This window comes from Phaseolus vulgaris, chromosome 1 (genome assembly GCF_051622355.1).
Source record: "Phaseolus vulgaris cultivar YP4 chromosome 1, ASM5162235v1, whole genome shotgun sequence".
NCBI lineage: Eukaryota > Viridiplantae > Streptophyta > Magnoliopsida > Fabales > Fabaceae > Phaseolus > Phaseolus vulgaris.
The window spans coordinates 3,715,063-3,857,948 of record NC_143498.1 but is presented as its reverse complement, the minus strand read 5'-3'; the positions used below and the strand labels follow the sequence as shown (position 1 = coordinate 3,857,948).

General features: G+C 31.5%; 16 protein-coding genes, 2 long non-coding RNA genes, 2 other non-coding genes and 1 pseudogene across 31 annotated transcripts; 10 read left to right on the top strand and 11 right to left on the bottom strand.

Moving 5' to 3' along the window:
* Positions 1 to 1,157: 1,157 nt before the first annotated feature.
* On the bottom strand, positions 1,158 to 4,201 carry LOC137816566 (protein SOB FIVE-LIKE 5). 2 transcript variants are annotated; one of them, XM_090298240.1, is made up of 5 exons: positions 4,126 to 4,201; positions 2,011 to 2,568; positions 1,832 to 1,915; positions 1,633 to 1,708; positions 1,158 to 1,536 (listed from the first exon to the last, which is right to left on the bottom strand). In XM_090298240.1, the coding sequence occupies exons 2-5, from the start codon at positions 2,377 to 2,379 to the stop codon at positions 1,511 to 1,513; spliced, it is 555 nt and encodes a 184-aa protein (XP_090154366.1). In that variant the 5' UTR covers positions 2,380 to 2,568; positions 4,126 to 4,201; the 3' UTR covers positions 1,158 to 1,510. The 2 variants fall into 2 exon arrangements, with proteins under 2 accessions (XP_090154366.1, XP_068475860.1); XM_068619759.2 differs by lacking the exon at positions 4,126 to 4,201 and having other exon boundaries at positions 2,011 to 2,850.
* An 11,632-nt stretch (positions 4,202 to 15,833) lies between these two features.
* Positions 15,834 to 24,619, bottom strand: LOC137816564 (Xanthine/uracil permease family protein). 3 transcript variants are annotated; one of them, XR_016518425.1, is made up of 15 exons: positions 24,445 to 24,619; positions 20,035 to 20,327; positions 19,750 to 19,847; positions 19,490 to 19,666; positions 19,302 to 19,402; positions 19,115 to 19,190; positions 18,954 to 19,013; positions 18,082 to 18,269; positions 17,490 to 17,586; positions 17,282 to 17,368; positions 17,131 to 17,207; positions 16,959 to 17,050; positions 16,529 to 16,606; positions 16,296 to 16,447; positions 15,834 to 16,196 (listed from the first exon to the last, which is right to left on the bottom strand). XR_016518425.1 is itself a non-coding variant. In XM_068619756.2 (15 exons), exons 2-15 carry the CDS (start codon positions 20,264 to 20,266, stop codon positions 15,978 to 15,980), a joined length of 1,716 nt encoding a protein of 571 aa, XP_068475857.1. In that variant the 5' UTR covers positions 20,267 to 20,327; positions 24,445 to 24,619; the 3' UTR covers positions 15,834 to 15,977. The 3 variants fall into 3 exon arrangements, 2 of the variants coding, with proteins under 2 accessions (XP_068475857.1, XP_090154351.1); XM_068619756.2 differs by having other exon boundaries at positions 17,131 to 17,189; XM_090298225.1 differs by lacking the exon at positions 20,035 to 20,327 and having other exon boundaries at positions 17,131 to 17,189; positions 24,445 to 24,617.
* Positions 24,620 to 24,649: 30 nt separating this feature from the next.
* LOC150029461 (uncharacterized) lies at positions 24,650 to 25,464 on the bottom strand. Its single transcript, XM_090298228.1, has one exon. It carries the CDS (start codon positions 25,462 to 25,464, stop codon positions 24,772 to 24,774), a length of 693 nt encoding a protein of 230 aa, XP_090154354.1. The 3' UTR covers positions 24,650 to 24,771.
* Positions 25,465 to 31,330: 5,866 nt separating this feature from the next.
* Positions 31,331 to 32,801, top strand: LOC137816563 (uncharacterized). The gene has a single exon (XM_068619755.2). It carries the CDS (start codon positions 31,477 to 31,479, stop codon positions 32,569 to 32,571), a length of 1,095 nt encoding a protein of 364 aa, XP_068475856.1. The 5' UTR covers positions 31,331 to 31,476; the 3' UTR covers positions 32,572 to 32,801.
* A 3,670-nt stretch (positions 32,802 to 36,471) lies between these two features.
* On the bottom strand, positions 36,472 to 36,544 carry TRNAK-UUU (transfer RNA lysine (anticodon UUU)). Its single transcript has one exon. It is a non-coding gene; the product is annotated as a tRNA-Lys (tRNA).
* Positions 36,545 to 39,287: 2,743 nt separating this feature from the next.
* Positions 39,288 to 41,927, top strand: LOC137815405 (exocyst complex component EXO70I). Its single transcript, XM_068618546.2, has 2 exons — positions 39,288 to 40,052; positions 40,363 to 41,927. Exons 1-2 carry the CDS (start codon positions 39,288 to 39,290, stop codon positions 41,665 to 41,667), a joined length of 2,070 nt encoding a protein of 689 aa, XP_068474647.1. The 3' UTR covers positions 41,668 to 41,927.
* A 1,145-nt stretch (positions 41,928 to 43,072) lies between these two features.
* Positions 43,073 to 45,390, top strand: LOC137816560 (F-box family protein). Of its 2 annotated transcripts, none has more exons than XM_068619749.2 (2): positions 43,073 to 44,123; positions 44,762 to 45,390. In XM_068619749.2, the coding sequence occupies exons 1-2, from the start codon at positions 43,317 to 43,319 to the stop codon at positions 45,251 to 45,253; spliced, it is 1,299 nt and encodes a 432-aa protein (XP_068475850.1). In that variant the 5' UTR covers positions 43,073 to 43,316; the 3' UTR covers positions 45,254 to 45,390. The 2 variants fall into 2 exon arrangements, with proteins under 2 accessions (XP_068475850.1, XP_090154334.1); XM_090298208.1 differs by having other exon boundaries at positions 43,102 to 44,123; positions 44,720 to 45,385.
* An 852-nt stretch (positions 45,391 to 46,242) lies between these two features.
* Positions 46,243 to 48,286, bottom strand: LOC137816562 (LIM domain-containing protein WLIM1). Its single transcript, XM_090298204.1, has 5 exons — positions 47,765 to 48,286; positions 47,236 to 47,332; positions 47,107 to 47,147; positions 46,929 to 47,018; positions 46,243 to 46,762 (listed from the first exon to the last, which is right to left on the bottom strand). The coding sequence occupies exons 1-5, from the start codon at positions 47,897 to 47,899 to the stop codon at positions 46,535 to 46,537; spliced, it is 591 nt and encodes a 196-aa protein (XP_090154330.1). The 5' UTR covers positions 47,900 to 48,286; the 3' UTR covers positions 46,243 to 46,534.
* A 1,059-nt stretch (positions 48,287 to 49,345) lies between these two features.
* TRNAP-UGG (transfer RNA proline (anticodon UGG)) lies at positions 49,346 to 49,417 on the top strand. The gene has a single exon. It is a non-coding gene; the product is annotated as a tRNA-Pro (tRNA).
* Positions 49,418 to 55,358: 5,941 nt separating this feature from the next.
* LOC150029460 (uncharacterized) lies at positions 55,359 to 56,575 on the top strand. The gene has a single exon (XM_090298202.1). It carries the CDS (start codon positions 55,543 to 55,545, stop codon positions 56,320 to 56,322), a length of 780 nt encoding a protein of 259 aa, XP_090154328.1. The 5' UTR covers positions 55,359 to 55,542; the 3' UTR covers positions 56,323 to 56,575.
* A 4,412-nt stretch (positions 56,576 to 60,987) lies between these two features.
* On the bottom strand, positions 60,988 to 68,463 carry ZCW7. The gene is made up of 4 exons (XM_068619748.2): positions 67,787 to 68,463; positions 62,055 to 62,214; positions 61,531 to 61,710; positions 60,988 to 61,396 (listed from the first exon to the last, which is right to left on the bottom strand). Exons 1-4 carry the CDS (start codon positions 68,383 to 68,385, stop codon positions 61,391 to 61,393), a joined length of 945 nt encoding a protein of 314 aa, XP_068475849.1. The 5' UTR covers positions 68,386 to 68,463; the 3' UTR covers positions 60,988 to 61,390.
* LOC150029459 (uncharacterized) lies at positions 63,140 to 67,412 on the top strand. Its single transcript, XM_090298198.1, has one exon. It carries the CDS (start codon positions 63,688 to 63,690, stop codon positions 64,666 to 64,668), a length of 981 nt encoding a protein of 326 aa, XP_090154324.1. The 5' UTR covers positions 63,140 to 63,687; the 3' UTR covers positions 64,669 to 67,412.
* Positions 68,464 to 71,546: 3,083 nt separating the features above from the next.
* Positions 71,547 to 73,866, top strand: LOC150029458 (uncharacterized). Its single transcript, XR_016518411.1, has 4 exons — positions 71,547 to 71,768; positions 71,840 to 72,024; positions 72,801 to 72,906; positions 73,545 to 73,866. It is a non-coding gene; the product is annotated as an uncharacterized LOC150029458 (long non-coding RNA).
* A 1,088-nt stretch (positions 73,867 to 74,954) lies between these two features.
* Positions 74,955 to 77,494, top strand: LOC137816558 (uncharacterized). 2 transcript variants are annotated; one of them, XM_068619747.2, is made up of 4 exons: positions 74,955 to 75,154; positions 76,126 to 76,231; positions 76,499 to 76,553; positions 77,070 to 77,494. In XM_068619747.2, exons 1-3 carry the CDS (start codon positions 75,039 to 75,041, stop codon positions 76,511 to 76,513), a joined length of 237 nt encoding a protein of 78 aa, XP_068475848.1. In that variant the 5' UTR covers positions 74,955 to 75,038; the 3' UTR covers positions 76,514 to 76,553; positions 77,070 to 77,494. The 2 variants fall into 2 exon arrangements, with proteins under 2 accessions (XP_068475848.1, XP_090154317.1); XM_090298191.1 differs by lacking the exon at positions 77,070 to 77,494 and having other exon boundaries at positions 76,499 to 76,684.
* A 462-nt stretch (positions 77,495 to 77,956) lies between these two features.
* Positions 77,957 to 82,500, bottom strand: LOC137816557 (protein NPGR1). 6 transcript variants are annotated; one of them, XM_068619740.1, is made up of 6 exons: positions 81,921 to 82,500; positions 81,200 to 81,468; positions 80,816 to 81,074; positions 79,357 to 80,579; positions 78,857 to 79,004; positions 77,957 to 78,736 (listed from the first exon to the last, which is right to left on the bottom strand). In XM_068619740.1, exons 2-6 carry the CDS (start codon positions 81,389 to 81,391, stop codon positions 78,426 to 78,428), a joined length of 2,133 nt encoding a protein of 710 aa, XP_068475841.1. In that variant the 5' UTR covers positions 81,392 to 81,468; positions 81,921 to 82,500; the 3' UTR covers positions 77,957 to 78,425. The 6 variants fall into 6 exon arrangements, with proteins under 6 accessions (XP_068475841.1, XP_068475845.1, XP_068475842.1 ...); XM_068619744.1 differs by having other exon boundaries at positions 80,816 to 81,070; positions 81,921 to 82,418; XM_068619741.1 differs by having other exon boundaries at positions 81,200 to 81,485; positions 81,921 to 82,303.
* A 2,957-nt stretch (positions 82,501 to 85,457) lies between these two features.
* LOC137816556 (uncharacterized) lies at positions 85,458 to 91,752 on the bottom strand. Its single transcript, XM_068619739.2, has 13 exons — positions 91,340 to 91,752; positions 90,957 to 91,128; positions 90,654 to 90,734; positions 89,437 to 89,531; positions 89,235 to 89,353; positions 88,728 to 88,835; positions 88,464 to 88,573; positions 86,694 to 87,003; positions 86,459 to 86,536; positions 86,325 to 86,375; positions 86,130 to 86,219; positions 85,902 to 85,979; positions 85,458 to 85,698 (listed from the first exon to the last, which is right to left on the bottom strand). The coding sequence occupies exons 1-13, from the start codon at positions 91,347 to 91,349 to the stop codon at positions 85,645 to 85,647; spliced, it is 1,356 nt and encodes a 451-aa protein (XP_068475840.1). The 5' UTR covers positions 91,350 to 91,752; the 3' UTR covers positions 85,458 to 85,644.
* Positions 91,753 to 94,184: 2,432 nt separating this feature from the next.
* On the top strand, positions 94,185 to 96,509 carry LOC137816555 (uncharacterized; annotated as a pseudogene). The gene is made up of 5 exons (XR_016520990.1): positions 94,185 to 94,305; positions 94,410 to 95,020; positions 95,070 to 95,464; positions 95,548 to 95,941; positions 96,013 to 96,509. The product of XR_016520990.1 is annotated as an uncharacterized LOC137816555 (transcript).
* A 13,827-nt stretch (positions 96,510 to 110,336) lies between these two features.
* Positions 110,337 to 112,475, top strand: LOC137816552 (alpha/beta-Hydrolases superfamily protein). Its single transcript, XM_068619738.1, has 2 exons — positions 110,337 to 110,978; positions 111,503 to 112,475. The coding sequence occupies exons 1-2, from the start codon at positions 110,608 to 110,610 to the stop codon at positions 111,930 to 111,932; spliced, it is 801 nt and encodes a 266-aa protein (XP_068475839.1). The 5' UTR covers positions 110,337 to 110,607; the 3' UTR covers positions 111,933 to 112,475.
* LOC137816553 (uncharacterized) lies at positions 110,376 to 111,619 on the bottom strand. Its single transcript, XR_011081822.2, has 2 exons — positions 111,483 to 111,619; positions 110,376 to 111,365 (listed from the first exon to the last, which is right to left on the bottom strand). It is a non-coding gene; the product is annotated as an uncharacterized LOC137816553 (long non-coding RNA).
* An 8,314-nt stretch (positions 112,476 to 120,789) lies between the features above and the next one.
* On the bottom strand, positions 120,790 to 122,880 carry LOC137815342 (uncharacterized). Its single transcript, XM_068618487.2, has one exon. It carries the CDS (start codon positions 122,878 to 122,880, stop codon positions 120,790 to 120,792), a length of 2,091 nt encoding a protein of 696 aa, XP_068474588.2.
* A 12,188-nt stretch (positions 122,881 to 135,068) lies between these two features.
* Positions 135,069 to 137,286, bottom strand: LOC137816551 (ARM repeat superfamily protein). Its single transcript, XM_068619737.1, has 2 exons — positions 135,954 to 137,286; positions 135,069 to 135,502 (listed from the first exon to the last, which is right to left on the bottom strand). The coding sequence occupies exons 1-2, from the start codon at positions 136,929 to 136,931 to the stop codon at positions 135,425 to 135,427; spliced, it is 1,056 nt and encodes a 351-aa protein (XP_068475838.1). The 5' UTR covers positions 136,932 to 137,286; the 3' UTR covers positions 135,069 to 135,424.
* Positions 137,287 to 142,886: the final 5,600 nt, after the last annotated feature.

Here is a 142,886-nt window from a genome sequence, read left to right as displayed (position 1 = left end):
TAATTAAAATTTTATATAAACAGTTTGCTGTATAAACAAGGGCATCATTATGCAGTAGTAATAGCTATTGTTTGGTCCAAATATGATATAATATCATAACAAGCTTTTTGCGTTTTACTTGAACTTATTTCCTTTTAATTTGACAGTTCTTATTCTTCTTTTTCTCTGAAGTATTTTAAAAATTGGAAAAATATTATATTACAAATGCCTAGTATATTGACCGGATCGAGTAAATTAATACATGGTAAAATGAAACTTTCTGTAAACTGAAGATGAGGCGTTGATTGGAAGGGGAGAGCTCGTATCTAAGCACAGCTTTCACAGGAATAGTTGCAGCAACCGCGCATTATGATTTATTTCACTCGTATTTCACATCTAATAACGATACATGTAAATAAAATTAGAAGAATATCATTAAGGCTTTTAAAGTTTTTCTCGTCATTAAGAAACTTGTGTAAGAATTGTGTTTGGAAGAATCTGGAACAAACTTAAATTTTTATATTTAGTGTTTTCTAATTCTGTCTACAACTTGGAAAGCTACTTGAGTCTTCCATGGTAGGCACTGAAGGAGTTCTAACTCTGTAATTTCCAATTACAAACATGAATTGAATAGTACACAATAAAGTAAGAATGACAGGTGAAATAATGTGTTTGTCCGTTTCCAAATATCCGAGTTATTTCGTAATAGATCCATGCAGTTGGTTGGAGTCTGAGGATATAAAAACTACGAATAAAAGATTTTGTTGGATATCCTACCAAAACAAATGTTCAATAATTGTACCGAGTGTTATGAATGGATGAGATTTGAAGTGGGATAGTTTTCACAAGGTGGTGGGGCTGCTCCGAAAATGAAGCTTGGCTTTTGGTTTCATTTGGATACATTGTCCATTTTGGGTGTGAAGCTAAGTTACCTTGCCACATTTACCCACCCAAAGTGGTTGTGAGCTAGGCTGGCAGTGGCTGAACTTAATAAAGTGGGTCACTACTCATTACTAGGCCTTTGGATTTGATATATGCTTCATGGTGCTGAGGTGAGTGGTGAAGTGACTTTTCCTTTTTCTCTGCCCTCTCTCGCTAGCTGTGTTGAGTGGTGAATTAGTTAATTCAGTTTTGTGTTTATTATTACTGGAGAAAAAGGAAGAATAGTGAATACCATATGAGGAAGAGTTTGTGAATAGTATCAAAAGAAGACGACCTGGGAGGTCCCAGAGATGCCTGCCACTAATGACAACAAAAGAAAATGGAGGACAGAAACCTTATTCAGTTTCCTATATTCTCTTAGGTTGCTCCCAATAGCATAGGCAGTAGCATACGAGCAGATTAAAAAAAAAGGTAAAATTACAACATAAGAGCTTTTCTTTTTCAATATTTTCGAGGAAAAAAAAAAAGAAGAAAAACGAGTTCCTTTTGCTAGACATTCAGTAGCTTCTCTCCTTTGACATCCATTCTTCTGGTCTCTCTTTCCACAGCAATGCAGCAACAACAGTGACATGGGCTACAGCAAACCAACTCATTTCCCTTCTTCATCAAAACTACCTGATCACAAGATTTAACAAAACGCTTCTTAGCATATTTTCCTACCAGTCTTTTCTCAGTAACAAAACAAAGTGTTCAGGGCAAATGGATCTTCACCTTGTTCCTCTGAGGCAAGTTTTCCAGCTAGAGACCTCTCCAAGAAACTAAAGTGCTTCTGGAATTTTGTCTTTTTCTGCATAGATCAACAAATTTAGCTCAACGCAGTGAAAACTGTGCATGCAAAGGGCTAATAGTTTTACTTATAACATAATGAAAAAATTTGATAAAACAATTAGCACTAGAACTTGAGCTGTACCTTTATTCTTGTTGCAGATACACATTGAGAAAAATCCAATGCACTCTCCTCCACTGCTCCATTCCCCGGGAAACTTTCTTGCTTCTGCTCAACAACAAAAGAACCAACCCATTAGCAATTTTTTTTGGCTGCTAAGGAGAAACTATAGGCGCATACATATTTTTGTGAGTGAAATTAACCTTGTGACTCTCCACGGGACAGTTGAAGAAAGGAGAGCTGGCAGTGTCATCGAGAGGTGAAGACTGGTGACTTCTGCCATATTCTTTTACCTTCTTCTTTTGGTATTCTTTGGGTGTAGAAGAAAGGCAAGGATACCAATTCTGACAATAGTATTCATTATCATAATGTGGAGGTCCAGAAGAAGCATCAGAGACCATGGATAAATCTTCCTCAGACTCCTCCATTCTTGCCTCCTTTCCTTCATACTCCACCACCCCACCTCTCCTATGGAAGTAATTTTCAGAAAGAGAGGATTGGTCCAAATAATGGGTCCAACCGGATTCACTACCACTACTGTACTGTGAAGCAGAAGAAATATGATAATCCATTCAACCCTTCTTTCTTCTAGTATAACTAGGCACCAAGGTTGGTGTTGTTTTTATAGATGTTCAATATGTCTGATATGAAATATGATCAAGTGAAAGACCAAAGATCATATAGTGGTAGAGGACCTAGAGGTAGCTACTTTGCTCTATTTCCTTGTGTCTCTTACCCCTTGTGCTTCTTATGTAGTTCTTCTTCTCAGCATGAGTAAAAAAAGGAGTAAAAGGAGAATTGATAAAAAAAAAAATCATTAAACTAAGAGGGAGAAAGAGAGAGGAATTGCACAAGAATTCTAAACTGGTTCTGTCCTTTTGCACAATCCTTTCGCCTTCTTATTTTATCTTTATGCGAATGAATCAATATTGCCAGTTGGCCTTGTGAACGTGTGTGTACGAGAGTGTCTGCTAGTGAAAGAGTGAGAGAATGTGATAAGGCGAGAGATTATGATTTATGGCACCATTGCTTTGCATTACCATGCTCCCATCAAAACATAGTGCTGTCCTTTCAGGACAAAGTTAATCTTAATTTGGCCAAGTCACAACTAATGATGCTTTAATGATTAGATTTTTGTTTCTATTAATGGTCACTAGCCTTGCAATTTGACTCCACAATAAATGCACTCTGCTCCCTCTCCTAAGGCTTTTCTTATCTTCTTCCACACCCTCAAATATTGTGTGTGCTTTGCAACAACCAACAAACTATGGTTTCTCACTTCATTTATTTTTCATTTTTTTCCACATTTTGCTCATTCTATATGCCACGAATCAATATTTAACTCTCAAGTGAAGTTCCCCAGTTTTGAATTGTCATGTGAGGGAGGGTTGCTTTGGTTTCTTTCCCCTTTTTCCAGCTGAAACTGGGATGCTCAGAAAGTACCTAGAACATGACATGCCTTACTAAAAAGTTTGAGGGTTTACAACTTCACTAGTTTTTTATGTGTATGATTGACATAGTGGAACTATCTCAAGTGATTGTTTAGTTTAGTTTGGTTATTCATTTTGACATAAATTACTATCTTGAGTAGTTGCTTCTTCTCTCGTACTACAAGTTCTATAAATGTAAGTCTCCTCATAGAGCTAGACAGACCCACGTTTCATTGAAAGAAACCACTAATGAGCACCTGATTTGAATGTGTCACTAATGACAACCCTCTGTGCTTACAATAAAATATGGCAGGTTACTTGAATTCTGTGTTCTCTTAATGCTTATTTTCTCTCTTTAGTCACAAGACCTTTTACCTTCCCATGTCTTCTAGGACTACTTCTATTCTACCTTCTCACAACTCCACTCACTTTTGACCCCAGAACATTTTAGTCACATTCTGATATTTAAATCCACATTCATGAAACAGATGAAACTTTGTTCCACATGATTCATCATTTGTGTAATGAAACATGTAGTTCAGTCAGGGAGACACCTTCAATTACTAGCTAAATGTTGAGTTGTTATGTAAACACACCCTTAATCTAAACACACCCTTAATTAATCTAAACATACCCTTAATCTAAACATACATTGAGTTGTTATGATTTGAACTGGAAAATGTTACCCATGTGGTATCACATAGTTTCCCCAATAAAGATAATTGAAAGTTACGTAAGAGTGAAATTTAATGCAGAAAGTGAACCACTCAAGGCTTGAGAGGACAGTGTACAAAAGATAACCATGAGGGTGCAAGGGAGTTGAGAGAGTACAATTCAGATTCAGAAATGGCACGCAGGTACAATTTGCTCCTAGTGACAAAAACTCACCTCGTCCAAATGGTAGAAAATCCATCTAGTACTTAGGACAAGCCTATGCCCCACAGAGTGGAGAAAATATTGTCACATTTGGGTAACATTAGCCTTGAAATCTGATATGTATGTAGCTCATTGCATGTACTATGCAAGGGTTGAAACCATTCAAACCATTCAACAGTAAAAAAACAAAGAAACAAACAATTGTTTAGAATCAATCAATCAATAAATAAACCTTGCTTTTCCTAGATTGGTTTCATGCCCATTTACTATATAGAATTAATGAATTAAAGAAAATTAGTGAGTGACCCTACCACATTTCAATAAGCCATTGAACCTCTCTGTATCTTTTTATTTTTTGTTGTGTGGATTGACAATGAAATGTGACTTTATGTAAATATCATAGGGCCACTACATGATTCTGGTCTGACTCCAATTGGTCCCTCCCTTTTAATACAATGTGTCCCTTTGCAGGTTTCTAATGCATTCTTCTCTGTTAAGCACTGGGCTTATTCATCTCAATCTCAATCTCAATCTCAATCATGTGTCTTCCTCTACAACCTTCCTCTCTAACCCATCTTAAATAAACAAACAAAAACACTGTTATTATGTGAATGCAATCATCATGGAATTTAGGACTCAGGACCCCAATGTTCATGTAATCACAACCAACCACAACATCATCATCATGCTCTTCTCCTTCCCATCTTTTCTGCCTTTTTATAATGGAATTTCTTGCAGTAAACATCTTTTCTCCTTTCATTCTCACCAATCACAAATATACACTCATACCATTCAACTCAAATCCAACTCTTCTTTTTCAATCTTTGTTAGTATTATAATCCTGTACCACTGATGTAAGCATGATTTTAAGCAAGAACTAAAAGTACTGTGTTTTTTTGGTTACAATCAAAGTACTTCTTTTGGAAAAGTCTCATTTTCCATCTGAAAATCAAGTCACAATATGGCAAGGTTTATTTAGTCTTTCTGTATTTGATTTCTCTTTTTTAAAAAACATTTCTTTATTAAATAGTTATTCTGTATAGTTTTCATTTTTTTTCTTCACTCAGTGCCTTTACATACTATACATACCCTTTTAATCTCTATGTATTGTGAGAATTTTATTAAGTTCTTCTAAATATAACTAGTTTCCATTAGTCCTCCTCCTAAAGGGGTGTGCACATAAACACCAAAAATATGTTTTAACCAAGTTTGTTCAAAGCAAAAAAAAATTATAGATAAAAACAACTATAATGGTTACATCTGAAAGAACTTATTTAAGAAAAGTCTCATGTCCAATATTAAAATAGTGGATAGTTAAGGTTAATCAAGTGTTTATCTATATGTTTTTTATTAGCAACTTCTAAATGTCATGAGTTTTTCATCCCATCTTCTTAAGTATTACCACTTTCTTATGTAGCCTCTAAAAAAAGAATACTAAAAATAGAAAGAAATCTTTAATAATGAGAATGGTTTTGATAGAGATATAATTAAAAATAAAAAAAATGAAAACATCAATTTTTTTATAAAAAATAAACATGGCAATAAAGGGTGGCCAATCAAATATTGTCCACGTACATAGGAACAGTTCAAATCATGATGTATGACTCATACGTTATTTATACTGTTATAGTGATGCACTATCAACCAAAAGAAAGAGAAATTGAAAAGATAGAAAAAGACACTAAAATAATACTCATGACATGTCTGCAAAATTCGATTTAAGTTGATAGGGAACATAATCACATTTTACAATATGAATAATTTGAAAACTAATTTAGAACTTAGTCTCTAGTTTCTTTGTTTTTCTTTAGCTCCTCAACTTCTCGTTTTTGTAAATTCTAAGATCGGATTCTAAGTTCGGATGGATGACACTTGAAAAAAACACTTCCACATTCTAGTGAAATTGATTATAACGTATATTATTTTCAAAATTTGTGTTTACTTATATGATTATCATGAACCGTTTGTTATTGAACCGAATCAAAACTTAGAATCATGACTAAGAGTGTATTACCTAATATTTGATTACTTATTAGTCTTGTTAATCCTCTGTTTAGACATAATGAATTTGGTTGTATCGGTTGATACTCACCGAGTGCTTTCCAAGTATCGATTCTCCTAAATTTCTGCTAAATTGATTATGCTAAATTTTTGGAGTCATCTTTAAGAAAAAAAATGAAAATAATAGCCATGACAGTGATGAGGAAAGGTACATGATACCTTTTCATTTTGATTTGCTAATGCAAGTAGCAGAGAGTAATATACATGACAGTGTATGAGCATGGGTTTTTTTCCAGCAGCACAAAGTTTTGCTAGTTTGGTCCCCTTTCATATGGCAAAGTCAAAGATTGGTTATTGCAACAGTGTCTAACCACACACTACAAATTCAAAGTCTTGCTCCCTTTTTCCCACTATCAACCTTTCTTTCCCTTTCACACCCCATCAATAGTACAAATCACAAACCATCAAAGTCAAATATTAAGCTTCAATTTCTACCAATCTAGGCAAAAGGGTCATTAGGTGGTGTTGGATGGTTGTGAATTCTACCATCTGTGCATGCTCCAAAAGGGACAATTAACAAGTCCACCACATGTTCATAATCATCTGATCAATTAGTAATAATTGCAAGTGTTTGATGATTAAGAACTCCTCAATCTATGCATTAAGTCTGCAATTATTAGTTATTTAGTGGAATAATGGATGATGGAAATGGTGGTTGTGATGAATGAATGAGTTGTTGTTGTTGTTCTTGGTCCTTCTCACAAAAAGTTGAGTCAATCTGAACTCTGAAGCTTTGACAGTGGTGATAGTAAAATGGCAACCAACCCTGAAGGGGTAAACTCCCACACGTACTTGTGTCAGCTATCTAAGGACCACAACCACTCATCTCAATCATTTTCTTTTTTTCCTCTTTCCATTGCTGTAAAACATTTAAACCTATACTATGTAAATTTAATACCATCTTTTATTATTCTATGTTTTAATTGCTCCAACATATCTTTTCTTTTAACATGTTTTTCTTATAGATATTTCAAAATTTAATAATATTACAACATATTTTTATATTATAATTTTAAGGGATATAAAAATTTCATACCGCACAAACATTAAACGTAAGTACACAAAGAGCTGTTAATATTTAGGTTTCATATAAATGGATGAAAAATTCATTTTATAAGGTTGAGTTAAATTTAAAATCTACTTTTTAATATGGTATCAGAGTCATTTTGTAATGTTCGTTTGTTGAACTTATCAAATTACCCGCTATCTAATCGTTATTGGACCATAATTCCACACACGAGTTATTAGCCTTGACGTGAGAGAAGTGTGTTGGAGAGCTCACATCGACTAGAGATTAAAATATTTCATAGTATATAAGTATATATATATCTCACCTTATAAGTCAGTTTTATAAAGTTGAGTTAGACTTAAAGTACACTTCTTAATAAAAATCACTTTAGATACTAATAATTTTTATATCTAAATTTAGTTATTATTTAATGATTATCTTCTAATCTTTAGCCGACTTTATTAAAATATTTATTAATATTATATTAAATTATGAATTTTAAGTTTAATTTAATCTTATAAAACTAATTTATAAAAAAAATTTGTTTGCCTTACTTTTATTTATATTTATAGTAATATAAGATATTCTAGACTACCTAATACAAAAGTATACATTTTTTAACCATTACATAATTCATCAAATTTTATCTATCATATGTTTAATAGTGTTTACATATTAATATATTAATTTACCCTTATGCATTTAACCGTACAATGTATGAAAATCAAAGAAAAAATATAAAACATGAAAAAACATTGAATGATAAAATTATGCAAGGATAATTAGATGATAAAATATATAATTAAATTTAAATGTAAGATGTGACATTTTTATTTTATCGTTTTCAAAAATAAAAAAGTTAAAACTCTAATATATAGAACATATCAATTTGGAATTAATTATAATTAGTTAATTTGTGTGGGAGTTTCATTATCCTACATCACATTTAAGACTTTTTCTGCAATTTTTAATATAAGGCAAGAGTCTTATAAGATTAACACTTTTTTATTAATATTTTATTTGGTTGTGAGAGAAATATATATTTTCAAGAAAAAAAAATTATTCTTACAACCTATTGTATGATCTCTACAATGAAAATGCTTTTACCTCAATATCTTTTAATTTCCTATATTTAAGTACCTTATATATTTTTATTTTTTTCTTGCTTAATTTTATTATTTTCATATACATTTATGTAAAAAAAGGAAGAAAATGAAAGAAGCAAGAATTTTGTCCTCTTGTAAAAATGATGGTAAAGATTCATTATTCTAGACAAATACAATAAGTTATACAATAAATGTTATGCAATGAAAGGAACAAAAAATAAAAAAAGTGATGAAATTGATTTTTCAACATCATCATGGTACTTTCTTTCCGTCTAATTTTAACTTTTGGAAACAGCTTTTGAATTTTGTTTGTCTTTTGTGAAGGACTTAACCTAATTCTACTTTCACTCTTATTTTGCTATTGCTGTAATTTCACAACATTCAATAACTACTTTCTCTCCTATTTTTTATGTAATCTTTTTAACCATTATAATCACCTTTGCCAAAATTAATTATTAACACTATTTCCATTACAAATTAAATAAAAATTAATTTACAAATTAAAAAAATTATTTGTATTTAAAGTAATTTATGTTATTAATAAAAAATTAAATTAATTTTTAATTGGTATCTAATTTGTTATCCAAGTTTTACTACCCATAGTTTAGATTCTAAAATTGGTAGCTAAAACCTTAATAGTTAATTAGATACAAACTATTTATTAATAATAAAAACTAATTTAAATACCAATAATTTTTTTAATTTTAAAATAATATATAGCTTAATTAATATAGTAACTAACTGTTTTTTTCCGTAAAATTGATTTTTATTTAATGGTTTTTTTTTCATATCTTAAATTATTGTAATTAAATTTTTGTTTTTATGTAATTTTAAAACTAAATCCAATTAATTTGAAATAAATATGCGATGATAAATAAATTAAATTATTCTAGTTTTCCTTATATTTTATATTTACTAAACAAATAATTTGACACTATCACGTATATCCTAATTCACGTTTCATAAACATGCTACACTAAATAATATACTACAAGAAAATCATCTAATAGTAACTAAATTTAGAAAAAATAAATAATTAGTGACTATATACAAATTAAATTATATACTAATTTAAAAATTAAAATGTTATTTATATCTAATGTGGTTTCTATTATTAATAAAATATTATAAAATAATTTTTAAAATAATATCTAAATTAGTTAACAAAGTTTTAACTATTAATATTTTAGATTTTAAATTAGTCTCTAAAAGATTGATAGAGACTAATTTAGAACATAAATAGTTAATAATCAAAACATTGGTAGCTAATATTTAGATACCAATTTAAAAAATATTTTATAAATTTTATTAATAATAGAAATTATTTAAAATACCTTATAAAATGATTTCTAATATAGTCAATAGTCAATATAGTAATTAATTAGTTTCTATTTAATTTGTTTTTTTAGTCGCATTTTTATTTTTATATAAAGTTAACTTTATTATTATAGATTTCTTATAATTGGACAAATCCTTTGTATGTTTTAAACATTACTCGGATTTTTTTCTTTTTTATTAATGGAAAAGATATAAACATTACACGATATACTGTGTTTTAATATTTTTTTAAGAAACTAAAATTAATAATAGTAGTTACATAAAAGTATTGGATGGTCTGTGATATATTATATTGTTGAAAAATATTTAATGAATTGTAGTATGTTATGTTAAAATATATGTTCACTTATTTTTAGCACTTGAATAATTTATTTTAAAATATAATTAAAGGTAAAATAGAAACATGAAATATGTCTAACAAAAAGAAGAGAATTTTTCTATGTATATTATTATAGATAAATATAGTATAATTAATTAATTGTTCTTCTTGAATATTTTCCCTTTGTTTGAAATTTTACTAGAAAACAAAGGTTTGGGGGTGTAATTGTATCATATTTATAAAATACTTAAGTTTCTGAGATTTTATACATAGAATAAGTGTTGTATACCTAAAAGTTAAAAATGTCTTCGAAATTTCACTCCAAATAAGTGTATCATATGAGACTATATTAGCCTTTTCCACCAATAATTTTAGATGATATTACTTACATTATTTTAAATTTTTTTAAATGTTAATTTGTGAAAAAAATAACACATTTTATGGTGTTATTTAACTATAAAACTGCATCACCTTATATAAACAAATGCTTAAATTCGATTAATTTCAAGCTTTAAAATTTTATCGAGAAAATTACAACTTTTAAATTTTAACTTATATAAAGGATATCTTAAATTCTATTAATTTTAAGTGTATATTTTATGCAAACATTCCTTTTATAGTATTTTTGTTTAACATTCATTGTCTCTCATCATTGCATCATTTAAAGAAATATGTACACTTTTGATGAGTCAATGTTTAAATTATATAAATTTACAATATATTAAAAATTTAAATTTTGTTTTTTTTTTCAAATAATCACTATTATTCTTAAGAAAGTTGAATAACGCTTGTGATAAACAATCTTAAAAATCCCTGTTATGAATGAGTATTATTGTTAAGAATGAATGTTATGAGTATTAACTTTTCTAATGAATATGTGTGAAGTTTATTATGATTATTTATGAACTACAATTTTTTTATAAATCAAGTAGAACAAAAAAAGTTACAAAATTGTGAATAAATATTACATATAATACTATAATACCTCTTTGAAAAGAGTTACAGAGTGAATGTTAAAATAGCAAGGATTTAGATTATTCATAATTCAGTTTTTGGGTTTGTGTAATTGTTACCTTTATGAATTTCTCACCTCCTAGTTAATTAATCAGAATATATAACTTTTTTTTATGTTTATTTATTTTTATATTGGTCTTTGATAACATTGAATTTATACCTATTATTCATCTATTAGTATGGTGTCGGTGTGCTGCAACATATGGTCCTGTCATCATCGAAGGGTCCATATTAGAAAAAATAACTAACTAGTTATATAATATAAAACTATACTATATAATATAAGTTAACGTCATTATCAATGCTAACAAAATAAAATAAATTGAGTTGCATTAACAGATAATATACTAAATTGGCTTAAATTTATGAAGAAAGGATATATATATAATATCTTTGGTTAAGTCATACACTCTATATAGAATAATCTTTATATAAAAATATAATAAAAACTAATGGTTTTCTAATTGTGTAGAATAGAAAATCAAAACACCATCTTAAAAATAAGTAATTCTTTTATATATATATATATATATAAATAAATAAAAGGGAGAACATGTGTACCTTTCTCTATATGATATGAATGATTATGATTTTTTTTTTCTTGTGATGATTTTTTTTTTCTTGTGAGAAATGTTTTTTTAGTGAGAAATGTTTTTTTAGTGTTATGGAGATCTAAATTCAATGTATGTTTCACTCCCTTTGACTCTCTATTTTATGATTTGTTTATTTTTTTATGGATGTAGATAGAAAAATCGTACGTACTTGTGAGAGAGAGAATCTTGTATATGTATTAATGGTTTGTATAAATATAAATTTTATTATTTTGCTATACCCATCAAATAACAATCATTATTCGGAAACCACTTCTTAGGAGCTCAATCATTGTTTTATCTTTCATTATTAATTTTTTTAATTACTTTCTTTAATTAACAAGTCATACGTCTTTCACATGAGACAAAACCTTACATTATCTCTCTTGACTTATGTGACGTTGTATACACTTATGAATAAAAAAACAAATAGACTAAACAAAAATAAAATGTGCATTAAGAGATGAAAATATTCTTTTTATTGGGCACATCATAATTTCATAAACAAGAATAAGAACTAATTCGAGTTATCATAGTTGTACGTCACTCAATTGACATATTCTTTTCCATGTACCACAAACTAGATTTCTTCCTAATGTGAACATAATGAGGAACTCCTAATTGGTTCAACATAATGTCTTTATTCTAGACAATACATGTTTACATTATTCAAATATAATTATGCATGCAATCATATAGAATAGATAATCAGAAATATATTATAATTGATCTCAAAATGTCAATCGTCTATCATAAAAGAAACATAATACTCAACATTCATTCTTAATAATAATACTCATTCATAACACATTCTACGAATATTTTGGACGATCATCTTTTATGATAAAGTATTTCAACTCTTTATAGTTAACACTTTTAGAGTACTTGTCGTTCTTAGAGAAATATACTACTTTGGAGTTATCATAATACATTTGGTCTAACAATACGGTTGACAATTCCAAATCCTATAATAAATTTTCCCGACCAATTATTTTGAATTGTAACCTCAAAACATGTTACAAATTCAACTTTCATGATGAATGCAGTTACAACAAACTGCTTTACATTTTTCCATGATAATTCTCTTCCGGTTAAAAGAACTACATAACCAAAAGCAGATTTATTATATATCCACACATTTAACAAGTTTGGCCTTATAACTTTCAAGTTTGCCATGAGAGTCACTTTAGTCTTAAAAACTCACTTACGACCACTTCTCTTACAAATTTCTTACGATTTTACAAGGTTTCAAAACATCATGATGTTTCATGAACCAACTATTTTTTCATGACATTTAACCATTTATCTAAATTATCATAATTTACGACTTATAAAACAATTTCATCATTATCATTAATATTTTTAGTCACTTTTTGACTCGTATAAGTCATATGAAATAGTTGATATATTTCTCTTTTAAGACCTCCTTAATCTTATTTCTTAATCTTATTTCTTGTAGTTGTTCTACAATAGACTTACCATTTTGAATCATGACATTGTATTGTGTTGCTCTTTCTTTTTCATTGTCATTTGTCACAATAATTAAAATTAAAGTTACACTCACTTCATTGCTATAGTCACAAATCAAAGGAAAATGTATTCTAACTTATTTAATTTTCACTTTTGGAATGGAACTTGCACTGATTTTATAAGAACTCTACATTTCAAGTTTCAAATTGTATACTATGAATTTAGATAACAAAAAACATACACCCTTTGATTTTTATATACTCAAAATAAATAAATAGAAAACACAAAATTAGATCTAATATCACATATTATAAGTCGATTAAACATATATATGATATTAGAATAATATCACAATGTTTCTATTCACATCAATTTTGCCTCAGACATTGTTTTTGCTACATAAAATAGGTTTTCATACTAATATATGTCCTACGATCCTATCCATAAACTTTGTAGTTTGCTTTAATATTTATTTAATTTTAAAAAAAAATTCTACCATAACATTTAATTATTGTAGGTGTTGAAAATGGTCAAAGACCAATAATATACAAAATCCTAAATGAAGACTTCTGAACTTTGGATTAGGCACCCCTAAAATATAAGTCCATTTCAAAGGATAAAGTACATACATTTGAAGTTTTAATTATATTAAAAAAACAGCAAATTTGTTGTTGTGAAAACATCACAATCAGAAACAACAAAAGAAATTCCAAATTGATGTGTCACAGTGGTGATGGCTGAATGCATAAAAGGAAAATTGACACTGCTGCTCAACAGAATGGGGAATTAGACGCTTCACTCAGGTGCCAACCAATGAGGATTTACACAACAAAATATCATAAAATGTGAATATTTCCATAAAGTAATGCTACATTATCATACAAATAATTGTCAACATTAATGATAATAATAATTTATGATGAGATGCCAGTATTTAAAGTGTAAGTGCATTGTGTATATACTTTCTAATATATTTAAATTGAATTAATGTATATAAAAAGAAACAAAAATGACAGTCAGAAAAAAAGTAAAAACCAGTGTGGTGCAAAAGGTTAGTATGGCCAGTTGTAGTACGAAAAGGGGTTTGAAATTATGATTTATATGAGTAATAGGAAAATAAAGTCCCATTCTAGATATGGTTGGTTTTGAATGTCGATGTTTTGTCACGATTTTATTTAGAAAAAATGTCTCGGTGAGTTGAGGAAGGAGGGAGTATATAAACTGACATTGACCTCGACTCCTGAACTGAGACTATATTGGCATAAGAGAAAAAAAATTGTTTAATTTTAAGAAAAAAATTGTTTAATTATAATATAGTGCTTAGTGTTTTACAATTTTATTAATGTAATTTTAAAATTATTCTATTTTAATAAAAAAAAAAATTCTTCGAGTTATAATATAATGTAAGTCAGTATTTTATAATTAATATGGCTAATGTAACTTTAAAATTATTCCATTTCAATCAAAAATTATTTTTCTTTCTAGATATAATATGGCGTATGATTGTAAATTATGAGATATTTTTCTTTCTAGTTATGACATGGTGTATGATTGTAAATTATGAGGTTCGGACACGTCTTTTAAATGGCGTATCCATGTCGGACATACGTAGCGGACATCGACATTCGTAAGATACATATATGTGAAGTGTCAAATTAAAAAAATATTTGTAAGATTTTTGAAAAATCTATAGCACAATGTCTATGTCGTATCATGTCCGTGTCTATGTCGTATGAATGTCTGTGCTGTGCTGCATAGATTATTAATAGCTGTCTCGAAAAAAAAAGCTAAATTATTTTGAAAATGAAAGAAGAAGTAAGAGAGATTTTAATAAGGAGGAATGGATGAGAGTTAGAGAAAAATGGTGTGAATAATGATGGAAAAGTGCAATAAGAATAAGAATAGTAATAGCAACATATCAGCTGCCTCCACTGCATCTCACTCTCAAACGAAGATCCAGTTTCCACTGCCCATGTTTTCCGGCTCATAATATATTTATAATAATAATAATTACATTTATAAAATAATAATATTAAAGATAATTTACTCAAAATAATTATTCTTTATAAATTTTAATTTTTCTTAATTTAATTTAATGAAAATATTTTTTCTTACACTTTTACATACATAAATAATGTCAAATAATTCATATTTCTCTTTTAGTTGAATTTTTTATCATAATACTTTGTGATAAATAAAATACTTTATCATTATTTATTCTAAACTCATTTTAAATCTAAAGATAATATAATAATCTTATAAATATGAATTCTTGAGTGAAATATTTTGCAACTTAAAAATATTATAAAAATCTCTTGGAAAGAAAAGATTGAACATGGATTTTGTTTCTTTAAACAGTTAGAATAAGTTTTGATTTTGGTATCAAATTTATTTATGGAATAAAATTAAAGGCAAGTACATAATATAAGTTTCCTTACCTTAAAAATAGACCACACTTGATTTAATTTGATCTTAAATTTTTTTTTTTATCAAATGATAACTCAACCTCATAAAATCAGTTTATAAAGAAAGATTTGCACTTATTATAAAAAATTACAGTATCTTAATCTCTAGTCGATGTAAAATTTTTAGTCATTTCAGATGAACTTTTTAAAAAATATATATTTTTAATAAAGAAATCTATTTCAAAATAATTATAATGTAATTAAAAATTATGAAATACAGAAAAAAAATACCTTTACGAAATTAATTTTGGTTAATAATATGAGAGCATTTCCAAAACACTGTTTCTGAAACAGAAAAGGGAAGCATTGGAAGATGAAGTAAATGATGAGAAATGAGATGAACAAGAATTGAAGCTTGGAACATTTTTCACTTCATTAGCTCCAAACATATGAGAGTGAAACCAAACAAAGTTTTGACAAGGAAATTGAAAGAAAAAAGTGAGGAACCAGATCTGCATTAATCACGGAAATAAAGTGGTGGTGGTGGTGGTACTAAGATGGTGGAAAAAGCTTATCAAGTCTGCATGGTAAAGAGTAGAACTCATCATTCTTAACATCTGCGCTGTACAAGCTGAACCTCTCCCACCACTGCAAACCAATGTCTTTACGTGCAGCATCATCCTCACGAGACAATGTGACATCCAAAACGAAAGCAACCAAGGCTGCAACTGTTGTGTGGGACATGAACATCACAGTCATACCATCATTCAACTGCACCACATTCATTCAAATCAAATCAATGAAAAAAAGCACACACCACATGACATGAATGAAATTTCAATGATGGGGTTTTGGTTAAAGAGTTTTCACCCATATGGGAATTCCATGATGCTGCTTCACGTGATAGTATTCTGTGAAATATTGTGGTATGGAGAGGCCTAGGAAGAATGACAACCCCAGCACAAATTTCGTTCTGAAATTGTTCAGGTTGCAGAATTGGAGAAAACCAAGTCCCCCTGAAGCTGCATAATGTTCCAAAAAAATGCTCTTTTAAGTTCTTTTTGCAAACCAACCACAAAGAATACTAATTAGAGAGAACTTACACACGTAGCCGAATAACACACAGTATAATGCTGCTATAATTGGCATGGGTACTGAAGCAAAAAATGCTCCCAATTTCCCTGGTTTAAGAGAAAATAGCAAGAGTTATCACACTTTCATGAAGAAAATCATTGGTTCATCAACAATAGCATCAAATCCTATCATATAAACTATTTTTTACCGTATCAGTACAAAGACTCTGAAATAATGAATACTCTATCATTCGTTCATGAACATTAGTTTCTAATCCAATCATATATACGAACTAACTCATCATAATTAAGCTAGTTAACAAGGTGAGAGTTGCATATACTGATATAAATTGTTTTTGGCAATGTTGGTATTCAATTTTGGATATCAAATTCCAGTGTGCCATAATATTCTCCAAGACTCTGACATTATGATTGGTATACATTGATTTGGTTAGCATACCGAATATAGAGAAGAAAATCATAAAACCAGATGATATTTGGACCACTCTTCGGCTTCCTGCTTTTGTCAATGCTAACAAACCAGCATTTTCTCTGAAATAGAATCAAAGCATATATGAAAAATACAGGGGAAAAAGGGGCCCCAGGTAAGATAACAAGTTTATAACCCTTACACTGATGCCGTACACCCTGTTATAGAACCAAACACGCCACTGAGCAAAGCACTTACTCCCTGAAATCACAAAAACAACTAAAATGGGGTCACATCACAAGTTTTATGTGCTAGAGTCAAGGGACAAAATCGCAAAATTTAGTGAATCCTACCACCCAACCAGCTCCACGGCCGATAACAGATGGTGGCACTGGTGTGGCACTTCCATATCTTGCTGCAGCATAACATGTACCAGTATACTGCATACAAGTGGTGTATACACCAAAAAAATTAATGTTTCAAGGCAAACAAAATGGTTAGAACAAGATGAACATTAAATGATTTTTTAGTTTTAGATGAGTTAAGGTGTAAAGTGACTACCTCAAAAAACGAAACTAAGGAAGCAGCGATCATAGCTAAAGCCTCCCCAGCATGGAAAGTAGGAGCCCCCCATTGGAAGAAACCAGGAAAAAACACCCTGTGTATACATGCTAACTGTTAGGACATTTCATATTTCATAGTGTATACTGTTAAGTGGTGCATAATCCAATTACTTCCCCGGACAAAAAAACATTAGACATTCGTTTTATAAGGTTATATTAGATTTAAAGTCACTTCATAATGCTAACCTTTTAGTTCATCTGCTTAAACCCCTAAGGGTCTACATACATGTAAAAGTAGAACTAACAAAAAAGCCTAAAACTGGTATGACTCATAAGGGTGTTATATAAACATTTCTTATATTCAAAAGCATTTTCGTAAAACTAAATTTTCATACATACAACACGTGTGTTTCCTATCTCATAAATCGCTGTTCATGTAGTACTATCTTCTCATTTTCAATCTCATCATTTCTACAATTTTCTTTCCAAAGACAAGCATGCTCAACTTCAAATAATTAAGCTCAGTATTTCTTAAAAGCGTTTAGATAACTGATCATTGATTGAGAAAACCAGTCTGCATTCAATCTTACCATGGAGCGGCAGTGATAAGTCCAGCACGATCAGTGCGGCAATTATTCTGTGTACTTTCTGACTTGTGGTTATACACAGTGCATGAAGTTAGAAACAGTGCAAATAGCCATGCAATTGTAACAGTGAAGAGCAATGAATATCGCTCAAATATAGACTTCTTCTTGATTCCAATATAACGATTAAGATACTGCATAAGCATAGAACACAAACACTTTGATAAAAAAGTTAAAGAATAAATACTAAATGGCTTTGAATTTCTTAGGAATTGTCTGTTTACTGTTTTCATCCTGAAATCCTTATTAGAAAGTGTTTGTCCTCTAGCACTTCCACAACACTTAGAAAAGGAAAACAGAAGATGAGAAAGCATCTAGCTATTTCTGCTTTTTGATTTATAAAACACTGTTGGAAACTAGTTTTTTCAAAAACACAAAAATTATTGTTTTTAGTGCCAATTATTTTAGAACACAATTTCTTTAGAGAAAATTTAGGAATCCAACATTCTGTGTGTCCTATAATACATTTTCTAACTTATTTTCATACATCTGTTACATCATTACACTAACAATTCTGGTTTACTTTAGTTCAGTACCATCAATCATATCACCAGGTAAGGTTTAAAACTGCAACAGTATCCATAGTTTGAAACCTTGCCACTAAGTAATAAGTTTGTTCATTTTTCATCCATTGACTTTAATTTAACACCTAGCCACCAAGTGATAAGTTTGTTGACTTTTCATCCCTTGATTTTAAAGGATGTATACATTTTAAAATCCTATTTCTATTGTTAAATTTGTCTACAAATCTTTGGTTGGTCCACCAAGATCAAGTAGGACAAAGTAAACAGGTAAAAAACAATGCAAGACCAACTTGCCTGCGATATGAAAACAAATATAACTAATGTAGGAAGCCCAATTTCAACACATGTTGTCACCTGCAACATTGATTGGAAAAGAAATACAAAATTTCTGTTATATGGAACATGAAATACAAACCTAGTTGAATGGAACATGAAAATCAAGATATCACAAATACCATTGGGAAACCAAAACGATAGAGACTGAGTCCAGTGAAAGTTATATAAGGGACTACACTGAGTGGACTAAGGAACCTGAGATGATTGAAGTGGTTAACAACATTAAAAATGTTGATAAAAATTGAGATATAATAGTTATTAAAAGAAGATGATCAGATGATGAAACCAGCCAAGAAAACCACACACCTAACAGCATTCCTCCAAAAGCCAAAAAATCCAACAGCCATTTGGAAACAAGCTGTTATGATCAAGGCACCTTGAATGGCTCTCATTGTCTGAACAAACCTCTAGAAAAATCAAGCATAGGCTAAGTCAGAATCACTAACAGAAAATGTAATACTGTCCAACATATAAGAAAAAATAGTGTCACTGACCTCATAAGAATCTGTTTCTGAACTGTATCTTCTGGCTTGGATTATAGAAGTTATAGGTATTATGTAAGTGTGTGAACCAACAAGTACAATTGGAAGTCGAGTTCCAAACAAAGATTGAAGTAATGTACTTATTCCAGAAACAAACAAAAGCGTCTGAAACACCCGTGCCTTCTCAGCCTACATTCATCAAACATTTAAGTCTCATTTCTAAAATTTAAAAGCTCAAAAGCAAACAAAAAAAAGAAGAAAAAAGTGCTTACAAATCCTCCACCCATTTGAGGAACAAGTATAGTTGGAATCAGAACGGTAACCCCAAGACTCAGAAGGTAATGCTGAAACCCCAATAGTACTGCTTCACCTGCATCATGAAGCAACATTCAATTAATCATACATTCTCTTTCACAAATATTTTAATAAAAAGTTTGCTACTCTCTATTTTTTGCATTGATATGTAAGCTTTTGTGTCCTAAATTCCAACAAAATTAAAATTCTTTGTAGTAGTTCTTGTTATCATTATTATTGTAAGTACATAACAGTGTACTAACGCCATGGAGGAGGACTCCTGATGCAGTATTGAACTCCAGGCAATTGCTCTTGCACAGCATGTGGCTTCACCTCCTCCACTGTCTTTGCAGCTGCATTTTTGTTAGTATCAACCCCTCCTCCACCTCCACCTCCACCACCACCACCACCACCACCACCTCCACCACCTCCACCTCCACCTTTGTTGTTAGTGACACCACTTGCATGGTTGCATGCAGCATTATCTTGAGCCATCTTTTAGCAGTATCAGATGAAAGAACTTTTTCATCTTCTGAAATGATTGATCATCATTTTTCTAATATAAAGAGAATTGTAAGAATTCCATTAAATTCAATTCAGTAACCAAATAATTTAAGATTAATTTGGTTTAATCAGTTACAAGAATTGGAATTATGCACCATTATTTTTGTTAATGGTATAAAACGGTCTAGAACTTAAAAGTAATTATCACTTTCAATATTTTTAAATTTTGAAATCATACTTGGTTGGATATCTTCTTTTTGGAAAATCTCATTATACTAAATCAATATTTTTGCTTTTAGTTTAAAATTGATTATATTTAGATTGATGGTAGATAATGAAACCAAATAGATTAAAGCATAATAAAACAAAATTTACACATTTGCTGTTTCCTCCCAAAAGTTCATTCATGGGGCTTGCAGACAAAAGCCCAAAGGGTCCAAAGTTTTCCTATAACTTAATCATTGGGCTTCTTCTTCCTTCACCCCATGATTTATTCCTACATCTTTGCAAGGGTGAGAGAAAAGTCTAAATTATCTATCTAAATTGTTATATTTTTGGATTTTTAAAATTTGAATTACATCTTCACACATTGAAATGCATTTGGATTACACCGTGAATATATTCTAAATTGTACCATTTAAAATTTATGATCACATTTTTAGACTTTTAAATTGAAAATATATTTTTAGATTATATAATTTAAAATACATTTCTTAATTGTAGCATTTGTGAATTATACACTATGAAAATGAAACAAAGATTAGCTGAAAATGTATTCTAAATTAAATAATCCAAAATTTATTATTATATTTTCAGATTGATTGTTCTGGAGACAACTTACAGATTCCACCATTGAGAAGTTAAATTTTCAATTTTTCTGGATCACAGATTCTTTTAATATGAGTTCCTTTTAAATGGTGCAATTTTGAAGCTAATTCATTATTACTGTTACAAGAAAATTATTAAATAATTAAATAAAAATTAATTTTATAAATAAAAAATAATTAGTTGTTATATTAACTAAATTAGAGATTATTTTAGAAATTAAAAAAAATAATTTCTAAATTAGTTTCTATTATTGTTAAATATTTTCTAAATTAGTATCTAATTAAATATCAAAATTTTAAAGATATTATGAATATATAAATTATATTTGAAGTATATAGGATAAAGTAATTTAGCATGTAAGTTGACAAGACTTCACCTTGTACCAATTGGGCTGTGCATTCTGCAACCCCATCAATTTAGACTGCACCCCCATAGTATATGTGAAAAGAATAAATTATATTTTTCTTTATATTTATATTTAAGCTTACTTTTTCTTCTTCCTGTATTTTCTTCTTTCATTTTTGCTGCACCGCTTCATTGTTCTTCTTTTGTTTTTTAGTGCGAGAACCCTTTCAAAAGTGCATTGGCCATTGTTGTTGATATCTATGTTTCATAGTCCCCTTCATTAAGGAGTAAGTGTTTATTTAGCTTTTTTTTTATTGTTAGTTTTATTCTTCATATCCAAAAATACATTTTAGAATGCATATTTTGGAATGTATTTATTATTTAAAAAATAGTAGTTATTGTATCATTTGTTATTATGGCTGTCAAATATACTAGTAGTGGATCATTATTGCAAGCAGAACCTAAACAAAGATCGACGATATCGATTCATAGAAGGGACAAAGAACAAGTTGTTGTGTCATTGATGTAGATGTATTCTCATAAGTTGCTACAACACGGTGAATAAGTGAGATGTGTTGGGGACCTGCTGATATGTCATTACTACTGAGTTACACTAACCACATGACTTGTAAACTGTGGGAGGGTGATGATTAAAAGGAATTGAAGTTGGTTTGCCACAAACGGAAGTTATGTAAGTTTGGGATTCCTTATCCCCAACTTGGATCGTGGTGCTTAACATTAGCTTGTTGTCACTATGAAACATTAATTATAAGATCATTAATAAAAGACTCATCAATCTTTATTGAGAGGTGACATCGCGACACCAACAATTTTCACCTTTTTGTTGGTGAGATGATTATTATTTTGGATGACATGTCTATATTGGTGCATCTCCCCATTGTGGAACAATTTTGTTCGTTGTAAAGTTGAATTTCACATCCATCAACATTGTTGGTTGAGCTGCTTGGGGTGGAGTTCGGTGATGCTCACATTAAACTGAGTTGGTTGTATGAATAATATTGAGTTCATGATGGATCAAGCATGGATATATGAACATTTATCATGAGCTCATTTCTCAAACATCACATTATGTCACCAGACACCATATGTGTACAGTTGCCGTTGTGCAGGTGAAGATCGATGATCTTACCGATGTTGGGGGTGCTCTAGAGTCCTTGTGATGACCATCATCCTAGTTGGGTGTTTGAGACGATATCCATGTTCTTGGAATATATCCGAACTGGGATGTGCTCACGAGCAAATGATTCCTTGATCTCACTCACCATTTGAAGGAGGTGTAGTTGTTGTTATCGATGATCGATGGTTGCACTTTATTGACCATCTATTTACCAGTGTGACACTAACTTCACATCCCTCAACATGTGCAGGCAGATACATGCACTAATTCATATTAGTATCACACCCCTACATATTTCCTTAGGTGGACAAAGATTGACCATATGTATTGTTGCATTTTCGTCCAGATAGTCCACATGATGGTTATACACGATTGTAGTTACAACAAAAACATACTTGTTTGACAAGTTGTTTATTGTTCAAAATCTAATGTCATTTTACCATGATTTTTATTTTAATATTTTAAGTGTGTAATGTAATTTCAATAAATGTAATGTGGGATAAAATTCGAAGTGCATTACAATTACCAAAGGAGACATGTAACAGGAAAATAGTTCTAGTTTTCCAATGTACCTATGTTTTGTATCTTAAATTTAGCAATTATATTGTACAAAATTTTTGATAATTAATATATCAAATCTTGTCATGATTTATTGTATTTACTTTACGTGAATACTATTCCTATTAAAAAAATATTTGTATTAAATAAATTATTTATGTTTAAAATACAAAAATTATTCTTTAAAATAAATTAATTGTGTTTGACATTAATTATAAAAAAAATCTAAAAATAATGTATTATAAATTGCATAATACATTTTTTTTTATTTTATATATTTCAAAATACATGTTTTATATTTTAGAATGTATAATCTAAAATATTTTTTATTTTTATTTTAGATTGTACATTTCAGTATAAATTTTAAAAGGACAAAATTAGATTTTCAGATTTTAATGGGGTGGTTTTTTAAATTATGGAGTTGAAGAACGTAACAACCTTGACCATTTACTCTAGTGCATTCCTTGACCTGCACATAAAATCCTAGAGGCCCAAAACTTTGTTCTTGAGTTAGGTGGAAGCCCAATTCAAATTTTCATTGTTGTTTTCTTATTTTTACAATAAGGTTCGTGACAGATTCCTCCTGTGACAGATTGCTATTTTAATATTTTTTTTATAGAATGAAAATTAATTGAATTCAAATAATCAAATTTTATGATGCATACCAAATTTCATATAATTTAAATTTTACAAATATGTCATATGATAATAAATATTTACACATTTTAAAATGTATCGTTTAAAATTCATTAATTTAATAAGTTTATATATTAAAATTAATTGATGCAATAAATTTTAAATTAAAATCAATTGATATAATACTTTAATATATAATATAATATACAAGAATAGTATAGATTATATGAAGCTAATCAATATTAAAAATGATAATATAGTAAAGTTACATTATTTTATTTGCTTTATCCATCCATTGTCTACCAAACAATAGGCTGAAAAAAAATAATATAAAAGTGGTAGACATGCTCATATTAGTTCATGATATATTTTTAAGGAAACTTTATTGAAAAATGGTGTAGCTTCATTCGAATTTATTAAAATAAACAATTATTTTTAAATTATAAATATATATATATATAGATATAGATAAATCGTGTTTATATATACAATTATACATATTGGAATTCTGATTAAAAAGTGAAGTTATTTAAAGTTGAAAAAAACATCACCACCACCCGTGATCTTTATAAATTGAATTAAATGGCATTGATTTAGAAAGTCAGAAATTGGAAAAAGCAAAAGCAAAAGTAAAAAAAAAAAATTAATTATTTAATTTATTTACCTGAATCAGTAATCTCGCTCTCTCGGGAGACTCAAACTTCTCGTGTTCATCACCCCTACCATTTTCAAGACACTCTCAGACGACGAGTCGTTTTCTCGTCGGCGCCGGCGTTGTAGTTCTTGTCGGAGAGTCTGGTTCAGAAAACTGTAATGTAATAGTATCAGACTAATAAAGTTGTTAGAAAATAGTATTTTGAAGAGACAAATATGATTCTCTGTAAACAACAGAGTATGAGAAATGGATTAGAGAAAGGAAATAATACAAATATTAGAAAACATTGATTCTGATAAACTTAAACAATGATTAACAACACCACACAACAAACTCTCAAATCTCATCCTTCCTAACCCAAACCATCTTCTTCTCTCCTCCTCCGTACTTCCTCTGCTGCACAAAACCGTTATTCATTTTCCCTAATCTTCCCTTCTGTTTTCCATTTTCTGATGATTGAATCGATAAAACCCTAACTCTCTCTTCAACCTCATTCATCTTTCCCCAGCCATTCTCCTTCTCCTTCACCTCGCTCTCCATTGTCGCTTTTTCCTTCTCCTGTGCCGTTGTTCCAGAACCTTCTCTCTCCTCAGGTTTCACTTTCCTAATCTTCAAATTTGATTCACTGTCTTTTCCTTTTCCTTTTGCTTTTGCTTTTCCGTTCAGGTCCAGGTCCAGGTCCAGGTCCGGACAGGAGGTTTTGCCTCCATCACCGATTTCTCTCACCGATTTGCGGCGGTCATCCGATTCCACTGCCGCAGTCAGGCGGTGAGTTTCAGAATCGTTCCGAGTCTTGATAACATACTGCTTCTGAGGACGAGACTTGGACTTGGAGGCGGATCCATTGCTCGGAGCGACTACTTGCAGGTGCGGTTGTTTCAGGTAGTTCCGGTTCGGAGATTGTTGAATTTTTGCCTCGTCTTGTGATTCTGACTGGTTATTCTGGTTGCGTTGGTTGAGCCATCGCTCTTGGAGTTGAGCAAGAGTGAGGTAGTTTGAAGGTAAAGAAGAGTAGATTTTTCTTTCCATCAGAGGACACACTCTTACACACACACAACTTTTGCCTTTTCAACTCTCCCAAGGTTAAATACTAAAAACATATTAAAAAAATATTAAGAATTTCTTGAACTTTAAGAGTCAGATTTTATAAAAGTTCTTATCAAGATTATGTTATGTGTTTTATTAAATTAAAATTATAATCTGTGTTGTGCAGAACAAAAGAATCTCAAAGTAAGAGAAGATTTGTCTCATCTAAATTTGACATTGAACTGTCATAACCGCTGCAATTATCAACATAGTTTATTGTAATGAATAGAAAGTGAAACTGTGAGAACACATAAAGCAGTATACAAGCTAAATTTTAATTATAAATAACATATACATGTTTCTGAAGTTAAATATATTCAGGAGGAAAAAAAAACTTTAATATAAAACCTGTGTTCTTTAAAGCTTAATAACTGACTGTTATGAAATATTTTCAGAACTAACTTAAATTTTCCATTTATATAATTATACAACTAATACTCTATTCAACTCTTCTTTTAATCGGTTTGTATTTTAATAAACATAAATACACCATAATTAAAAATATTATAACGGTAACATTCTTAATAAAAAATTATTATTTAATAAAAAGTTGGAAGTGATTAAAATTATTTTTTTATTAAAATATTAATCATAATATAATTATTTTAAAGTTAATTTTAAACTTAATTTAATCTTATTTACATTTAGTGACAAGTTTGTTTATTGTATAGTTGCAGTGGTGTCTTCATTATAAGTTTGGTAGATCAAATTTAATATCAATAAACATAAAGTACAATATATAAAAAAAAGGACATAAATTTGACTACAAATGTAGGATTCAATATCATTTTGTCAAATATATTAATTCATTGAATATCATTTTTGTCAAATATATTACTTCATATTCCATTTTTGTCAAAAAAAAATTATATTTAACTTCTATGAACATAAAATTTTATTTAAAAGTGATTAAGTAATTAAGTATATTTTATTTAAAATATTGATATAATTATAATTGTTTGTATTATAATATCAACCATTCTCTCAACTTAAAAAAATATAAATACTCTTTACTTAATATTATCACGGTTGAATAAATATTGAATAGTTTGAAATTTTATCTATGATATATCTAATTTAATGTTCTCTTAATTATCTAAATATTCATGTACTTAGTAATTAATTCTTTAGATTTTATAACCACTATATTTCAAGACATCTTGATATAGTTTTAAGGATCAGAGTACATAAACATACTTAAATATATCATATCTTCTCTCAACTAATACTTTATACACATAGTCCAAACAAATATTAAAAATAATTACAAAATGTAAAAATAATAATAAAGCATACACATGGCTTTTTTTTTTATCAAAGTTTACTAAATTAAAACTCATTTACATTTTATCTTCTTTTTTATATAAATTTATTAACTTCAATCATGAAAAGAATAATATTTAGAATAGTTTACATGATACAAAGTAAAAACAAATATAAATTAAAGCAAAAATAGATAATTGGATATGGATCATTCTGTCATTGAAAATAATTTAAATAAAATAAATATAAAAATTATCAATATATCATTGAGAATAAATTAAATAAATTTAAGAATGAAAATTGATTAATATGTTACTAGTAAACAATTGAATAATAAAAAGATAAAAAGATTAATGCATTATTAAAGTAAATTTAAAAATATAAATATAAAGGAAATAAACATAAAATATACTAATGGAAGAAAAATAAATAACAATTAAAAAAAAAATACTAATAAGTTGTCCTAATGCTAAGGTAGAGACTTGTCCTAATGCTTAGACACTCTCCATAAAAATAATAAAGCAACATTTAAAACTATGTGACCTTTAAATTTAAGACATGCTTATAAAGTTTTTCATATAAATGTTTTTTATATTTCTTCGTACTCATCATATAGAAAAACAAACAACTAAAATCATTTAAAATTGTTCTCATAATCACTTTGTATACATTTCATTTCATTGATCAATATTAATTTTGAGAAGAAAATAATTATCTAATTCCTTCAATTCATGTCTATTATAGTTAAAGTCATCCATAATAAACTTGTTTTGATTCCTTATGAGAGAATATGAAAAATTTGAAAATATTTTGTTCAATATTAATTTTGACAAGAAAATAATGATATAAATCTTCAACTTGAAGTTATAGATAATAAACTTATTTTGATTCTTGACATAATATGAAAAACTTGAAAATTATTTAAGATTTCCATCATAACAATGATGACAAAAATAATTAAGATGCCTTTTTAAAGCATAATGCTAGCAAATAAAAATACCTAACATTTTAATAATCTTTCTTTTTCGTATTGAATTATGTTTATTAATAACTTTCAGAATTTCCCCAATCCACTTTAGATCTTATTATTGAATTTGAGATAAAAACAAATGTAAAAAACAATTGCAAAATTAAAATCCATTTCTTAATTCATTGACTTATTCAATTCCATCCACAAATTCTTTATCATCGTCTAACAAAACTAAAACATAACATGTCTCTAGTGAAAGTTACTCCATTCATTGTTATGATGCTTTCGAAACCTATTCATTTGTTTTAATTTTGTTTTTTGTGTAAAACAACTATTTTATTAATGGCAAACATAATAAAGTATATTTATCACATAACCTAACATTTCTTACCTCCACGTATGACTTTATTTATGGTACAAAAATTATTTAAAAATTTAAGATAAGTAATTCCTTTTAATACATAGATGCTTCCACCCTCTCTTAAAGTTACTTTAATTATTTAGAAGATGAAATAATCTTTAGACTAAAAACCAACAATAATGAATGTCATAACCTAAAGTCTTCCAAACAACATCACAAAGAATTTACAATTATAATAATATATATATACATTTTAAGAAAAGAAAATAACAATTACAAAATATAATTTTTTTTCTCTATCTTTAGCTCATCTATACATGAGATTGTCCTTTTTCTGCAACATCATATGCTCCTATGTAACATACATCAAAGTTAATAAAAAATACAATCACACAAAAACAAGGGAAGCTAAAGTTTTTAAAACCTTCCTACATGGGTATATTAAATTATACACATGTTACATTTACGTCTCATTCATTTGCTCTAATGATCATACAATCTCAAATAAATAATTTAATCAACATCTTTTTATTCATGTGTTAGGTTAAATCTCTATGACCTATTAGACACAATTTTTTTATATTGTAAATTAGGTTATATGTACTTCCTTTGACTCTCACCACCTGATCTATATGATTCAAATATCATTAGAGTTAGGATAACTCCTTAACGAATCCCTAATTCAATATATCACTTTCATCTCAACATAGTATCAATTCTCTAAAATGACTATGACTGCACACATCACAACATCGTAGATTTTCATTCATACATATCCATTCAACTCAATTTAAATGTTAAATTACAATTAATTAATTATCTATTACGTTATAATAATATTTCAATACAAATAGATCAAATATAACAATATAGTGAAAGATAAATAAATTTTAGCATTCAGAAACATTTTTTTTATCAAAAGTTTTGAAAATATCACTCAACCAACATTTTAATTTCCCAACAAATTTAGCACATGTTGCAATTTTCTTAGCCACCATTCTACTCGTCCAACCAACACTACAAGTAAATCATGAAATAGAAACAAATTTTTAGAGACCAAAATAATTAGTTACAATAGGAACTAAAATAGAGACCATTTAGAAACTAAAAAAAAATGGTTTCTAAATTAGTTTCTATTATTGTTAAATAGTTTCTAAATTGGTATCTAATTAGCAACTAAGGTTTTAACTACCAATTATTTAGTTTCTAAATTTGGTAGCAAAAACCTTGGTTGTTAATTAGATACCAATTTAGAAACTATTTAACAATAATAAAAAATAATATAAACTAATTTAGAAACCAAATTTCTTTTTAGTTTCTAAAATGATATTTAATTTAGTTACTATTCCAACTAATTATTTTGGTTTCTACAAATTGGTTTCTATTTCATGATTTTTTTTAGTGCAAAGACGTTATTAGCTTGCCCAACAAATTTTAATCACTCAATAAAAAAATTGCTCATCTAGCTGCCGAATGACTACACCAAAGGTTTGCCTAAAATCATCTTTCTTAGCGAAAATTTACATGTCCAACAATCAAAACTCTTAGTTTCTTAATTAATTGAATTTCGTCTAGCAAGAGTAGGTTCGCTAGATGACTTTGCATAATTTAGAAATTATGCAGAAAGATCCAAGTTCAATTTTTTCTTCCTATGTCTAAAATAAAATATTTTATTTCTAAATAACAACAACTTGAACGAATTTACCTTAATTGAAATATTTGACTTTTCATTACTCAACATAAAAAAAAATAAAAAATTCATTCATTTAGATAAAATAATTTGATCACAAACTCAAACATTTGAAGTATATTCAAACAATACATAAATATTACATCAAATCAATTATTATAACCATGTCTTAAAACTGGTTTATTTTAAAGTCAAACTTTAAACTTTTCCTGTCACAATAAAAAAACTAAATTTATACATAAAAAATTTATAATCAATGATCTAAATATATTCTTATTGACTAAGAAAATATTTGCTTTAAAAGGATCTTATGATTATGGACTAAGAAAATATTTGCTTTAGAAGGATACAAGACTCTTTGTTCCATATATCATTTATTATATTTAGAGAAAAGAATCATTTATTTGTTACAGTGTAAAATATTTTAAATATCTAACCACAAAACCATTATACATAATAAATTTATCAACTTCTAACATAGCTACTTCAATACAGTAACTTTTACGATTACACTTTTCTTTGTCCTTCTCTGAAGGTTAAGAACTTGAGGGTCTGCACTTTAAAAATATATTCACACAATTAATACTTAATTAAAGTGTGGAGAGGCTTGTAACCTAAAACAGCACTCTCAAACGTACGTTAACAGACACATTTTTGAGTTTGATGAGGAATTTGTTGTCTTGAATTCTTGAACACATTTGACGAGGTTAGATTAATGGGGAAACTGTGAATGACCGAATGGGAGGGTGTTGGAGAGAGACGTGGCGAAAATGCAGCATGAAGATAAGCAAGAAGCTCAAAGTTCAAGAGTGAAACGCAGTAAGTAAGTATATAGTAGTATATGGTATAGTAGGAAGTAGTTTTTGTAAGAGGGGTGGTAATAAGAGAGGAGAAAGAGAAGAGAAGAGATTAGTGATGCATGAGTTGAAAAGAGTGAATAACATTTACTGTCTTTTCTTGAGATTGATTTCATGGTGATGAGTTGGAGACCAATAGCGAGTCTCCAATGAGAGTGAATGTCATTGATTGCATGCAATGGGAAAGGGTGGAAGAGACATGTGGAAAACCAGCAAATGTAACCGACTGAAAAGGGGAAGTGTTTGATGAAAGCAGGGAAAAAGACAGGGCGACCAAACCAATCCTCATAGGTGTTTTCATGCATGCCACTCTAAACCACACGCGTTATCATCACAGACCCTTTTGGTATAATAAGCCAGATTCACACCTCATTGGCCTAACTCATTCACCCTTCTTAAAAACCCTTTTTCACTCTATTTCCCATTCTACCATTGCATTGCACCATGCACCATTCTGCATTCTTATCCAATAGTATCAACCATGCATGGACCCACTTTCACTGTCCAATCCCCACATGTCCTCCTTCTTGAGACTACCCAACACGTACCCACCGTACAGTTACAAGTGTCACTTTCTCCTCCCTTCTCCCTTCATGTTGCCTACCTCTCATTGGCCACTTCTCAATACTTCAACACCACCAAACAAAACTCATCTCTTCTCCTCACACCAACACTCTCTACTCACTCTCACCCCCCTTCACCCTCTCCTCCCTCCTTTATAACTCTCCCTCTAGCCCTCTTTCTCATAATTTTCCATCCCTCACTCTGCCCAGCAACACCATTTCCTCTAGTATTTCCTCAAAAGCCAATAACCATGATCAAGACCTTGAATCCTTACCCCAATCCAGCAAAAACTGCTGAGATCATGTCAAGGTATAGGCCTATAGCTCCAAAGCCTGAAACCTCTCCAAACTCCATGACTGAGGGCTCTTCCTCTCTCTCCCACAAGATCAAGCAATCTCCTTACCTTAGGAATTTATGGCCACAGTTGCAAGCCAGGCCTACCAGGACCAGAAAGAGAGGTAGAGCTCCTTTGACACTACCCCCTTCCTCCTTCAAGAGACACAAAACACACATTTTAGGATTTTGTCCCCCTTGTCATGTAACATCCCCAGGAAACAACCTTTCATTCCAGGGCTTTGCTCCTCCTCCACTCCCTCTTCCCCATCCCAACCATGGACTTGGAATGCTCAATCGAAGCATAGAAAAGAACTCCCTCATGAATCCTAGTTTAGTCACACTTCCTCTTCTTCCATGTTCTCCTGGCGCCCCTGCACCCAAATTGGACTCAATAACAGCAACAACAACAACCAAGCCTTGTGGGGGAGGGGTGATAGATTTGAACACCAAAGCGAGTGTTCCTGAAGAGAGAGATCTCTTGCAACAGCTGCAAAAGCCAGTTTCCAACAATGTCATACAACCCCACCCAGTTCGCCCCATTGGCTCTTCCATAACTGTTGTGTGCATTGGTGAAGACTCAACTCTGCCATCTCAAACCCCAAAAAGGTCTCAGGAGGTGGAAGCAGAGGTTGAGTCTGAGTCCTTGCCAGTTGTCATATCAGACTCAAACCACAGGGTGAGGATGGCGAATTCTGCATATAAGGAGATGGTGGGTCAGCCACTGTGTCCCTGGCTCGAGTCTATGGTGAACGCTGGTGCTGGAAATCTCCAATGCAAGAGGATCAGTGGGGAGGTAGCACTGCATCTTTCTGAGTCCAACATTCCAACTTCTTCAAACGGATTTTCTTGCTGGGTGAGGATAGAATGGCAGAGTGATCAGCAGAAGAAATGCTGTGTTAACGCCTTCTGTGACGTTATGAAGTTGACCTGTGAATCCAGGGACTACCTCTTCACATGGAGGTTCCACACTCGTACCAGAGAAGCTTGTCAATCAAGTTGCACCGCTTGAAAAAGTTGAATAAAATTTCATAATCAATGCACATAGTGTTCTTGCCAGACTCTCTAGTATGATATGATTACCTTTTCTTTTCTGCTATCGATACATATATGTACATAGTTATAAAGTACTATTAGGGAGACGATCAAACATGGTTTTCTATGTCTCTTTAATTTAATAGTATCAAGAACTAGTACTTAGTATTATTAATTACTAATAAATTATGTTTATGTTTGGATGAATCCTTCTCTGAGAAGAAAAAATCTAGCAACTCTTTTGTAGAGTTTTTAAAAAAAATTATTCTTGAAATTGTGGGGCACACTTTCACATGAACAAAAGGATGATAAAATGGGGAAACTGCACCGTTTTTTCTGGCACTTTTGCCGAATGAAACTGTCTTTATTTCATGGTATTAATTAGGATGCAATAAAGAGGGGTTGAAGAAGCTGATAAAAACAAGGTGGTGAGACGGAGACGTTACTGCCTCGGTTTTTAAGGTGGTCTTTATCTGACCTGTGACCTGACCTGAGGGAGGAAATTTGGAGAAAAGAGGGAAATTTAATGCAAGGGGTGAAGGGAAAGTAAAGAGGGCATGCACTTGCACACCATTTTCATGTTCCATGAACAGTGTGGGGGACAAGAAAGGTTCTTGAAGCATTGAGGAAGAGACACGTTTTAAACAAGCTTGGAAGTGATGAAGCAGGAGCAATCTCATTCCCACCTTTAAAACTGATGTGTGAGGTTGTTTAGTTTGAAAAGAATTGCATGAGATCACGAGAGGAACAAAGAAAACATGACCTAATTAGTCATATAAGGCAACTAATAATAATAATGCCGTGCCATCAAGTTATTCAATTAATGTGTGACTTAATCAAACAGCTTACGAGTAATACCTTATCAAGAACAAATGCAAACATGGCACGCATGCACAAGGTCACATGAAACATAGAAGATGTCTAAACAGACAAGTGTCAGCAGAAAAGATTGCGAAAGTTAAATGTTTTTTTCCACCAACATGCATGTTGTTTATGCAAAAGTTTAACCTCAAAAGGTAAAAAAAGATTATGAAATAATCACCGGATAAATAGCTAGAAAGGGTGGAGAAATTATCATGAGGTTAAGGTGAAAAAGCCTCTGAAGTTACTTCACTGTCCATTCTGAGACCTGCTTACTACTGTAGGCAAGTGTTCTCCAACCATTTGTTATGGATATTCCCACCTACACTGTCATAAGGAAAAGAAAAAGGTCTTTTTCTTTAATATTTTCTTAGTTTTAAAGTTTATATTTTCTTTTATTGAAATCAAATCTGTATAATATATGATATTTTAAACCGGACAACGCTTTTGTAATTTTTCATATTGTTGATTACTTTATTTTAATATATCTCAGTAACCATTTTTTATATCAAATATTTGTAGAAGGGCTTTTGGATATCAATTTTAAATCTAGAAAATAGGGATTCTTACAAATGATATTTTCCATTAAACAACCTCTTGCGAAGGTAAAAAAATAATTAGTTATTAAATTATGAAAGATAAAAAAATAATTAGTTGTTATATTGATTAAATTAAAGATTATTTTATAAATTAAAAAATTGTTGATTTTTAAATTAATTTATATTATTATTAAATGGTTTTTAAACTAGTATCTAATTAACTACCAAAGTTTTAACTACTAATTATTTAAATTCTAAATTTGATAGCAAAAACATTTTGGTAACTAATTAGATACCAATTTTGAAACCATTTAACAATAATAGAAACTAATTTAAAAATTAATTTTTTTTAATTTTAAAATAACTTTTAATTTAATTTTTAATAATTAATTATTTTTAATATCTAAAATTGGTTTTTATTTTATGATTTTATTGTAGTAGAGTTGCAACCAATTTAGTAATATATTAGTAATATAGTGAAGTTGTTGTAGATAAACAAGGCTCAGAGGGTAAGGTTGTGTTTTTGTTGATTTTTTTAATAAAAACTCATCCACACCCTAACCTAAACATATACATATTATAAAATATTTTATGTATTTTTTTTCTTCATATAAACTACTCCTTAACTTCAAATTAATCTATAAAAAAGGATATAATCGTTTGCTCTCTTTTTTAAAAAAAAAATTGTTGAAAAAAACACATAAAAGAATATAGAAGCTAAAGATATAAAAAATAACAGTAGAAGCCCATGGTATTAAGCTATTTCCATTAAAACTATGCAAACAACTAAAAAAAAGGAGGTGACGAATTTATCCATAATTAGGAGAAGAGATACTCTATATATACTACAAATATGACTAAAAAAAAAGGAGGTGAAGAATCTATCCATAATTAGGAGAAGAGAAATTAGGTACTACAAATATGGTTAGAGAAGTGATGGCATATAAATGAGAGTATAGTGGAAGGAAAAAAAGTTCTTTACCTAGTAATTGGAAAAGTAAAGGAAACTCTTCATCATTTGCAAAAAAGTGAAAGCAACTAATGTTAGCAATTCATTCATTTGGCAACAACTCCAAGAATGACAAATTGTAATAGGCTCTTTTTAACTAAAAGTGAACCAACAAAGAGAATTAAAATATGGAATATGGGAATTAAAATTTGAGTAAAGTTATTGATGTAACCCAAAATGTGTACCTGAGGGGAAAAAAATCTTATGGATGGTATACTAATAACAAATGAAGTCGTGGAAGATATAAGAAACGAAAGAAGAAAAAATGTATCACAATTAAGGTGAATTACAAGAAAACATCAGATTGAATCAGGAGGTTTCCTTGTGTACATGATACGGAGATTAAGGTTCTACGAGAGGTGAATTATATGTATTAGAGGATGTTTGGAATCTAGCTTCATCTTGTTAATAGTAGCCCAACAACGAAACTTTTACCATCGAAAGGTTTGTGACAAGGGGATCCTTCTAAAGCTTTCCTATTCTTAATTATCATTGAAGGTCTTGCAGTGTTGGTGAGACAAGTAGTTAAAATATTTTTGAGTAGATTAAAGGTGAAGAGGATTTCATTTATGTAAAGCTCTTAGTATTGACAAATAACATCATTTTATTTTGTGATGCTTCACTCTAAAGCACTCAAATAGTCAAATATATTCTAAAATATTTTTTTAATAATAATATTAAACGATAATTAAAATTTAGAAATAGAAGTCGCAAGAGGATTTAATTATAACATCATTAAAAAAACATTTATCATTAGAAGAATACAAAATTCAACAAAATGTTTAATATAATTTAAATCTTTTAGACTCATTTAACTAATTAGGATTCCAACATGTTTTCCAATAATTACAATAAAAGTTCTTAATTATAAAAAAAAAACTTACAAAATCTAATAAAAAACACAATTAGCTTTAAACTTCCTTTTTTATTCCTTATCATCTTCTTATTTTTGCATCCATCATCATCATTCTTAAAAAAATTATATTTAAATTTGACTCTTAATTGTTTATAAGTAAATTGAATGAACTCAATTTCAAAGTAATTTAAAAGATACAAAAGTTTTTATCAATATTGAGATGATAGATAACATACGAGCCTAAACATCACCTAAAATCAAACCAATCACATATTTTATAACTAAGTCAATGTAATGCAAAATCATGAGAAATTATAATGTTATTTTCAAATAAATTTATAAACAACAACAAAATTTCATTATCATCAGAAAGTATTGCCAGCTATAGATGCAAAATAGTTCCAAGTGCTAAACTTTAGAAAGTTCTATCTGGTAATAAAATAAAATTTGGAGCTTTCAATATATCATATATAACTTAGTATTGTATACTTATAATTGATTTTATCGAAGAAGAGGATTAGAAAAAGAAACACTTTCTAATATATATTCATTTCAAATTTATTAAAACCGCATGATAATTTAATAAAATAATCAAAACTTTAAAAACAAAATCGCCGTCTGTGGGAATCGAACCCACGACCACATGGTTAAAAGCCATGCGCTCTACCAGCTGAGCTAAGACGGCTAGACATTAATATATAATTTTTTTAATTTAATTTTTAATTCTTTTATGAGCAGTAATATTTTAGTTAATTATTCGTTCACATAATAATGTTTTTTTAATTTAACCATTTATTGTGATTTTGATCTTCTAAAGTAGTATCACATTTTAAATTAAGTTTTACAGTAGACATAAATTATTAGTTTTATAATTTAAAATCTCAATTATCATGTACTTAATTATCATTGATCTTAATTCTTAAAAATTTGATACTATTAGACGTACTAAAACAATTAGCAAAAACATAAATTTTAATTATTTTTAATCAAGCTTTCTAACAATTCTCTTACTTGAATTCTTTTATATTTTTTTTATCTTAATTGAATAAACTAAAACAAAGATGAAATTTTAATTTTTAAGCAGAAGAAATAGATTTTTTTATAATAAATAAAATTTTAATTGTAAAAAAAAAACTATTCTTCTTACGCAGAATGACCTATGGTTACATCTTACGCACGGTGGACTAGTGAATTGAACTTACATTTCTTATGTGGGACAGGACAACCCGACCAACATTTTGCGGGCTAAACATGGGATGAGTTTATATGGGACGGGTTTGCTTTGCCACCCCTACTCCTACTAAGTTTGAAGGGTTTTTTTTTTCAACGTGGATCAAATAAATAATAAAGATGAATGAGATTATATTATATATTATGAAAGATTTTTAAACTAAAATTAAACTTTATAACATATTTTAAAATTGTATGTTGTATATATACCTAAAATATTTACATGATATGTATTTGATGATATAATTATTAAATTAATTTATAAATAATTACATAAAGTAGTCATTACTTAAATTCAAGATATTACTAATAAGATTTTATAAGGTTTCAAATAAAATCTAATATCTAAATGAAACTATTAACTCATATATTATTAATGTGTAGTTTAGAACCTATTTTTAAGCTCATAATTATGGTATTTAAAAGCATTTCTTAAATCCTACATTTCATCTTGTGCATATCTAAATTTTAAATGGTGAATTTTAATAAAATATAAAAAATAAAAAAGAAATACATTTGTTAATAATATATATATTGAAAATTGGAAATAAGACAATATTAGTTAAAAACATTGATTTACGTATCTAACAATCACATCAGTGTACTAGAAATCAATGTAAAAATACACAGTGATAATTTTGAAAATATTGGAGTATTGTATATCGATTGTCTTTGTAATCAATACAATATTATATCTACTTTTTTGACAATTGTTTAGTTTCTCATATATCTAAACTCAAAGTGTTTCACCTTTTAACTGTGTTTTATATTATTTTTTCACTTATCTCGTAAGGCATTCATAAATATAAATCACTTGCTTGGCTTTTATTTTAGTCTTTAACCAAAATTACAAATGCACTTGTAACCTAATCTTATAGTGTGATAACAAGAGTGTATTTTACATATTCTTAATTATAATTTGATTTTTAAACACTTGGAAACTTACTGTTGTCTTGTACGTGAAAAAGTCAAAAGTTGGTATATTGTGCCTTGTTTATTCCATCTTCGACTCAATTAGCGATGAAAGAAGTTCTAAGTAATGAAAAAATATGCATGGCGATGAAAAGCCCATAAAATAATAACAGCAAAAAGACACCAAGAATAATGGAATAAGGAAAAGAAATGATGATAAGGTAAAAGAGTAGAAAGATAAAATGGGAGGAAAGTGGAAAGTTAGTATTATATTAGAGAGGATGAAGTTCATTAGGGCATCATCTATCACTCTTAATATATAATATTATTATTGTTAATTAGTAATATTACTATGTTTTTTTTTTCTTTTTATTATAACACTATACTATTTTTTTTGTCATGTTCAAATTTTAAATCATACAGATAGATATTGTAGTAGGAAAATGATTGAGAGGGTGTATGTGAAATAATTATTTATTTACATACTCCATGATCGAGTATATTCATATTAATAATCGCTCATTTAATAGAATATTTAAGGCACATAAATCAAACAATAACTGTCCATTTAATATTATATTTAAGACACATAAATCAAATCATAAATTGATTATAAATTACTAACGATTATAGGTTACTGTTATAAAATTCATTTATATCACATATGAGCATTCAATGTTTTTTTTAATGGTCTAAGTCCAACCAAGCCTATAAATAGGTGGTGACTCTCTTAGTAAGGAGACACCCTAACTAAACTTTATTCTATACTCTTGCTCTTAGTTCTTTGTTAAGAATTTATCATCATCGTTGTGTTTTTATTGACTTAATCATCGAAAAGACTTGTAGAGTCACAATTACCAAACTCAATAGAAATGATACGTAATATTGAAATGATACGTAATATAACTATTTCACATTGAGAAATACCTATTTCAATCATCATTTTCATGATACAAGTTGATGGAAGATATAAAATTTAGAAAAAAAAATCAATTTTAGATTATATTACATGATAAAAGTATTTAACCTATTATTAATTATTAATCATTAGTATCATCAGCATATCCTACAAAATAAAGTGATAGTTTTTTATGCAACGAGGGAATAGAGACACCGGCTTTGCATATTCTAAGGTACCCAGTTGTCGTTTTGTTTGTTTCCCACAATGGAACGCCATATGTCTCCTTGTTCACATCGATTCATGACTTCCCTTTCGACCTCGTCTTCTTCTGCCTCTTCATATATTCACTCATCCATCTCCACCCTCCAACCAATGCCCCACACCCATGGCATCGCAAGACCCAACACTCCTCAAACTCCACTCTGCACGCTCCGACCTCAACACCCTCCTCCAAGCCTCATCGGAGGCACAGCACAACATCACACAAACCGAGACCCGCTTTTCTCTCCACCAACAATCGCTCTCAACCGCCTCCAGAAGAATCCTCCCTCTGCAGTCCCTTACCATGTCCAGAAAAGCCCTCGACGCCAGAATCACCAGAGCTGTTTCCCCGGCGGTGGAACTCCTCAACACGTTCAAGCGCACGGAGGGTCTTCAGGCCAAGCTGGTGACCTTCTCGGCCGAGCTGTCGTCGGAGAAGTCGCAGCAGAGGAGGTTGGAGAAGCTGGTGGAGTACGTGGGGTGCGTGGAGGAAGTGAAGGAGGGGATAGAGAAGATATGCGAGGAGGTGGAGATGGTGGTTCAGAGGCTGCAGGAGGTGGTGGAGTTTGTGAGCAGGACGAAGGCTGCGGATCAGGGCAGGGACGTGAGACTGAAGGATGCGTTGGTGACGCTGAAGGTGTTGTATGAGAGAGAGGTGGATGAGATGAGGTTCGAGGGGTTGTTGGATCAGGCGTTGCTGCACGTGCAAGATGAGTTTGAGGAGCTGTTGCTGAGGATGAAGCACCGGAATCTGCGGGATTTGGTGAACCACAATGGTGGTGAAGAAAGGGAACTGGGGTCGGAGATGGAGGTCCAAGCCCTCACAAGAATTTCAACCACCCTTGCTGCCAATGATTGCATGGACATTTGCATTGATATATACCTCAAGGTACGTCTTCAACCTTCATCTCATCACATCCCCGATAATATTATTCACATGTTCTTCAATTGTCTGTTAAAATATAAAAATTGATAAATTTATGATTCATTCTTATTGTATGAAACTTATGTTTACAAAAGTACTCGACATTCACATGTTCCGACTGTTAGGATCAATGATCGCATCACCACATGTTCATAGTAATAATGTGTTAGTTCATATGAAACTATTATATATTTACATAAAAGCAACGTTTTGCCTTCCTCTTAATTGCTTAAAAAAAGTTGTGTATAAAGTTTTTTGCTTAACATTATTGAAGGCGAGATACAGAAGAGCTGCGAAGGCACTGATGAAGCTAAACCCTGATTACCTTCGAACATACACCCCAGAAGGAATCGACGAAATGGAGTGGGAAACCTTAGAAACAGCCATAACCCTTTGGATTCAACATTTCGAAGTGGCAGTGAAGAAGGTTTTACTTTCAGAAAAGAAACTCTGCGAAAAAGTCCTGGGCGATTTCATGGAGGGTCTAGTTTGGCCAGAATGCTTCATAAAAATATCCGACAAGATCATGGCCGTGTTCTTTCGCTTCGGAGAAGGCGTGGCCAGAAGCAGCAAAGAGCCCCAGAAGCTCTTCAAACTATTGGACATGTTTGAATCCTTGGAAAAACTCAAACCCCAGATATCACAAATCTTCGAAGGAGAATCTGGCGCAGACATATGCACGCGGTTCCGTGAGTTGGAGAAGCTCATCATCGATGCTTCCAGCAAAGTCTTCTGGGAATTCGGACTCCAAATAGAAGGCAACATAGACGGTCTTCCACCTCCGCAAGACGGTTCCGTTCCCAAGCTCGTACGTTACGCCATCAACTACCTCAAATACCTAACAACCGTCAATTACAAAACATCCATGATCAAGATTCTCCGAACACAACAAACATGGAGAGGTAAAGGTGGTAGTTCTGAAACTGGTGGTAATGAGACGTTAACGGACGAGGATTTGTTGAAGCATGCGATTTCCAACGTGATGGAGGCGCTTCAGAGGAACATAGAGTCAAAGAGAGAGTGTTGTAGGGACAAGGTTTTGGTGCATGTGTTCACGATGAACACGTATTGGTACATTTACATGAGGACGAAGAACACGCAGCTGGGTGAGGTGTTGGGGGAGAAGTGCATGAAGGAGGGTTACAAGGCTGTGGCGGAGGAATGTGCTTACTTGTATCAGAAGCAAGCGTGGGGGGGTTTGGTGAAGGTTTTGGATGGTGAGGATTTGAGGGAGGAAGGAAAGGGGAGTGTGGGAAGAGTGGTGAGTGAGAAGGTTGAGACATTCTTCAAGGGTTTGAATGAGGTTTGTGAGAAGCATGGTAGAGGGGTGTATAGTATACCTGATGTGGATTTGAGGGAGCAGATGAGGGAGGCTACACTGAGGGTTGTGGTGCCTGCATATGCAGAATTTTTGGAGAGTTATTCAGAGTTTTTGAACAAGAAAGGGTACCCTAGTGTTGAGAGGGTGAAAGGGTTGGTGGTGAAGGCTTTTGATGGGGGAAGGTTGAGGAGGAAGGGTTCTGCTGCTTCTGGTGATTGGAATGTTGCAAGGAACTCTGGGTCTTTGGAGAGGGAGTAATGGTGGAGATGTTTGAGAATTCTTCATTCTCATTTCACAGTCTCTTCTTACTACAATTCAGCTTCAACACAGAGTTGAATTGATGGTACTAACTGTAAGATATGAAGTATTCTTCCTTGTTTTGGGATTTGGAACACATGAAAATGTTTAGGAGAAAGGAACATATATAAGTAAATGCAATGTACCTTATGAGTTATGAAGATGAAGATGAGTAAAACTAAACTATATATAATACTGTAAATTATTCTTGTGTTTTTTCTTTTTCCAGAAGGAAGCACCTTCTTCCCTAATAACTCTTAAGAGAGGGTTTGAAGGTATATCTAAATTTGGTAGTTTTTATTTTAAAAGAATCTTATGTTTTGGTAGGTATAAATCCTGATAAGTAATCAAACTACACTAATGTCAAAGTGATGAGGATGTTTTTTTTTTCTTCTCCCAGGTTGTTTGTTAGTTGTATATTTTGTGTATATTTTTAATATTTTAAAAAATACTCTACAAATTCTCATTCCTTTAAAGTCTATCAAACAGATACATTATATATTATACATGGTAAGAAAATAATTAAATAATAACCATATTTATACATAAAAAAATAATTAATCAATACTATTTTATAAACTAATTTAAAGATTAAAAAATTATTAGCATTTAGTGTAGTTTTTATTATTAATAAAATATTATAAAATAATTTTTAAATTGTTATCTAAATTAATTATTAGTTTTAATTAGTAACTAAAATATTGATAGATACTAATTTACAAATTATTTTAAATTTTTAATTACTTTTAGATATTAATAATTTTGTAATTAATAAAATAATCTTAAATTTAGTGATTTTCTACTATTAATTACTATTTAACAATTTGCTTGTTGTGATAATTTCTTTCCGTCACAATTTGAAACTTGTCTTCTGTGTATAATCTTGTAGTAATTTGAAATTCAATGAAAATTTAAGTATGAAATTACACTATTTCATATATTACTAATAAACATGTAGAAATGTTAGTTTGGTTTTGTGCATGTGTGAATGAAATAGATAGGAGAAGTTGTAAAGCACTCCCACTATTTTAATTAACATTAATTATATTCTCACAATTTTAATTAACATTAATTATATTTTCATGACTTTAATTAATTTTAATTATATTCTTAAACAAAATCGTGTGACACGTAGAATCGTTGACTAGTCATACAATTAGCAGATAACGTATACTACACAACTTCTTTTTTCAACAATTTGAAAAAATGAATTTTGAATTCCTTATTTACTTTTAATACCTTGTACTCTTTTTGTTTTAATCTTTATATATAAATAAATAAAAAACCAGAAGTTTTAATTTTGACATATTTTTTAATTTGTGTGTAAACTAAAGTGATTATGATATATATTAAAAAGAAAAAAGAAAAAAAAAAGAGGACGAAACGCAGGCATGTTATTGGAGGCGTGACGCTTGTGGTTGTCGTTTTAATGGTACGCACGACACATTCCTGAGAGAAGGTTTCCCTAAGGAATCGTAGTAATGGAGGTTGAAGGAATGATTCCATAGCGTCAAAGAATCTACCAAACACCATATACCTTATATCTCTCTCCACCACTTCACTCTTCCTCTTCAACTCAATTTCATTTATTTCGAAGAAAACACAGGAAAATGGCGAATCCAGAAAACGACGACGTTTCGTCTTCCTTCACCGATTTCCCCGAGGACATTCAGGTCTGCATCCTCTCCTTCCTCGATCCATCGGAAATCGCCACCCTGGCCTGCACCTCCAAGCAATTGGGTTCTCTCTGCGCCCGTGACTCCAAGCTGTGGTTCAGTATGTGCCAGCGCAGGTGGGGTTCCAGGACCCGCATCACCCAATGGGGCAAAGCCAAGGGCACAATCTCCTACAAACACCTCTACAATACCCTCCACCACTGGGAGAATCTCCTCGGCTTCTGGCGCCGCAGCGGATCCGGCAACCCCTCGTTGCTCTTCTTCGAGTGGGGCTCCTCGTTTATCTCAGCTTCTAGGGTTTCCCCTTCCGAATCGCGCGCCTATGGAGTCACCAAAACGCCCTTTCTCTGGATGAGTCTCTCCGAGGAGGGGGATGTCGTTACTTTTCTGGATCCTGATGGAAAACCCGGGGTGGAACGCGGGATTCAGAGCGAATTGGTTGCTGTGGATGTTAGTTTCATGGGGAGGACGCACTTTGTTGTGGAGGAGAAGCAGTTTAGGGGTTCTCTCAGTGATGATTGCGGAGATGAGGTTGTGGAGAGTGGATCGCCCCCGGAAAAACTGATGGCGGAGATTTACCAGCATTTCGCGAACCCGCGGAGTCCCGGCGGGGACCGGTCCCGTAGACAGCGCCGCAGGGAGAAGGAGAGGCTCGCCAGGCGGAAGTGGGAGCCTCAGCATTTTGTCAAGATTGTTAATTGCTCGCCGACACCGGAGAGGCCCTTGCAGGGCCTCTGGAAGGTGGTTCTTTGCTCTCAATTGTTGTTGTTGTTGTTGTTCTCACTTGTGTTGCCACTGGTGGTTTCATATCATTCACGTGATTTGATGATTGATATCATTTACTAGTGTTGGGATTAGTGTACATGGTCTCATCTCACAGTTTATTGAGTCATAATCATCAATCTGTTGAATGTTGAAATGAACAACAGAAATAGTCATGATCAAGATGTTGAAACTGCAATTTCGGCGGTTTTGGGGCTCTCTATAACCGCAATTATGGCCACATTTTTCCGCAATGTCAAGGATTGCGGTGAAAACACAACTTCAACTTAAAACCTTGATTGTTGTAGTTGGAAATTGAGAAGTAGCTAGATGTAGAGAGATGGATCATTTTGATCTTTGTGGTCGCTTAATTAGACAATGTGGATAAGTGTGGATCTGGATTGGATGATCATGTGCATCTATTATTGAATTCATTTCAATATAGAATAGCTGCTGTTTGTCTCTGATGCTTGCATTTTGAGGGACCCGTGGATATGCTCTAAAATTTTCGGTTTTCTTTTAGATCTTATGATGATTTTGAAGATGAGTGATTGACGGTAGAGATTTTCATGTAGCTTTATGATGGTTCATTGGATTTTTTACTATGGTTGTTGCAGGGAATTTGTGGCGATATGAGTCTAGCATTTTACCTTGTTGCATATGATGATATTGGAGGCATTTCCTGCCGGCTGATTGGGGATCCTCCAGAACATTTTTCAGGATATGCCCCAGTTTTCTGGACATCGAATGCTACATTTCTGGAATCTCCCTTTTCTCTTGAGGAAGAATCGTTGTATGCCAGTCGGGTTCATCTTAGACCACTTCAACCGGACAATGAAACTCCTGCGCAGTTCCCTTCGTCGGATGATCAGCAGGTCCAGTTGTCAAAAAATGTGGTAAATAGAATTCTTCACATAAGTTCAAGTTATGATTTATTTGTTCCAAATCTTGCCGGGACAATAAATCCAAGGAGTGCAGAGGGCAGGATTTGGCAGTACCAGAATGGTACTTTTGGATTTGGATTCCTTTGGGATAATTTTGTTGTAGACATGGAACATATTGTACATAATGGCTGTATTGTCGATACTGTTAAATCTTCTACCGATTGATTTTCCCTTCTGTCTGTTCATAGATAAATTATATAGCCAGATGTCACCTAAACTTTGTGGCATAGTGTATTGTTAGCTTCACCTAAACTTTGTGTCATAGTGTGTTGTTTGAATAATAACAATTCTCCTAGACGATATCCTCCTGTCTTGCTTCCCCTCCCTCTCTCATGTTGATGTTCGATCGTTAGTTTCTTCTTTTTGCTATGGTGTAGGCAGAAAGTTTCTTGCAATAGCTATTTAATTTCATGAACATGCCATTCCCACCACTTTACCTCTGACTTCTTTTATTTTGTAGTTGGAACTCAAAAACTTTGTTACGGATCTGCCTGTGAACTAAAGCCTTTTTACTGGTTTTGTTTGGATATTTAGGGATAAGTAAAATGAAATAAAATAAAATTATCATATCGTTGTCTTGATATTTGATAGTAGAATGGAGGAAACTTTTCATTTCATTTGGTGGAAGTGTGCCAATTGTAAGTATTTTAATTAATCCGAATGTTGGCAACTAATTCACATATTGATTCTATTCTCTCCATCGCATCTTTTCTCATCAGTTTAAACAAATTCTGAGGTTTTTGCATTACGTTTATCTGCTCAAATATTTCACTTACAATAACATCAGGACTCCTTTTACATTACTAGATGCAGACTGAAATTAGTATATAAGCAGAACTCTCTAACATGCAATAATAAAATAAAATATTTAGGCTTATTTTATTTTCCTATTGCCCCATACCTTTTATCTAAACTACTGAAACTCATTTGGTTGTTTTCCATTTCTTTGGTTTTAGTGATCTCGAAAGAATGTGGCGTTTCATGAGAATGCTTAATAAGTCTAAAAGTAAAATCTTGTTTTTCAACTGTCGTATATCATACTTGGATTCAGAGGGAGAATTCCTCATTGTTCCATTGAGACGGAATGGAAGTTGGTTGCATTTCTGTGCAATAATTGGACGGGAAGTTGTGTAGATGGATAGTGGAAAACCAAATTTGTGTATTGTAACATGTATATAATATCAATATGAATTTGAAGTCCATGAGAGTTTCAAGAAGTGCAGTAACAAGTACTTCTGAATCACACATTCTGAATCAAACGCCCACAACAACCAAAAACATATGATAAAGATCCACACACTTCAACTAACAAAAAATTGAATGCCATTTTTGTCACGGGTGAGCTTCCCGGACTGCAAGTAACAGTAAAAGATGAGAGACGCAGAAACATATGGTGCACAAATATGGAACTTGAAAAATCAAATTCTGGGATTCAAGAATCTTTCATCATGCCTCCGCAGAAACTTCTTCACCATTGATTTTCCCGTTACTTTCACTCTTCTCATGGTCACCTTCGAGTTGGCTTAAATTTCCCTTCTCCTTGATCAATTGGATATGATGGTGTTTGCAGTAGAGTTTTCCCTCGTGTGCTATGTAATTGGAAGGACTGATAACACACCCTCCATGGCAGCATTTGAAACAACTCTTATGGTAAGGTGTTCCATTCACAGTAACCTACATAATCACAAATATTGTTTCCATAAGCAGAACAAGTAGTTCTGAACTCATTACTCAACATCAAGGTTTTATATTAGACTAGGAAGATGAATTGTTTGCCAATGATAGATGCTTTGGTGGCCTTAACTTGTGTTAGCAGACAAACATTACGATTGATTGTTACCTTCTCAGTGGGATACACCGTTTTCTGACAACCAGCACATTTCTCCCTTGTTCCACCAAACATACTTGAGACTTTGGCTGCTCCAGGTTTCTGATTAAAACATATAAAAGATTAGATAAAGGCTGAAAATCTGGTGTTCTGTTTTGCATTGTAAGTACCTAGACTTAAGATTTCTTACCTCCTCCAAAGTTTTTTCTGGCTTGGCAATTTTTGGTGTCCCTAGTTAAGCAAAAGGAATTGGGGTTGAGTAACTAAGATGAAAAGCACAGTGAGACATTAAATAATTAAATTCTTGATCCCCTGATACCTTCAAAGCTTTTGTCAAGGCTCCCAGTTCTTTTGAACAGTTGATCAAAGTGTGGCCTGCAGTAAAGAACTCCCTCAAAAGAGTTGTAGTTGCTAAGCTGCAGATACATTAATCTGTCAGAAAACTTCCTTTTATGAAAACTGCAATGTGCTATCAGGCCTTAATACACCAAAAGAGAAAGTGGTTCCTATATTATTTGTCAGTCTTCTAAAACATATTATCATTCAATCCTGGCAAGTTTTGAGGCAAAGAAATACAATATTCCTGAGAGGAAAGTGCTTAGTTATAGGAAAGGCAAAGAGTGATGCCACTCATAATTTTCATTCCAGCACATCCCTTTTTATAACCAATTGCAGACATCAGATCCAAAACCAGAAGCCTGAACTAGACTGTTTATATGTTTGGTAACATGTTGATCATCAACCAACATGGATCTGGAAAGCAACTATAAGTTGTTTTTGTGTTGCTTTGAAAACAAACATGCACTATATAATTAACGAGAATGGTCAAGAGGGGCAGAGAAAAAGACCTTGAGGGTTCCTTTGCAGTGATGGCATCTGAAGCAAGCTTTGTGGAACACTCGGTTATCTGCAGTCAACTTATCAACCAGATAAACAGTTTTGTCACAAGCCATACACTTCTGGGTTGTTCCTGCAAATGCCATTATTGCTTTATCTTCTCACCTCACCAACACAAGCTATGATCTCTGCGTGTGTGTTATTAGTATTGGTCTGTCACCAAGAAGAAGAACAGGAGAATGAGGATTGAAGAGGAGACAAGGAAAAAAAGGGAAGAAGCAAGCAGAAAATTGCGGAGACTAAAGCAAACTTCCAAACAATTATAATGTCAGTGACAATCATTTTGATCAAATGTTAAGCACCTAACCACACTTTTCTCTCGTATATTTTAATGTTCCAACACTGTCTTCAACTGTGAATATAAATGCGTAAAAACTAAGAAAAACATTTAAGTCTAACATGTACGTGACATGATTGTCCACTCAACTGTTTAGAAATAACTGTGGTTTTTGTTTTTTACCAAAACCTTATGCATCATTTCTCTAATTGTTGTTAACATCATTAACAAATTTAGCCGAAGCACCTTGGCACATGGACACTCACTTGATGTAAGAGAAAGCTGCACAGCATGAGCCTACCAGCAAGAATTCATTGCCCTTTTGCTTCAAACCCCTCCCAAGTGCTTTCCAATCTGTTTACCAATAATTTTAAATTATCCACCAACATCTTTTTAATATTCCTCTTTCATACTTTCTGATCAAAATATGAATTATACTTACCATCATTATCAACTTCAGTAGGTTTTAAATCTTATTTATGACAAAATGTGTTGTTATTGGTCCTCAGATTATAAATACCAAGTAAGGTCTCTAATTAAGTCCTAAACAAGTGCATTAACAGTTATTAAAGTACCAAAATCCTGAAAATCCAACTGGGTAATTGATGACATAGTAATGTGTATTTGATTAGAAAGGCACTTTGCAATTTGTGGGGACCCATGGCTTCAAAATTGCAGCTGCCAGCACCTTATCATTCAACATCCAGCTGGCTTGCTTTGCTAGCTTTCATTCTAGAATCCAACTTTTCTGAAACAGTAACACATAATTTCTTGAGTTACAAGGATGATGGATGACTTTTCATCACCTTTTGCAAAACACAACCCTAAGGTGACTGCATATGCACCAGAATAGATCCACAAAAAGTAGTGCTTTTCTCATCTTAATATTCACATTTAATTCAATTATGAATCTATGTGGGTGTAAATCTCTTTAAATTTTTGGTGGGGTTAAAATATTTATTTGTACATTTTATCTACATGAATGAACAACCATGAGATTTATTATAGAAAGTTGAGATGTGAGTAAATGTGAGACACTATGAAGATTGACACAAAGGTTGAAAGATGGTTGTGTAGAAGTGTAGATGCTATGGTTATTGAGATCTACCCTCCCACTCCAATTATGGTGACAGCTTGTATTAATCTATTACTTCCCCCACTTCCAAAACAAACTTCACTTTGGAATCTATTAACAAGCTTCATTCATCACTTAAGTTATAGTCTTATTATTTTAAGTGATTAATATTCATATACTGGGCATTTGGTCTAGTGGTATGATTCTCGCTTTGGGTGCGAGAGGTCCCGAGTTCGATTCTCGGAATGCCCCAAATTTTTAGGTTTTTTTTTGTTTTAATTTAGTGAAAGCGATTTTTAATTGTTAATTATTACTTTGTTTAATGCAATTAATAATATAATTAATTGACTAGGAATAGATGTTCTAATGAAATAGGTTAGGTAGAATAATGATTATTTTTGTTTACTCTGTTCTTCCAATTATTTGTTTTTGGAAGACTTTTCACTTCTCAGTTTAAGAAAACCAGGAAAACAGGAACAATGAAGTTCTTGATAATAATTTATATTTTGAAAGAAATATTAATGATTTTGCTTTAATGTTATGGCTGTGTGGTTTGTGAAACCATACGAATATTTTTGTTTGGATAAATATAGTGAAAAAATACATTATTTAAATTATTCTTCCCTGAGTGAAAGGTAAATAGAAAGAAATAAAATTTGTATAAAAACTATTCTTTTAAAATATTGTTATAATAGAATTTGATTAATATTTATTTTAATTACTGTTAAAATCGTTAAATTTTAAAATATAACTTTTACCATTTCAAAGACACGTTGAATTTTAAAATATTGGCTCTTTTTTCTATTTTTCTCACTATACAATAAGGGGTTTTAATATTTTGTCAACGATTTTGTTTTGTGAAGAGTGATTATAATGAGATTAGAGAAAGATCGCCATGTCAAATCCAACGGCTACCTTATTTTATTTTCCAACAATTACCACTCCATTATGTCTATTTAAATAATATTATATTCGATTTTTTTCTTCTATTATAAAAAAATTAAAATTAATAATATACACTTGTGTTCCTTCATGAGATTGTTTCTGGTAACCTGAAGTCATTACATAATATATATTTACCTGTATAATGTCATTATTATTTTTACTATATTTAAATTAAAAAACGGAAATGTATTTTTCCATCTATATTAAAAATATTAAAAGTAACAAATCAATAAAATTTATTGATACATATATATTATTATTTTTTAAATAAAATATATTACAAAACATCTTAAATATAAAAATATTCACTTTATATTATAATTTTGTTTAACAAAATATTATGAATTTCAAAAGATTCTTTATACATCCTAAATGAAAAAAATTATTTCAATGTAAAGTATTTATATTAACAAATAATTCGCTAGAGATTTTATTTAAATATATAATTTATTTAAATAAGGACAACTTTTCAAAATATGAAAAATATCAAAATTTTAAAAGATTATTGTTTGTAAAAGGTTGAAGGGTAAGATAACAAAATAATAAGAAAATCTCTTATTATTAGTGGATAATGATGAGTAGATAGCTTATCACATAAAATATTAATTTTTTTTTTTAGGATCTTAAGTTTTAATATCTTCTTTCAAACCGGGAAACTGTGAATGAGAATCATTTTATAAGTTGAAGATTTTCCTTCCAAACCACAACATCATTTTCAAAGTGTATTATGACGACATTAAACATGATTGATGATATTAAAGATATGTATTGGTAGTTGCACTTAAAATCTACTAATGTTCCATCTTTGTTGATTTCTTAAGTATACAATATGCACATATGAGATCTTATAATGGAATTCGCACATATTTATATACTAAAATTAGATTGATATACACATACTGATGTATTCCTTATAAGGTGGATGAATCTCTTAACTTAAGAGGTGTTTTGAAGAAACCAAAACCCATGAAAGAACACATGAAACTTGTGGAACATTGATAGGTTTAACAAGAACAAGTTGCAAAACAAGAGAAAATGGATTAAGACAAGAGAGACGAAAAAGTGCACCACTTTTGAATGGAGTTCTAAAGGATAAGTGTAAAGAGGATTAGTCACTTGAAGAAGCTCTCTAAGATAAGAGCTTCACACATTTAAAATACTTCAAGTATTCTCACAAAGCAAATTTGTATTAAATATTCAAGTGTAGTTTACATGAGATAGACTTGGAACGAGATATGTGCGGCCAAGATGAAGAACTAATGAGTTTCAAACAACGTAAACACAAGAAAAATGAATTCTTAGTGTGAACACAAACTTATGCATAACATTGTGTCTCAACAATCTCTCAGAAGTCTCAAACCCAAAGAATGCGAGAACGAGGTTTCAATTGAAAAAAAAATTCTAGAAAAAGAATCTTTACAAGTTTATATAAAAACATAAATTCTTTAGTACATCTTTTACCCTTGACATTAATTGTCCCACATATATTCCAACTCAAAGTTTGAATATTTTCCTCATCATAAGAATCATAACACATAAAATGAGTGTCATTGATACATCACATTTTCATTGGTATAGATAATGTGTCATTGTGTATTAGGTTGCCCTTATCTATAACTTTTTCCACAAATTCTTCATAGAATTGGTTACCTTATGAAATTGACTAAGATGATATTTATACATGGTTAGACATTGATTTGTCCTTGTCATTCTAGTAGTATTGACTATCTCCAATATGAATTAGATTTATATTGATTTTTTTCACCTTTCTTAGTGAATCATCTCTCCATAGTTTGTTGTTTTGTTTATGGTATCTAGACTAGTCATTTTCTTCTCATTTTCATGCATGATAATAATCTTATCAGTTCATCTTCTCAATATCAATTGTTGTAATACCACAAGTAAATTCATTATATATATATATATAACTTATCTATTTATTTGTATGGTCCATAATTTTTAGTGACCATTATTATTTTTACTATATAATTCAAAATATTGAGAGTTTATATTTATTTTTATCATATGATTGAAATCTTGGAAGTTGTTTTTGTAAAAACACATATTCTTTCTTTGTAAAACTAAGTAATCTCTCTGGATTTATTGTTTTATTTCATAAATCCGAATAATTAATATTTAATAAAATCTCATCATAGAAGGAAACTCACACGAGGAAAACTCAAAGGCAAAGTCAACATTAAGTAGTAATATATATAATTTTACAATGTATTAATTTTATAAATAGTTATGTTATCTGTAGTTATTTTCAACGGAAAAAATGTTATGTACAGTTATTATACTATTCAATTTATAATTATAATGTTCAATTTTAGTATATGTTTCCTTTTTCCATATGAAAATAAATAAGAGAAAATTACGGAAGTCACCCATGCATAAAAGTCGTATACAAAGATACGAATATAATGTATTTTTAGAATATTATTTTAATTAGAAGTCATGGGATTAATTTTTCATAAAGTTTAAAACACTAAAATGAATCTTATTTCTCTCCTAACAAATCTTCTTATGAACATAACGTTAATCAGTAGCAAATTCAGATCATATTATTTATAAAATGTACACATAAACATCGATGTATATTTCCTAATAACTTTGAACAGTGGGGTTAGAATATTTTAATTTTAGATAAGATCTGAAGCAACAGTTCATTGACTAAAATATAAATAATATATATAATGCTTAATAGATGCAAGCAAATTTTTTACAAATTATCATAATTCAAAAAAATTATTAAATAAAAATTAGTTTTAGATAAAAAAAAAATTAATTTCATAATAACTAAATTAGATACTAGTTTAAAAACTAAAAAACCTATTAATATCCACTACAAGACAAAAAATAATTAGTTGGTAACAAAAAATTTTGGTTGCTAATTAAATACCAATTCAGAAGTCATTTAACAATAAACTAATTTAGAAACCAACAAATTTTTAGTATCTAAAATGGTTTCTAATTTAGTCACTATAGCAACTAATTATTTTTTGTCTCTAAAAATTAGTTTCTATTTCATAATTTTCTTGTAGTGATCTAAATTAATTTTTATTAATAATAAAAAATAATTTTTGAATTTGTGTCTAACTAATTATCAACATCTTAACTATTAACTTTAGAATTTAAATAATTAGTAGTTAAATTTTTTATAATTAATTAATACTAATTTAAAAATTATTTATCAATTAATTTAGATATAACTTTTTAATATTTAATTTAATTAATATAATAATTAATTATTAATTTTTAAAATTAATTTTTATTTATTATTTTAATGGTGAAGTGCCACTACTTCTTGGTGAGTGGTGACAATATACTTGCCTAGAATTTTCAGTAAACAGAACCTAATATAATAAAGATGATGAATTGAATGGAAGAAGTTGACATCAACAACAATAAAATATATTTATATATATATATATATATATAATATAATATATATCTGTATATCTATAGATAGATAAATAATATCACATGACATGTACGTCATGTCTGCTATCACTAATAAATAAAATGCTATCACTAATTAATAAATAAATAAAAGGGAGAAAAATTCCGTGAAAAACAAATTAGGGTGATGAGTTGAGATGTGTTAAATAAAAATAATTAATCAATTTGAATGATATCTAAATCACCAAGTCAACCCAACTAAACGTGGAGAATTAACTAATACCACACAACAATATCATAATAATATATATAAAACTATCTTCTTCTTTTTTCCACTGTGTTAGATCTGTGGTTCAGGATTTCATATGTAATGTTATAAAAACTTGTTGTTTCGTTTCTTAGTCTAACACTACAAAATGTTAAATAAAAATTATTTTTAAAGAAAAAAAACTTTATATTAATTAAATTAAATATTATTTTAAAAAATAAAATAATTATTAATATCTAAAATAATTCTTATTATTAATAAAATTTATAAATTTAGTTTCTAAATGAATATCTAATTAGCTGTTTATAGATATTTTAGTTATCAACTATTTTATATTTTAAAGTTTACAACTAAAATCTTACATCTAATTAGATACAAATTTATAAATTTTATTAATAATAAAAACTATTTTAAATAATAATAATTTTGTAAATTTCTATAAGAATATCTAATTTAATTAATATAATATTAATTATTTTTTATTTTTAAAACAATTTTTATTTAATGATTATTTTGTAGCGTAAAGTAATGTTATTATAAATGAGTAGAAAAAATTAAAAGTAGACAAAGAAAATGGAACATTAAACTTCTAAGAGTAAGATTTTGAAAATGAAATCATTATAGAAAATGTCTCATACCAAAAAAATTATTCCATTCTAAACACAAATAAATATAAACCAACATTGTGGAATGAGGTATACATTTTTTAACATATTATTGTTCTACTAAAATATATACATACTTAAAATTTAGGTTATTTGTCTCAAAACTAGTTCAAAGACATGTTTGGAAGTTGATAGTAAAAAACAGTTAAGTCAACTTATTAAACTGGTGTTAAGAAAAGTTACAATTAAATAACTGGATAATATAAAATGACAGAGATAAATGTGTTGATATAATATTTATATAAAATTTAATTTATTAATATTAACACGGTCTGAGTATTTCATATTTCAGTATAATATACCAATAATTTTAATTACATTTTTCACTTTTGGTAATTATTTTTTCTATTGTTTATCATACTATTTCTCTTACATTATATCTTAAAATATATTAAAAAAATAAAATAAAGTAAAAATAATTTTCTTTTAGATGGATATTGTATTTTTGTCATATTAAATGGTTAAAGAATAGTACAATAAAAATTGTAATATCAATATATTAAAGCTTCATAAGATGATCATACAATAAATATTACAAAAATTATATAATGGATAAAGTAAATATAGTGTAATATAAAAACATTTAAAAAAACTTGTTCTTATCATTATATCACACACACAACCACAGTGTTTTTAGTTGACAACTACATTTATTGTCACTATTAAATAATTTTGGACTTTATATTCAAACCTAGTTCCTTCTAGAATTAGTTATGAATCGATATAAAATATTAGCAAAATATTAGAACTTGTTTCACCAGACAAAAGACTAATTCCATACCCTTCTCCCCAAGAAATTAACATGTTCTTCATCAAATTTATATTATTTCTTAGCTCACTTCCTACGCCATCTATTCCTATAAATTCATATTATATAAATTGTTTGTTTCTTCTCTTTAGTCAAAATCATTAATACCCCAAAGAAGCTTCTTCAATTAAGATCATTGTAAAAGTTTTGAGGTCTTTGTTTATGACTCAGAGGCTAAGCTTTGTTCTAGTCTTCTCTTTCTTTCTGTTTAAACCCATTATCTAAGCAACCATACACATTTGCAGAATTCTTCAAACCAAATCTTCTCCTCTTCTAACACCATATTTCCATGCATACGTTGAACCCTTTTGTTTGTGGCACTTTCCACAACGAATATGATGATGATCCATGTCTTGCAAGTCCTGTTTCTAGCCCCAGAAAATATAAGAGAAAATATAGCAGAAACAACCCTTATTCGAGTCGTGGTCTAGACAAGTTTTCTGAGCTTTTGGCTGATCTTGATGAGAAGAGGCAGAAGATTTATTCACAGATGAACCCTCATGAGATCTCTTTCGTTCGCTTTGTGTACTCCAGCACTGATGATATTGTTCCTGTGGTGGTCAAGGTGAAGAAAAACAACAAGGATCACAAACACCAGAGCCAAGAACTCAAAGGGGTGAGAGCAAGATCAGTAATAACTGATACTGAAGAAAGAAACCAACCCAAGATAGAAAAAAATCACAGAGAGAACTTTTCTTGGGATCTGGAGAAGCCTCACTTCTATTTGCCATTGGTTATGGTGTTGATTTTGCTGCTCTTGGTTGTGTTTGGAAGATCTGCTACAACTCTTTATACAAGTGTTTTGTGGTATGTGATCTCCACTGTGAAGAAGAAGGATTATGTTAGAGAATTGAGTGAAAAGAAGATTGTGATGAGCAATGCAAGGGTGAAGAAAAAGGAGTATGTGAGAGGGTGGAGTGAGAAGAAGATGGTGGTGAATGAAGGGAGTAAGAAGAAAGATTATGTTAGAGGGTGGAGTGAAAAAAAGATACTCACTCATTGCTCACTTTCTCCAAAAACTGGTGATGATTCTGAGGCTTTCAAGAACAAGGTTCAAGCTTTCTGTTAATCAATTTTTTTTTTTCTTTTGTTTTCCATTGTTGAAGTGGCATTAGAGGTTCTTTTGTGTAGTGTGAATACATGTTGCCATGTTTTCCTTAGAAACTGGTTGAAAATTCAATTCTTCGGTTACACTTTGAGTGTAAATTATGGTGGAAATTATGAATTAGGGTTGTTGACAATCCAACCCATGTGTATTTGCTGCACATCGTTTTTAAAATTTGAAAATCAAGTGATGAGAAATGGTCAAAATTGGAGAAGATCTACTGTTCTGTACATTTTGGATCAGCCTAAGTTGGCCTCACATTCAAACGAGAATAAACTAAATGAATACATTTTTCCAAAAATATTTAAAGAGAAAAGCAAATAGACATGTTTTGATGCCCTCATTCATTCTTTAACACGTGGCATTATTTTACACATCATTTTATTTATTTATTTACTTTTAATAATTAATTATTATACACAAGGATCTAATTGTAATTTGATTTGAATTACTAACAAGAAGAGAAATTAAAGTTATTTTGAACTCACAAATGAACGAGGAAGCTAGCTAGCCAATTACGACGTCATCTGCAAGTTTACAATGGCGTCGTGAACAACTTTAATTGTAAACTTGCAGATGACGTTTCAAGACTATCCAAGTCAAAACTAACTTTCCGATACTGTTTTTGGATAGTCTTGAAGTCGAATGTTTATCTCATTTAGGTTACACAACGAGACATGTTTCTCTCATTTGAACTAGTTACTTACACAACCATCAACTCTAATAATTTAGAATTGAAAAAAAATTGTTTCAAAATTTGAACTTTCTTTTAAGAATTTGGGTTTCAAACTCAACTATTATATTTTGAAATTTGTGTTTAATATGATTTTTTTGACTCCATTATCTAGCTCCCGTTTACCTTTGCAATTCTGTGAACTACATAAATACCTAATTTTTCAACAATGTGTCTTTACCTCCGTAGCAAATAACAAATGAGTGTTGTTCTTAAGTGAGTATTATTTTTAAGTGGGTATTTTTCAAAGTCTTATATTAATTAATATGAAGAAGAAAATCATTATAGAAAAGAGAAGTTGATTTAACTATATACATTAATAATTTTATAGGTGTAATGGGACATGAATCATTAAGGATTTACAATTTTCCTCTTATAAAAATAGAATATTGAGTAATAAAATATTTTATCGATTATTTGTGATATAGACATTGAACTATCTAACCATATTAAGTTTAATTTTTTTTGTTTGATTTTACTTGGATGTGTTTCCTTTTTAAGACATTGTTTGTTATTCTCTTGCAAACATTAGGTATTTTCCTTCAACTTAGGTATGTTGGGAGAGGAAGGTAAGGGTGGGAAAGGAAAGTGACAATATTTTTTTTGGTAAGAGTTGTCATTATATGATTTAAAACTGCACCAAATGTTAACACAGGACCATCAACATTGTTTTAAAGACATTTATAATCTGTGTAAAGACATTAAATGTATGAAAAGACTTCTTTTGTCACTACCATACTTTCATTTGACAATTATTTATAATAATATAATAATATTTTTAATTAAAAAATAAAATGTATATATTATTAAAATATTAATTTATTAAATTGTCAAAAGGGTATTTTTATGTTTGCGATGTTAAAGTATCATTGCTCTAATGGTATAGGATCGATATATAAGTGAGTATCAGATGTGATAAATATAAACAAGCAAGATTTGTATAGTTTCTTTTATATTGATTCTTTTAACAACTTAAACCTATGTAAAATCATGTTGTAAAATATGTTTTTTCCCTAAATGTTATAATGATTTTAAAGTCTGATATTTATTGTTAAAGAATATACAATTTTAAAGACTACAATGAAATTACTCTCAAAAGTTTAGGAATCACTTAAGGAATCATTACTCCAAAATACTATACATAGTATAGAATTTTATATAGAAGTTTGATAAGTTCGAGATCACCCACATACTTTGAAACAAAATAATTAAGCTAACATTTTGTCTAAATTCGCCAGTACCAAAAAAGTCGGACAACTTCAACCTGGATGACTTCAACGTCAACTTCTTACTCAATGACACGCTCCCTACCGATGAAAAAGAAGCCAAAAAGTTAAGGAGGCAAGCCTCACATTATGTCATACACAACAACGAGCTCTTTAGAAGAGGACTCTCCTCTCCCCTGCTTAAATGCTTGGACGACAACCAGACGATATATGTTTTAGTCGAGATCCATCGAGAAATATGTGGGATCCATTCAAGAACCAAAAACATGGCTTCAAGAATACTAAGGATAGGATATTATTGGATCACACTCAAGAAATATTGTCAAACCTTTACAAAGAAATGTGTAGAATACCAAAAGTACGGACCATTACATACATTACCTCCCAAAGAATTACACGCAATGGCATCTCCATGGTCATCCACAACTTCGAGTGTAGATGTACTCGGACCTTTCCCTCTTTCAAAAGGCCAAGTCAAATTTCTTATAGTAGTCATTGACTACTTTACCAAGTGGATAGAGGTCGAGTTAGTGGCAACCATCACAAGCCAACATGTGCAAAAGTTCTTCTAGAAATTTTTAATCTATAGGCATTGATTGTCAAACTCCATAGTGATAGATAACTGCCAACAGTTCATAGACACAAAGGATTAAGTAGTTTCTAAAATAGCTTAATCTATAGGCATTGATTGTCAAACTCCATAGTGATAGATAACTGCCAACAGTTCATAAACACAAAGGATTAAGTAGTTTCTAAAATAGCTCAGAATCAAGCATCGATTATCATCAGTGGAACATCCCCAATCCAATGACAAAAGCTGAGGCAACAAAGTCATCTTGAGGGAACTAAACAAGAAGCTTGAAGACACCAAAGGACTTTAGGCCGAAGAGATATCTAGAATACTATGGGGATATCATTGCACCCCACAATCATCAACAGGTGAAACTCCCTTTAAATTTATATTTATATATAGAACATAAGCTATGATTCCTTTTGAACGTAGATGAAGTACTCTTTTTCTTACCTTGATTTTCTATCCCTAAGAAGGTTTTTTTATAGGTAAGGTTTTAATGAGGCTTATTCTTTTGAAATAAAAGTTTTTTTTTTTACAGATAATTGGTTACCATGATACTTATTATAAGTTATTGTCCGAGTTCAAACGAACATCAAAAAATTTTATCGAACTTAAACTAAACAGTCAAATCACAATCTGAGCTCAAACAAACATCATGAAATTTTATCAAATTTGAACCAAACGAGACAATTCAAGTTCAAACGAAAGTCGAGAAACTTATCAAACTTAAACTAGACAGTCAAGTCACAATGCGAGTTCAAACAAACATCAACAAACTTTATCAAACTTGAACTAAATGGTCAATTCACAATTCAAGTTGAAACGGACATCGAAAATCTTTATCAAATCCGAGTTCAAACGAACATCGAGATATTTTATCAAACTTGAATCAAACAGTCAAATACTATTTTTCGAGTTCAAACGATCATCAAAAATAATTAACAAACATTATAAGTTACTATTATAAAATTCATTTATATCTCATAATAACTATTTAATATTTTTATAATGGTCCGAGTCCAAGAAAACTTATAAATAGGTGATGTCTCTTAGGAAGTACTCACTACCACTCTTCATACTCTCTTATCCTCAAAAATATTTTATATTCCTATTGAATTTAGCATCAGAGAGCCTTTCTCGGGTGAACCTTCTTCCTCTCTTTGTGATCAAACAACTCGACAGAGCTCGATCCACAAAGAAGTCATCTTTTCTCCACTTCGAAACTCTCCAAGTAACACTTGTTAAATACTTTATATTTTTAAATCATCATTTTCACTCAACTTCTACTAACTTTTTCATTATTTATCTTCATTTTGTATTATTAAGATACAATAATGTATAAATTCTATGCGAGTCAACCTATCACGACTTGTTTTTTTAAGCCAAATATAGATACAGCAAAATGAGACAGAGCCACCCTTACACTTATTATTTAGAATTTTTTTAATATTTTATTAGTAGGTAAACTCAATTTATGTTTACTTTTTGCACCTATGTGACGAGAAAATGTTCATTTTCTTATTGTTGTTTAAGATTATGACAAAAATGGAGCAATATTTTTTGTTTCTTAAAACTATTTGCATTTTATTAATGTGATTTATCTCTGTTACTACCATTACTCTTTAAATATGTCCTACTATGTGTTTTTAGCTAATAGTTCTTTGAGATTTACAATTTGTCTTACAAGTGAAATTTATGATTACAAGTGAAATTTATGATTTAATTGATAAAAGTTAAAATGTGATTTTTGAGTTATGATTTTGGTTGACTATATTGTTAATTGAAATGTTGAAGCTTTGCTTCGATTTAAATTGAAAATTATAGGGTTGATCTGGGGGAAGGGTGAATTGTTGAGTTTAAAGATATTAGAAACAATGGGGATGGCTGTCCAATTGTATGAATTATATATCACCTTATAATTTAAGGAAGAAGAAAAAAAATATCAGTTTCCTTTAGAAGCATATTTTAACCACACCAACCGTTTCATTGTTCTTGCAAATAAGGCGTATGGTAAGTGATTGTAAATTGGAACAAACAATTATGACTTTGAAAGATATGCAATATTCTGACGACTTCAGAAAGATGCAACATGCAAATTGGGAAGTGCCATTCTTCTGGTTGTATCATTTTAGAGCACATCCAAATGACATTAACTCAGTTAAACCAAGGTATGACTTTGGCTCAACAATGAAGTAGATAAAAATCTCCTTTTGGGTAGAGCTAACCAAAGTAAGTACTGACTCCTAGTGATAACGATTGCACAGCATCATCATCCGTAAGTAGCAGTGTTTTAATGACTTGGTATAATTTGGAACAATGAATTCTAAAGTCAGAACAATTTGGTCACCAAAGATAATCCCCATTATCCCACGTCATAAGCTTGTTGACCCAAGTCAGTGACCCAAAAAAATTGTATGCAGTCCATATACCAAACTTGAGTCAGTCCATAATAAAAGTGCTTTTGAATGTGTACCCAAAAACTCAAAAGCCTTTCAGTCCTCATTCCTGCATTAAGTAAAGGGGTTTGTAGTCAATATTGGCAGACTTTACAAAGGTTCAAAATAGTGAGCCAAAGGACAAGATTCAAAGAGAAAAAGGTTGGAACAATAAGAGAGGCAGTTGAGATATCAAAATCTAACCTTGAATCTCCTGGGTCGCACATTTTCTGGACCGTGACGTCTGGAAGCTTCACTTCTGTAATTATCTGCAGCACTTGAGGATGCCATGCTATTCTTATCTTCACTTTGATTCCTTGAATTCCGGAAAAATCTGTCTTTGTCCCAACTAACCTCATAATCAGCCTTCAATCGTGATCCTTGCTGATCGTTGACAACAACGCACAAATCATAATCAATACATCATTTATCTGGTATTAACAACATATTCAACCTCTCAATTTTGCAAAAACATTCTTCATGCTAATTGCTACCCAAATTTCACCAGCTATACATAACCATGGATTCAATTTGTGTCGTGACTGCTTACAAACGCAGCTTACAATTTGTAAGAAAACAATTTTATCCTATTTCCTTTTATTATGGAAACATACTTATCTACTAAATTTACCCAAAGTTGTGAAATTTTACAATAGCACTTCAGACACCATGGTTATGCATGATTTCGCAATAAGTGAAGAAAAACAACTCAGATACCAAGCCAATACCTTTTGCATCGAGCGACCACACAGAACTCTTATTGCATCATGGCAGTCTTTATATTTGTCAAACTGCACCACAATCTTGCAGTAAAGGCCCGAAACTAGGTCTCCACTGTTTTCACTTTCATCCTTACCATATTCATTATCCTCACCAACATTAAGATTCCTATTGAAGAAATAGAACAATTAAGCACATTCAGATAATTGAAACACAGCAAGAAAAATGAAATTTAACTGGAGTTATATTTAATATGTCCGGCGGTTTTAAACCCGCTAAGGGCATATTACCCACGGTTTGTCTTTTTACGGGTAGAACTAGCGTTGCTAACAGATCACTGACGATATTTTTACTAACTCCTGTAATAGCAAAACTTAACTACAATTTTATAACCAATAGTTACTTCCTGACTGTTTTTAAAGCCTCTTACTGTTTGCAGTTTTATACCGCGTTATTTCTTGGTGATTTGTAACTCCCTAAATGTCAGTCATTAGGTTTCGGTGTTTTTCCTTAGAGTTTCAAATCCCCGTTAATTTCCTTTGTTGTGTTTTTTTAGTGTCCATAAATCTTGAAACAAATGAAAAATTATAAAAGACAAATATTTTAAAATTTTGGTATTTTTAATTGAATGTAACATTCATAAAAGAAAAAAAAAAACAAAGTTTACAACTTGAAGGTAAAACAACAAAGTTTAAAGGTTGAAACTAGTGAAACATTACAAGATAATTGATGCATCATTCAAAGAGAACAATAACATACATAATAAAGGAGAATAATGAATTAGGGGATGTCAAGATCATACAGTGAAGACTGCACTCAAAGTTTACCCCAATTGTGAAACGACTTCATGCAATGACTTTGAAGATGCTTTTAAGGTTTGGTTTGACATAGTCTGAAATATTCTTGAAGCTAATATTTGGATAAAACAGTAATAATCCTTGTATTTATAAACTTAGCACAAATGATTTTCATTTTCTGTTTCTACATAGAATATGTTTTTTGTTGGAGATCCCACATCGACTAGAGATTATGACATTTTATTGTATATAAGTGGGTGCAAACCTCAACCCTATGAGCCGGTTTTATGGGGTTGAGTTAGGCTTAAAGTCCACTTTCTAATATGGTATCTAGAGCATAAGGTTAGGGTTTAGGGTTCAATTTCTATTGGTGAACCCACTATTCACTGGAATTTTCCAACCACCGCCTATTGTCTCGCCGGAGTCGTCGCCGGAATCTCGTCGGAGCCTCCGCTAGAGACGCTGCCGGAGCCTTCATCTTTGTTGTTACCGCCAATTAACCGGTGACTGGATTTGTCCTTATCTTCTATGGCTTCTTCCGCGCGTCTTCCGCTGCCGCTACCACTGTGGCTTCTTCTGCAGTCATTATGCCGGATTCATCTATTTATACTAATTACGTCAATGTTCATCTTTCCATTGACAAATTGGATGGAACCAATTATGACACTTGGGCATCAGATATTAAATTATGGCTTAAGAGTCAAGGTTATGTTGATCATCTTACTCATCCTACTGTTGCTGAAAATGAGGTTTTCCGTTGGTTGAAAATTGATGCTCAATTATGCATTGTTATCAAATCGACCATTCACTCATCTTTAAAACAAATTTTTCGTACCTATGAGACATGTTCAGAAGTTATTACCTAGGTAAACTTCATGCTCTTCTTCATGATTTTAATGAGTTATTACCTCCTGCCTCTACTCCTTCTCAAGAACTAGAACAAAGATCCAAGTTCTTCATGTTATTGGGTTTACATGGCCTTTCTGATGATTATTCTCACGTTCGTGATCAAATTTTGGGATCTCCTATTGTGCCCAATTTTACTTCCACTTGTTCTACCCTTTTGCGCGTGCCAGGTAAACACACCACTGATATAACGTCTCATGTTGATGACTATTCTGCTTTAGTCTCTCAGCATAATGATCGTACTCGCCCTCACAAGCCGGGCAAAGGGCGTCACAAGTGTGACCATTGTGGCAAACTTGGCCACAAAATTGACAGATGTTATGCCTTACATGGTCGTCCTCCTAGATCTGTTGCGGTTGCTCAAATTGCCCCTGTGCAACCTTCTACCATGGACCATACTTCAATTGATACCCCAAGCCAGCCTGCTATTTTCAATGAATTTCTTAAATGGTATGAGGATCGTCAGAACCCTAGTTCCACGGCTTCTGTTGCACATTCAGGTACATCTTTTGTTAGCCTCACTCACTCCACTTCCCATGGCCCTTGGGTTCTAGATTCAGGTGCCACTGATCACATTACTGGTAATAAATCCTTTTTCTATTCCCTATCTACTACGGGTTATTTACCTTCGGTTACCATGGCCAATGGATATAGGGTACCATCACATGGTGTTGGTACTATTAATATTTTTTCTTCTTTATCTATTGATAATGTTTTGTATGTCCCTGGGTCTCCATTTAACTTATTATCCATTAAATGTCTCACCCATTTCCTGGATTGTGTTATTTCTTTTACCAAAGATTCTATTACTTTACAGGACCGGAGTTCGGGACGGATGATTGGCACCGGATGTGGCTTCTCATGGTATTCTTCATCAAACTTCATGTGCTTATACACCTCAACAAAATGGGGTAGCTGAGCGCAAGAATAGACATCTTGTTGAAACAACTCGTACTATTTTAATCCATGGTGATGTTCCTCAGCGTTTTTGGGGTGATGCTGTTCTTAGTGCATGTTATCTCATTAATCGCATGTCATCTTCAGTTTTAGATAACAAAATTCCTCATTCTATTTTATTTCCACATGACCCTCTCCACTCTTTACCTCCCAAAGTTTTTGGGTCCACATGTTTTGTTCATAATTTTAGTCCTGGTCTTGATAAATTATCTCCTAAGTCACACAAATGTGTCTTTTTAGGGTTCACTAGATCACAAAAAGGATATAAATGTTTCTCACCGTCCTTAAACCGTTATTTTATTTCAGCAGATGTCACCTTCAGTGAATCTTCCCTTTATTTTAAGTCTTGTCCTTCTCCTTCAATTTCTTCATCTAATCAAGTTAATATTCCTCTTGTTGTGCCTAGTGCACCTAACGATTCACCACCGCCACCAACTCTTCAGGTGTATAGTCATCGTCAAACGTCTCATCGTCCATCAGCAGACTCTGTTCCGGTGCCAACACTTCATCCCCCTCCGGCTCCTATAGTTGAACCTCCGATTGTTGAACCTGATCTTCCTATTGCTATTCGTAAAGGTATACGTTCTACTCGTAATCCCTCTCCACATTATACTGCTTTGAGTTACCATAGACTATCTCAACCCTTTTATACCTGCCTTTCGTCTATTTCTTTTGTATCCATTCCAAAATCTGTAGGTGATGCCTTAGCTCATCCTGGTTGGCGTCAGGCCATGCTTGATGAAATGAATGCGCTTCAGAATAATGGAACTTGGGAACTTGTTCCTTTACCATCTAGGAAATCTGTTGTTGGTTGTAGGTGAATTTTTGCTATCAAAGTTGGTCCTGATGGTACTATTGATCGTCTCAAAGCTCGTCTTGTGGCTAAGGGTTATACCCAAATTTTTGGTTTAGACTATGGTGATATTTTTTCTCCAGTAGCAAAGATGGCCTCTGTTCGCTTATTCATAGCTATGGTTGCTCTTCAACAATGGCCTCTTTATCAACTGGATGTCAAAAATGCTTTACTTAATGGGGATTTGCAGGAAGAAATTTATATGGAGCAACCTCCCGGGTTTGTTGCTCAGGCGGAGTCTTCTGGATTGGTAATATGGTATCAGAGCCATTTTCGAGCCTATCTTAGCGAGTGTTTGTGTTGGGTCTATCGTGTCACCCGCTATCGGGCCACTATCGGACCACCCAAAATATATAGTCTCACGCACGAGTTGGCAGTCTCGGCGTGAGGGGGGTGTGTTGGAGATCCCACATCGACTAGAGATTAGAGCCTTTTATAATATATAAGTGGGTGCAAACCTCAACCTTATGAGCCGGTTTTATGGGATTGAGTTAGGCTTAAAGTTCACTTCGTAATATGGTATCAGAGCCATTTCAAGCCTATCCTTGCGAGTGTTGGGTTTATCAGACCACCTGTTGGAGATCCCACATCGATTAGAGATTAGGACATTTCATTGTATATAAGTGGGTGCAAACCTCAACCCTATGAGTCGGTTTTATGGGGTTGAGTTAGGCTTAAAGTCCACTTTCTAATATTTTCACTTTTAACTTTACACAAAGGTAAAGTTCATCATAATTATGATTTACTTTCGCGCCACAGGCTTCACATTGTTGGGGAGGTGCAGTTGACTACTAATTTCTCCCTTCTAGCCTTGCCTGGTGTTAGGACAAAGTACCTAAAATGGGTTATAAGTCATTCTCAGGTGAGGTTGCATGATGCTGACCCTTTTTCAAATGTGATTATATAGACTTGTTACATTATTATGGAAAACTTATTGTTGTTATTAGGCTTAAAGTTCACTTTTTAATATGGTATCAGAGTCATTTAGAATCTATCCTAATATCAAGAGATTGTTGGGTTTATCGGGCTACACGCTATCAAACCGCTATCGGACCACCCATAAATATATAGTTTCACGCACGAGTTGGACATTCTCAGCGTGTGGAGTGTGTAGGAGATTCCAGATATAAAGACATTTCATAATATATAAGCAGATATAAAAGTCATCTTATAAGTTAGTTTTATAAGTTTGAGTTAAATTTAAAGTTTATTTCTTTATACATTTAATCTTATGCAACATAAGAAATATATAGATTGCTTAAGATTTATACAGCATTGGTCCATCCAACACTGAAACTGGGATTTAAAGTAGTGGAATTACTAAAATTGGATAAATGTGTTTTAGGTTCCTTACTATTTAATTGTCCCTTGTCATGTCAAAATGAAGTCCGATCAAGGGCAAAATCCACCACATTAAAGAAACATGAAGAAAAAAACCACTGATTCTAAAATGTAAGATCTAAAATCAATTTTGATCACATAGATCAAAACACACATTTTAGCCAAGTTAAAACGAAAATTCTCAGTCTCAAGTTGGCAGCACAAGAGTAAACCAACCAATTTCAGTCAACCAAATTTTATCCTCTCTCCTAATAGTTTCTAAAGTAATAAAACTGTTGATTCCGATAAACTTGTCCGAAATCATAGAGAAGAAAATAAGAAAAAATATATATATAAATTTTTCCAGAACCTAAACTTATCATATTTGCAAGTTAACTTCTGTTTGCGAAAAGAACTGATGCAAAGAAAACTTTTACAAATACAAATTAAATTTTAATTTGTGGAATAACTTATTTAATTTTCTTCTGCTATGTGTTTTTAGAAAAGTTTATCCAACCCTACAATATCATATACAAACTAATTTTATCTTATAAAAAACAATTCCTTATTTTTTCTTATTTTCTAACAAGAGGTTTCAAATAAGAAGAAAAATCAAACATATATAATATAAATAATCCCTCAAGTATCCAATGTCCTTGAATTGATATTTCTTTTACGACACCAGTGATTAAAACATTGTGATACAAATACTTTTGAACTACTTAACATGATTTCTAACATGATTTCTAACACATAGAAGATTACTCATACACAGTTTTAGGGTAATACTTTGAAGATGAAATTGATGGTTCATTCAGCAACAAAAAAGAGATTATCTGAACAAAATATACGAGTGAGATGAAAAACGATCAAAAATAATTGGAGCAAAATTACATAACAAACGGACCTTATTTTGCCGAATGTAGACAAGATGGTGTGAGTAACAAGCATGGAGGGTTTAGACGAAACCCTGGGTTCAGCGAACCACCGCGACGGCATGCCTCTCAGAACAACAGTATCAGGCTCTCCCACACTTCGAAACGCGGAATGCTCCTCCCATTCCTTCTTCATGCTGTTAAAATCGTCGGAAGCGGGAACAGTAACGGCGAGTTTGAACTTGACGCCTTCGAGATTGAGTTCGATCCCGTTCAGATTCTCCGCGAGGCGATTGCGCCACTCGAGGTACCGATTCGTCGTTGGCAAGAAAGAGAGGTCCCACACGCGGAGCGTTCCGGCGGCGACGGGGTCGTCGCGCTTGCGCTTCTTGAGGTTCTTGTGGCGCGTGAGGTGGAGGTCCTCCTCGGGGAGCGTGAGGGAGAGGGAGGTGTGGAGGAAGTCGATGAGGGCGCGTTTGGTTTTCCATTCGTCGATTGGGTGGGAGAGCGTGAGGGGCGTGGAAGGGTATATGACGAGGTTGAGCTTCACGCGCGGGACCAGACGGAGACCGTTCTCGATCTCCAACGTCTTCAACGCTTCTTCCTCTTCTTCCTTCTTCTCTTCACTCATTTTCCTTCCTTCGCTTTTCGCACTGAAACGCAGTCGTTTTTTTTTATACAAAATACTATTTTGATCACTAATTAAATCGTGATTGCACACACTAAAAATCATATGATATTTATAGATACTTCTCTCGTAAATTTACTTTTTACATAAGAATTTTGAAACAAACATTATTATAATAAGTAAATTACTTTTGTGTTTTTTGAAAATTAATTTAAAATCATTGTAGTAAATGATATTGGATAGAAAAATATTATGTAGAGAACTATTTATAAAAACATAACTTTACATAATATAAAAACTTAAAGCAGAGTTTTAAAATTTACACAATTCTCAAATACATTAGAGAATTAAACAATTTTCAAAATAAAAGTTTGTCTTTATTAGAGAATATTCTTTAATGTTATGGAGAGATTCAATTAAATTAATAATTATTCAAAAATTCACTTTTTTTACTTTTTATTTTATAATATCTCTTATTTAGTGGATAAAATATAGAGAAATGTACTTTCTTATTAAAGAGAAAGTCTTATTTATGTTTTAGAATATATATATATATATATATATATATATACTTTTACTGTGTTATTAGAGTACATTATAAACAAATGTTTCATTACTTTTATTATTGTTTAACCTTTTGCTATTAATTTATTTAATTATTAGTATTTTAATTAACAAGTTACAAACCTTACATTATGTAATTTAAAGAATGTATTTTTTTAAATTTTGTTTCTATAGTTGTCTGTAGGAGTTTTTTCTCTTTAACGGGGAGATTTAGGATATTTGTTATGTATATGGATTTGACCACTTCTAAAATGGTTCACAATTATTATTTTTTATTATCGATAAAAAAAATAGTTGAATATGTATTTGTCTTTATGGTGATTATCACTATTCGATGGTGAAGTCTGGAGGCATAAATACAAAGCTGTCACGGTTTTTTAACGTATGAACAAAAGGGTGCTGGTAAGGGGATGACTGGTTGGTGTTAGAATGTGGGAGGAGTTTTTTGTTGTCCTTATAAGTTGCTGTTTTCTGGTCCTACCACATCTCTTTGGTGGCATTGTCATGATTGATGCACCTTTTGTGTGCTAATTGCTCTCTTAAGGGAGTGGGTTGTTGGGTTTAGGTGTCCACTAAGTGTTGTTGTTCATTAGTTGTTTGGGTGCGTTTATGTAGGTTAAGCCATTTTTTGGTTGCTATCTCCATATCTATGGAGAACTATCTATATGGTTGATGTATACGGGTTGAGATATTCCTGAAGTATCCCACTTAATTTAATTTATTTTATTGTTGATAAAAAAAATCACTATTTGATGGTTATGAGATATAAAATATGAGCAATATTATGGTGAAATTTTAAAAAACATATAAGTATTGTTGTAGCATAAACATATGTGTGTTATGCATATTTATATTTATTACTTTTATTATACTTAAAAATATATAACTTTATTATTTTTATAAAAATTAATTAAAAATAATAATGTAATTTTGTAAAAATAATATTAAAATTTAGATAATTATTTCTTTTAAAAAATTCTTACTGACAATGAGTAGGAATCGTTCAAGGTGGATGTTCAAGTTGTATGAGTTGATTGACCTCTTTTATCAAGGGTTGTTGAGTTGTACAGCTGAAAATCGAGTGGTGGCCTACATGCAGCATACTCTCTGACGTTCAAGTTAGTAAGAACTTTTGAGAATATATAAATGAGAAGTGAGTAAAAATGGATTTATTTGAGATGGATACTCCATGAGGTGGTATTCATAAGCTTTTGGACATGCGAAAATATCTTAGTAATTAATATCCATTATCAGATATCAAGCCGATTCTAGCACCAACGAAAGTCTATTATCTTCTAGTATGCGAATTAGATATGTGATTAATTCCCACTATCGTGGGTGGGTATTAAACATTCAATATTTTTTGGTAGTAGGTACTCCATAAGACCCTAGACTAGAGAACTTGGTTTTAGGATAATCAGACTTTTCTTTTGAATTTTATCTCCATTTTACATTTTTGTTGAGCTCTTATAAGTGAGCCTAATTTTCACAACTAGTCATAGGTCAAACTTTGCCATAGTTTATATAGCTTCACTAGTTCGAGTTTATCCGTCTTGGTGGTTTGGGCTTAAGATAATTGAAATGCAATTAAGGCGATAAGTATTGTCATTAAATGGTAATTAAAATAGTAATAATAACATCTCATAATGAGGGGAGAGGTGTCACGTCAGTTTGATAGGGACATGTTGCCTAGATCGACTTGACGCTTCAGTTGTGCATGTGACATTGCCCTTCGTTCTTCATCTTGTGCCTTTACTTTCGTCTTCCTTGCACTCACTATTTATTCTTATTTAGGTATGTCTATTTCTTCTGCTTTCTCTTTTCTAATCTTCTTTCTTCCTCTGAACATAGTCCTCTATGAGTAGGGAGGTTGTTCCCATAGGGGAAGATCTCTCCAAGAGGCCATCCTCGTCGCGCCAACGACGACTGTCACAATGGCAACTACTGCTACATTATGGGGGAACAAGGCTAACGTCATTCTTGCTAAGCAACAGGTATGTTGGAGAGACCTCTTGACCAAACTTAGCTAAGAGGAGCTAAGAGGACAAGGAAGGGCAAGTTCCTTCCCATCTTCGATCCCAAGTACTCCTAGATACTCAGTGAGGTTGTCTCTTATGCCTCCAAGCTCACTTCGAGGGATAAGGTGGAGTAGTTCATATCCTCATTTAGCATGTGCTTTGAAATAATGGTTGAGTTCATTGCAGCTAAACCTTGTGCTAAAGTCAAACGAGTATTCATGAGACTTGATTTATGTTTAAGAGTATTTTTTTCCAAAGAACTCAACCTTTACTTTCCTCTTTCTTCTTTTAAATGTCATGTGTTGACTGTCATGAACGTGACATTGAGTCACATACATCCTAATAGTTGAGCCTTCTTGAAGGAATTCCAAGTACTCTACACCTACCTTTAAATATGACTTACTATAAACACTTTTGTGTATTTTTACTAAGGAAAATATTTCTTTAGCATCGAAAAAGTAAAACACAAAACGTTATAATAATATAATAATATTTGTAATTAAAAAATAAATTAAATATCCTTAAAATATTAGTTTATTGGAGTGTTAAGTATATGTGTGGAGGGTTTGTGGTAGGTTGGTTGGATTTTCGTTGAATGAAGCCTAATGCGATCATCTTTTTAAAGTTTTCTCCTTTTTATTTTAAAAATATAAAAATAATCAAATTGAAATCTGCATCGTAAGACCAACAAAAGTACCTTTTTCTTACCTAACTCTTACTCCTATATTCCCTATATAAAAAGCCTTCCTCTCCCAATTAGTAACAAGAGTGTGCCCCTCACCTAGGATCTGTGTCTTGTTCATGGTAAAGCTCTGTATATTGCTTAATTTATTGCATGTTATTATGTAATTGACTAACATTGTTTGTCCTTTCAGATCGGATTAGAGTAGATGGAAATTGTAAGAGAAGGTGAAGCTGTGAGAAGAACAGAAAGAAAGAGAGATAAAAAAATGGGTATTTGCTTTAGTTGGTTGCGCCCAGTCGATCCCAGGAGCAAGGAAAAAAAGAGACTGGCCTCTGAAAGTGTGCTTGTCGACGCTTGTAATGCTGCAGAGTCAATGTTTGACCTTTTTCCATTTCTCAATTTCCCTCTTTCTATGACCTTAATTTAACTGTTCAATTTCTGGAAAAGGAAAAAGGGGTTTTATTTGTACACCACATTGTATGTTAGACCCTTAATCATTGTACTTTTCTTGATTAAATATGTATCTGCCTTTTGATTTCCCTTTTGCTTTATACCTAGCTATATCATAGAATGTTGTGGATCAAGCCCCTTATTTAGTTAACTTTGATCATGAATTCGTAGTTTTCAATAAATTGACTTATAAAAGAGTATTCTATAGAGTGTTAGAGAATCTGTTATTAGCACTTTTGTTGTTGTATAGTTCTGAGGCCTTAGTTTTGTTATATAGCTCACTGATTCTCATCCTTGAATGACATACATTGATTTGTTCATGTTTCTTTGTGATGCATTCCATACACTAGAGACATTATATTATACTAATATCACAATTGTCTGGGAAAATTCAATGTCAATGTCCATGGGGATTGTTTATTGGATGTTAGGTACTACTAGTAAACTTTCTGAAATATTTGTGGAAGTCATAATAGAGAATGGGTGCAGGTTTTTTTTTTTTTTTTTTCTTTCACCAATAAGGGTGCAAGGCTTACTGCAGTTAACAAATAGATAATGGAATATAGTATATTTTTAGAGGTGGTGTGAAGCATGATGAAACAACAAGAGACATTATAATTTATAATGCCTCTTTTATGGGTTAGTGACTGCATAAGTAAAGTAACTGTAGACCAATTTGTGCGTGTTAATTGGAATTGCAGACAACAGGTATTTGAGATTTCTGCACCAGGACGAGCTGCACGTGCACATCAACAAGCAATGGCAAAGCAATCTGCAAACACCAACAAAGGCAAACCAGTTCTAAAGGTTTGGTGATTCAAGACACCACTTATTTTGTTGAATTAGTTTTTGATTTCTTTAAAAACGTCATTGCCCAATGCCCTGTAATACACTGCTTTCTTGCCTATTCTTTTTTACTAACAACCTTCAAATAACTTTGTACCATACTCATTTTATTATATCTCATATGTTTTGGTTCTTCCATTTGTGAATGCAATGGCAAATGGGTTGAGGTTAGACAGTCTGTAGAATCAACTTTGATTAGGTGTAAGATGAATGATCCATCTGATGAATTCTACTTTGCCCATTTATTTAGTTATGGAAATAGTTTAGTTTTAAAATGCAAGACTACGTTCATTTGGTTCTTGTCAGTCAATACATTCCATTTTTTCCTGGAGTAAACATATCATATAGAGATCTGCCACTGAACTATACAAAAACAAACTCATATGCTGAATCTTATCAACACACTCGAATTAGTTTAAAACTTAAACCGATTTCTTCCTGTTGTGTTGATTAGAACCACTTGTATTTTGTTTGTAAATTGTAACATATATTGTGTTAAAGTAGAGACCAATATCAAGTGCCTTTTTACTTCTCAGAATGTAAATGTCTCTATATGGATGGGATAATTGTCTCATTAGTTTTTGTTTCTTGTGTTACAGTATTGATGATAGATCCAATCAAAATTCTACACTCTGCATGTTTCCCTTGTTCGATGTAAAGATCTTTACAGCAACAATTTGTAACGAAATCGTGGTGAATGGAAAACTGGATAAGTTGAGATGGCAGTTTGATTTTCTTCTCCTTTATTGCATGAAATTCAGCAATTCTATTTGCTTTCTATAAACATTCAAGTCCTCAACTTGTTTACTTAACCAGCTTTAAGCATCATATAACGAATTAGTGAAGTGTGGCCCTTCAAACATTATATCCAATATTTATTTTTCTCTAAGATTATCAATAGAACTAATATATTTCCTTCTACTCTACTATTCATCTTTCATTACAACTACTAATATTAACAAGCTAAGTGAAAATTTTCAACCATACTCGTCTTTTAAGGACTATGTGTCTTTTAAGATAAGATTACGATGAAACTTTAAAGTGGACAATAGCTTAAATATAATAAATATTTTAGATATAATAGTTGACCATAATAATGTTATTTCAAAGAAATTATTTTGAATAAAGATAAATTATTTAACTAGTTATTTTGTTAAATAAATAAATTATTTTTTATTATTAAAAAATATAATTGTTTAATTAAAAAATTATCAAATGTTATATCTTTTTTATATAATGGTTTAGATAAAATAAAAGATATATTATTAAATATAAAAATTATTTCATAAAAAATAATTATAAAAATATTTTCATAAAAATTAATTTTAAAATTAAATAACTTTATTATAAGATTTATTTATATATATCATACATTCGATGTTTTAGTCCAAACACCGCCTCAATAATTATGTCAGGCGATCTTTAAGTTTATAAGTGATATATAAACTTTAGCAACCATGGTATATTATTTATTTGGAACATAATTTCAGTTCTTTTTTTAAAAAAAAAGTTAAAGACAAAATATTGATGTTGTAGATAAATTTTTTTATTGTACAAGTAATTTTGTTATTTGAATAATTATTTAAATTTAAAAAATTATTTTTTATTATAATTGATTATTTAAATTTAAAAAATAGTTACTTAAAAAGTAAAAGTATATATAATTAAAAAGGAGAATTTCTTTATTAATATTCTAGATATTAAATTTTATAAGAAAAGAGGTATTTTTATGTTATGAAGTATGTTAGGAAAGCACGAATACATCTATGTATTATTATAATGAAATCACAATCGAGCATGCCAACTTTTTTAAATTAAATTTAAATCAATTAACTATACTCGAAAGAGTTATTACACCTATCTAATAATTCAATAAATTAATATTTTAATTATATTTATTTTATTTCTAAATTTAAAATACTAACATATATTATTACAATGGGTTATTAAGTGAATATTTTAAATTTTTCCGGTGTCAAAAGTTTCTTTATAAAGAAAATAATAAAGTTTGTATTTTGCCCGAAATTCGATTAGATTGAAAGTGTAAGAGAAGGTGAAGCTGTGAGAAGAAGAGAAAGAAAGAGAGATAAAAAATGGGTCTTTGTAGTTGCTTTGGTTGCTTCGGCGCAGACAATCGCATGAGCAAGGAAGAAGAGAGAGTGGCCTCTGAAGAAGCGCGTGTCAAAGCTGCTGAAGCTGCACAGAAAAGGTTTTACCTTTTTCCATTTCTCAATTTCCCTCTTTCTTTAACTCGGTTTCATCTATATTCTACGACCTTAACTGTTCAATTTCTGGAAAAGGAGAAAAGGGGTTTATTTGTACACCACATGGTATATGTTAGACCCTTAATAATTGTACTTTTCTTGATTAATATGTATCTGCTTTTGATTTCCCTTTTGCTTTATACCTAGCTATTCACACTTTTTGCTGTTAAATATTCACACTGTTTGCTGTTTTATGTTATCCCTTCAGATCAACAGTAAACCCCAATTTAAAAGAAATAAAGAAAAGGGGAATTTTGGTAAGAAAAATACTAGGGATATACTCTCGGTCATGATCATACTAATTCATATGCGTTGAGATTTTTCAAGATCATAGAATCTTGTGGATCAAGCGTCTTGTTTAGTTAACTTTTATCATGAATTCGTAGTTTTCAATAAATTGACTTATAAAAGAGTATTATTTAGAGTGTTAGAGAATGTGTTACTGGCACTTCTGTTGTTGTATAGTTCTGAGGCCTTAATTTTGTTATATAGCTCACTGATTCTCATCCTTGAATGACATACATTGATATGTTCATGTTTCTTTGTGATGCATTCCATACACTAGAGACATTATATTATACTAATATCACAATTGTCTGGGAAAATTCAATGTCAATGTCCATGGGGATTGTTTATTCGATGTTAGGTACTACTAGTAAACTTTCTGAAATATTTGTGGAAGTCATAATAGAGAATGGGTGCAGGTTTTTTTTTTTTTTTTTTCTTTCACCAATAAGGGTGCAAGGCTTACTGCAGTTAACAAATAGATAATGGAATATAGTATATTTTTAGAGGTGGTGTGAAGCATGATGAAACAACAAGAGACATTATAATTTATAATGCCTCTTTTATGGGTTAGTGACTGCATAAGTAAAGTAACTGTAGACCAATTTGTGCGTGTTAATTGGAATTGCAGACAAGAGCAATTTGAGAATTCTGCAGCAGGACGAGCTGCACGTGCACATCAACAAGCAATGGCAAAGCAATCTGCAAACACCAACAAAGGCGAACCAGTTCTAAAGGTTTGGTGATTCAAGACACTACTTATTTTTTTGAGAACTATTAATAGATAGTTTGATACTGCCATTAACCTGCTTAAGTGTTATCGTATAAATCTGGAGATAGGTTCGGTTTTGCTGGATTAGTTTTTTATTTCTTTAAAAACGTCATTGCCCTGTAATATACTGCTTTCTTGACTGTTCGTTTTGACTAACAACCTTCAAATAAGTTTGTACCATACTCATTTTATTATATCTCAATTGTCTTTGTTCTTCCATTTGTGAATGCAGTGGCAAATGGGTTGAGGTTAGACAGTCTGTGGAATCAGCTTTTATTAGGTGTAAGGTGAATGTTCCATCTGATGAATTCTACTTTGCCCATTTATTTAGTTATGGAAATAGTTTAGTTTTAAGTTCTGTAAAAATAACATAACAGATTTTATTCTAAGCTAATTAGCATTAACATCTATATAAAAATTCATAGGAAAGTAGGCATAACCTAAAAATGAGTTTAGGCATATTTTGGGCTAAATCAATAAAATTTAAATGATAATATTTTTTATTTTTCTGGAATATTCTGTTCAAGCATTGTATATGTAGTAATATAGTAGTATCTGTAAAATGCTACTCAACTACACCACTGACCACTTCATCAAAATATTTTAAAATATTAGTTTTAGACCCTATAAAAATTTAATGCATGTTTCTGGTAAATATATAGGGACAAAAAATGTATTATTTTTTTATAGGATCTAAAATAAACTTCGAAGTATTTTGAAGGACCAAAAATTTAAAATGCAAGGGGGAGGGTAGCAAAAGAGTTTGTTTCTGATTCAAACTACGTTCATTTGGTTCTTGTCAGTCAATACATACCATCTATCCTGGAGTAAACATATCATATAGAGATCTGCCACTGAACTATACAAAAACAAACTCATATGCCGAATCTTATCAACACAGTCGAATTAGTTTAAAACTTGAACCGATTTCTTCCTGTTGTGTTGATTAGAACCACTTGTATTATGTTTGTAAATTGTAACATATATTGTGTTAAAGTAGAGACCAATATCAATTACCTTTTTACTTCTCAGAATGTAAAGGTCTCTATATGGATGGGATAATTGTCTCATCAGTTTTTGTTTCTTGTGTTACAGTATTGATGATAGATCCAATCAAAATTCTACACTCTGCATGTTTTCCCTTGTTCGGAAGATGTAAAGATCTTTACAGCAATAATGTCCAAAGTGTAATTTGTTGTTTTCCAGACCAATAAATAGTGTTTGAGTGTACATTTGTAAAGAAATCGTGGTGAATGGAAACTGGATAAGTTGAGATGGCAGTGTGATTTTCTTCTCCTTTATTGCATGAAATTCAGCAACTCCATTTGCTTTCTATAAACATCCAAGCCTCAACTTGTTTACTTAACCAGCTTTAAGCATCATATAACGAATTAGTGAAGTGTGGCCCTTCAAATATTATCTCCAATATTTATTTTTCGCTAAGATTATCAATAGAACTAATATATTTCCTTCTACTCTACTATCTATCTTTGGTTACAACTACTAATGTTAACAAGCTAAGTGTATTTTTTTTATACCAGTTAGGAAAAAAAACTTCTATACTTGTCAGTTAACTGAAAGTGTTTTTGAAAAGTAAGCAATTATTTATAAGATTTTATTTTTCCAAGTCAAGCACTAAATGTGTCTAACATAACAAAGTAATGAAATATAAAATAATAGTAGAAAAATGTTACTTAATCCAATCAATTCTTATCATATAAACTATAAATAGTGGGTATTGTTTTTCAGAAGTGAGAATGTATTATACAAAAATGGAGACTTATAACTATCAACTAAAACTTAAGAGGTCAATCAGCAGTCAAATTATACGTGTGTGAACTTCACATGCAGGGATTACCCTCTCCTCGAACAAATATTGTACATTCTGCTTGAAATTTGTTATAAATTCTTTACCACTAGGGAACCAAACTTCTGTCCTTCAACTCATCTCGTCAAATGTGAAGGACATCGCTTTGGAGCATAACGAAATAGATAATAAATAAGTAGCTATATTTAGCTATAGGTTTCTTCACAAATATTTAACCAAGGGTATATTTCTCTCCCATTAGTTGTTGCTCATGGCTCTTGCATAATGCTCTTGTTTAGCTCACTTTTTTCTCAACCACAAAAAGTGCACAATTCTTCTTTCAAGGTCTCAGTCACTCAAATTTTTGCACTGGAGCTGAAAGCTTGAGCTCATATGCGGCTTGAAAGCAATCTGCTGCTTGTTGTAATGAACCTTCCATTTTTGAAACTAGACCAAGGTTAAACCATGCATCATGGTTTGTAGGATCTAATCTCAAAGCATTCATTAAAAAGCTTCTTGCGATTGGGAGTGGTTGCATGCCAAGTTTAAGCAACAATTTTGCAGCTGAAATGATACTGGGAATGTAATCCGGTTCTATTGACAATGAGACTGAGAAGGAAGCTAAGGCCTCCTTATGCATTGTTCGAGATTCAAACAACAACCCTGTCATTGTCACATGCAGCTAATTTCAGATTGGCTATTGGTTAATGCATGGAGTTGTAAATACAAAATGTACTGCAGTTCAATAATGAAACATGAACACTCAGTTGTCAAGTTCCATACCAGTAATATGCCAACTTCTAGGAGAAAAAAAATCTATCAACTGGGCCTTGTCAACACAAACTTTTGCATCTAGAAAGGAGCAAAGATCTACATAAATGGTAGCCAAATCTTGCCAGGCTTCCATTTCCAACTTCTGTTGTGTTAATGCCTGCAAACAGATGAAAAGTCAAGGAGGGAAACTTCTCAAGCATTCAGGAGACTACTGCAATACCTACACCAGCATTAATAATATTTTACTATAAATATTAATCAAAACTGTCCCTGGTCATAAATAATATTTTACTGTTAGCATTGTGTATTGGACCACAAAAAATGAAAAATTCTAGCATATAATTAGGTAAGGAACTGTTGGTTAATGCTTTTAATATAATTAACTAGTCTCAATATAAAATCTTATATCTGAGCAACTTCCAACAGTCAAGAGCACGTCTTTAGTTAATTCTAATACAAGCCTATACAATGGATGTCATACTGTTGTTCCCTTAAACAATACTACACACCTCATGCCTGAATGCCTTAGCCTGAAGCCAATGGTCCTTTTGTGATTCAATTACTGCTAGCAAGATTCTGTAGGTCTCTATTGCTTGCTTGGGTTGCTGCTGAGTAATTTGAAGTATAGCTTTCAGTCTCAGTAGTTCTAACTGGTCTATACTACAAGCCTCATCTAAAGCAAAATCAACTATAGTTTCCGCATCCTTAAACCGCTGCTGTGCTGATACTATGAGTGCTAACAACTGCCAACCTCTTTTTGAGCTGCCAGCCATCATGTCAGAGTATATCATTAGATTGTCATATGCTGCATTTAGATTTCTTTGGATTGCAGTTTCCAATCCAAGGCTGAATATCACTTCTGGATCATTATTTCCATTTAGAGCAACAGCATCGTTTAGAAAGGACAAAGACTGTCTTTGAAATATAATTCTTTCAGAATCTAGTACAGATATTCTAGCAGCAGCCCCTTGGCAAGTGCCCAGAAATTTTTGGCCCTCACCCAGAAAATGCTCATTTTGATGCTTGGCTAGATCAATAACTTCCTGTGAAAACTTAATGCCTTCATGAGCATGGTTTGGACATAGAGAACACAGCTTTGCACCAAACAAAAATGAAGGAAAATAGGGTCTGTGCTTGGCTTCAGAACTGCCACAAGCTTTCCTCAAAAGGTTCAAGGCTACTTCATTCTGTCTCGCTGCACTGTAACAAAGAGCAAGAAAATACCACCTCTCTGCCCTATCATAAAGACCTGGAAGGATCTTCTCTAAGTTATCTGCCAATGATTCAAACATTCCAGTTATTGAAAGTGAAAATGTAAGATGATCCATTATTTCAGGGTCCCAGTCTATTTCCTGAAGTGCCATCTTTCCTGAGAGTATTAACAGCAAAAGTATGGCTTCTTCAGTGCCACTCATAGGTGTAGTTAGACCATTCACTTGCAACTGAGAGGGTAGGTTTACTTCAACACCACCATAGAGTAGTGTGGTAGCCAAATCTTTTTGTACACTGGCCAATCTCCACGGCTCCAAATTCCACGGCTTGATTAGAGCCCGCCGGTAAGCAGTGACAGCTTCATCTAGAAAACCTGCCTTGATCCATAGATTTGGAAGCAACTCCAATGCTTTGTAGAACATTTCTTGCAACTTACAATCTTCACCAATACCCTCAGGCATTCCTTTAGGGAGAGCAGATTCAACTGTATCTACAATAATTCTGCACTCTTTTGCAGCCTCTGGTAAATAAGAAAGCAAAAGTAATTAGAATCGGCACCCTTCACTGACAAACCACTCGTGTGAAGTTGGATACTCAGACCAAAATAAAAACACAACTTTATGAAGATTGGCCATATAAGAGCCAAACTTACAATATCCTACAAGTAAAAATGGGTGCTCTTCGCAGGAGCTTGCTAAATCAAACAAAACACAAGAATATGCAAGATATCTGAAAGAGATATGAAGGTGGTGATACCGGTGTATCTTCCAAGTTCTTCTAAGGATTTGGATTTAAGCAAAATTGCCTCTAGAAGCAGGCTTACTGAATGCATTGACATTACATTAGGAAGCACATTATCCACCTTTGACCGTGGTTTTCTTTGCTTGGTTCTTTCAGCTATAGCCCTGATCATCCTTGGGGCCAAAGCCCTTATGTCTATACCTTCAAAAACTAGAAGGGCAGCATCAAAGTTCCCTCTTTGGAATTCAAGCCTCCCCAGCAAAGCCCGAGCTTCCTTAAATTCACCAGAAAGGAGAAAGTTAAAATCAAACAGTAGTCTTATGTTAGCAGAAAATATTTTCACAATTAATATGCTATTTTGCAAAATAATTTCACAAAGAAAGAAACACTGAATCATACCTCATAGTTTAATGAGAGAGTTTCTTTTAAAGTAGATTCAACTTCATCGACTTGCGTCTCATCAAATTTGGATTCCCAATCCCCAGTCCTTGAAGAAAGACCACTTGCAGAGAAATCCCTTGTTGCCAAGGACTCAGGTGACTGTGGTGCCTCTTCAAATTTGAATTGCTCTCCGGAACAAGCACACAACATCTTCCAAAAGGTGTGGATTTCAAAGTGAACTCACCACAAATCACTTCTCAGCACACACTTTCACAGGGGTTGAAGACCTTCAACAAAAACGGTTCTGATAAAATTCAGCAACTGATTACAATTTGTAAATTGATTGACACAGTTGAAATGGTTGGAGTGAACTATCGTTGCTACTAAGACTGTTTATTCCTGTAGAGCTAAAACAGCAATGATCTTAACTTTATTACCAAGATGAAGAATGCCACAAAGTACGCTTTTACCTTGAATTTGGAATTTCACCACTGGTGTCATGAAAAACACGTTCATGCAACTTAAAACCAAACCACGTAACTTGTGGGAACACAAAAAAGAGAAAGTAGAAAAAATATAGAGAGAGATGATGACAGATTTTTCAAATTCAAAGGCAATGATGGATGTCATATGAAAGAGAAAAGAAGGAAAAGTTTTCTAGATGAACACGGGTGGACATGTTAGAGCTGAGAAAAGAGACAGAGAAACAAGAATAGTAAGAACAGTGCCTAGGACTTACCAACCACAGCTCAGATTCCAAAAACCTGAACCTTATCAGTGTTTGACGCCATGAAAGCTACCCTTCTGTCGAACTTTCTGTTTCTATGTTTGGATTATTTGAAATTGGTCCTCATTGGTTAAAAACACTCACCCTTTTAAAAATTCAAAACCTTTTGGCCTAAATGAAGAGCAACTCAACCAAGAACCAATTCTAAGCTTATAGAAATGTACAGTACAGATTCACATATCTGACTCTTTATAGTTATTTTATTTTAAAAATCTCTCTCTCTCGGAGTGTTGAGAATGTTTGGTAATAGTAATAAGATCATTGAAAAGTTGTTGGTAGATTGTTTGAGTTGGTTTGAAGTTTCAACAATGTTGGTGAATGTGTTCACACTCCATACCACACTTGATGGAGATACTGGCAGAAGTAGCTTAAGAGATGGAGCAAGAATTAAGGGAAGAAAGTGAAATTAAAGGAAAAGCAAAGGGTGTTGTCGTTGGTTGCCACCACCCAGAGGCAGCAGAGCAAAAGGAACCTCATCAACATGTCCCCATACATTGGTGTGGACATAAATGTTGTTTACTTTCCAACCTTTTTGTCAGTTACTGTAACCAAAACATATATAATGATTTTCCTATGCTTCATGTTACAAACTTTACTTTCAAATAATGAAAGCACACAGTATTAATACAATTTTTTATTTGATTAAACATGAGAATAATTTATAATATAGATAATACCTGAAAAATCTTATTTTACTAATTTTTATTTTATAAAGTTTTCGTTATACTTAAAGTTTTTTTTTAAATTATATTTTTCTTCTAAGTCTCTATCAGACCAATAAAATATCATATTTTGTAATTTATATATATATATATGTGTGTTAATTTTGTTACTGTACATGTTGGTACACTCATAGTTTGGTCCCTCCCTAGATCAAAACAATATATAGATTAAATTAAGAATATATAAGAGTGATGTTAACAGTGATCAAATCCAAAACATTTTATAAATAAAGAAACCAATTTAACAAGATTATGATGAATGGAGAATTTGTTACACGTAACCATTAAACTCGTTTATTTAATATCTTGTAAAAGAAAAATTTAGAAGGAGAGAAGTGTAAGTTTAATGTAATGGTAAAAAACAAAAAATGGTTTAAGCTTTTATATATGAATATATAAATAAGAGGATGATTAAGTTTTTTTTTAATATCCTTTTTTTAATGTGATAAAAGTATTTTTACAATTATTAGATTAAAAAAATATGAGACAAGGATGGATGAAGAGTAATTTGATATTTTATATATATAAATAGTTAAATTAAATATTTAAATTAAGAGTTTAGTGATTATACATTCAAGTGTAAACAAGTTTCATGTTCATTCCATCATAAATCACAAATAATAGTTATTATGTCTTTTATCAAAATAATTATTATTATAAAACTTAACAAATTTAGCATGACAATTTTTAAATGAATGATTATCCACTATGCATAACTTTTTATATATCCACAAATAATTATTGTACTTTTACCAAAAAAAAACTTTGTTTTTGCTGAGAATTGAATGTCACTTTTTGAAATTAACGAGATTAGCGGATAAATTAGGACACACCTCTCTTAATTATCGTGCTATGATACAAATTAATATTTGATGACTTTCGTATCCTATATCCGAGAGTGTGATGTTACAGTTTAATCACACTTAGTTAATTTCTGAAAAATAAAAATTTCTTAAAAAAAGTATTTCTAAATTACTATTTTTAATACTACCATTCATTTGTTATAAGAAATTGTATCTCTAATTATTGACTGTTTGACTGTCAGTTTTGGTTATTTTTTAACTGTAATTTATTAACATGTGTATGTGTAAAAAGAATTTTAATCACTCTTAAACTTTTAATTTTAGAGATGTTAATATGATTTTTATTTATAAACAAACTATATATATAATATAATATAATAAAGTATACGTCTTTAAAATTATAACAAACTAAGATCTGATAAATTATGTGTGCATGCATGCATGACCTGCAAACTTTGAATCAGTTAAAAAAGTTGCGTAATTTTATATTGAATTCCATCTTATGATTAAAGGGAATATATGGTGTGAGCACTGTCTAGGAAAATTATCATGCAATAATTGAGTTTTTTTTTATGAATTATTATTATTATTATTATTATTAAAAATATACATTGTCAATCGATAAAAAAAAACTATTATATCATATGCCTTAAATCTTAGATGATAGTATAAAAAACTTTTAAAAGTTATATCTAAATTGTTTTCTTTAGTAATTATGATTATTAATAACTTCATAAGTTTTTTGAATTTAAATTTATTTTTAAAGTGCGTAACCTATTTTAAAACTAAAAAAATAGAAGAAAAACCTTAAAATTAGTTGTTATTTAACTTTGAAAGAAATGGTTGTTATTTTTTTAAAGTCAAACTTGCAATTAAAAATTATCCTAAATGGCCCTAACCATTCCAAATGATGAGATGAAGATTAAAAACATCATTTTAACAAATAGAATTCAAAAGGCAATTTGACAAATTAGTTATCTTCTAGAAAGTTAAAGAACTGGATACAAAATTTAAATAAATTTTGGGCTGAATTTTGTTGAAAAATGGTTGAGAAGATGATGATAAGTGGTGATGTTTTTAATATTTTATAGAGAGTGAATTAGAATTTTCAAAAGTTAGATAAGCAATGATGGTTGGCAGGAGATTCAAAGGGAGGCACATGGACAAATCCTTCAAAAGGAACCCATTCACATGGACCTCATTTTGCGGGAATCTACCAAGAGAATCAATGTAAAAGAGATTGATTATATAAACTGTGAGTTTTAATAAAATATAATTATAAAAAAAGTGTTAAAAGTGTATTATTAATATTATAAAAAAAGTGTTAAAAGTGTATTATTAATATTTAAAATAATAATAATAAAGCATTTCTTTTGCTTTAGCTTTAGTTTTGTCGTTTCTGCAGCCGAGATTCCTTCAGCAACCAGCCACTTTCTCATACTCACACACAACACATGCTTCTGTTATGTCACCTTCCTTCTCTCTTTCTCATACTCACACACAACACATGCTTCTGTTATGTCACCTTCCTTCTCTCTCACCCTTCATACTTTACAGCTTCAACGCATTTTCCAAATTTTCTCACAAACTAGAGTTTGGATTAACAACTCAAGCCCATAAATTTACTTACAGGAGTGAAACTTCTTTTTAACTCTTTCTTTTTCATTAAACAAAACTATTAAAATTAAACAAAAATTATAAACAATATATTTATACTGGCATTATTAATATTGGATGGGTTTATCTTTAATATCACTATTGTATTAATTTGCTTTAACTCGCCATTTTTAAGTATTTAAATCTATTTGAAGATAAACTCTGCCGTCTTCCAATTGAAACTAAAATAAAGGGGAAACCTAGGAACACTTATTTTATTGCATTAGAATAATAATAAGCAAGCTAACCAGATCAGTTCTTTTTGGGATAAACAGTTAACAAGTTCGTTACAATGTAAAATTTGAGTGTTTAATTAAGAACATGCATACGATGTTATTTTGGCATATATATGTCATGTGAAACTGGCATAGTGTGCAGAAATAATTTTCCTAGCCATTAATTCAAAAGGGCTGGAGTGAAGAAAATAATAAAGTATAAAATTAATGATCGAATCATGAAATGAACACAATCCCTGCTAATAATTACATATCCAGCTCAAAACGCCTCGTCGTCAACCATACTGGTTGCGTAGTGACCCAAGTTTCGGCCCTGTAGTTTATCAGAAGAGGAAATAAAGGGAACAAAATTCAGCACGGTGTGAATATTAAGATGATTACGTAAATGGCAAAGCATGATTATGGCCAGAAAATTTGGTTCCTTGTGTAATAAACAGTATAGAGAAATAGATAGAGAAAACTAGTTTGTATCAAACACGAATGCTCTTAAGATCGTTACATGGCAAGAATACCAACCTCAGATAACAACCGTTGCTTATTAAGTAATTGTGTCCTAGTCTTGTTCTGAACTGAATTCGGAGACTTGAACATTCTCTGCAAGAGGGTCAATAATGCAGATAAGTACACAATGACAAGAAACAGGAAAAAAATAAGTATATAACATGTGAGAGTAGCAAACAGATAAGACGACCTTCAGTAACAAAAACACATCACAGTTAAGCAAAATCAGTAATAGAAGCCAACCTTTTCACCGCTAGACATCCGATGTTCATTGTTATTAAGATATCTTCTCTTTGGTGTGAAATTAAATACATCTTGAAGGAACACATTTTCCTAATTTGCCAAGGGAGAAAGGGAAACAATGTAACCACCGAAATAAATAAGTTTTTTCAGCAAAACTAACATGTTATTGTTCAAAAGTGACAAGAGAAAGCCAACCTGCATATGCTTGATGAATCCTCCCCCTAAAAAGTGCTTGAGAAAGTTCAACTGCAAAAGATGTATGTTAAAATTTAACACAGAAAGGGAACCTTTTGTCAGAAAAATAGATTAATGAAAAAATATATAAAAACCTGTATCATCTGGGACCATGAAGATGTCTGCAGTGAATCACCACCAATTTTCACAGAAATTTCAGGAGAGTAACCATACTGGTAACACAAGGTATTAAAGTCAGTAAAGAAGCATGTGTTCCACATGCAATAACCCTACAACTGGAGAGGCTGTTTACAGGATTTGAACCAATGATCTTTAGGTCACAAGACTTAGAATATAAATTACAATTAATCAGAAAGGCAACTCAAGTACCTCAAAAAATTCCACAATATCTCGGAACAAGTTCCTCTGATTATTAAGATCTTTCTTAGCAGAACCTTTTCCACCAGCCTCAACAGAAAGGTTTTTCACTTGATTGATGACCTTCCCTTTCAATCCTTGTAAATGGGTGTAACTTTCCTGCAGGTTAATCCCTTCTCGAATCATTTCACTTGCACCCTTAGAATCAGTAGAAAATTTCTCTATAATTCCATTCTCAAAAATTACAGCCAGTGCTTCACCAGCAGCAATACGCACAGGCCGGTCTTCCTTGTCTAGAAGACTTGATAAATAAGATATTGAACTGCATTAACAACAAAATCAATTATTTGGATCCCAGACAATAAACAAGCATAAAACATAGTCAAGATTCAATTTAATTAAATTAGGAGTTAGGAATTTGAGCTTGGAATTGAATTTGAATCTTAATTTTAATTATGTTAAGGGAGTCCTTTAAGAATTAGAATCATAACTCGTGACAATTCCTAGAGATACAAAATGATGACTGGGGCCCTTTTCAATTCTTATTGCAATTTTGGCTACGTGTTTTAATAACGGAGAATCACATAAAAGGTTCTGAATATTATAAGCAATCTTTGAACAAAATTGATTATAGATCAAAACCATGGTTTTGTTGCACCACGACAAAAGCAACATTTTTGTGGAAAAGGAAAATCCTGTTCAACATGTATTGATAAAAATATCATCATGCTTAAATATTATGTCCTTACTTTAACAATATTTCTGTGCCCATATTAATCATTACAACAAAAAGTGATTTTGATCAACACAACATTTGATGTATTATAATCACGTTTCACCTCAATATTTCCAAACAAAAATCAATTCCCTCAACCACACTTCTCATCAGAATCAAATTTCTAAAATAAAGTTTATCCAAAATCAGTTTTGGCAAACTCTAATCCATGCACTTACTCACCACCCTAAGAAATTGTGAATACTACACAGACTATGAAATTAAAATTGTGCTCAACCCAAAAAACAAGAAACTGAATGCATCCCACACCTGACTTTTAAAATAATTATTGTAGAAGTCAATAACTGCACCATATATGGCCATACATTGGACGGAAAAACTTTTACACTGTGAAACTTAGAATTTTAATTCTAAGATGTACACAACCCAAAGATAGAATTCATAATTTAGAACCATATCCCATATGGATAACATTGAAAAAAGTATTAAAACTCTAACCAGTCGTTTGAATTACATCATCTAAACTGATCCTTAATATATCTTTAATTTAATAATTCTTTTAACATTTTCCCTGCCCTCAGTACCTATGTTACTCCAAGTTCCATGGGAGAAAAATTATAGGCATGCATAATCCTTCATAACACAATTTCATCCTCCCTGTCCCCACTTAAACTTTCAGTCAACCTTTTGGTAATCAAATCCTAGTACACCTGCTTTTATAACAAACAGGTCCAAAAAAATTTAGATTGCCAAACTGCATGTCAACTATAAAAATGAATGCACACAGAGGCTCTTAGTTCTTTTCCCAATAGCAACGAAGAAATGAGTCAAGAACTAGGTGATATTATTCAGAAGTCTAGAATGCAGATCTGAAATGCACTCAGGGTTGGTTTTTATGAGGGAAAATCCAACTAACTGCAGTCCCTGGTCATCTGTAGAACTTAGATAACTAAGCCAAGTAAAAGTGCAAGTTATGCACTTTTTGCAATACCAAAAGCTAGTGCAGGATTAAATGAAAATGGATACATAGAAACAGGACAGCTTACTTTTGCCAATTTTTAGAATTTAGCTTCAACTCGCTCATTGTAGATAGGAGAAAGGACCAAGCAGATACCACAGCAGTTATTAATGGAGCAGAAGGTTTGACTGCGACTACCTAAACAACAAAATAGCTAAGACAGTAAATTTAAGGTAGAAAAGTTAAATAATACTTGAAAGTAAAACAATTAGTAGTAGAGAACGCATAACACTTTGGATTGATAAGCATAATAGAAATAAAACTAACAAGTATAATTGAAATAAATGCCTACATTGGAACCTAATCTGGGATGAATCACTCGCCACAGTATGTCCATTGATCTCTCTGTATCCTCTTCATTCCCACCAACAAAAGTGATTATAGCCAAGCATTCCAGCAACTATAAAAATAAATGGCATTGAAGAGAGAAGATTCAGAATCAGAGTCTCTAATGAACCATAAGGCAAATTTTGAGTACAGAAGACTTTCCAAAATATCCAAACTCCTACTTACTGTTAAAATTCATGAGAAAGTAAAACATGAGAAAGTGAGAGAAAGTTGAGAGTATTGTGAAATCTTTGGTATTTTGATATCTAACCACTGAGAGCTTGTCCAGAGTTTATATATACTTCTAGAATCAATTGAAACTGTAATGATTAGTTACAACTGATTAGAAACAGAAACACAACGAAAACTGACTTCTGAAAGCCTAATGGGCTTGGTCTTCATGGCCCCAATTTACAACAGAGAACAAAAGCTAGGATAACAACAAAACAATCTATATCTTGCTAATACTTACTGAAGGAATTTTTGTCAAATTTGATTTAGATGTGAGAAATTCATCAAGAGGACGAGCTGTTTCCTCAAATATTTCCCGTGAACGATTATCACCACATCCAATAGTCAAGGACAGTAAACCTACAAAATAATCAACATATATGTTTAATTATATCATTATATGAATGCAACATTAAACATTCATAAAATGATCCACATCTTACCAATGGCATGTGATGCCAAAGCAATCTCCTCTGCAGATGCCTTTTTGGATCCCTTTTTTATTGAAGCAAGACACGAATGCAATAAAGTAGCAAATCTGATGGAGGAAAGGACGTCAAAGTTAGAAACATCATAATTATTGAGATAAATAAACCAATGGCCAGGCCAAGATATAACATCTCTGTAATCAACATAAATACATTTTGACATTGATACTATCCAGTAGTAACCATCCTATTGAAAGATAAAAGATATATATGGGAAACATATAACATTTTTTTTCAGGTTAATATAGTTTTGCACACAAACCAGCCAGTTGACAAAGTAAGTATATTAGAAATAATGATAAGATTTAGGAACACAGCATAAAACACAAAGGCATTAAGCATCATTACTAGACTGAAACACTGAAATTAATTGACAACTTGGTTGTGAATTTGATAAGACAGAAATATTGAAATTTCTAGACATAAAAGTCTAAAGAAGGAAATTTAAGCAGCAAAGGATACTATTTATCTTTTAGCGTTTGGTCATCAAAACAGGAAACAGTTTCTGTTCAATATACAAGGAGTGTACTTTAGCACTTTTTCAATCAATTTCATTTTCGGCAAGTAAACAGGGGTGGGGCTATTGGAACTCCAAAACCTACTCATTCATACTCTACACTACATACTTTTCATGGCAATTTCTTAAATTCTGTCAACTACATGATAAATTATTAATGAAAAGTGAGCAGTGTGGGATGTGAATAGCCAATTGAAAGGGACAATAGCCACACCACACCCGTTAAAAAAACACTGATAAATCAATTTCGGCCTTCAGAACTAAATTGAGCTTCCTGACTTCCCCAAGTTGACTTCATTATTTCTATGCAATCTCTTAGAAAGGAAATGTCGACTCACTCAACCTTACAAAATTGGCTTATAAGGTAAGATTTTTTGCTACTTATATACTCTATTTAACCATATCTCTAGACACACAATCAAAATATAGTTTAACTCAAAGTAAAAGCTATCCTCTTAAGGCCAAAGAAGAGCTTGCTACTAGTAAACGGGAAGACTACAATACAAGACATGTGGCTAGGTTGGACAAAGCACATGTATCAATTTTCTTTATGTTGCTTAGGCAAATTGTAACACATGCAATGCAATCAGGTAAATAAATGATACAAAAGAAAGAAGCAGACGGTTGAATAATGTAAAATTCGATAGTTGCTTACTTCTTATCCACAAACTGATGCTGCAAGTTGCTACTGAATGCCCCGACGATCACCGACAATGCTCTCTCCCTCGTGGAACTCCTTTATTTCCAAAAGCGAACAAAATTTATACATGCACTGATAGTGTAAAAATCTTTTACACCATAAACCATCCTGTGCAGTAAGTTCGTTGAATTTAATGATAACTAACTAGTTTAAAAGTCATATCCATGAAGATTTTCCATTAGTTGAGTTTACTCGTAAAATAAAACTTGTTATAATTTTAGATTTGGAAATTGCAGTGGTAAACACTAATGCAAGCACCTTTTCTCATCCAAGGAATCGAGAGCTTGATCGAGGAGAGCATCTTGATCGACGAGCACTTCTTCGTTCCCTGAGACGGAGACGTGATCAGTTCGCGAAGTTGACGACGAACTCACACTACTACTATCATCGTCGCTATCCAACATTGCAGCACTTTTACGTTGAGAATTACCTACTCATACATAACCAAAACACACCACAAAAACAACCAACAACTTCATTCATTCGCCGCGAAGTCATAATAACAGCACTTAACATTCTCATATTAATTAGTGAGTTAATAAACTAAGCAGTTTCAATTAATACGCGATGGATCGGATAATTAAGATGAGGAATAAACCCTAGAAAATGCGATATAACAGGATATGGTTATGAGTTCTTACGCTTTCCCATAACGGTAACGGCTCCAACGGTGTTGTGTTGGGTGGAGAGGAGAGCGTTGGAGAGTGTTAGGTGATGGAATGGAAATGAGAATTGAAGGGAACGGAATTGGGAGAGAAGGAGGATGAGAGAAATATGCAGAAAGGTGAACAATAAGCCATGAAAAGAAATGGAAGATTCTGATTCAGACGAATAGAGAGAAGAGAGAGAAGGTTTGGTTTTATGTGTGATGAAATTTGAAGTGAACAATGAGGGTGTGTGTGTGGCGTGGTGTGGTGTGGAAGCTTGAAAGGGAATTATTCAAACAGGTGGTGTGGAATATTCGGAATGTGTGGTGTGCCACATACTCTCTACTGTGGCGTGGTTGCGAGGCACATCGCAAACCCGTGACTGAAAATCAACTTTCTCAACCTCTTTTTCTTTTTTGGAGCTAATTTTTTTTATAATTATAACTCACATTTTAGGAAATAAAGGAAGTCAAAAAATAAGATAAGTTAAATTAGAATTGTTTAGTGGGAAAGAAATAGAGTAAATGTCATATTTTAATTTATTATTATAATTAAAAACATGTATAGAAGCTTCTGATTGTTTATCTCCATTATCTTGAATTTCTACCAGAAAATAATTAATTTATAAGGTTTATAAGGTATGTAGCAAAAATACTGGCAGAGACACTGATACGTCACGGACACTGATACGTCACGGACACTGATACGTCACGGACACTGATACGTTACGGACACGGATACGGTAATACGTACAATCTCTAAAATTTAGGATAGGGGGTACGGATCTATATATTATATAATTATAAATTATATCATTTGACAATAAAAAATTATGTGCACAAGTATATTCCAGATTATTTTTGGAGCAGAAAAGATGTTTTTTATGACTGGTTCACAATGATTTGTTTTTTATTTTTATAATCATATTAACAATTTATATAATAAAGTTTGATTTTTTAGAAAATTAATGTATTTTAAAAAAAAAATTGTGTTAAAACCATATTAGAATTGTCAAAAATCTAACAAATACTTTTTGAATTAGACACTTCATGAATATGTATCTTACAGGTGTCATATGAGTGTCGGTGTCCGATACAAATATCGGTCAGTGATACGCCGTTTAAGAGGAGTGTAAGAGCTTCATAGTTTATAAGTGAGCTAATTGATTTTTTTTTTATATTTTACACAAAAAAGACTATATATTTAAGCACGAGTATTTGAATGATGATTCTTTTTATCATTTGTTAAGTTTTTTAAGGAATATTAAACATTAATGAATCTTTAACAAACTCATATAGAAATTATGTCATTATTTTTAATCTAAAATCTTAAAATAATAAATTTATAGTTATTTTATTTTATATATATATAAATAGTTTCTTTATTAAGAGAGGGTGAGTTGAATTTATTAATGAAAATATCTTGAATGAGTACTAACTTTTTGTCTCTATTGAGTGCTTATTACAGGTTAGTCTAATGTGGAGCCCACAAGGAGTAATTAAAAGCAAGGTTAGGTCGTGATTAGGTATGTGTCCCTCTAATGTCTTGTTAAGAACAGGGATAATTTTTTTCTCAAACAATAATTAGTGTTACATTTTAAGCATGAGAGAATATCTTCTACCACTAAAAAAATTTATTATTATTGTTTAGTTTTTATTATTACAACATTTTATATGTTTAAGTCTGATTGCAACTGTTGCTTTAGCATAAAGTTGAAGAAAATAATACCATGTTTCTTAAAACCATCTCACTATAGCGGGGAATAAATATTGATATATATATTATTGAAACTTTATAATATAAAAAAAAAATATATAAAATTTTTTCATGTTAGGCAGCATCACTATGCTACTTGACATCTAGACTAACACTTCAAGTAACAACAATCATTTGTCATCACATGAAAAAGTATTATTAAAAAAATACAAAAATATGGGGGATTATACCAAAACTCATATGTTAACAAAAACGATACATAGGAAGACTATACCTATTAATAAAGAATTCTAAGAATAGACTAGATGGAAGTCTATTATACCAATGAAAAGATTTTCTATGAATAAATCATAAATTAACCAACTTATCAGTACACGCATTCCCTTCGTGAAAAATGAGTAACCATAAACTTGATTTTTCCACAGTAACTAAGACAATCATCGATTACGAAGCATCCAAAGAACATTTGTCCTAGTAGTAAACACAGCACAAACCAAGACAGGGTCACATTCGAACTAGACATTAGTAAGACCCAACTTTTGAGCTTCCTCCAAAGCATATATAACTCCATAAAATTCAGCAACCAAAGCAGTCTGAATGTCAAAAAACTCAAAGAAAGCTTCAATAAACTTCCTAATACTTCCACAAAAAATATTTCCACAAGCGGCAAGACCTGAATAACCCCTAAGAGCCCCATCAGATAATATACAAATTTTTTATTTTAACTTTTATACATATTTTAAATATTGAGAAAGTATACATTTGTGTTTTATTTTAATTTTTATAATCATAAAATTATAATATCATATGTTTTTAATATTGTTTGTGCATTTTTAATTAATAAAAATAGTTTCATCAATACTTGTTTGATTATTAAACCTTAAACCAGTATTTTTACCGGTTCATATAGGTTGTATTTAGAGATATTGGGTTCAAAAGTACTAGAGTTTGTTTTTGTCATTTCTTATGCTAACATGTATAATTAAATCATACTATAAATGAATACAGAGTTGTTATATACTTTAAGCTCTGAAGAGATTAATTCTCAGTGTCTATGAATTGCATTTGCAGAAAACCAAGAAATCCATGAAAAAATTGGACTGAACAGAACAATTTCTGCTTCATGGATTGCCTGAACATCATTGCAACCATCACCAGAAAGAATCTGCAAAAACCTCTTCAAATAATGTTGTCAAAATCGCAAACTCGGACCGTAGAATCGTACGATTCTAACGAATTAACTCGTAGAGTCGTACGATCCTTACGATTGAACTAGTAGAATCTTACGATTCAGCATCAAACATTCAAATTGTGATTTCAATTGGTAAATGGAGCGACCTAATTTAAGAGCCAACTAAAAGCATTGAATCCAGCAGCAACGTGGATATGAGAGAGGAAGCCTGCAGGCAAATTGCTAGGTTTTTCTACATCAATGTCATTCCCTTGAAGGCTGCAAAAGGGGAAGCTTTTCAGAAAATGTTCAACCATATGCCAGGCGCTGGGTTCAAGCCACCCTCTACTTAGAGGGAAATATTTGAAACAACAAGTGGCTGAGATCAAGGAATCAATAGAGGCGCGTAAAGCTGAATGGAAGAAAACAGGATGCTCTATCTTGACTGGTGATTGGACTAATAGCTATGGGGTCACTATTTGCAATTTCTTTGTCAACAGCTCCAAAGGTACTGTTTTCTTAAATCTCTTAATGCATCTGATAACTGCAAAACTGTTTTGATGGCATTGTGGAGGAAGTTGGGGAAGAAAATGTTGTTCAAGTTGTTACTAGGAATGAATCTAACTATAAAGCTGCTGGGAAAATGTTGGTGAGGAAAAGGAGGAGACTTTTTTTTTGGATACCTTGCTATTGATAGATAACATTAATTTGATGCTGGAGGTTTTATGAAAAGGTTGCAGATCCATAGAGACACAGTTGCAAATGGGAGGAGAATTAAATATATATATATATATATATATATATATATAGAGAGAGAGAGAGAGAGAGAGAGAGAGAGAGAGAGGCTGTCTGGTTCCTTTGTTGCATCATTGTACTAAGGGTAAAGATTTGATTAGACCTGGAGTGACTAAATTTGCCACATGCTATCTAACTTTGAAGTGTCTCTATGGTAACAAGGGGGCATTGGAGAAGATGTTTACATCCAAACAATGGAAATCCAGTTGTTTTGCTGGAACAACAGGTGGAAAACTTGTTCAAGGTGTTGTTATGGATGATAAGTTTTGGAAAAGTATTGTGGTTTGCTTGATTGGTGCTAGTCCTCTGATCAAGCTGCTGCATTTGGTGAGTTTGGACAAGAAACCAGTCATAGGTTTCCTTTATGAGGAAATGAAGTGTGTAAAAGAGAAGATATAGCATGCCTTTAAATCTGTCAAGAAACGTAAACTTTTTTAGTGTGCTCTAATTCACTGTTAAAATGAATTTGATTTGCTCCCCTGAGAACTACTTCTGATTATAGTGTTTTTTCTCTTTTTAGTTATATGCCTCTACGGGACATCATAGATGAAAGATGGGACGAACAAACTCTTAGGCCTTTGCATTCTACAGCTTATTATCTTAACCCTCAGTTCCATTATGATCCTAGTTTCGAAGAAGATTTTGAAGTTAAACTTGGTTCGTACGAGTCTTTATACAAGATGATAGCAAAGCAAGACTGGTCTACGGTTGATCTTATGCTCGAAGATTTCAAGCATGCAAGAAACTTTTTTGGCAATGAAATAGCAAAGATTGCAATTAAAACCAAAAATCCATCTGATTGGTGGGATTCATGTGGTTCTGAACATCCCAAGCTTCAACATTATGCTAAACGAATACTGAGTTTGACAACCAATTCGGTAGGGTGTGCGGATAACCGGAATGCCTTTGAAATGGTAAAATTTGTTAGTTTCACTTGTAAACCTATCTATTTAGCCATTTATTTATTTGGTTTTTATTTGTTCAGGTACACATGAAGAGAAGAAATCGTCTAAGGCAACAGACATTGAATGATTTACTGCTAGTGATTCAAAGTTAGCCAAAAGGCACCAAGCTGGAAAAGCTATTGAATATAGCATAGACGATCTTTCTTCCGATGATGAATGGATTACAGAGAGTAATGAAAGCTCATCCAACAATGAAGAGTCAGAGTTAGATGACTTATGCTTGTTTGTTCCAATAGAAGATGATGAGGCAGATTCCAATGGTGCTAATGGTGCTCGTGTAGATGACCTACAGATTCATGATGCTGATGATGTTGAATTTGATGATGAAGATGGGGCAAGTTAAGCAACAGATGAAGTCATGGATGGATATGTGTTGGTAACTAACATTCAATGAACCATTCATGGATTGGTGCCTGGTTGGTTAAAGCCCCCTGCGTTTTTTCTTTCATAAGGAGTAGCATGCTTCTTCAGTTTTACACTTAATAAAACAAGTTTTAAGTGTTTCTTTTTTTGGTTTTATCTTGATAGTGACTGAAATCTCTTCCTTCACACCAATAGTGACTATTTTTATGGTGCCACCCAAAACTTTAAATGGTTTGTTTTTCTGTTTCTGTGCTGTAAAAATTTGCTGACTAGCCTTAAAATACCAAATGAATCATCTATAGACTCAAAAACTAGGGTCATATCGATCTCTGGTACCCTTATTCCTATAACCCCTTGTGAGAATAGGACTTTGTGTCCCATATCTTATCCATATAATAGCAAATATATCTCATCCATACATACCAATATATCAAAATAGATTATGCAGATGAACAATATACGCATATAGAAAGTGAGATTTAGCAACATACATAAAAAAAAAGTGTTATAAAGTAGCCAAGAATGTGCGGAATGGAGAAAGAGAGAATAAAAGCAAACCAAAAACAGCAGTGATAGGGGAAGTGTATGATTGTATATGAGGTTTACGCACGCGTGCACTCCATATCTAATCACACTCCTGAAATGCTTCATTTGCTTGGTGTCACTTGTGTGCAGTCCCCACCTCCCTACCCTTGTCTCCTTATCTCTTCCAACTTATCCCATTATTTGTTCCATCCATTTATGGATTCTCCAATTTTGTGACGTCAATTCTGGGGAATCATCCACGTTAGATCACTACACCAAAGTTTTAAAATAGATTTAAACATGTTTTTCTTCTCTAAAATTTTATGAAAATTGTGTTTCGTCTTTCACTGAAATTGAAAGTGTAATATCCTTGTACTTTGTAAAGTCATGTAAGACATCCTTAAACACATATAACTTTCACGACTGTTCTTGCTGATTGACCAGGGTTAGACCTTAGTGGTGGACTCTGAGCTGACTTCTCTTTTCTGCGGTTGTTGCCTTGGGATGCTAATAATTCATAGTGAAAGGAATTTCATCTACCGGTTGATTACACTCCGACGATCAAATCAGTCATATAACTAACTGGTCTTGAGGTTCTTTTATAGCATTTGTAACTCTCCCTTCAGGAATTAACAAACATAACTATATTTTGTTAATATATCCCTTTTATTGTAGGGGTGTAGGTAAAACATTATCTCTAACTGTTTATTTAATTTCAGAGTAATATATATGACTAACTAATTCAGTTATTTCTTCTATTACTCACTTTAGTAATCTTTTTAATACATGTTGTCAACTGTTTGAGTCGACTTATTGTCGTATTATTGGAGTTATCATTGGGCTTATTATTATTTGCGCAAAACTAAATATTTTGCTTTTATGGACTTGACCAGTCAAGATGGTATGCATAAGTGCTTAGGTTGAGCTCCAAGCATCCAAACAATACAACCACTTTGTCATAAGTCAAACTGAGTTTAACGTCAAACTTTACATTTTCAACAAAACTTAGACACTAAAAATATATTTAATTATAATAATTATACATTTACTTAAAATAAAGTTAGTTACTCAAACATATTTAATCCTATACATTAACCATATATAAATTAAGAATGAAGAAACAACGTAGTAAAAGTACTGACTTCAAGGGGTGAATGTGAAAATGAAAAATTTGGGATCTCTCTACATATACACATATATCATTTTAATTTAAGTATGATTTATGTATAAGGTTAAATATATTTTAGCAACTAACTTTATTTTGAGTAAATACGTATAGTTATTAAAGTTAAATATGTTTTTAGTTCATAAATTTTGATAAAAATGAAGAATTATGAGAATTATGATGTGGATAAATACTTAGTCAAACCTCGTCGTGAAACTCTTTTGTTACATAACAAAATCGTTAACACGGAATATTTTTATAAAAATATCTTACACAATTTTATAAAATATAGTGATTCAATAATACTACAATTTTGTATCCATCATCCAAACAAAACGCAATTATTCAAAAAGAACTTTGATCCTTTAAAATATTATTCTACCTTTTTATTCTATAGTATCCCTCACCACATAAATACTAATCTCTCACTCTATCTATTTATGGGTTAAAAAAAAGTTACCATGTACCTAACTCTATTGGTTACACAACCTTTTAGTGCCATTATTTTTCCTTTGAGGTGCGTCAACAGAGAAAGAGTTCAATTACAGTTGATTTGAGTTTGTGTTTAACGTTAGATGCGTGCAATTATTTCTTGTAGACCACACCAAGCATGAACACTTCAAAATAAAATGTAATTTCATAGGTTTAATCATCATCACCACTTTACAATTGTAAATTTATTCATTTCTTTGTGATTACAAATTTTCTTCTAACGTTAGTGGTCAGAGCATATGTAACTCAATGATTCTCGTTATACTGTGCATGTTCCTTATCCACAATAGTAACTGTTGTTAAAACAATTCTCCACATTCCCACCTTTTACTACAAAAATATGTATATTTGTAAGTAATAATTTATGTTCAAATTGACATGCTATATCAACAAATAAAATTAATCCTTATTTTTTTATATTAATTAATTTGTTCAAATTTAAATTCAAATACAAAACGTTTAACAAGATATATGCAAGCAGAAATGGAAAATCACGACTAATAAGTTGTTATATTTAATTTAGTTTTCATAAATAATGTCTAGAATTCAACTTCAGTAGAAAAAAAGTGTGGCTGAAATGAAAACCCATAAAACAAAATTGATATTTGCAATTGATGTTATATATTATATAGTATATATAACATCGATTCTAATTAAAAAATGTTATATGCATTATGCTATATTAGTTTTTAAAGCAACTCACAATTTAGTATTTTTTTTATTAACTTAACTTGACAATAAAAAATGTTATATGCATTATGCTAAATTAGTTTTTAAAACAACTCATAATTTAGTATTTTTTTATTAATTTAACTTGACAATAGTATATGGAGAATTGCGATTCTTCCTTTTTCTCATCCTCCTCCTCCAACATTACATGTTTCATGCAAAGTAAATAAGTAAAAAATACATTTTCATTACAAAAAGTTGTATAATAATATTATATCGTTTAATAATATATATATATATATATATATATTTGTTTAATATAGTTATATAACTTCTCTAAAGTGAGAAGTGTAAAAACCAAGAAATGAATACATGTAAACTAAATGCATTTTTTCAAAAACAAATGCCATATATTGTTTTGTATTAAGAGTAGGTGATTTTTTACATTAGAACAAAGAGGATCTAAGGAGAGTAACACTACAAGAAAATCGTGAATTAAAAATTAATTTTTAGAGACCAAAATAATTAGTTGCAATAGTAACTAAATTAGAGACCATTTTAAAACTAAAAGAAATGATTTCTAAATTAGTTTCTATTATTGTTAAATAGTTTTTAAATTGGTATTTAATTAGCAATTAAGGTTTAAAGACAAAGATTTTTTTTTCTGCATTAAAGATGAATCATTCCTTAAATAATCCATATTTATTTATTTATTTATTTTTATAATAACACAACCAATGTAGAAAAAATTTCTCAGTTATTTTATTTTATTAAAATGTTGATTCACTACACACACAAAAATGAAAAATATCTCAATTTAACTAATGTAAAAAAATAATTTTGTAGAAGTGAAAGTTCCTAATTAATTATAAAAAAAAGTAATGAATATTTGTTTACCGACAACATATATTTAGAAAAGAAAAGAAGATTGATGAGAGTTTTGGAATAGATAAAGGGTATAAAACAATTATAAACGAAAAGAAGTGTGATTATTTTGTCCACTTAGATGTAGGTGTTGAGAAAAGGCATAGAATGTTGATTTGGATGAGAAGTTGAAGGTGTGGATGGTTGATTGGAGGAAAATTAGGTTAATGAGATAAATTGAATGAAGGTGAAGGAAGAGGAAGAGGAATGAAGTACAAATGATGGAAAATGAAAGTCAAAAGATGGTACAGGAAAGTGACATCGAAACCCTATTGTTAACGTGGTGGCTATGCGCGTGCGAAAAAAGGAAAATTATTACACACTTTTCTTTATCCTCAAACACGTTGGAAATATATGAAAAAAGGAACAAGACTAGATACCTGCCTCGTATAGGATGAATCAAAGATAAATAAAGTGAATGGAGTTGTGGTTTTATAGTGCATGTTCATCATTATGTCTAAAACCCCTTCCAACAATATTCACCTCCCTAATAATAATACAATAGAAACACTTTCTCATTCATCATTTTTCTATCCATCTATCTCTTCTATTCTTCTTCTACCTTCTTCCTTGCAAATACCAAATTCATAATTCTTTATCTAAACCCTATTCATGTTGTTTATAAATATATGTTCTAGATTATTTACTAGAGATAAACAAAAAATTATAATATATAAATGGATGCAAATCTCATTTTATAAACTGATTTTATAAAATTGAATTAAACTTAAAGTTCATTTTTTAACATATATAGAGTTATTTACAATTTATCCTAACAAGAGTTTGTTGGATTTATTAAATCACCTACTATTGGGCTACTACCGGATTATTCATAAATATATAGTCTCGAAAAGTAAGTCTCCTGCTTGAAGTTACTACAGAAAAAATTGCTTACTCGCCAGACTACCGGTGCTGGAGAGTTGACAAGATGTCTGACTTGGAGTTAAACCAACCACTATCTAGAGAAGATACGAAGAGAATTGACCAATAGAAAGAGACAGAGATAGATATCGACAATTTTGTTGTTAAGCTTTCGGACAATGAAAAAGATCAATATCATACTTATTAATCGAACCAATCAATTGACCGATATAGATGGAAAATCAAGAAACCAACACTAGAACGAGTTCAGCTGCGGGTCTCAGCGTGAGGAGATATGTTAACATTACCACATCGACTAAAAATAGTACAAATCTCACGTTATAATTTGATTTTTATAAAATTAAATTAGATTTAAAGTTTATTTTTTAATACTATCCAAACTCTTGCTAAGAGTGAAACCTTCTTCTTCATTCTCATTAAAAACGTGTCATGTCATTCAAGAATACTTCTTTTTCTTCTTTAACAATGAACCTTACAAGAAAAAAAAAGAGTGAAGCACAACTATTAATTTACTTAGGTGTGTTTGTTGATGTTAAATTAAAGTGTTAAAACTATGTATAAACAAATAAAATATAAAAAGGTATCCGAGGAGCTTGTTTGTATACACAATTTTCATACATTTTCATTTCATAATGTCTCAAAAAATTGTAAATTGATACTATAATACATCGTAATTTATATAAAATAACAACGAAACTGATTTTAATATTAAATTGATGTATAAAATTCTTGATCGAGTTTAAACCTATCATTTCTAGTTGAGTAGTTACTAGAAAAATCGTTTTTTTTTTGCATTAATTATTTTGAATACTTGATGACATGAGACTAATATAAATGCATCCAATACATTCTATATCTGACATATTACAATAGTTGTTATCCAGTAAGATAGGATATTAAATATATATTCTTTTGAGTTTAATTAATTTTAAAAAAATTAAATCAATTTTAAGGCATCAAGTTATATAAAATGATATAGCGTAATAGTTCTCCTAAAATTATGTTATACAACCATAAGAAAGATAAAATTAAATTTTATTCTCTGATTATAGGAATTAAAAAAATAAAAAATAATTTTTTTCTGCAATTATTATAATTACAAAAATATTACGACATTAACATAGCTTCACTGTGATTTCTATTTTATATTGCATACTATGCTACTAATTTTACATATAAAATAGTAATAATACACATAAATATGTTCATAGAATTATTTTTCTGTATAATATATAATATCATTAATATAAATTCACAATGTCCATTTAAATAAATTTGTTTTTTATTATAAAAATATGTATTAACTTAATATGAATTAGTTGCTAAAGAAAAATATAATTTCTCTAAAACAATTTCACGATAAAAAAATTATATGCGATTAAGAAATTAGTCCTACGTCTAAAATAATTAATGTAAAGATTTTAATGACTATGCACTCATTGTAAAAACTTTTATACGAACTAATAAAAAAATGGCCAGTATGATTTTAAAATCATTATTGTAAAATATAATAAATTGATTAAACATAGTATTTTTGTAGTTAAATGAGAGTGTGGACGTGTTAATTATTTGTTTATTGTAAAAGTGAATAAATTGGATTTATGATTAAAAGATTGTGTATAATGATTTTATATTATGTATGGTATAATTTATTGATTAGAAAGTAAAATATTAGGTTAAAGTTAAAGAAAGATTTGTTGGTTGTGGGGGAGGCACGTGCCACATATGGATAAAATGGGAATCATTTAGTTGAACGGAAGTTCCACGCATAGGAGGAAGCAACTTATTACTTTTTGGCACACTTGGGATTGGGGTGTCCTCAACTCAGCTTAACTCAACTCAACAACCATGATTTGGTGAGTAATAGATAATGAGGATAGGATTCGAATCCAATGTATGACCCTCTTTTTCTTGACTAGGGGAGCATCACCCCACCCCACCCACTTTTCCTTCATATATATATATATATATATATATATATTTATAATTATTATATATTTTTAGTTTGATCTTCAATAAATTATTCTAATCCGAGGGTGGTTTAATATGGTCAACAAATTTTTCTTGAATAAATCTAAATTGTTCTGATACCATATTAAGAATAAACTTTAAGTCCAACTTAACCTTACTCGTAAGGTGAGATTTTCACTCAATTATATATCATGAAATGTCCTTATCTTTAGTTGATGTGAGATTTATAACCATAATAAAATTAAAAGTTAAATGTTACATGCTAATACTCTTAACTCTATTTTTTTGTCAACAAAGAATAAAATGAAAATATTTTAGTGATATTTTAGTCTCGTATAAAAAAAATGAAAAATGTTTAAAAACCAATAAGTACAAAGACTTAAAGTAACTCTCACTCTTAACTCTTATCTTCTATTTTTAGGTGTTTGTTTATGTAAATAAGTATTTATGATAACGTAATATATTACTTATTTATAAACCTAATAGATGTGAGTTAGTGATATTTTTACTACTTTTCTACTTTATTTAATTTTGTGTCTCAACTTGACTTAAGAGGTAATTAACTTATTAATGAAGGAAATATATTGAAGTTAATGCACAAATCTTCCAGAAGTAGAGCCAAGTGTCTGCTCATGGGAGTCATTAAAAGTTTGACATGAGTAATGTGAATGATTAATTATGATAGACACTTATAGTTTTGAGAAAATATATCAGAGTAAATGACTTTATGTTTGTTAATTGAAATTATATAGCAATTTGTTTTATAACTAGCTGACCATGTTGTTTGTCGTCTTTTGTTTTCTCATTTATTATACACGGGGACAAATGAGGTTACGTGAGAGATGTGTATGTTAAAATACTACAAAGATAATATATATATATATATATATATATTTATATTAAAATTCATGCATATTATATGATTAGATGTAGTTAAAATAGGATGTTGTCATTATTGTCCTATTTCACTTTTAAGTTATATACATTTTTAATGTATAGATTTTATAAGATTTTATTATTAATTATAATGAATGCTTTCTTATTTATTATTATAGAATATTTCTCACACATAATAATGGTTGCTTTTAATGTAAGAATATTTTTTTCATTCTTATATCCTGAGATTTTAAATTTCTTATACACTAATAAAAGGGATTTTAAAGTTTCACAGTATTACGAAGTGAACTTTAAGCTTAATTTAATCTCATAAAACTGGCTCATGAAGTAAGGTTTGCATCCACTTATATACAATGAAATATTTTCATCTTTATATTTCAACATATCACTCTTGTCTTACAAATTATCTTTATATGAACACTGGAAAATTTAAATTACTAATGCGGATTAGTTATACATCACTCTCAAGAATAATGTTGTGGAAAAAAAATAAGAAACAAAGTAGGATATGTATGAGAGAGTTATGGGTGAGCAGAAGCATAATTGTACCAAGTAGGTTGTTCCTTTGTGCCAACATCATGCATAGAACCTTTAGAACTTTGGAAGACTTTTGCATTCTTTCTCTCTCGTTATGGTTGGGGTAATAATGAATATGCCAGTTTCGGTTTAAGGGCCCCAACATTCAAACCTTATCAACTTGCTTTTTGGATAACTTCCCTCTCCCCTTATCTTGTTTTTTTTTTATAAAAATAGTTTAATTTTATTTGATATTTTTAAATAAAAAATATTTTAAAATTAAACAGTTGTATTTTTATGTACAATTTCAACTTTTATATTAAACTGAAGTCGTACTCATCATGTCCTCTTCCTTTATGACTTCTCTTAATTTGACTAAAGTCTTATTTCACATGTAGAACTTACTCAATTTTAGAATATATTTTTTAGTTATTTAAGAAAATACCGAATAAAATTATCCTATTTGGAGGGCGAAAAACATCTTATCTTCCATTTCCTAATCTAGGGTGCAAAATTATCGGCACTATGCTATATAACACTTGATGAATTGTTCCCTTTTTCATATAATTTTTTAAACACGTTAGTTTTCATTCGTTCATTGTTGATTATAGTGATGAAAACACAACCGTGATAAAAAAATAAAGTTCTATATTCACACTGTAAGCTCCCTTTAGATGATAAAGAAAAACATGGTTAAAAACTCATGGTATAATAAAGAAAGCAGAATTTAGCAGAGCACTTTTGGAAGAAAAAAGAAAGTAATTAATGGTGAAGATAAGGTAGAAGTTTATGCCTTTAGCTAGTGGTTTGGGGTAGCATATAGCTAGGGAGAGAAAGGAGAAGTTAAAGCATGGTACATCTGTCTCACAGAGATAGTGAGATATTGGAAATAGAGGAAGAAAAAGTGTAGGCAGCATGTCAAATCCTTCTGTGTCTGAATTCTGTATTATGTGGTCAGTAACTTGGATGCGGAAACAAGAAAAGAAAATTAAATGGACTAGCATAGGATTAGAATTTGAATGAAAGTCACTCGATATTTATCAAACCATTATTTTATCATCTATATAATATATAATTTTATGTATAAGTTGGTATTTTTGACGTGAGAGAATTTATTAAAGATTTCACAAAACCTAAAAATAAAAACATTTCATAATATACAAGTGCATTTAAATCTCACCTTATCAGTTTTATAAAATTAAACTTAAATATTATTACGAAGTGAACTTTAAGTCTAACTCAATCCCATAAAATCGGTTCAATGAGGTTGAGTTAGGCTTAAAGTTTACTTCGTAATATCGTATCAGAGTCATTTCGAGCCTATTCGTGAGTGTTTGTTGGGCTTATCAGTCGACCCGCTATCAGGCCGTTATTGGACTCCTCATAACATATTTCTCCACGCACGAGTTGGTAGTCTCGACGTGAGGAGTGTGTTGAAGATCACACATCGACTAAAGATTATGACATTTCATTGTATATAAGTGGGTGCAAACCTCACCTCATAAACCGTTTTTATGAGATTGAGTTAGACTTAAAGTTCATTTTGTAATAAATATCACTTACAAATAGGATAGGAATGGGAGGTTGGTAAAGAAAAAGAAAGAGTTTAAGGGAAGTTCCGTTGAATCAGATTCGACTTTATATGTATGTGTGCGTGACCCTACGACTCCCTTGATCCTAACCTGTAACATCTGATCTGGAAGTGCATGAAGATTCTATATATTTATCTGCCATTGAAACGTCAACACTGAGCTACAGAAAACTGTGTTATGCCGTGATTGTGAAAGATGGTGGTAATAATAATGGAACTGGGTTCAACTCCGATGCATGGAGGACCATATATATATGTCCTCATAATCAGCGTCATCACCATTACTCATGCTCCATTTCTTTCACAGACATGCCTTTTTTAATATTTCATTCTTGTTGTTAATCTGATAAGTACTTTTTAGACAGTGAGATCAAACACTCTTTCTGCCACCACATAGGTTGTGTGAAAATTTGTTTCAGATGTTATTTTATAGAGGAAAAAATCTGAAATAAAAAAAAACAGGTAAATGTTCAAGATTTCCCATTAACTAAAATAATTTAGAATTTATAAGTGAATCCATGTCTTAAAAATTAATGATCTAATTAATTTCATAATAAAATATTACAAAAACAAAATAAAAATTAATATTTTTTTTTTTCGTACAAAAGAGACTGAGATAATTTGTACAGGTCTAATAATTAACTTTTCTGCTTCGGTCGTTCGATATACACTCATCCTTCCACTTCTTATGTTTAATCGGCATATTTTTCCTTTCTTTGTTCTTATTCACTACCTTCAGTCAAACTCTTCTTTCGTTCGCTCTCGGTTATTAAGAATATCTGCAAAAGATGTTCCAACACTTAATAAGAGTTTGGTATTCAGTGTAATTTTAATATTAAGTAAAAAGGAAATTTAAAATAATTTATTTTACAAGTATAATTATATTTCACACATTTTTTTACATAAAAAAACAAAGTATAACATCAATAATAACATTATTTCGCCACAAAGTCAACAAAATAAAATAATGAATAAAGCAATTAAACTTAATATAAATAAATTAATATAATGGGAATTACACGGCACTCACCCCTTGACCAGAAGCAATCACTTAAATCTTATTATCCTCCTAATGACAAGATTAAAAATGATTAAAAGTAAAATTGTATTTAATGTCAGAAAATTAACTAGGAAAATTGTATTAATACACACACATAAAGTAATGATCCAATTCACCTCTATAAATATATTGATCAAGATCATATCAAGGTACCATTGAATAACATTTATTATTTTCAACCATTAAGAATTTTCCTAACATAATCGTAAGAGTGTCTTTTACAGATATTTCGTCTACGATCATGATCAAAGACCCATAACCTTCCAATAAATATGAGAAACCACAACCTTGCATATAAAAAATATGTTATATTGAATGAATTCCTTCTACCTTGGTAAAAACACAATGTGATAAGTTATAACAAATAAACGGTATTAAAATAGTTGACAAAAACAGTAAAAAAATAACCTAAATAAGTCATAAAATAGTCCACATTGATTTAAAAAATAGTATAAATTAAAACATTAATTTTAACCTGACTTATTAAATTTTATAAAATGTAAATGATGATAAATATATTCAATAAACTAATAAATTTTTTATTACTCATAAATAAAAGTAATGATATGAGTCGATGAGATTTCTGTCATAAATTTATATCTCTTGTAAATTTTTAAATTATATTGTAGAAAAGGTGATAACATTTTTTGAGGAAATGGATTTGGACATATGGCATATCAGTTATACTAACAACTAATGTAAGATGTAATTAGTACACTTTATACATTAGTATTACATGTATTAGTTATATAAGAGATGTAAAATGTTCAAAGCAACTAAAGTAAAAAGGTCTCTCTTTTTACTGTAGTGGTGACTAATGAATAGTTGTACTTGAGGATAAAAAATAAATAATGTTAAATTACTTATTTAATTTATACAATTGGACAAATTTTAGTTTTTAGCTTTAATACATATTATTTTCTATTTTTTATCCTCTATGAATTTAAATGACAAGGATTCAATACGATTAAAATATATACACTAATCAAATTATATATTCAAAATTACTATTCTTTAAACGTAAGGGCTAAAATATCAAGTTAATATAACTATAAGAATCACTAAATCACTCATAAATAAAACTGTACAGTTCTTAAAAATATATAAAATAAAAAGTTACAAAAACTAAATTATATCTAACATAAGACAAATAAAGTTAAAAAAGAAAGCTATTTATTTTATTCTGTTTGATGATAAAAAAAGGCAAATATTAATCAATTGTGAAATCGAGAGGAAAAGTGCATCTATCTAACTTAAACATCAAATAAAGCATAAAATTAAGATCTTAAATTGTTACATAAAAAATATAAATAATTAAGTACCAATAAAAAGGTCGTACATAACATTAATCGAATTGGTAAAATAATTTTTCATTTATATAATTATATATTTCAACAAACTTGAACTTGTTTCGAGAAATTTCATATATATATATATATATATATAAAAGGTATAGTATATTTATAAGAAATATGATTGGTGAGAAATATATTTATTTGTGACTGATATTTTCTTCATGGGTTTTTGTATGACTATTATGGAGACTAAATTCTTTATTATATGAGACTGACTAATACTTTGTAAGAGAAAAAGACAAATTGTTTTAATAATATGATTGAAATGGGTAGGAGACAGCAGCTGAACCAACTGACAAAAATAGATGTTAGGACATAAATTTTTTGGATTATTCATTTACAACAATTGACCATTATGGATGCACCAACTCATAGTGTTTTTCTTTCGAATTCATAACACTGAAAAATTAAATTCTTTTATTTCCTTGATAATTGTAATAATAACAATAGGAAAGCAATTAATTATCTACTATGTTCTTTGTTTAAAACAATAATCTTTATTTTACTTCTATAATTAATCTAATAATTTCACACAGTTAAGTTAAAGAGTCAAGATCATGGTTAAAAATATTCTAAATATAACCTTCTTATTCAATCTATTAAGATGTTTTTTAATCTATTAAGATATTTTTTTAGATATGATTGTAATGAAACTTTGAATTTTAAAATAAACAATTAAATATGTATATTCCTATCTATATCTCCATGCGAAATTAATTTCTGTTATTATTATAAACTTTAGATTTTTTAATGTAGTAAAAAAGTTATTGAAAAAAATCCTTGTCTGTGACAAAGAAATTTTCAGTATAATCTAGTATATTAGAATATTTTATATATCATTGATGTGAATGTTATATAAAATTTGTTTTTAAAGATGAATTTCAATAATTATGATATTTAAAGTTAAAAAAAAAACAAAAAAAAACAACAAAATATATATTTATTCCTTATATATAATCCTAATTTAGAATTAAAAAACACATTGTTTTAACATTCCTCCTCATCCGAATTGTGAATAGGTGAAAAGTAAAAAGATGAAAGGAAAAAAAAGTGGAGTGTGAAATTTTTCTTGGTCCGTACAATGGGATAATTGGGCAGGACAAAAAGTGATGATGATTGTGATGTCGCATCTTCATCTCATCTTCTTCAAAAATCTACCATTTGCTTTGTTTTGCTGATTACTGATTAGTTGAAGCTTTCAACTAATCATACCAAATTCGTTTTCCAGAAAGTAAAATCACACCAAATCACACTGTTTATGGACTAATAACTGCCACCAGTTTCTTCAATCACAAATCTTTAATCAAAATCATAGCTTCACTAATATCACTCACATAACTACCATACACTTCTATTCTTAGTTTTACTAATTAAAGATTAACTTTTGATTCTGCATAATAAAGGTAAAAAACGTTTCCACCTTTGCTTTCATCTACTGTTAACACTTTTTACATTATTCATTAACTAATTAACCATATTTAACATTTCATTTTAATTAATGATTTTATTATGCAAGATGATGATAAAATGTTTGAAACATTTCTCTCTCTCTCTCTTTTATTAAATACCCCACTGTACGTCAAAACTGAAGAACTTCCAAAGTAGAAGGAAATAAAATAAATAAATAAATAAATAAATAAATAAATAAAAGAATTTATTTCGTTTTCTAGTTGCTTCCATACGGCATCTGCATTTGCAATAATTAATAAGTACGTCACTGGGTGTACCATTTGGTTTACTTTAGATAATGCAAACAACACTTTTTTTTAATTTATTTTTAGTATTAATTAAAGTTCATCATATATTGTGAGAACAGTTTTAATTAAGATGTACAATTTTCCTAATTTAATCATTTTTATTACAATTAATTTGATATTATCTAATTAAAATTAAAACCTAACCTGTCTAATTCAGGTAATATTGAAAAGTAGTATAATTAATTAAAATAAAATAAAGGATTTAAACAAAAACAATTAAAAAAAAGGCAAAAGAAAATAGTGTGTTGGGATTGAGTGATGGCAGTTATAAATAGCAGCCAAAGAGACAAAGGAAACAAAATATAAAATCAAGAGAACCACCTTCGACTGTTGTTAACAACAGAAGCCACGCGCTCTCTTGCACACACACCAAACCAATCACTCTACTGTTGTGTGTGTGTGTGAGAGTGTTCCTCTCTCTGATCGTTTTAATCAGAACAAATTCGGTATGGGGAGTTCCATTCTGGACGCCCTCAACGTGCGCGTGGAGGGCACCGGCGACAAGTACCTCGTCCTGGCACACGGTTTCGGCACGGACCAGTCGGCGTGGCAGCGCGTGCTCCCCTACTTCACGCGCCACTACAGCGTCATTCTCTACGACCTGGTGTGCGCCGGCAGCGTCAACCCCGACCACTTCGACTACCGCCGCTACACCACCCTTGACGCCTACGTCGACGACCTCCTCAACATCCTCGAGGCCCTCCGCGTCCCCCGCTGCGCCTACGTCGGCCACTCCATCTCCGCCATGATCGGCATGCTCGCCTCCATCCGCCGCCCCGAACTCTTCTCCAAACTCATCCTCATCGGCGCCTCCCCCAGGTACCCCAACCAAACCCTCTCCTCTTCCGTTACTTCATTTTTGCTTCCTCTCTGCTTCAAATTTCTGTTACCACTTGTATGTATGTATTCATGTTTGGATTAAATTTTATTTTCTCAACCTTCTTTGATCCATGGAACTTGACAATTTCATACTGATTTATGTTGTTTGAGGTAAAAAAAAACTGTGGTCTCAGTGTAATTGGTGTATGTTTGGATTCAAACTACATAATGGAGGGGCTAATCATGAACCCACCTCTTTCAATTCCACTTCTTTTCCTACATCAAACTTCAACCCAGCTTTTTTTTCCATTTCAACACTTCCACAAAATCTTGTTTTCTTTTCATCTCAAACACCTTTCTCCAACCCATTCAACCAAGCAGTGATACCTGTAGTTTGAATGGGGTTAGGAGCATGCAGATGATGATGCAGAGTGTTGATTTGAAAGGGGAAAGTAATGTGTGTGAGTGAGTAATTGATTGAAGAAGAGTGATTAGAAGTCTTACCGATGGTTGAATTTTGTCAGATTTCTGAACGACAAGGACTACCACGGGGGATTCGAGCAGGGAGAGATCGAGCAGGTGTTCTCGGCAATGGAGGCCAACTACGAGGCGTGGGTGAACGGCTTCGCGCCGCTGGCGGTGGGGGCGGACGTGCCGACGGCGGTGCGGGAGTTTTCCCGGACGCTGTTCAACATGCGGCCGGACATCTCGCTGTTCGTGTCGCGCACGGTTTTCAACAGCGACCTGAGGGGAATTCTGGGTCTGGTGAGCGTGCCCTGTTGCATCATGCAAACGGCACGTGACATGTCCGTGCCTGAAACCGTGGCCAAGTACATGAAGGAGCACATCGGCGGAAAAAGCACCATCCAGTGGCTGGACACGGACGGCCACCTCCCTCACCTGAGCGCCCCCTCCTACCTGGCCCGGCAGTTGGAGATTGCACTGTCGCAGTAGCGCGTGAGTACGGCGGCGCGTGGTAGTTGATTAATTAAGTGTTGCAGTAGTATTAGTAGTAGAAGGTAGAAGAAGGGTAGGGTAGAAGCTACTAGGGAAGGGTCCTATGAGAAATGTACCAAAGGCTCCCAAAGTTGACACCTGGCGAATAACGTGTGGGTGTTGCTTCTTAGACTTTCGGATTTTTGTTTAAGGATAAGAGTCTTTGCACGTGGATTTCACGTGATGCGTCCCAAGTTTTAGTAGTATCTCTCTGTCATCACCAAAACATTATCATTATTGTTAAACTAAAACACTCTCTTTATTTTTTACTAAAATTAATTACTTCTCAATTCCAAGTTGAGATTTTTAATGGATTTTAGTGGATGATAAAGAGATTGTTGTGGAGAATGGTTTTAGTATTTCTTTTTTCTTTTTATTGTTTCTTGTAGTTCTCTCCTATTTTTTTAGAGGAAAAAAAAATAGAAGAAATGAGAGAGAGACTTGTTTGTTAGTGTGATTGTAGTTTTTATTATTAATATTATTGTGGTTGTAGTTGGCAAATTCTTCCTCCACTTCCTATCTTTTATTTTTTTTAATAATGCATTTTTTTTAAATATAGTGGGAAGTGTGATGTTTTTTTTTTTTTTTTTTAAGTTGTTTTTCTCTTTTTCTTTAGGATTTTAAAAAAAACAAACAAATTGTTTATTTTTTTTATATGTAATAGAAAAAACGGATGTAATTTATTGTAGAATATTTTTTTTAGAGTTGTGTAATGATGTTATTGGTTAAAAATATGACAATACTCACCCATTAACATGATAAAAAAAATCGATGTTTCTTCGTATCCCACTGGAAATAGAAATGTTATTTATTTTTGAGATATTTATTTTTGAGATATCTCATAACGTTAATAATCTTTGTGTATTTATTATTTAATTTTAATTTTTTCCTAATTGATAATGGAACTGAAATTAATTAATCAAATGCTCTTGTTGTATACAAGGTTAAAAATGCAGCCTCACAAAAATCATGTTTAAATTCATATTAAACAACTTAAAAAAAAACTAGCAAAGTATGAAACTAAAAAAATTATCTTCGTACTGTGAAATTATGTTTCATTTGAGATTATTCAATAGTAACAAAAGATTAAAACTGAATTTTCACAAATTAATTTACAGATCCGTGAAGGGAGAATTTACCTTGTAGTTGTTATTATTATGGAAGGTGTTGTTTTGATTTTGTGGCCCATTTATTATTGGGCTTCGGCCTAGTTTGAGAAATTTTTATTGATTTATTTTACCTGAAAATATACCCTGTCTTTTTTTATTCTCTCCGGAAAGCAACCTAAGTTTAAAGTTGAGGTTTGAATATTGAGGATAAAGTTTAAGTGAGAATTAAACAAATTCAGGTTAGGGTTTTAGCTTGCTCCATTAGACAAGGAATGGGCTCACTTATTCCCTTAAGATTACACTTAATCATTTTAATATTTTTATAATTAAATGGTTAATTAATATTTTAATTAGATAAAATTATGATGATGACTGCTTTTAGATATTAAATTACTTAATTTATAAATGCATTGCATACTTATATCTTTCTAAGAAAAAAATAGTACTTATAAAATTATGGTCATTTTTATTTTTATTTTAATAATTTGATTTTAATATTTTCTGCATATACTATAAAAAATTTAATAACAAAATAATGTGATATGTTAGTCTATTTAGTTTTGCTTGACAAGTACGCCATTAATGACGTTATATTATTCTTCTTATTTTGATGCTCAAAATATTAGAAACAATTCACATTAATTAATACACATATTTATCTCTTAAACATTTAAATGATAGTCAATTTAATTATTTTATTCACTTAGAAACGAATATATTTCACATCAAACGAGAAGGTTCCATAGATTTAATATTAATAAATAATTTTTAAATTATATAAGAAATCAATGCACTACTCTCAACCTAAACTATTGAGATAATTAGTTTATAAAATTATATATATATATATATATATATATATGTGTGGTTGATCTTACATTCTTCTATTAAATATGAGATTCACATTTCGAATTCTAACAAATATTAAAACCAATATTGCATGTAGACTTATTATATATGCTATGCAAACACCTAACTCTTATATATTGTTTTGATATGAAATATACATGTGAAAATTGATAAACATATTATGTGCAACACATTTATGGTTTTAGTTTTATTCTTCACTGGAAAAACGTAAAAAAAATGCTTTCTTTTCATGTACATGATTATTTTAATTTTTTATGTATAGATAAAGACATTTGATTTTTTTTTTATCGTAGTTATCAACTTTTTATGTGGATATTATTCTTGTTAATTTCAGTTGTATTAGATCTTAAAGTAGGATTTTGAGATGGACATATGATTGGTTGGATTTAGAGTCTTATGTTATTTTATATGGTGTAAATTTTCACTGCATCCTATACCTTCTTCGTGCACCTTCATATTTTTATTTTTTTTAATTCCAACAATACTCTTTTAAGTATGGTGGATATTTTCAAGTGGTGGTGGTTGCTTGTGGTGATTGGTGGTAAACGTTCGTGTACCTGTATGGATATTGGGGACTGAGTAATGTTGATCCACGTCGATACAAGGTGTCTGCTTCAGTGTTAGTTGTCTTGTCCTTCGAGTTTCCTTCTTCCTCGCGTGCCTCGGTCGGCCGGTGGGGGTACCTGCGATTGTGCTCCGACGCTCAAGTCAGTAATCTCTCTCAGTGAGAATCTGTGATAATCTGAAAAACATACCTCTCTCTCTTTCTTTCTCTTCTTTTGTATATCCCTTTGGGCTTGGGCCTTCTGGGTCATTAGTGGTTACGACGTGTTTTGTGGTCTGGATCGTGTTAGATGGTTTCCTGGGATCTAGGGGGTGTTCCCGAAAATCCAGGGAGTGCTCACGTGTGTTTGTTACTCAGTGGGAATTGTAACCGTTTGTCCCACGTGTAACCATGTTCCTTGCTTAATTGGATAATTTAATTCGGACAATGCGGTCGTCCGGTACCGACCGGTACACTTGCCCCCCAGGCTCGAGATCATGTAAGGACGAAGAGTCGTATAAGGCTCAGGGGGTTATTGAAACAATGCGTGATAGCTGGCATCATTAATATGTGGCAGAGATGTGACGCATGGCAGAGTTGCCGTTTGGGGATGCTGTCACATCTGGATCGATTGAATGGTAGGGATTACGTGTCGTTTCGTATGCCGAGCGTATATGACCGTTGGATTATATTTGATGTAATGGTGTTAGACGAACGCAGGGGTTTTGCTTCCCATCTCTTTGCCTATAAATAGTATTTCATTTGTAGAGTTGAGGGTTTTTCGTTCCTTTTGCTCTGAGTTTTGGGTTGCTTGCTCTGTTTTGTTAGGTGCCGATTTTGCTGCCAGTGTCTTCTTCTTCGTTTCAAGGTTAGTCATGCCTTCTTCTGAGGAGTCTTCGAGTGTCGCGGGTTCGTCTTTGACTCGCGGTGCGAGTCAGGCATCGGACGGCCCAAGTTATGATTGGGTTGATCCTACCGTTCTTCGAATCCTCAGTAAAATAAAGTCTTCGGATAAATTAGATCGGTTTCTAGCAACCCATAAAAATTTTCTGACCCCGGATTGCCCGGCCGATGCGTTATATGTCGATATATGCGATATGACCGACCGTGTGTGTCATGGCCGGGAGAATGCTCCACACGACTTTTTCTTTGTGTATAGTACCTTGTTTTCCCATTTACACGTAGGTTTACCTTTTGATGATTTTACCATGAGTATCCTTCGGATTCTCAATGTCGCACCGACACAATTGCACCCTAACTCGTGGGCCGTTTTACAAGCCTTCCGAGTTATTTGTCAGATATTTGGACTCCTGCCGACCGCCGAATCATTTTTATATTATTATAACACATACCCGAGTACCCTAGTAGGTTGGTTGTCGTTATCCAGTCGTCCGGGGAACGTACGCTTTGCTGCTTTTACTACCTCGTATAAGAATTTTAAAGATTACTTTTTTAAAGTGTTTGTCGAGCAGGACGGTCGGGATCTATTCTATAATGCCGATGGAAGCACAAAATTTCCATTCCATTGGACGGAGAATCCCACCTCCCTTGACCATCGGCTTTGGGAATCTTTGTCTCCCATCGACCAAGAGATTTTGATGGTCGTGAATTAATTACCGTGTAGGCTCCCTACGCGGGAACTGATAGCCCTTTACGGGTCGTCCAAGCAGTGGGTGGACCTAAATGGTGAGCACCTTCTTCTTGCGGTCGTTCGGCTGATAACATATTTGTATCTTACCTTCGTGTTTGTGGTGCAGAAATTGTTGAGTGCTCAAGTTGAACAGCTGCAAGGGTTCATGTTGCGCATCAACGAAGAGTCATTCAGGCAGGGAGTTCGGCAGGTCGCCTTTTTCCATGGGGTGCCGGACGACGATGAGCGATACGACTCGAACATGGATGTTGTGGGCGACCGTCTGATGCCTCTGGGGGACGAGGAGGCCGAAGAGATGCCACGTGCAGATGATACCGTACCGCCGGAGGAGTCGATGCAACCGGATGACACCCTTGATATTGTTTAATATTTTCATTACCTGGGCCCGGGGTGTGGGCTAAAGACAATTTTATTGCTTTGTGGCGTGTTTTGAACTATTTTACTTTTTGCTATCGAATTTATTTTCATGTTGCTACTACCACGCAGTTTAATACCGGACGACGGTGCTTTGATGAAGAATTTGATGTCGCGCGTAACTTGGACATTTATATATAATTTAATTGAATTTCTGACTAAGGTAATTTAATTGAATTTCCGACCGAGTGAACGGTTAATTAATTTAATTGAATTTCTGACCAAGATTGGTGAATAACGTTTAAGTTACAATTCGGATAACTTTCGTTATATCTTCCGACCGAATGAACGGTGAATTAATTGAATTTCTGACCAAGATTTGGTGAATAACGTTTAAGTTATAATTCAGATAACTTTAGTTATCTATTCCGACCGAATGAACGGTGAATTAATTGAATTTCTGACCAAGATTGGTGAATAACGTTTAAGTTATAATTCGGATAACTTTAGTTATGTATTCCGACCGAATGAACGGTGAATTAATTGAATTTCTGACCAAGATTTGGTGAATAACGTTTAAGTTATAATTCAGATAACTTTAGTTATCTATTCCGACCGAATGAACGGTGAATTAATTGAATTTCTGACCAAGATTGGTGAACAACGTTTAAGTTATATAATTCGGATAACTTTAGTTATGTATTCCGACCGAATGAACGGTGAATTAATTGAATTTCTGACCAAGATTGGTGAATAACGTTTAAGTTATAATTCGGATAACTTTAGTTATGTATTCCGACCGAATGAACGGTGAATTAATTGAATTTATGACCAAGATTGGTGAATAACGTTTAAGTTATAATTCGGATAACTTTAGTTATGTATTCCGACCGAATGAACGGTGAATTAATTGAATTTCTGACCAAGATTGGTGATTTAAAGTGCCTCGTTAAAACCTTCTCGGTAGAAAACCCTCCTTAGGGATAAAACTACCGAGCGAGGAAAGAGTGCACTAAGTTTATTCATCAACTGTAATAGAATTTGAGATGCGTGGCATTCCACGTTCTCGGTACAGATTTTCCTGACAAATATTCTAAGTAATAAGCTCCTCCTGTTGCTGTGTCGGAGATGCGGAACGGACCTTCCCAATTGCTTGAAAACTTTCCTCCGTCCTTCCGGGCGTCGCTGCGCATGCGCCAAACTAGATCTCCTTTCTGATAGCTTCGTGGCTTCACTTTGGAGTTGTACCTTCGTGCTGCTCGTATCTTGCATGCTTCTTCCCTTATCTTGCATTTGTCCCTTAATTCATTGATGAGGTCGAGGCCGACTAGTAGACTTTCCTTGTTTAAGTCTAGGTCTAACGTCTGTCGGCGTAGTGAAGGCTCGCCGATTTCGACCGGAATCATGGCTTCTGTGCCGTACGTCAGGCTATAAGGTGTTTCTTGAGTTGTTGACTGGGGAGTACAACGATAAGCCCACAGAACCTCTAACAATTCTTCAGTCCAATTTCCCTTGGACGGGCCAAGTCTCTTCTTTAACTCATTGAGAATAACTTTGTTGGCGGCTTCCGCCTAACCGTTGGTTTGAGGGTGTTCGACCGAACTCGTTATATGTTTGATGTGAAGTTTCTCATAGAATTCAGCTAGCCCACGGTCGGTGAACTGTCGACCGTTGTCTGTGATAATGATCTGAGGTAGGCCGAACCTGCAGACAATGTTTTTCCACACAAAGCTTTGTACGTTCCGGGCGGTGATGGCTGTTAGTGGTTCAGCCTCAATCCATTTGGTAAAGTAATCTATACCCACCAGTAGGAACTTGCATTGCCCTTTTCCGGGTGTGAAAGGTCCGATAATATCCATTCCCCATTTCACGAACGGCCAAGGGGATAGGATGTAGTGCAAGTGTTCTGGTTTTTGGTGCAATAAGGTGCCGAACTCTTGACATTTCACGCGCTTTTGAACGTATTCAGTGCAGTCTCCCTGTAAGGTCGGCCAGTAGTATCCTGCTCTTAGAATTTTGGCGGACATAGTTCGCGCTCCTGAATGGGTTCCGCATATCCCTTCGTGTAACTCGGTCATTACATAAGTGACTTGTTCTGGACCAAGGCATTTTAGGAGGGGACGGGAATACCCTCTCCTGTAAAGATCTTCGCCAATCAGTATGTATCGGGCGGCTTGTAACTTCATCGTTTTCTCCAAATGTGGATCGCATACACCATCGGTAAGATATTGTTTTATGGGAGTCATCCAGTTAGGTTGGGTGTCAGTCGCCATGCATTCTTCGGTACCAACACTTGGTTTAGCCAGGGTCACGTGTATGGCCGACCGGTGGACGCCTTTCTTTTTTAGGGTAGCCAATCTCGATAGAGCGTCCGCCCTAGTATTATTTTCCCTCCGTACGTGTTGGAAGGAGATTTCTTTGAACCTGTTTAGAAGATTTTTTACGAAATGAAAATACTGTTGGAGTAATGTTTCTCTTACCTCATACTCCCCTGTAAGTTGTCCGACGACTAGACGGGAGTCGCTTTTACAAGTTATATTTGTTATCTCCAATTCAATCGCCAGATGCAAACCTGCGATTATAGCTTCGTATTCGGCTTGATTATTGGAAGTTTTAAATTCAAATTTCATGGCTTGTTCGACAACAATCTCCCCTGGTCCTTCAAGTACAACTCCTGCTCCGGACGAACGACTGTTAGATGACCCATCTACGTAGTGTCCATCAGGGAGTCCGTTCGGTCGGATAGGGAGTGAGTTCTGCTGTGAAGTCGGCGAGGGCTTGGGACTTGATGGCTCCCCTGGGTTGGTATTCGATGTGGAATTCTGACAGTTCGACTGCCCAACCTATCATTCGTCCGGCGAGGTCAGGTTTGGTGAGAATCTTCATAATGGGATAGTTAGTCCTAACAATGACCTTGTGATTTTGGAAATACATCCGCATCCGTCGTGCGGTAATGACCAAAGCGAAGGCAACTTTTTCGACCATTTGGTACCGGGTTTCTGCGTCATGTAAGACTCGACTTACAAAATATACCGGTCGTTCTTCCGCTTCAATTTCTTGTACCAGAGCGGAACTCACCGCTTCATTGGAGACGGCGAGGTAGACCACAATGGGTTCCCGTGCGTTCGGTTTCTGGATGACCGGTGGAGATGCCAGAAATGCTTTTAACTGTTGGAAATTTTGTTCACATTCATCTGTCCATTCAAATTTACTTGTCTTCTTCAGAAGTTTTATGATGGGTCTCGTTCGTTCGGCAAGCTTAGGTACGAATCGAGACAACGAAGTGAGACGGCCGACTAGTCTCTGGATCTCTTTGAGTCCGTTGGGACTTCGCATTTCGGTGATTGCCTTGCATTTTTCTGGATTAGCCTCTATACCCCGATGTGTGAGCATGAAGCCTAAGAACTTCCCCCCTTCTACGCCGAACGCGCACTTCTCCGGGTTTAAACGCATGCGGTATTGACGCAAGGCTTGAAAAACCTCTTTTAAGTCAGAAACATGTTGTTCGCAAGAGTCTGATTTGACGACGATGTCGTCAACGTATACTTCTACATTCCGACCGATCATGTCGTGGAATACGTGATCCATGAGTCGCTGGTATGTGGCTCCTGCATTCTTGAGGCCGAACGGCATGACTTCATAGAAGAAATTATCAGAATCTGTTCTAAACGCGGTTTTTTCTCGATCACGGTGGTACATTTGTATTTGATTGTAACCTGAATAAGCATCAAGGAAACTTAGGATTTGATGACCGGCTGCACCGTCGACCAGCCGGTCGATAGTAGGTAGAGGATACGAGTCCTTTGGGCACGCCTTGTTAAGGTCTGTGTAGTCTACGCATATTCTCCATTTTCCATTCGTCTTTTTTACCATCACTACATTGGCTAGCCATGTCGTATAGTGGGCCTTTTGAATAAAACCAGCTTGAATTAGCTTGTCGGTTTCTTCTCGTGCGGCTTTGCGCCGTTCTTCACCTAGTTTCCTTTTCTTTTGAGCGATCGGCCTGGCCTCTGTATAAACAGACAATCGATGGGTAATCACATCTGATTTTACCCCTGGCATGTCTGCAGCCGTCCAGGCGAAAAGATCAGCGGTCTTTGTTAATGTTTTACCGATCGTCTCTCGGTCGTCTGGTTTGAGGGATGTTCCCATGTATGTTTTCCGGTCTTTGTCCCGAAGGAATATGGGTTGAAGATCTTCTCCTGCTTCCATTCGGGGATCATCCAGTCGAGGATCTAGATCGACTAAAGCGACCAAGTGTCTTCTAGATTCTCTTCCTCTGGAGCGTCATTCTGTTGACCGACCTCTTCGCTCTGTGGTCCGTTCGGCTGACGTGGTATAAAGCCTTCGGGTCGGCTCCACCTTCAGGCTAGCTACATAACACTCTCGTGCTGTCTTCTGGTCTACATGCACGGTTGCTATATCTCCATTGACCGAGGGGAACTTCATAGCTAAATGAGGAGTTGAGACAATGGCTTTCAATCTGTTGATAGATGGTCGACCGAGCAAAATATTGTACGATGTATTGGCATTAACGAGTAGATATCGTATGTTGATGGTCTTGCTGAGGTAATCATCCCCGAACGTGGTGTATAGATCGATAAATCCTTTCGTATCCACTCTTTCCCCTGAGAAACCAACTATCTGCTCGTTGTAGGGTTGTATCTCTGCTTCTGGAATCTTCATCTTCTTAAACGTTTCCCAATATAGGATGTCGACCGAGCTACCCTGATCTACCAAAACTTTTGCAATTGCAAATTTATCTATCTCCACAGTTATTACCATGGGGTCATCTTGAGATGGATCGATTGCTGTGAAGTCTTCGTCAGTGAAAGTGATTGGTGGTATATGCGGTCGGCGTTGTGTGGGAGTCGAATGAACGGATTGAATTGCTCTCAAATGTTTTTTTCTTGCTGAATTAGAGCATCCTCCACCCGCAAAGCCACCTGCAATGTAACTAATTTCTTGAGGGGGCTGACCGAGCGACACCGGTCCAGCGATTGTATTGATGACTGTGCGAACTTTTTGTTTAGTTCGACTTCTACGTTCAGGGCTTTCGCTTTTAGGCCTCGTTCGTCTGATCGGACTTTCGCTTCTTTTTCTTCTGTTTGAACGATAGTGGTTGTCACGGGTCCGGTCGTCTCTTCGTCCCGAACGTTCGCGGGGATCATGATCACGCTGGGGTGACCTGGGTGCAGTGATGGTGGTTTTCACGAACTTGCGCAGATGACCGGCCTGGACGAGCTCTTCAATTTTATCTTTCAGTGCTTGGCATCCTTCGGTCGTGTGGCCATAGTTACGATGGTATTGGCAACGTTTACTGGTGTCGGCATTGGGAGGGGTTTGTGATGGCCTCAATGTCGGAATCAATTCAATCTGCAGTGCTTCGTCGAGAACCTTACCCCTTGGTACAATCAAGGGAGTGTAGTTGTGGAAACGGGGTCCCCTATTGGGGCGATGTCGTTCTCGGTCGGTCGGTACTGTGGGGGGACGAATCCCTTTGCTCTTGTCCGTGTTCTCAGCATAAGTTTTTCGATGATAGTCAATATGTTCTTCTATCTGCATGAACTTTGTTGCTCTTGTTCTTAATTCATCCATATTGCACGGAGGTCGTTTGATAAGGCTTTCAGTGAACCTTCCTGGTAGTATGGCCGAGACCAAATGATGCATGGCTATTTCTGGATTAAGATTACGAATGTTCATACACACTTTGCTAAATCTGTTCATGAATGTTCTCAATGATTCTCCCCTTTCTTGTTTGACATTTAGAAGAGACATGGAGGATGTCCGATGAGGTCTACTTGTGGCGTATTGCGTGGTGAACTTCAATTCCAAAGCGTCGAAGCTTGTAATGGAATTGGGTGGAAGGTCCGAAAACCATCCAAGGGGGCCTTCCCTGAGAGAGGTGGGGAAGACTTTACACCATACCGTTCGGTCGGTTGTGTAAAGGGTCATTTGAGTTCTAAATATATTCAGATGTTCGTCTGGGTCTGTGGAACCGTCATAAAGGTTTATCGTTAAGCCCCTCCACTTGTCAGGGAGAGGAGTGGCTATGATGTCATCAGTGAACGGATGGCCTTTCGGGTTTGCTACCTTGTTTGGGGTTACTGGATTTACACTCTGATGGGTGTGTTGAACGAGTGACGTGTGAGGTATAGCCTGGGCTATTGTTCTTGTTCCTGATTGGAACGGTGATGGAGAAGGTGCACGTGAATGCCCTTCGCGTTCAGATTGCTCAAGTCTATCCAACAATCTCTTGTTCTGTTCTTTCAATTGTGCTATCTCCTCTGCGTGTTGTTGACGCTCTTCTTCTCGTCTTTTCCTTTCTTCATCCTGGCGAAGTTGATCGATGACTCCTTTTTGGAGTAACTCCTGCATCTAAATCTGGAGGGTTTATAGTATGGTCCTATGCTCTTCAGAGATATCATTGTTGTTGTTGTTTGTCGTTGAGCCCATCTTCAGGCGTTGGGATCTTTGGGTCTGGGAATAATGATTACTCGGCCCCACGGTGGGCGCCAATTGTACCTGTATGGATATTGGGGACTGAGTAATGTTGATCCACGTCGATACAAGGTGTCTGCTTCAGTGTTAGTTGTCTTGTCCTTCGAGTTTCCTTCTTCCTCGCGTGCCTCGGTCGGCCGGTGGGGGTACCTGCGATTGTGCTCCGACGCTCAAGTCAGTAATCTCTCTCAGTGAGAATCTGTGATAATCTGAAAAACATACCTCTCTCTCTTTCTTTCTCTTCTTTTGTATATCCCTTTGGGCTTGGGCCTTCTGGGTCATTAGTGGTTACGACGTGTTTTGTGGTCTGGATCGTGTTAGATGGTTTCCTGGGATCTAGGGGGTGTTCCCGAAAATCCAGGGAGTGCTCACGTGTGTTTGTTACTCAGTGGGAATTGTAACCGTTTGTCCCACGTGTAACCATGTTCCTTGCTTAATTGGATAATTTAATTCGGACAATGCGGTCGTCCGGTACCGACCGGTACAGTTCGTAGTTAAGATAAGTTTTGTGGTGTTTTTACTGGTGATGGTTATGTTTTCGTTCACTTAATTTTTTCATTTTTTTGAAAACTACAAAATCCAACAAAAAATTTAGGGATGTGCAAAAATAGAGTTCAAAACTCAAAAAGAAAATTATTTTCGCACTAAGGAACATCAAATACAATGAATCTTCTCGCCAATCGTCTCACACATACTCAAATGATGATGAGATTGTTATCTCAAACGTGACAACTAAAAAAGAATTAAAGTGTAGCAACTTGAAGGGAGATACGAAGATTCAACAAAGTAAAAGCAAACTGAGTTATATAATTTTGATAAAAATTGAAATGATTCCTGAAAATGATAATATGGTTGTAGTGTCTAATATTAAAACTCATATTTTGACTTTTTGACTTTATTAATAATCTAAATCTAAGTAATAAAGATGTCATCATTTCATCAGAATGTGAACGAGTTTTTGGAATTCTATTTTATAGACCACATTATCTAGGAATCAATATATGTTACATTAAGAGTTGAATATATTTTGAGAAATCACTTTTGTATATATTATTTTAAAAAACTTATTGTTATATCATATTATATCTATAAACTCAGCATGAAATAGTATATGAAACTAGCGATCAAATTAGAAGTTTGTCATCATTTATGTATTTAATTAAATTGTAGTTGCATTTTCTTTGGTAGTTTTAATAGGAAAAACGCATGATTTGTCAAAACCAGAATCTAGTTCTCTTTTTTTCTATTTTCGTTAAGCTAATTTCTATTTCATCTTAATGTGAATATAAGTAGTTCTTAACAATTATTATTAAAGAATTTTTATTATTAAATATTTAAACCCCTTCCAAGGTGGGTATCTGATGCTTGTCATATTTCAGAATCAGACTTTTGATTAGAAATCTTTGAATAAATGCTGGGTTTTCATTAACAAAATGTCATCAACTAATTTTTTTTTTCTTAAGTTAAGTACTAAGTTTTTCCTGTAAGAACATTTTAAACTTTTATGTAATATAAGACTTCTAGAACTATATATATAATTGTTTAATATGGAGCAACAAATTTAAAAGTTGAATACAAATTATAATTCGATAATATTATAAGAATACAAATTTTAATTACTTTTTTTATCAATAAATTGAATTATCCAAAATACATTTAATTTTATATTAAGTATGAAATTTAAATAAAGTTAAATTAAGTAGTAGTGTTTGAAAGATAACAAATTATTAATAATGAAGAATTATATATTTAATATAAGAGAATTACATAATTTAATAAGGAAGGAAATAATTTGAAGAGAAAAAAAAACTTTCTTTTTTGAAAGTACGCACAAAGTTATAATAAAAGATTGGGTAGCTAAAGTAAAAAAATAATCGTCCATTTGTTATAACTTCCTACAACATAACATCTTGTAAATAACTTTGCAATGCCGAATAAAGGTTAATAAATTAAAATAAATATTTTTCATGTTTTCTGTTGGTTTGATATGTTTTATAAGATTCATACACGTCTCTTAAATATGATATGTATCGGATATCGACACCCGTACATCACTAATAAGATATATCGGTGAATGTTCAATTCAAAAAATATCTGTTAGATTTTTGATAATTCTAACACAATTCTAACATAGTTTTAAAAAAATAAATATATTAATTTTCTAAAAATTTAAATTTATTATATAATTTATTATTATAATTATAAAAATAAGGAATAAATTCTTTTGAACCAGTCATAAACAATATTTTTCTACTAAAAAAAACTACATACTTATACACATAATTTTTTATTGTCAATTTATATAATTTAAAATTATATAATATATAGATTCGTGTCTCCATACACTACATTTTAAAAATTATACGTATTTTATATATGATATGTCAAATAAGAGGTTTTAATTATTTTTATTATTATTTCGATTTCTTTATCGTATTCCTAAAACATTATTTAATAAGATGTATTATTTTATAGTTTCATACAAAATTATTTAATTGGACATGTTTTCCAATTATTTTGTTGAGTTTGGTGGTGTCTACTTTAATGATATTTTTTGGTCCAAAGTTCATGGGACAAGAAAAGACAAGACCATCAATAAAATAATGAATCAAACAAAAATACAAAAAGATACGGCCCAACCATAATGATAATGATGCAGTACAATAAAGAAGGACTCGTAGAAAAGACAAAATAAAGTAAAAAATAGAATATTGATCTTAATAAAAGTGGTTCCAGAACTACTAATTAGTAGTGTTTTTAATAATTTTTATCAATGGTTTTTTTTCTAAATTAATCTTTCATTTCTTTCAATTTATAATTTTTATCTTTATTTTATGAATTGAATTTTGATATTATTAAAATAAATATCAATAACTAAAATTTACTTTAAATAATTTTTTTTTTCATATTATTATATTACCCTAACTGAAATTCTATAATTATCCTGGTTGAAGATATATTTCTAAATAATCTTTTAAAATTAACTAAATATTTCACATAAAATTATATAATAAATCTCAAAATACCAACAAGTAAAAGTGAGTTAGGATTAAAAAAATTCATAGAGACATAATATGCAGTAGTAATTCATACACAAACAATACATTTTTAAATAAATGATTTTATCACAACAACAAATTATATCTAACTTGAAATTTACAAATATAAAAAAATTTACAAATATAAAAAGCTTCAATTACATCTTTTATGATATCATGATAATTTGTTATTTTTTTTATAAAACTCTTATTAAGTATATCTTAATGAAAAATAATAACAAACCCTTTCTAGATATACTAATATCAACCTCAAAAATCATAATAGTTCTTTACATAAAAAATTTATAAAGAATAGTACAATAACATCTTCACCTTCTTATAACTTGAGATTTTTAATATATATGTAATTTAGACAATTAGTAAAATAAAACAAAAAAATATCTCATTTATATTTGTGAATTCATGTAATAATACCTTAAACTATAGTTTGGTCAAGTATTTGTCTTATTTTAACCAATCAAATCATTGTCGCAAGTAATAAAATTCAAACATATAGTTGAAATGAATGACAAAATGTCATACATCATATCACTCAAAGTAATAATAAACTATTTAAGACATTCTTACTTTTACTTGTGTGTCTTGTATTCATCAAAGGATTTTTTTTAATTTTTTTCCTCAAAAGTTTCGAACCTTCCAAAAAACACACACGAATTCAAATAGTTTCAAAATGCAAAAAACTAACTATCAAAACATCGTAATAACTTAATCCATATGGAAAATTCTATTTTTGAGCTAATCTAACTTATAAAGCCTAAATTCAATGACATACAAATGAATAAAAAAATTGATTAAAGGAATCAATAAACTTAAATTATGAACAATTTTAATTAATCTATTCTTTACCTTTTATTATATGCGATCTCATCACAAAAATATAAGTAGTTAGTTACGAAGATAGAGAAAATAGAGTGTTTTATATTTTAAAAGTGAGAAATTATTTAATAAATATAAAATAATTTGTTTTTAAACTCATTATTCAACAAATACATAATTAATATATAAATTTTAAATATTTACTTATTCCATTCCAATATCATATCTATACTCAGTTAAAATAGGTTTATGTAACATTTTCAGACAAAATAAAAAGTAAAATAAATTATTTTCTTATTTATTTTTAGGTATAATTACATTTTTATCCCTATATTTGGGGCAGTGTTAATTATTTATGAGATAATGCACATAGTGACATTGGTTTGGTTTGCACACGTGGACTGAACGAAATTTTAGAATTTGAAAATTAGAAAAAGAAGATTGAGGAAGAGGGAGGCAGAGAGAACCGCGACTTTGGTGGTGGAGCTAAGGGAGGGGTGCGACTAGGATCTAAAAGTAATGTTTTGCTTATATCATTACAAGAAAATCATTAAATAGAAACTAATTTTAGAGATCAAAATAATTAGTTACTATTTTACTAAATTAGATACTACAAAATTATTCATATTTAAAGTGGTTTATATTATTAATACAAAATTATAAAATGATTTCTAAATTGGTATCTAGATTAACTACCTAGGTTTTAACTACTAATATTTTATATTCTAAATTAGTCTCTAAAACCTAGGTAGCTATTTTAGATACCAATTTATAAATTTTTATAAATTTTTATTAATAATAGAAACCACTTTAATTATGAATAATTTGTTAGTCTCTGAATTAGTATCTAATTTAGTAAATATAATGACTAATTATTTTTGTATCTGTAAATTTAATTGTTATTTAATGATTTTCTTGTAGTTATATGGTATTTGGCATTTGCCTAAGGAGAACTAAAACACTTAATTGAAGACTTCATCTCCTGATTCAAAAGATCTTTATTTTCCTTCACAGTATTCAACTTCCTTCTTTACCTAATGCATGACTTGCTTATGAAAACAACATTGGCGCAATTCTAAATGCACTATCCTAAGATTTCTACTCTCTACTATTGTATCTATTTTGCTTGGAAGCATGTGTTTGGAACCTTGCTCCAAATGTAAGATCAAACAAGAAACTTTGACTATGTCAATCTCATTTGTTTTGTTGCGACTGTTTCATGCTTCCCCGTCAATTATTGTAGTGAAAAGCAACAAGATCTTTTCAATGCCATGAGTTGCATGTATGTTGTTGTTCTCCTTCTTGGAATTAAGAATTCTAATGCAGTGCCGTCTTCGCCTCCCTCTCCATCATTCTTCTTTTCCTAATTTTCAAACCCTACAATTTTATTCAATCCATGTGTGTAAACCAATGTCACTATGTGCGTCACGTCATCAACAGTTAACGTCGTTGGTGAAAACTTAACGAAAGAGACCAAATTGAACATTTTTAAAATGCCTCGAGACCAAATTCATTTTTTTAAACCACTATATTAAATTGAATATTAACCCTAAATATAGGGAAAAAATTGTAATTACACCTTTATTTTCATAATATAAACCGTGATATTATATTCTTAATCTAATAATGATTATTAATGTTAAAAGGTGAATTGCTATCGTTAGATATAAAAACGTTTGTGTACTTTTTCTACCAAATCATGCTTTAAAAGAAAAAAGAAGCTAGGTTGAAGTTAAGATCTTTAAAAGCACTCATGCATGTCTTAAATGGCTTTAGTTCACATTGAGCCAACCTTTTTGCTGTTCTCTTAAGTTCCACATTTCACATGTGTAATAAATGTATAAATTATATAATTTTAAGTTTATTTTTTTAAAAAAATCTAATACAAAACTATATCACTTTGATTATCCATAACATGTAAAATGTAATTTTCTTCCACTTTTGCCTTAACTTCTGAAAAATTCACACATACGCTTGAATTACTTTATTTACAAGGAAAATGATTCCATTATTTTCACTTTTTAACCTTATTTTTACTATGGATCTGAATTAAAAGATGAGAAAATAAAATCTATGGACTATGCTTTTTAATTCTCTTTAAAAGATAAACTTTAAATTTAATTAAACATGTGATATAACAAATTCAATAATTTTAATTAGATAATAAAAAAAATTAAGTCTAATTCAATCTTAAAAAATACTTATAAATTACACTTTATATCATGAATTAATTTTATTTATAAATTTTTAATAAATTTTGGGAATAAAATTTCACCATCCACATGGATTTGGAATATATTTTAGTTGACAAATTAACAATGAATTGGTCAACTTTGGTGGCTGAATTTTTCATTTCCTATAATTTTGGCAAAATCTTCGTAATGATGACACCCTGTGAACTAAACAATAGCGTGTGTTAGCAACAACACTATAGAATGAATCTAATGGTCTTTTTTTTTCATATTTCTCAACTAAATAATGAATTTCAGATTCTTATTTGGAAGATTTTATACCAACTAGTCATAAAAAAAATTTACACAATAATTTATAACACTATTTTAGTTTAAAAATTTTAAAATTGGTTATGTTTAACATTTATATAAAGCGTTGGCATTTGTTGATGGGACCGAACAACTAAGTAGTAGTTTTGTAAGAGAATATAATTTGAAAAAAATAATGATGTTATGCTTTGAAAATAATTTTAGATTGTTTTGTTCCACCATTCCCGCAATTAAGAATTGGACTTTGGATATGATAGAGATATACTTTCTAACATTCTTTTACATATTTTACTTTCTTTTCTTTATACATACTTTATTTTCAAATGAGTATTATATTTTAATATTATAATACAATCCATATTGAAAAACTTGTTTGTTACATTTAAAGATGTCTTCCAATAATTTTGTTACATAAGTATAAAAAAAATAAAAATTTAGACTTAAAAACAAAAATTAATTATACTTTATAGTATACACAAAAAATATATTTAACTACTTTTATTATTATTATTATTACGAGAAATATTAGTATGATTATAATGTTATTATTATGATGGTCACACTATAATCATATTATTATTATTATTATTATTTACCACTCTAACAAACAAAACATTGAAACTTGAAGTTTATCTTTATTTATTCTTAAATCCTATCATATCCTACCTGCAATTTTTTTACTTAAATTGTTTTTTTAAAACCCCAAGTTTGACATTTATAATAAATGAATTAGATTAAATTAGACTTGTAGGTATAAAGTGATATTTCTTTTATCTCTTTTCACTCCTAAATCAACCTTAATAGCATAATTTCTTCATTTATGTTTAATTATCTTTATAGTTTTATTATTTATTTATTTTGTTCAATTTTTCCTTTATCAATAAAATATTCAAATAAGTTCCTTAAATTTTGAAACCCAGTGAGTATTTTAAGATTGAATAAAGTAGCTTAGTTTTTAAGAGATGAAAGAGTATGATCCTTACATTTTAATTTATTGTCCCTTAAGTCGTTTTTTTCTTGAAAAAAACGTAACACTGTAACCATTTTTCATGCAATTATTAATAAATAAATGTTGACAACTTTAACTTACATTACATAATACAATTTATAAACAACAAATAACGACAATTTATAAAACTGAAAACATCAATTTTACCGGATTGAATATCACCTTGTTTCATTTTTTAAAATTAAACTAGTTGATTGCGCCTTTAAAGAATTATATTGCTGTATTTTTTAAATTAAATAACTTAATAAAATCTTCTAAAATAATAAGACTAAAATAAATAAATAACAAAACTAAAAAATAATTAAGCTGGACAAATACATGCTAATGTTATACAATAGCATAAATGTGATTTCATATTTACACCAACTTCATACTTTAACGTATGTTCAGAATAAAATAAAATAAAATTACAAATGAGTTTGGTTTAGAGATGATAATGTTGATCGACATGACAGGCAAAAATATACAGTAGACAGACTAAGTATTTTAACTCTTGTCTGCTTAGACCCCAATAAAATAAATACTATATTTTAATGTTATTGAAATGAAAAAAAAAAACTCTATTATTAATTTAGTATTTATTCATAAAAAATCATTTAATTAGTATAATAGACTTTCATGTAGTTTGTTCTTAGAATTCTTTATTAATAGGTATAGTCTACCTATGTATCGTTTTTGTTAACATATGAGTTTTGGTATAGTCTCTCCCATATTTTTGTATTTTCTTTTTTCTAATAATATTTTTTTTCATGTAATGACAAATGATTGTTGTTACTTAAGTTGTCAGAGATGTCAAGTAGTATAGTGATGCCTAATATATAAGATTTTTATAAAAAAAAATGATCTTTTACATTCAAGACATAATGATAATTAATTATTATAGTTTATAATAATTTAGACAATAATATTATTTTTTATGTTTTTTTTTTCATGGAAGATTTAACTTTGATATATTATTTGATGTAGATGTTAATTTTATGTTAACTTAGCTTATTTAATTTTGATTTTTAACGCTAGACTCCCGGTGAGATGTAATAAATATGTGATACATTAAAACAAAATTATTTTTTACAACATTTGGATGTAGATTTTTTTTTATATTTTTGCTTATGTGGATTGGATTGGCCTCCGAGTCAATCATTATGTGGGGTGAACTAACAAAATTAACCTGCAATTCTTATTGTAAGGTCATGGTTCAAACGCAATCATGTGGTAAGATAGTCTTAATGTCGATCTCTGAAGTTAATGGTTATGAACTTATTAGCCTCGTTGACTTACGCCGAAGGTTAAGGGGTTGTGAGGTCATTGATCGATCCCAATCATGTGGTGAAACGGTCTTAATGCTGATATTTGGAGTTAATGGTTATGAACTTATTAGCCTTATTGACTTACGCCTGAGGTTAGGGGACTATGAGGTTATGGACCGAGCCTAATCATGTGATGAAGCGAACTTAATGTCAATCTTTGAATTGAATGAAAAAATCTCATTTAGTTCTCATAATTTAAGGAATGACGTTAATTACGAAGATTGACTTTATATGCAAGATTGCAATTAATATGTGAATATAACTCAGATTAGGACGAGTTACAAGAAGGATGGGGGATGATCACTATTGTATATAAGGGGAAGAAGGTGGTTTGATCAAGACATAACAACAACTCAACTGGGAACCACTATTTCTGACTAAACTAAATGCTTTAGTTGAAAGACACAATTCTTAGCTAAAACACTTATGTACGATGGACCAATCCATATCACTTCATAAAAGACGGGCAAAACGAAGAAATAAAAAGATTAATTTTCTATTAATATTTCTTGCACAAATATTATGCCGGACTATATGTCAATCTCAACCATAATTACCACTAAATAATTATCATTTCTTAAAAAAAATAAAAGAAAACATACCTCCAAAAAAAAAAAAAGTTCCTTTGAAATTTAACAACTTTTGTTTTTTTTTCTCACTAATTACCAATAACTAATAAATTATCTCTAGTTTTCAAAATTATTTAAAATCAAATCAATATAAAAAGACTAATAAATTAATTTGATTGCAAATGCATTAATTTATACCCTTTAAAATTACATTAATAGGATTAATTAAGGATTTTTTTAAAATACTTCTTTTCTAAAAAAGGTAAAAAAATACAATTATTTTTAATGATTGATTAGGGTTAGGCCTTTGATCTTCTAAATCCACCAAAATTGGAGCCTTTGGTTGCCATGTGGAAACGTGAACATCAATTGCTATTTAAATTAAGAATTGGTCATAGTTTTAACGTCTCTAATCCTAATTAAAAGAGAAAGAAATGATAGCATGTTGGTGAGTTGACCTAAATGTTAAAATGAACATGGCTTCTACAAAAGAATATACCCTTGTCAACCCCCTAACAATAGTACTATATCAAATCATGATGAAAAAATTAACACAATTTCCACATAACCTAAACTTGAAAAATGAAAGATATGCATAACAAGCTCATAAGTAAATTTACCATTAAAATTTGCAAGGATTACCCCTATAACTCTACTTTGTACTACTCACCATCAAGCACAAGTTTAACCAAACATACAAATAATACTTATTTTTATCACTTAATATACATGATCTCATTTTCTATTAATTTCTACTTTTTTTCTCTCATTTTTTTTTTCATTTTCTATCATCTAATTTCAATAAAACATTAAAAAAATACACAGTTATAAAAAAACTCTTTATTTAATATGGTAGAAAGAAATAAAATAAAATAAAATATGGGACTGTCTAAATATTCTTCCTAAAACTAAAAAAATACACGAATAAATTGATTAAAAAACAATTACTTATTATATATTTTATTATTTATTTTAAAATATTTATGTCATATAAACCTATATCTCTTTTCCCTTCTTACATTATTTTAATCTAATAAGGTACTTAAAAAAATTCGTTTCACTTCTACTTTTTATTTTATTGTTTTCTTTGTTTTTCATCAGAAACTATATATTTATAGCAATATATAAAGAAAATTATTTTTTTAATATAAATAGTTCATATTTTTGTTTATCTTTAATTATATTTAAAATTTAAAAAAACAATAAAAATAAATTATCCAAATATTAAAAGTTATTTTACGCATACTTCAACAGTATATCACATTGCAAATTACCTATAATTATATTTTTATTATTATTTCTTGTGCTGGGTTTTAAAAATAATAGAAATATAAGATGGAGGCCGGCATTTTATTGGTCAGACTCAAATTATTTCTTTTTATCAATTTTTAAATTCAAATTACTAAGCAAAGAATTATTAATTCTTAAAAAAACTATTTAAATTTATCTTACAAATCAATATATGTTATAATTAATAAAGAAATGTGAGAACTCTCATATGTTAGTGCGGGAAACACTCTTGAACTATTAATCTACTGATACTACCATGAATCTATTGAACGTTATGCATTTACTTTTTATTTATTTCTAGATATAAGAACTAAAAATATGAATTGAGTGATAAAGTTTAATAATTTATAGTTTTAAATTTTTCAATTTTAATAAATAATTTCACTAAATGTTTTTTAGTCGTTGAAACAACTTTTATTTTAATAAAGACTAGTAAATAATTTTGAAAAATTAAAAACTGTAAAAAAAAATTATTTATTGCTAAAACTATTATTAAAATATTACTAAAACTAATAACATATAATTACTTCAATCTTCATATAATTATATGTCATTTTTTATTTATTTACATAAAATAATATACATTAACAGTTAATTGTCTATCTTAACAAAACTTATAAAGAATCAGACGAAAATAAATTATATGAAACCCATCAACTTTTTATCATGTAGCAAAAGGGATTTCTTCTTTAGAAAAAGGGATGTAATATATATTTTATCTAAATAATAATAATAATATTAAAAAATTATAAATTAAAAATAATATGCTTGCAGTGAAAGGTGGATGTAATAAAAAGAAAAGATAGTTCAGTCAACAGCCGTCAACGGGGGACCCACACAGGCATCCTAATCTATAATGGGAACGACTAACCGCTAATTTTTAACGGAATACAGTACACGTGTCATTTCCATGCGCTTCTGTTTTACTTTATGCCTCATTTATGGAGAAAAAGGAAAATAAATAATAATAATAAAAATCAAAAGAAAACATTATATTAAAAAATAATAACCACACAAACCAAAGCTGCTTACGACTCTATGTTCCAAAAGTCCTAACTCCTAACCCACTTTCCTTTTCAGTTTTTGTTCCTTTCTTCTTCTCTAACCATGTGGAAACCTTCTACTCAAACCATCGTTTTCTCTTCTCTTTTCTTTTTCTTCTTTTTTAATTCTTTTTTTTAATGCTGCTTCAAACATCCTTCCATTATTTCCAATTTTAAATATTTATTTGGAATAAAAATCCACGGGAAAAAATCTCCACCAACTCGTCCGTATTCCAGATTTACACGCACTTCAAAATCTTATTTTGATTTTCTCCAATATTTTAATTACATTTATTCACTTTCTTGTAAATAAAGGCCTCCTTTTTTAAGACATTTTAATTTTATTTATTCATCCTACCTAATCCAAGTACAAAAAATAACAAACACTGGTCACTTTTGGCTGTGGAGCCTTGAAGAACTCTCTTCTTTTCAGAACTATGTTTGTTCTCTTATCTCACTATATGCTTCTAATTTTAAAACCAAATAAACAAGTACCACATTTATAACGGCAATAATTACATAAATAGTTGAAGGGCCCAGAAGCATACCATCAGCCCTCACATTCACAGCAACAAAATATAAATAATGATGAAGAAAAAAAAAAAACAATGGCGTGGAGTGGGAGTGCATTATTTTGCATAGCCCAAAAACCAAACCAACCTCAAACTTGTATCATTTGTGCCACAATCTTTACAAAGCTTCTCGAAGATATTTACAAAGTTTAATTAACTCTCCGTCTCTCTTGGAAGGACGCACGTTGTGTTTTTAACCAATTCACAATTTAAATGTGATGTTTGTTTCCACGGCGAATAAATGATTGCCGGAGGTTACACCGCCAGTTCCGACGCACGACCACCGCCGTTGCTGGATCTCGGTTGCCGCAGAAGTTCAATTAATTTCTCCGCCTACACACACCAAACCATAAACTAAAATAAATAAATAAATAAATCCAACAACAATAACAAAAGAGTAATGTTAGCACTGAAACGAGCTTCATAACTAAAATATTCCAAAACACAACCAATAAGATTGGCATAAACGATGCAATGCGAATAACTGAGTCGATGCTCACTAACACAAATTTAATTGCAAAGTGGAGATCCACTGTGCAATGAGGCTGATGTGGCACTACATTTACAAGTTATTCTAATTTCAGAGGAGACTTTATATAATTTGCTAAGAAAACTATATGATGAAAAGAAAAAATAAGATGACGAAGAAATAGTAATTGACATTTCTTTTATCGTATTGCAGTTTGGTCCTTTGATAATTATTTTTTAATTTGATGTTGTGCCACGTTGCGAGGAGTTTGCAGAGAGTAGTGGAAATGTTGATGCAAATGGAATGGAATTATACCTTTTGCTTGGCGCGATTGGTGCCGGACTGAGACAAAGCCACCAAAGGAGGAATCGCACCTTCGCGAGCCACCATAGAGCGATACGTCACGCTATCTTCGCACACCTGCAACAGAATAACAACCGCGATTTCCTTCTGCCTCTGTGTTCCGACCTCAACGATCTCAACCAGCACCGGCACGCCGCCTTCCTCCACCAGCGCCGCTCTTGCTTCCGGCACCGTCACCAGCACGCTGACCACGTACGCGGACTTGTCCACCATGTTCGACTCGAAGTCCGCCATCAGCTCCACCAGCACCTTCATGATCCCCGCCTTCACCGCCCTCAGCTTGTTCTCCTTCACCGTGCACAGCGAGTACAGCGCCGTCGACGCGTCCTTCTTCGCGCGGATTCCGCCGCTCTCCAGAAGGCTCACCAGCGCCGGAATCGCACCGGAACGACCAATCGCCGCCTTGTTCTCCTCCACCTGCGACAGCCGCAGCAGCGCGCACGCCGCGTTCTCCTTCGCCGTCGCGGTTCCCGTGCTCAGCGCGCGAACCAGCGGCTTAATCGCGCCGCTGGATGCGATGGCCTCCTTGTTCTCATCGCAGAGCGAGAGATTCAGAATCGCGGTGACGCCGTATTCCTGGAGCTGGAGGTCCGACGAGGAAATGAGTGAAATCAGCGGTTTGATTGCGCCGGCTTTGGCGATTTTGAGTCGATTCTCGGGCTTGTTCTTGGCGAGCAATCTGATTTCCATGGCGGCTTGTTTCTGATCGTCGAGTGAGGCGGAGTGGAGATCGGCGACGAGTTGACGGATCAAGTCGTCGGAGTTTTCGGTGGCGCAGGTGATGAGGAAGCGGCGCGTTTGCGAAGAAGCGGTAGCGAATTCGCCAGATCTGTCACTGTTGCAGTCGCTGAAGGCGGAGGAAGAGGAAGCGTCGTTGATGCTGAGTTGGCTGAAATTGCGTCCTAGGTAAGTGTAGCTCTCGGTTCCCATGAGAGGGATTAGGATCCGAAGCGAAGGTTCGTGTTGGGGTTTGGATGTGAGGTTCGGAGAAAGGTTAATGTGAAGGAGAGAAAGGGGACTGGTAAGGGAGTTGCGAAAAGCGAAGATTTATGAATGGGGGAGTGGGAGTGGGATAACATTTTACATGTGTATCCCAACCCTGCCCTCTGCTAATGACACGTACACATATGAAGATTGATTTTACCAAATTCAATCTCTCAGGCACGTGCCAGGACTGCTCCTTTAAACGCGTTCGTGCGTACGTACCAACATTGTTTCTCCATCTTCTTATTCTGCTCATTTTTCTGGTAAGTAATTAATGAAAATAATTTACAAATTTCTAATAAATAAATTCATTAAATACGTGTCTCATTTTCGAGGCATTTTTTTATTAAAAACTTTCAAGATAGTATTAATTACACTCCTCAATCTTCAATTATTTACAAGTGAAAATACATTAAGAAAGTATAGGAAATCATTTTTCTACATTCTGATAAAATAATTCTTCTAATTTCTTAATTGAAAAATAACATAAACTTTCATCAATATTTATAATCACCTTTCAGGAATAAAAAAATTTATATTATTTATTGATTTTTATGTAAAAACCTTAACGCTAAAAAGACAATAGAACACAAGTAACAATACGTAGTAGTTTTTAACAAAAATCTTCTATTCAATGATTATTTAATCGGTACTAACAAAAACAAGTTGAAGAAATAATGATTGCGGTAATCTTAAATTTTAAAAATAATAGTAATGATTTTTTTTTCTAAAATATTTGCATTTAAAATAATATTTTTTATATTAATTGGTAAATTTTATTTTCATGACTTTATCTTGAAATGTGTTTTACATTTTTTTTCTTCTACATGAAGACTCGTATAAATAATTGGTACAAGGGATATTAAATTCTTATAGAACAAAAACAACTAATTATGTTGTATTTAGGTTCATTGCATCTTAATACTAAATAACAACTAATAGTAAATACTTAAAAAGGAAAAAAACCAGAAAAATAATTATATCCTAACAAAATGGTACAACTAAGTAAAATTAAGCACAATTCAATATTTTTTATATTTATCTTTCGTAGGAACTATTGTTTCTATTTACTTTTTTTTTTCTAATGTATTTCTGCAAACTTTTCATTGTTTTTGTTCACTGTAAAAAACATTTAGTATGTAATTATTTTTTAAGCAAAATTATTGAGCAACATTGAGATGAAAACTTCATTTTATCCACCTCTCATGTCATTCTTAATAACCAAAGATAATTTGTTGTACCATTTATTCTACATTGAATGAATTTCTCTTAAAAAAGCACAAATTTTTTACCTCTAAATGTTGCATGTCATTGCACATTGTAATATGCTCCACATTTCTTTTATGACCATGTTTGTTCCCTCCGTGTGCTACCAGTAATGTGCATTTGTACATTCGTACAATGTGATAAATTTCCATGCATACGATAAACTTTTAAGTTTCCAAATCACTAGCTTTCTATTAACTTAAATAATGTTTGGTCTCCACATATTCTCCTTTCTTGGATTAGCCTTAACAAGTTACCCATAAGTACAAAAAATAGGACAATATAAACATAATCCACTTTTTTGGCAAATTCCTAGATCATGCTTCCTTCCAATCCAAATGCTCCAAACCAACTTTTATAAAAGTTGATCTTTTAAGGCATCATATTCTTTCAAAGCTCATCAATACATCCTTTAACATCTTTACATTTTGTAGTTGTCTTTCTCAAAAAAATTATATTCCATAAACTGATAGATACTAACATCTACGTCATTTCCCACCTTATAACACGAGTACATTATTTTCCTATATCACCTCCCTCTTTAACGCACCAAACCTCTCTCCATCTAATGTAAATAGAAATGGAGTTAGGGGATCCTCTTGACACAACTCAACTTGTATATTAAATTTCTTCATCGACTTTCATTTATAATTACCAAAATTGTGTTAGATTGGAGACATTCTCATATCCAATCTCTCCATTAAATATAACATACAAGTAGATAGTTTACAAAGTTGTATACTTTTTTGCATAGTCTTCTTTAAAAACTACATATCATTTTTTCAACCTTTTGATCTCATTTACTACCTTGCTAGATACTAAAATAGTATGTAACATGTTTCTTCTCCTAAACTACTTATTTTGAAGTTGTTCAATTACTCTTTGGAAAATTGTATTGAGCGTTCTTATTAAATTTTTTGTTATTCTATTATATACAATTTATTTATAGGAATTATTTGTATTCATTTAATTTCTTTGGATTCTCTAGCTTCGACACTAAGGTTATGGAAGATAAATTAACTTTTCTTGTGAACTTTCCACTACTATGAAGTGTTTTGATAAACTTGACCTCTTATCCTTTTAGTATGTCTCGTGGTGCTAGGGTTGTTACACTCTTCTAACTATTAGTTATAATTTTTGGGCTAATGGTAAGTGCTCAATCCAAAGCCAAGGTCACGAATTCGATTCCTAGTGGAGTGATTGTTTAGGGGAAGATTGTTGCAGGCTGCACAATTGTTTTGTGGTGTAGGCCAATTGACTCGAGTCATAATCAAAGAGTTTGATTCCTAGTGAGACAATTGTTGAGGGAGAGATTGTTGTAGGTGACATCAATTGTTCTGTAACAGAGTTCAGGTGGGCCAAGTCACTATCAAATCGTGGCACTTGAGTTGACGCTATTAAGAAAAAAAAGTTGCACCCTTACTATTAACTATAGTTTTTGTCCTAGTAGTAAGTGCTCAATCAAACAATTACTCTCTTTTATTTCTCTCAACGCATGCCACATCCTGATCTTACTCTTTATATGACAAGATGCATACATATTAACAAATGTTACACTTCTTTTTTTTTCCTTCCACACCCCTTCCAGTCCAAAAAGACCAAGTCATGTGAAGATCCCTATAACTTGAAATGCCTTCTTATTCCATATACAAACAGTCCCCCTATTAATCCAACTATATTGCTCATTTTTACATTCGTCTCAAGATTGAGCCACACGTATTAATAAAGACCTTATTCTACTTTTTCTTTTTTATTTTCTTTTTAAACATATAATAACAATATTTTTTTCTTTTTGTATAATTTTTTTTATTAGTTTTCCTCTCACCCCTCAATCCTCTTATATTATATAATAGGATACTCATATATCACTTTTGTCCAATGTCTCAATATTCTTTTTTTCTCAACCATTCACTCACGTCATTTGTGAATATCATATCATCTCCTAGATAGTGTCTTTTTTTATCAGCAATAAAAAATAAATAAATGGGAACCACTTAAGGGGTGGTCCAACCCTTTTACAAGAACACATAGAATCAAACTCCTAACTCGACACGCAAAACAGTCGGACAAATGACCAACCAAACCAAGCGCTAACTAGCTTTACCGAATCAGCCGTATACAGGCTAAAGGATCTCACTCCTAGATAGTGTAATCTTATTTGGTCTTGACCTCCTATCTCTTCCTCCATTCTTATATATGTACCTTGTCAAATTTTCCACCATTCTTATATATGTACCTTGTCAAATTTTGTTGGATGAGATAATCTCTTTGCACAAATATCATCTAAGAATTTCTTATTTTCCATTGCATGATAATTGTCATTCTTTTCCATTTATGATGTCTTTTTACTTGCCATCTTTGACCTATTTTGTGTTATCTCTATTTCACCACTTAGTTTATTGTATCTTGGTCTTTGGTACTTCCCTTTCTAATATAATCTATTTCTTTGTTACCCTTTGAATTTGTGTTCTTTTGTCGTCTATTCTCTCTACCTTTCCCTTCTATGTCTTTCATTACTAGCAACCATATTTATATTTCTTATCATTAGAACTTTTCTCTAAATAATTAGGACCAATGGACTAATTGTGTGAATGTTGGAGTTATATTAGAGATATATTGGTAAAAATAATTGCATTAAATTGAGTTTGTGAATCCAATCATGTAAACATTTACCTTGATTAAGTAATATAATTTTAAGTTAGTAACTTTTAAATTTTTTAAATTTAAAAATTAACACAACTCTTTAAATTCATATGAATTGATGATTTTAAGTTTTTAGTCCAAATTAATAAGAACTTACATTTATTAAACACATACAAATATCTTAAAAAATACTTAAACCTTTCATTTTAATATATGTTTAATTTAATTAATTTTATAAAATTGAGTTAAACTTAAAATTCCCTTCTTAATAGACATATTTGACTTTTTATTTTAATAAGCACACTTCTCTTGGTAAAGCTTAAATACAAATCCATTATAAATCTAGGTTGACATGATCGTATTTAATGAAAAAAATAATTAGTATACTAAAACTTACTTAATTAAGTGGGGAAGCAAAATAAATGCAATAAAATAAACTGTACTCCTATTGGTTTTATTTATTTTTTGTTTAAATAATGAAATGTGTTGCTAATGTGGGTGAAGAGAAAATGAAAGATAGAAAGTAAAGTTGAAAGAGAAAACATCCATTCTTTTCTTTTTATATAATAAAGGGATATTGCTATTCGTAGAGCTGGCTCTATTCTAATAAGCACTGAATTAAATATGTCCCAGATATTAATTATTGTTATTAAAGTCCAACTGTGAGTAGATCAAACATTGTTATCAATGATAGCAATGTGAATAATCACTTTTCACACTTTTCTAAAATAAAGTTTCATTCTTTATTTTATATTCTTTTTTGTTGAAGAAACACTTTTATAGTTGATTGAAATTTATTAAGAATTATAAAATTATCAATATAATCTCTCTTATCATGAAAATGATGGCTTATTAAGAATAAAAAATTATCAATACAATCTTTCTTTATTATGAAAATGATGGTTTATTAATAATTACAAAATTATCAATCAAATATTATCTTCAAACAAATTTTTCTCAAAGATTAATTGAGAGTTAAAGAAATTTGAGTAAGGAAGAATGAAGGGATAAATAATAAAATTATAGTTAATTCAACAAATTTTACATATAGCATAACTCAGATAAATTTTTATTGTTGTAGTATAAAATTATAGAAATTTTTAGTGTTTTATTTATTTATTTATTATTTTTACATGTTTTTTTTTTTTATTATGACTAGATTAGATTTTAATTTCTGTATCGATCGGATTCATACGACATTTGGAGATCTGGTACTTGGTCAATACCGATCGAAACCATTACGTCTAAATAGAAGATTAACGAGACTAATCAATGATCAAACACTAGATAATATATTCTTAATTACGATATAAATTCTTCATTCGATCCAATAACAAAGGATTATACTAATCATATAAATAAATATAAATTTCAAGAATCAGATACGTTATTATCTAGTATTAATACCACCAAGTGTCTAGCACTGAAGTTTTACACGTTAAAGTTCTAGTTTAAAGTTCACGAAAACTTGAAGCGATTGAAGCGAAGAAGTGAAAGACTGCGAAAAAATTGTTAGAATAACAAAAAGAAATGAAGGTTATCGGTGTCTTAATTCTAATCCCGTTGGAGAACCATTTCTTAGAATATTAATTCTTCACGCAAAGGTTAGTGGGTAAGTGTTTTGTAATATCTAAGCTATTCTACCATTGGTGGGTTTCTTAAGACTTGTAAAATATGTATTAAATAAGACTAATGATCATAACGTGGGGCTTCACATTTGAATCTACCATCGGTCGGTGGTCTACCTTTTCTATAATCTTTTTAATTTTCTCTATTGTTATGTACATTTGTTTTTAAATTAAAAAATAATTAATTATTTATTAATTATATACTTGCAATTATAAATTAAATTTCATTTTAACATTTTTTACGGCATATTTTCTTATTTGTTTGTACTAAATAATAAATACTATATGAGTTAAAGAAAGAGGGTGCTGCAAACTTAGGATAACCGTAACAATTAGTATAATATCAAACTAACAAATCTAATCT

What these genes read in the sequence shown, in the direction of transcription:
- LOC137816566 (XM_090298240.1), bottom strand. Translation starts at nt 2,379, where the DNA reads ATGGATTATCATATTTCTTCTGCTTCACAGTACAGTAGTGGTAGTGAA. An exon ending in GTCCCGTGGAGAGTCACAAG is followed by an intron (nt 1,916 to 2,010) that starts GTTAATTTCACT and finishes GTTGTTGAGCAG; the next exon opens with AAGCAAGAAAGTTTCCCGGG. An exon ending in TATCTGCAACAAGAATAAAG is followed by an intron (nt 1,709 to 1,831) that starts GTACAGCTCAAG and finishes TGATCTATGCAG; the next exon opens with AAAAAGACAAAATTCCAGAA.
- LOC137816564 (XM_068619756.2), bottom strand. Translation starts at nt 20,266, where the DNA reads ATGGCTCAAGATAATGCTGCATGCAACCATGCAAGTGGTGTCACTAAC. An exon ending in CAGAAACAGATTCTTATGAG is followed by an intron (nt 19,403 to 19,489) that starts GTCAGTGACACT and finishes TGATTTTTCTAG; the next exon opens with AGGTTTGTTCAGACAATGAG. An exon ending in GATTTTCTTCTCTATATTCG is followed by an intron (nt 16,607 to 16,958) that starts GTATGCTAACCA and finishes CTCTTAAACCAG; the next exon opens with GGAAATTGGGAGCATTTTTT.
- LOC150029461 (XM_090298228.1), bottom strand. Translation starts at nt 25,464, where the DNA reads ATGGAAAGAAAAATCTACTCTTCTTTACCTTCAAACTACCTCACTCTT.
- LOC137816563 (XM_068619755.2), top strand. Translation starts at nt 31,477, where the DNA reads ATGATCAAGACCTTGAATCCTTACCCCAATCCAGCAAAAACTGCTGAG.
- LOC137815405 (XM_068618546.2), top strand. Translation starts at nt 39,288, where the DNA reads ATGGCATCGCAAGACCCAACACTCCTCAAACTCCACTCTGCACGCTCC. An exon ending in GCATTGATATATACCTCAAG is followed by an intron (nt 40,053 to 40,362) that starts GTACGTCTTCAA and finishes ACATTATTGAAG; the next exon opens with GCGAGATACAGAAGAGCTGC.
- LOC137816560 (XM_090298208.1), top strand. Translation starts at nt 43,317, where the DNA reads ATGGCGAATCCAGAAAACGACGACGTTTCGTCTTCCTTCACCGATTTC. An exon ending in CCTTGCAGGGCCTCTGGAAG is followed by an intron (nt 44,124 to 44,719) that starts GTGGTTCTTTGC and finishes ATTTTCATGTAG; the next exon opens with CTTTATGATGGTTCATTGGA.
- LOC137816562 (XM_090298204.1), bottom strand. Translation starts at nt 47,899, where the DNA reads ATGGCATTTGCAGGAACAACCCAGAAGTGTATGGCTTGTGACAAAACT. An exon ending in CCTTGACAAAAGCTTTGAAG is followed by an intron (nt 47,148 to 47,235) that starts GTATCAGGGGAT and finishes TTGCTTAACTAG; the next exon opens with GGACACCAAAAATTGCCAAG. An exon ending in CAGAAAAAACTTTGGAGGAG is followed by an intron (nt 47,019 to 47,106) that starts GTAAGAAATCTT and finishes TGTTTTAATCAG; the next exon opens with AAACCTGGAGCAGCCAAAGT.
- LOC150029460 (XM_090298202.1), top strand. Translation starts at nt 55,543, where the DNA reads ATGCATACGTTGAACCCTTTTGTTTGTGGCACTTTCCACAACGAATAT.
- LOC150029459 (XM_090298198.1), top strand. Translation starts at nt 63,688, where the DNA reads ATGTTCAGAAGTTATTACCTAGGTAAACTTCATGCTCTTCTTCATGAT.
- ZCW7 (XM_068619748.2), bottom strand. Translation starts at nt 68,385, where the DNA reads ATGAGTGAAGAGAAGAAGGAAGAAGAGGAAGAAGCGTTGAAGACGTTG. An exon ending in TCTACATTCGGCAAAATAAG is followed by an intron (nt 62,215 to 67,786) that starts GTCCGTTTGTTA and finishes TTTCTTCAATAG; the next exon opens with GAATCTTAATGTTGGTGAGG. An exon ending in GTGGTCGCTCGATGCAAAAG is followed by an intron (nt 61,711 to 62,054) that starts GTATTGGCTTGG and finishes GTCAACGATCAG; the next exon opens with CAAGGATCACGATTGAAGGC.
- LOC137816558 (XM_068619747.2), top strand. Translation starts at nt 75,039, where the DNA reads ATGGGTCTTTGTAGTTGCTTTGGTTGCTTCGGCGCAGACAATCGCATG. An exon ending in GCTGAAGCTGCACAGAAAAG is followed by an intron (nt 75,155 to 76,125) that starts GTTTTACCTTTT and finishes TTGGAATTGCAG; the next exon opens with ACAAGAGCAATTTGAGAATT.
- LOC137816557 (XM_068619740.1), bottom strand. Translation starts at nt 81,391, where the DNA reads ATGTTGTGTGCTTGTTCCGGAGAGCAATTCAAATTTGAAGAGGCACCA. An exon ending in CTCTCTCATTAAACTATGAG is followed by an intron (nt 81,075 to 81,199) that starts GTATGATTCAGT and finishes GGTGAATTTAAG; the next exon opens with GAAGCTCGGGCTTTGCTGGG. An exon ending in AGAACTTGGAAGATACACCG is followed by an intron (nt 80,580 to 80,815) that starts GTATCACCACCT and finishes CTTATTTACCAG; the next exon opens with AGGCTGCAAAAGAGTGCAGA.
- LOC137816556 (XM_068619739.2), bottom strand. An exon ending in CATCAGTTTGTGGATAAGAA is followed by an intron (nt 89,532 to 90,653) that starts GTAAGCAACTAT and finishes TTCCTCCATCAG; the next exon opens with ATTTGCTACTTTATTGCATT. An exon ending in ATATTGTGGAATTTTTTGAG is followed by an intron (nt 86,537 to 86,693) that starts GTACTTGAGTTG and finishes TTGTGTTACCAG; the next exon opens with TATGGTTACTCTCCTGAAAT.
- LOC137816552 (XM_068619738.1), top strand. Translation starts at nt 110,608, where the DNA reads ATGGGGAGTTCCATTCTGGACGCCCTCAACGTGCGCGTGGAGGGCACC. An exon ending in CTCATCGGCGCCTCCCCCAG is followed by an intron (nt 110,979 to 111,502) that starts GTACCCCAACCA and finishes GAATTTTGTCAG; the next exon opens with ATTTCTGAACGACAAGGACT.
- LOC137815342 (XM_068618487.2), bottom strand. Translation starts at nt 122,880, where the DNA reads ATGCAGGAGTTACTCCAAAAAGGAGTCATCGATCAACTTCGCCAGGAT.
- LOC137816551 (XM_068619737.1), bottom strand. Translation starts at nt 136,931, where the DNA reads ATGGGAACCGAGAGCTACACTTACCTAGGACGCAATTTCAGCCAACTC. An exon ending in CCAATCGCGCCAAGCAAAAG is followed by an intron (nt 135,503 to 135,953) that starts GTATAATTCCAT and finishes TGGTGTGTGTAG; the next exon opens with GCGGAGAAATTAATTGAACT.